This window comes from Primulina eburnea, chromosome 9 (assembly GCF_022965805.1).
Source record: "Primulina eburnea isolate SZY01 chromosome 9, ASM2296580v1, whole genome shotgun sequence".
NCBI classification, from domain to species: Eukaryota; Viridiplantae; Streptophyta; class Magnoliopsida; order Lamiales; family Gesneriaceae; genus Primulina; species Primulina eburnea.
This window is the reverse complement of record NC_133109.1, coordinates 15,071,920-15,193,815: the sequence shown is the minus strand read 5'-3', so window position 1 is coordinate 15,193,815 and position 121,896 is coordinate 15,071,920. Positions and strand designations below refer to the sequence as shown.

Genomic DNA, 121,896 nt, shown 5'->3' with positions numbered 1-121,896 from the left:
TTTAAATATTTAAATTTAAGAGTAGAAGTTATCTAAACTATTAATTAGTCCATAAAAGAAACAAATTTTTAGAAAATTCAAATATAAAAAAGTCCAAGCATCACAAAGTAACTTTCAATAAATTGTTAAAAAATTCAATATTTTACAAAACAAATATTTGGACATCTTCATTTATGAACAAATTCATAATCAAAGATCCTCATTTATGAAAGAATTCATAATTTGAAACTCTATTTGCAGAACATTAAGTATAGTTACTAAAAAAAATGTTTTAAAAATCAATATTTTACAAAATAAATATCACATGATGAAAATTTATAATATCAATACATATATAATGAAAAAATTCAAATATATAAAATATAAAAATATAGCCAATATTTCTTAATTCTATATAAATAAAAAATTAAAAATTTTGGTCAACAAGGGCCCGATTATATTTCGGGTCCAAACAGATTTGATCTGAACCCAAAAACCCTAAACCTTAATCTGATTTTTTTCAAGGTCGAGTCGGGTCGGTTTCATTTATTTTTAACACCCCACTAGCTAGTGTGTACTCTTTAACCAGTTCGATCACCCAAATTATGAAGGCCAAACTAAAGATTTCCTCGTGACACAACGGATATGATAGATAATTACGTAAAATGTCGGTGCCAACTCGCAAAATTGGAGTCTCTAACGACGTAACCGATGCTTGCATCAACACAGTGGCGTGTTCTGCATGGAAACCTATCCCCCATTCTTTTCCACGACAGATTCCTCCAACAATTTCATTCCCATTTTCACACTTTCCATTGCAAATCTTCTGCTATATGAATTAACTGAATGCTTGTCATATATCGCAGAAAAACTAGTTATATAGACTGGATAAAACATGTGACTAATAACATTCAATTAGTACAGCAACAAATATGATATCAAGTGTATCAAAGGAATTCGCGACGTGTGAAAACGAAGCCGATTATAAGAAGCGTACGTAATGCATGCAAGTTCATCCCATACGGAATTGCTTATTTCTATTTCTCATACCTTATCCTAAAATTCCCTCCATGATTCTTTGTTAATAGTTTCTGCCATAAGGAGTCTTGGGTTTCCATCCCTTGTGATTTCACATATCTTCTATAAAAGGATCACTTGCGTTCCCTAAATTTTTCATCTTGAGATAAAAGAAATTTGATCAAACACAATATGAACAAATTAGTCTTGGTGATTATCTCTTTTGCTCTGGTCGTTCGTCTCGGGGAGAGCTTCGATTTCCACGAAAAAGATTTAGAGAGAGATGACAGTTTGTGGGATTTGTACGAACGGTGGAGGAGCCACCACACGGTGTCGAGAAGCATTGATGAAAAGAATAAACGATTTAATGTCTTCAAGGCAAATACTCATTATGTCCACAATTTCAACAAGAAGGATAAGCCATACAAGTTGAAACTAAACAAGTATGCAGACATGACGAACCACGAATTCAGGAACCTTTATTCGGGCTCGAAGGTGAAGCATCATCGGATGCTGCAAGGAAGTGTAAGAGGAAATGGAACTTTTATGTATGAGAACGTTCAAAGTGTTCCACTTTCTGTTGATTGGAGGAAGACAGGGTCTGTCACTGGTGTCAAGGATCAAGGCCAATGTGGTAAGGTTTCTTGTTAGACACATATTAACACCAAATCACCTTTCATTTACTCGCATATCATAGCGCAAAATTGCAACCAGATGAGGCAAAGGTTTCGGTCCAATCAGATATAGCAACTTCAAATAGAATTAGTTACTCGAGAAAACATGCCATACGCAACAAATTCTTAAGTTTAACTTCTCACCTGGGTCGAGCTGAATCTTATCGTCTTGGTTTTGCCATGTCGGTCTAAACCTTGGCGCAGTTGTTCGTTCACACTGAAGTTTCTGCCTAAGGCATGTGAGATAAGGTTTAACATTGAATAGCCTTCCATATCAATATATTTATATATTACAGGTAGTTGCTGGGCATTTTCGACCGTGGTGGCAGTTGAGGGAATAAATCATATCAAAACAAACCACTTGGTTTCCCTCTCGGAGCAAGAGCTTGTTGATTGCGACCATGATCAAAATGCGGGCTGCGATGGAGGACTAATGGACTTAGCATTCGATTTTATAAAGAAAAAGGGTGGCATTACCACAGAGGCAAACTATCCTTACACAGCACAAGATGGTACATGTGACGGTAAAAAGGTAAACCATGTTGTCACCAATCCAAGTTCGGATCAGACACATTAAAGCAGTTAAGACAGGTGTTTCATGTTTCTATTTTATTTCCTTCTTTTTAATTTGCCAGGCTAATTCTCCAGCAGTGACAATTGACGGACATGAAAACGTGCCATCAAACAATGAGGATGCCCTATTGAAAGCAGCAGCAAATCAGCCCATAGCAGTTGCCATAGATGCCGAAGGTTCCGATTTCCAGTTCTACTCAGAGGTAACTAGATATTTTACATTCTTCATTCATGAGCCCTAAAATCACTATCCTAAGATTATGAACTAAATGTCCTAAAAGGAAATTTTCGGTTATAGGGAGTGTTCACCGGAGAATGTGGCACAGAGCTAGATCATGGGGTGGCAATCGTGGGATACGGAACAACTCTCGATGGAACAAAATACTGGATAGTGAAGAACTCATGGGGAGCTGAATGGGGGGAGAAAGGTTATATTAGGATGCAGCGTGGTATCCACGCGAAAGAGGGGCAATGTGGTATAGCAATGGAAGCTTCTTATCCTCTAAAAACTTCCTCCAATAATCCCCACGAACCCACGAAAATCAACCTCAAGGATGAACTCTAGATCACATTTCAAGATAATAAAAGAATTTGTAGCAGTACCTGCTATTTCTATATCTTTGGATTCCTGATGTTTATGCCTATTTGTGAACTTCACACAAATCAATTCGAATGTATCATGTCATTCGAAGTATATTTGCTTATTGTAACATCAATAGAATGATGAAATAAAGAGTTCATTCACACTAGATACAACATTTCAAGATGAGATATTATTACATTTTCTTTGCAAATCCAAGCTTTTAGGCATCAAATTCAAAGCAGAGATTTAACTTTAACCAATTCGTCTACGAGATGCAACAAGCCATATTTGGTAATGGGAAATTATTGACTGTTTATTCAATCAACCATAGCATCGAATTGGATCCTTGCAACCTTTAGCAGCTGACTGCTTAGAACCACCTCTTCCACCCTTCTCCAAGTATTGCTGGTGATACTCTTCAGCCTTGTAAAAAGTCTTTGCTGGTAAAATTTCTGTGACGATCTTATTTTTCCCAAACTCAATCTGCTTAGATTCTAAGGATTCTTTAGCTAATTCGGCCTGTCTCTCATTGTAGTAGTATATCCCTGATCTATACTGTGTTCCAACATCATTTCCCTATGACATAGTTTAAAGAAATAGTATTATACACAACAAGAGATATTCCCCATTATCATTTAACACAAGCTAGCTATGCAACTTAAGTTTTTCATCTAAAATTTATTGACTCAACCCTTATACAAGTATCGCCATCTCATCCCAATTCTTAAGGTAATTGCCTCCTTGAGTTTCATGGATTACCACCAAACTTTGGGATAGATGTGTAAAGATACACAGGTGATTATAAATAAGCTAAAAAAAAACCATGTACTTTTGATCTTGTATCCATAAACTCTACAGAAAAAGTCAATTAGCTAAACCTTGTATTTAAATGAATACCTTGTAATTTTTTTCTTATTAGAAGCATAATAAATTTCTAGTAATAATGAATTTATATTTTCATCCTTTAGAACTCTTATTTCGGTACAATTTCTTATACATGCTCATAAAAAGCATGTACAACAAATATTGCAGCTACCGATTTAATTTTAATGCAAATTAGATCATTTATTTTTCAAATATAATTTTGCACATTTAAAACAACAAAGGAGGCTTTATCCAATTGACCACCAAAGCTTGGCAGCAGAAGCTAAACTACTGGACAATGTTGTAAATGGTAGGAGATCGTCTAAAAGCCACAACCAACCTAATTTCACATATAATAAACAAGCAAAAATTCCAATTCTTGAAACAATTCCCAACATTTCCCACAAATCAAAAGCTCCAAACTTTGCATCGAAAACAAGAAAATTATAACCGAGACAGCATAAAATTTGTTAAAATTCTTTGAATTTATTGATTCCCAACAGATACATTAATCAAAGTATAGATGAAAAGGCTTAAACTTCAGTATTCAAGAAACTGAGATATACCTGGCGATTGAGAGTAGTCGGGTTATGTTTTGCCCAGAACACGTCGAGCAAAGTAGTGTACGGGCAAACATTCGGGTCAAAGTGAACCCGAACCACTTCAGCGTGGTTGGTGGATCCGGTGCAAACCGATTGGTAAGTCGGGTTGGGGACATGGCCCTGGGAGTAGCCCACTTCAGTCTTCACCACCCCCTCCAATCTCTGATACGTCAGCTCCACTCCCCAAAAGCAACCCGCCGCAAACTGGGCCAGCTCCAGACCCGGCGCAAATGGAGCATCCAGATCCGGCTCCAAAGCCGGGTTGGCCGTGGGCTTATCGTTGGTCGCCATTGCTGCTAGGTTTTGATTTTGTGCTCAATGTATAAAAACTGAAGGGATTTATGGACAGATTATAGAAGAATCTGGCCATGTCTGTGGGCAAGTGTATTTCAAACAAAGAAACATCGTGGCAACAAGCGTAACCTCATAAAACTATGATAGGATTATTAATGAATACTAGCTACTCTGCACACGCGGTGCGTGTGTGTACAATTTTTTTTTATAATTATTTATGGACTAAAATGAAATTTGACAAATTATCGAGGTACTAAAGTGCTATTTGAATAATTGTAATAAAAAAAATAAAAACAAAAATGTTTTTTGAAATTAAAAAAAAACAAAAATATAATTTTGATATCAAATAGGGGCAAAATAGGGAAACCAAAAAACAGACCAAAGACACCAAAAACAGTTATTCTAATATGCTTAAACTTAATAAATAGTAAAAGATAATATGTTTTTTTCTTTTTCTTTTTTTAATGAAGCGGGCAAAAAAATAAGTATATTATGATATGGTCTCACGAATCTTTATTTATGAGATTAGTCAACCCTACCGATATTCACAATAAAAAGTAATAATCTTAGCATAAAATTAATACTTTTTCATAGATGACCCAAATAAGAGATCCGTCACACAAAATACGACCTGTGAGATCGTTTCAAACAAGTTTTTATCTGGGTAAAAAATAAAATTTTGAGGCTGAACTATTATTTTCGAAAAAATTATATATAAAATTTGTGTTTTTTTAAAAAATAATCGGATGGAGATAGGCACTTCCCCAACCCGATCTCCTTAAAGTGGAGCAGAAGTGACAATTTTGGCAAGAAAAAAAAAATTATGAATCTGTTTGCACAATATTTGGTGTTGCGGGCGTGCCAGGTGCGAAAATGCACCGATTTATGTGAAAATGATAAAATCTAACTTCTAAATATTCAAGCGACGTGAATTCTAAATTCGACCGTCAGTTATAGTCTCCTAAAACAAATGCGATGCCAAAATAAAGAAAACTATTGGAAAGTGATGGAAATAAATCCCTGACATGATTTTGAATTTACAAAACTGTAGGAATTCATCAAAGACATGAAAAATATAATAACTTATGCTGAAATCTAAAGTGAGAAGACGTAAAATGATAGAAATATACTGGAAAGCTAGAAAAACTATTGCTTGAAGATAGTGAATTTAGCAGAGAGCTTTTTGCAGATTTTTGTCTGTGTAGAGAGTTGTGTGTTTTGAGTGTTCTGTTGTTGCGTTTGCCGATGTCTTTTTCTTCCGACTGTTGTGCAGTTTTCTCCCACTCCCCCATGAGCCACGTTTTTCACCCCACCATTCCACGATCTCCCTCTATTTGCAACGCTTCGTGATCGGTTTGAATCGATGAGAATTAATACGATACACTTGATGGGCCTATATAATTTGATTGGGCCACCCTAATTTCGTTTGAGCTTTTATAATTAAATTGGGCTTTCATAATATAATTATTTTTAGCCCAAACAATTGCCCCCCGCAAGCATTGGCCCGTGGGCCAAAATGCTTGTATGCGATGTGAGCCCAATTTTCAATTCCTCCAGAGTTAATAGCCCACAAATGTCTTATGAATTGGGCTTCGTTAATGGGCCGAGCCTTCCAATTCATTTCCCCTGGACCTAACTTTCGATACTCATTTTGAAATTCCCCCCTCATCCGAATGGCGCCTGCTCCTTGTCTTCTTGTGGGGACCCGGGCTCTAAATCTTTTTCTTGGGATTAAATGGATTGTTATTCTAAAATGTGGGTCAATTTTTCGCTTTTATATTTAAATCAAAATGTAACTAGACAAACACAAGTTCTTTATTTAATTTACAACATACAAACATAAAATCTATGTCATGTTCCGTATGTCCTCAACTAACCAGTAATAAAATACAGTACATAACAAAAGACAACTACTGGTCCGTCTGCTAGGCCCGAGATCTCCACGCTAACACGATCATCTCTGTCTCGACCCAAATCCTGCCCCACCTGTTGTTATGCACACATACAGACATAACAACAGCCGGAAAACCGGTGAGAACACATCCCAGTATAAACATGTGAACATGCATATAAATACTATAAAACATGACACATGCTGATATGAATGTCATTCATATAAAATCATGAAATGCGAGCCTAATCATGTCTAGATGCGACTCGACTAAAACTCTAGGGATCCCGGTGTGAATAAGACGATCTATCACATACCCTCCCAATCGGGGTGACGGTACGTCTTATTCCTAGACTTCGGCCTGATCTGTATCCACGTCTACAAAGGGGCGGTGATCTTCCCCTAAGCTGGGATAGAACCGAACATCTAGAAGTCTGCCTGATCTCCAGACTGTCCTATCTTAATGCATGAATACAAAATCTGTACACAAGCATAATCATCTAATGCAATGTAACATGATCTGTAAACAAAGCATAATAAGAATTGAATACAAGTTCTAATAAACATCTAATGCAATGTAACATGATCTGTAAACAAAGCATAGCGAGATTTGCATACAAGATCTATAAACAATTCTATAATAATAATACCTATATCAAGATATAAACAATAAAACTCGTATGTGGTTTTGGTTGGGAAACTCAAATGTGATCTCATTTGAGTCGTGATTCCCCAAAACAAAACATGTATTATACCTTTCGTCGTAGAATTGCTGTTACAGTCGTGAAGATGAATCTGCAATAGAATGTCTAACACTTTCTAGGAAATGTTTCTTTAACACTTACTAATCAAATGAAATCTCGCGCCTCTATTTATAGACAATGATCGGAAGATCCGATCCACTTCGGACGCTCCGATCTGACACACTTCGGACGCTCCGAACTCACTTCGGACGTTCCGAATCCTGCATGTCTTCCACGTCTCTAGCCAACTGTCTCGGATGATCCGAACTACGATCGGTCGATCCGAACTCTGCATGCCATCCATGTGTCCAGCCACCTGGCTCGGACGCTCCGAACGCCGAACGGACGATCCGAACGCATCGGACGATCCGATCCTGGTTCGGTCCTTCCGGTCTCACCGAAATATAAATAATCCAACATTCTCGATATCGGTCAATCTAATCTCAATAGATATCATTTCTTATTTCTTATGGTTATGTACAATCTTCACAACATATCTATGAATTCGTACATGTCAATCATTGCTCTGGGCATTACATTTCTCCCCCTCTAAGACAGAAGTTCGTCCTCGAACTGAAGTAACCATACAAAGTATCTAAAACAGTTTGATAATCTAAAACTGAATACATACTCATATCATATAAATAACTCGGGGTGTTTCTGCCTCATGTTTTCTTCCGTTTCCCACGTCGCTTCCTCAATGCCATGTCGACTCCACTGAACTTTCACAAGTGGAATGGTCTTCGTTCTGAGCTGTTTGTCCTTTCGATCAAGAATCTGTATCGGTCGTTCTATATAGCTCAAGGTTTGATCAAGTTCAGCTTCGTTCGGTGGAATAACATGAGAAACATCTGGCATATATCTGCGTAATATTGATACATGAAATACGTCATGTATTCCGGATAAAGAAGGAGGAAGAGCAAGTCGATAAGCTCGATCGCCAATCTTTTCAAGAATCTCGTACGGACCAATGTATCGAGGAGATAGCTTCCCACGTTTGCCAAATCGCACAACGCCTCTAAAAGGAGAAATTTTCAAGAATACCCTATCTCCTACCTCAAATACTAACGGTCTACGTCTGATATTGGCGTACTTTGCTTGCCTATCCTGTGATGTCTTCATTCTTTTCTGAATAACCTTTACCTTCTCAGTCATGTCACGAATCATATCTGGCCCAAGTTCTGGTACTTCTGAAACATCATCCCAATATAGCGGAGATCTGCACCTCTTGCCATACAAAGCTTCAAACGGTGCCATCTCAATGCTCGTCTGATAGCTATTATTGTACGAGAATTCGCAAAGAGGTAGGGAATCTTGCCAACTAATGCCAAAATCTAGCACGACGGCTCTCAACATATCCTCTAATGTCTGGATAGTCCGTTCTGACTGTCCGTCTGTCTGAGGATGGTAAGCAGTGCTAAGGTGTAAGGTCGTACCTAACGCCTGCTGTAAACTGTGCCAGAAGTGTGAAGTGAATCGTGGATCACGATCTGATACGATAGACTTCGGCACTCCATGCAATCTGACTACCTCACGAATATAAATCTTCGCCATCTGATCCTGTCTATACGTCATTCTATAAGGGATGAAACAAGCAGATTTGGTCAATCTGTCAATAATGACCCAAATCGCATCGCAACCTCTGGATGATCGAGGTAACTTCGTCACGAAATCCATGGAAATGTGGTCCCATTTCCATTCTGGAATGGATAAACTCTGAAGTAAACCCCCCGGCTTCTTCCTCTCGGCCTTCACCTGTTGGCAGTTCAAGCATTTAGACACAAATTCGGCAATGTCTGACTTCATTTGTTTCCACCAGAATTGGGTCTTCAAGTCATTGTACATCTTCCTGCCACCAGGATGAATGCTGAACCGACTACAATGTGCCTCTGTCAGAATCTGCTGCCTCAAATCTGCAACATCTGGCACAACTAGACGGTTATTCACGTACAACACATGATCTCGTACCTGATATTCTGATACATGCCCTGATCTGACCATTTGGATTGATCTTTGCACATTCTGATCAGTTTTTTGTGCTTCCTTAATCCTCATAATCAAATTGGGCTCAACTTGGATCGTAAAGAGTCGTAGTGGCTTACTATCTGTATCAAATTCTAATCCAGACATACAGCAATTTTCAACTAACTTGTTAACACCTATCGTCGATAAGGACAATGAACATACCTTACGACTCAAGGCATCTGCTGCTGCATTTGACTTACCTGGATAATATTTGATTTCACAGTCAAAGTCTTTCAGAAGATCTAGCCATCTACGTTGCCTCATATTCAATTCTGATTGAGAAAATAGGTACTTTAAGCTCTTGTGATCGGAAAAGATCTCAAATTTCTCGCCATAGAGATAATGACGCCAAATCTTTAATGCAAACACGATAGCCGCCAATTCAAGATCATGAATGGGGTATCGAACTTCATGTGGCTTCAATTGTCTCGAGGCGTATGCGATCACATGACCTCGCTGCATAAGAACACATCCCAAACCTCTATGAGAAGCATCACAATATACAACAAAATCACCTGTACCTGAAGGTATCGTCAATACTGGAGCACTGGTCAGCCTTTTCTTCAATTCAACAAAGCTAGACTCACACTCCTCTGACCAAACAAATGGTGCATTCTTTTGTGTTAATTGAGTTATTGGTTTTGCAATACTGGAGAAATCTTTGATAAATCTTCTGTAGTATCCGGCTAAGCCCATGAAACTGCGTATTTCTGGTACAGAAGTCGGTCTCGACCAACTAATCACAGCTTCCACTTTACTCGGATCAACAGAAATACCATCTCCAGAAATGATATGTCCTAAGAAGACAACTCTATTCAACCAAAACTCACACTTTGACAATTTAGCATACAGTCGCTCGTTTCTCAACGTCTGCAAAACAATTCTGAGATGCTCTGCATGCTCATTTCTGTTCTTCGAATACACCAAAATGTCATCAATGAAGACAATCACAAATTCATCTAGATATCTCTGAAACACTTGGTTCATCAAGCCCATAAATACCGCAGGAGCATTTGTTAAACCAAAAGGCATGACAATAAATTCGTAATGTCCATACCTGGTTCGAAACGCTGTCTTTGGTATGTCTATATCTCGAACTCTGAGCTGATGATAACCAGAACGTAAATCAATCTTAGAATAGACCGAGGATCCCTGCAACTGATCAAATAGGTCATCGATCCTAGGCAAAGGATATTTATTCTTGATCGTTGCCTTGTTCAACTGCCGGTAATCGATACACAACCGCATCGACCCATCTTTCTTTCGCACGAACAGCACCGGAGCGCCCCAAGGAGATACACTAGGTCTGATATATCCCTTGGCTAGAAGATCTTCTAATTGTGCTTTCAATTCTTTGAGTTCGATGGGTGCCATCCTATATGGAGCTCTCGAAATAGGTACGGTACCTGGCGCAAGTTCAATGCTGAAATCTACCTCACGAACCGGAGGTAATCCTGGGATCTCATCTGGAAAAATATCTGGAAATTCCCGTACTACTGGCAGATCTGCCAATGCCGGGCTCGACTTCTGCATATCTACAGCATAAACAAAGAAACCATCCGCTCCTTTCTGTAACAGTCTGTTCATAGTAAGAGCCGAAATCAAGGGAATCCGAGATCTGGAACCCTTCCCGTAGAATTTCCACTCGTCTGTCATCTCGGGTCTGAATCTGACAATCTTGTGGAAACAATCCACGGTGGCTCTGTACTTCGTTAGCATGTCAATACCGACTATACAATCAAAATCAGCTAGACCCAACACTATACAATCTAGGTCAATCTCATGCCCCTCAAACTGTAGAATGCAATGTCTAACCGTAGTTACAGATATTAATCCACTTCCCAACGGAGAATTAATAGACACAACGTCTAACAAAGACTCAACAGGCAATGAATGCAACAATGCAAATCGTTCTGAGATGAATGTATGCGATGCACCTGTATCTATCAAGATATAAGCAGGATAACCATAAAGGAGACAGTTACCTGCTATAACATCATCTGGTGCATCTTGTGCTTGCTCCTCTGTCAACGCAAACACTTGGGCCTGTTGCCTCGGAGGTTGAGTCACAGTCTGACTACCTCGGCCTCTGGGTGGAGTCGGTGCTGGTGGAGGCTGAAAAGAGTGAACCGACGATGCCTGCCGCTCAAACTGAGGTACTGAACCGGATGCTCTTCCACTCTGGCCTTGCTGTACACCTCTCTGTGGACAGACTTTGGCAAAATGCCCCGGTTGCCTACAAATGTTGCATCGGCCTGTAACTCCTTGGCACTGTTCAGTCGCATGCCTACCTCCACAATTATTGCAATATACACCTGAAGTCCTTGAACTTTGATCAAAACCAGTCTGTCTTGATCCGCTGGAGCTGGATGAACTGCTCCCAGGTCGCTTAAACTGCTTCCCCTTCGCCTTCAACTGTTCTTTGCGTCCACTACCACTACCACCACTTTCGAATCGAGGAGGAGGAACTTGGGATGGAGGTAGTGGCGGTCTCGGACTCGGTGCAACATACGGAGCACTCCGTTGTCTAAGCAATCCTGCTTCAGCTCCTTTGGCACGATTCAATGCATCCGAGAAGTTATCGGGTCTCCCAGTATTGACCAACGTAAAGATATCTGGATTCAGGCCATTTATAAACTGATCCGCCATGGCCTCGTCATTTCCTGAAACATGGGGTGCAAAACGAAGCAAAGAAGAGAATTTAGCAACGTACTCCTCAATGTTCAATGGCCCTTGCCTCAGGTTTGCGAATTCAGCGCCTTTATCTTTACGGTAGGATACAGGGAAGAATCGCTGATAAAACTCGGTCTTGAATACCTTCCAAGAAATTTCGGTACCCCGCTGCTCTAAAGCTCTCCTAATGTTCAACCACCAATTCTTTGCTATATCTTGCAATTGATGGCCAATTAGCTTGATCCTCTTCTCATCACTGTACTCCAACGAGTCGAATAGCATCTCAATATCTTCAAGCCAACTTTCGCACTCGATGGCATTCTCGGTACCTTTTAAAGTGGGAGGTCGAAAGGATTGGAATCGCTTCAGCAACGTCTCCATAGGGGTCGCCGTAACATCCATAGGATCTCCGGATGTACTCCCCTGCTCTGGCGCTGCTGGTCGTAGAGGTACGGCTGCTCTTCTAGGAGGCATATCTAATAATCCAACTGATTAGTAAACAAGATATACAACTGTCTCAGCCATCATCTAGTCAGTTACCTCTGATCTAGAATCGGTTCTGATTCAGTCAATCACATGCTGAAATTAATCAAATACCCAACAACATGTAATAAGAAAGCAATAATCATGCTAGCACATCATCAAGCAAGGAAGAAGACTCGATCTACCCCGCTCATTCTATCCTATTTCAGTCTAACGGAACTATCGGCTCTGATACCACCTGTTGTGGGGACCCGGGCTCTAAATCTTTTTCTTGGGATTAAATGGATTGTTATTCTAAAATGTGGGTCAATTTTTCGCTTTTATATTTAAATCAAAATGTAACTAGACAAGCACAAGTTCTTTATTTAATTTACAACATACAAACATAAAATCTATGTCCTGTTCCGTATGTCCTCAACTAACCAGTAATAAAATACAGTACATAACAAAAGACAACTACTGGTCCGTCTGCTAGGCCCGAGATCTCCACGCTAACACGATCATCTCTGTCTCGACCCAAATCCTGCCCCACCTGTTGTTATGCACACATACAGACATAACAACAGCCGGAAAACCGGTGAGAACACATCCCAGTATAAACATGTGAACATGCATATAAATACTATAAAACATGACACATGCTGATATGAATGTCATTCATATAAAATCATGAAATGCGAGCCTAATCATGTCTAGATGCGACTCGACTAAAACTCTAGGGATCCCGGTGTGAATAAGACGATCTATCACCTACCCTCCCAATCGGGGTGACGGTACGTCTTATTCCTAGACTTCGGCCTGATCTGTATCCACGTCTACAAAGGGGCGGTGATCTTCCCCTAAGCTGGGATAGAACCGAACATCTAGAAGTCTGCCTGATCTCCAGACTGTCCTATCTTAATGCATGAATACAAAATCTGTACACAAGCATAATCATCTAATGCAATGTAACATGATCTGTAAACAAAGCATAATAAGAATTGAATACAAGTTCTAATAAACATCTAATGCAATGTAACATGATCTGTAAACAAAGCATAGCGAGATTTGCATACAAGATCTATAAACAATTCTATAATAATAATACCTATATCAAGATATAAACAATAAAACTCGTATGTGGTTTTGGTTGGGAAACTCAAATGTGATCTCATTTGAGTCGTGATTCCCCAAAACAAAACATGTATTATACCTTTCGTCGTAGAATTGCTGTTACAGTCGTGAAGATGAATCTGCAATAGAATGTCTAACACTTTCTAGGAAATGTTTCTTTAACACTTACTAATCAAATGAAATCTCGCGCCTCTATTTATAGACAATGATCGGAAGATCCGATCCACTTCGGACGCTCCGATCTGACACACTTCGGACGCTCCGAACTCACTTCGGACGTTCCGAATCCTGCATGTCTTCCACGTCTCTAGCCAACTGTCTCGGATGATCCGAACTACGATCGGTCGATCCGAACTCTGCATGCCATCCATGTGTCCAGCCACCTGGCTCGGACGCTCCGAACGCCGAACGGACGATCCGAACGCATCGGACGATCCGATCCTGGTTCGGTCCTTCCGGTCTCACCGAAATATAAATAATCCAACATTCTCGATATCGGTCAATCTAATCTCAATAGATATCATTTCTTATTTCTTATGGTTATGTACAATCTTCACAACATATCTATGAATTCGTACATGTCAATCATTGCTCTGGGCATTACACTTCTTCCCCTCGCCGCTTTCATCTGTTTATTTCCCTCAAAGAAACCCATCGCTTTGCCAGCCCCACTCATCAACCGTGGCGACCCCCAAGTTCCTTCCAGCCGTTCTTTGTTGTCGTTTCTCCCACGCCGTTCTCGTTCACCATCCCCAATTGCCCTTGGATGAACGCAGATTCCTGGAGCGCGCTCACCTATCTTTCACAATCGTTCCCCTTAAGTTGTGGTTACTGAGCATTTCACGATGGCTCAGGAACCATCTCCGGCGCGCTCATCTGAATCGAAAATTGCGGGAGCCTCGCTTGTCTCAACCGTCGTCCCTGCTTCGCTAGTCGTCGCATTTGCTGGCTCCGCTATCGGCCCCAATCCGTTCCTTGTTGTCTCTGGGTCGTCAATGGGTTCTCGAATGGTCGCTGATCAGTTTCCTCGGCACAGGTGAACTCCCCACTCAGCTCGGGTCGTCCTTTGGTAGCCATTATATCAACTTTAGACACTCGTCTTGGAGCCTCTGCTCATTCCACTCAACTCATGCCCATGCCGACTTACCCAGTTGATGCGCCTGCTTCTGTGGATTTCTCAGGGAGGCCGATTTCACTCTCCTCGGCCATGGGTATTTTCCTCTTTTCTTTTCTTGAATTGTTACTAAGTGTTTTTTTGGCTCCCCGAAAGTTGTCGATTCATCTTGATTGAATTGAAGTTTCGCTTTGTATGACTTTGTATCCGAGAAAACAAAGGATGGGGAATTGATTTATCTGTGTAGTTGGGCTAAATCTTTTGACGTCGAGTTCTTGTGGGGAATTGTGGATTTGGTATTATTTGGCCATTCATTAGCCTTTGCTTTGTAGGCGCGGTAGAGTGGCCATTGTTTGGCCCTGTAGTATACATCAGTAGCAATTGGTTTTCTGATTATTTCTTGCGTGCATGCAGTGATTTTTTACCCTCGTAAACATATTATTTCCAAGTTTATTCCTGTCTCGGTCTCGGCCACTCCCTTGGCTTCATCTCTTGCACCCACTGAATTAAATATGATGCATTTACCTCGTGGAAGCAATGTATGCGAGCTTCATAAACCATTAGTTGGCCTTCCCACATCTATATTCGTGTCTGACGGGGGAGTCTGATGTCATTATCTTTGTTGTAAGTGTGTTGATTTCCAGCCAACCACCAATTAGGTCCAGAACTTCTCCAAGGTAAATGGTTATTGCCGAAAATCGGTAAAGACTCTCATTTCTTTATGGCTATCTATTTTTCTGTTATCTTGCTCTGTTAGTTGAATGTTCCCCGATTGCATATCACTGCGTGTATCACCATTATCACGTTTGTTTCCTGCTTCTATATGTTGGTGTTGGTAAGTTCATTGATAGCAGGTAACATGGATTGGCCATGGGTTGGCCTTAGTTTTCTGGTGCATTCGACACCTAAGCCTTGGTGTGTTGGGGTATCTTGCAACACAGGTACTTCTCAACTCTAATGTTCCCTTACGTGCCCTTACATGTTGCATCCACTCAAGACGACTCCCTTATCCCTATCATTATGCATTGCACTTCAGTCGGGCCCCTTTCCCACATACACGTATATGCATTTGCACTTCAGTCGGACCCCTTTCCCGCATACACGTATATGCATTTGCACTTCAGTCGGACCCCTTTCCCGCATACACGTATATGCATTTGCACTTCAGTCAGACCCCTTTTCCCGCATACACGTTTACTTACTGTTCTTGCATGCAGTGACTCCGCTTTTGATTTGTTGACTCTTGATTTTGTGTTGTGGTTGTTGGGTGATGGATGTGGAATGAGGGTGGGTTTGTATGTGAGGTTGTGTATTGGAGGTTGGGAAGGAGTTTCTGTTCGTTCTTAATCCATTTAACTCAACTCATTTCAATAGCTTCAATCAAAACCATAGGTTGGCTTAAAACTCCCCGCTCGCGATTATTTCCTCCCCTGATCTCTTATCAAAACAAAATGAATTCAATATGATAAAAGTGGCCTCCTGGCCAACTTGAATTGATCATCTTTATTTTTAAACCATAACGAATATTTACACTAGTGGCCCTAAGGCCTACTTCAAACAAAATCTCACAACCTGAAGCTAAAAACATACAAAAATGGCTGGTTAGCCTATATTTCTTCCATCTTGGGGTCCGCATAACGTCCTTGTTCTCTTCTGTTCTTCATTATTACTCGATGTTGCGTTCGGTGAGCCCAACTCCCCGCTCGGTATGTTTCTTTCTTGCCCTTTTCTAAGTGGCCTAATGGCCACGGGTCTGTCACTGCACATGCAAGCAACCATTTATGCAGTGGCTGTATAGGCTACTTCACCATGATTTCTGGTAACATAAAAACATTGGAAATATCGACCGAATTCATATATAATGAGTGGCCGTAAAGCCGACTCCCTAGTGAAATAAATGGTCTTCCAAATAATGAAAGTGGCTTACTGTCCCACTTTCTCCGATCAATTTTATTTTGTTGAATCATAAACAACAGATATTTATTTCAGTGGCCATAAGGCCTGAAAGCGGACCGGTTACGGTGGCCGGAAGCGCAACGGAAGTCAAAAATTTAACATTTTAAGCTAGAAATTTCGACCACCTCATTTTCGTGCAATATTTACAAATCAAACACCATAAAACATACATAGGGTGTTTTAGAAATTTACCTATCAATCTTAAAGATTGATGTAATGGCTCCAACTTTGTTGTAAACAAAAGCTCTTCAAGGAAAGAAAAATCTACAAGCTTCCTCCTCCAAAATTAAGCCCACCACTTGCTAGGTAAATCCCCTCTTAATTTGCACTAGAAAATCAAGAGGATTTTTCAAAGAGAAGTGAGTATTCTCCAACAATTGAAGAACACAAGATGAGAGAAAATTTTTTGAGAGAAAACTTCAAGGGTTTCGGCCAAGTGAGTAGGGTAGAATGAGAGGAGTGAAGTCTTGGGTGTGTCAAAAGTTGTCTCTCAAAAGTTGCATGCTTTTTGAATTTTTTAATAAAAAGTAATACACACCTCTTCACCTCCCAAGTATGCAAACCCTAGCATGTCTCACATATATTATATGGTTTTTTAACACATTAAAACCATGGACTAAATTTTAATTATCTCAAACACATTTGAGATTAATTAAATACTACTTGAATTTATTTAAGTCCCACTAGTTAAATAATTATTTTAATTGAGCTCTACAAGACTCAATATTATTTAATTAATTCAACACTTGAATTAATTTAATTATTTAGACTCTACTATGTCCACTAGTGTTTTAATTAATTCAACACTTGAATTAATTTAATTTAGTCCACAATAATGTTTATGAAAATCACAATTTTCAAATACATTATTCACTTGGCCAAATTTTAATCTAGGAACACTTCCATAAATTAAAATTTATATTTCTCTCATAGAGGTCATACTTCTATTTTTCTTTACGCTTATAAACACATTTATAAGCCGTTCAACACATTGAACTATTTTACTTCTCATCGGGATTTACAAAGCTAGTACTTGTGTGGCCCTCAATGGTTCATTGATACAACTAGCCGTGGGTTCACATCTCTATGTGATTCGGACTAAACATGTCCTTATTCGAGCATACCCCAATTGCTCCATTCTTACTTATCAACTCCTTGATAATAAGAACGTCAGAACTCAAGTCTGATAGTACCCAACCAATCACGTTAAACGCCTAGCAGCATCGCTTACGTGATTCTCTGGGTATCACATGATAGTGTCTGCAAGAACCATTCAATTATGGTTAGCGTACAGTACGGTCCCTTCAACTCATATATCCCGACCGATTCGACAACTATTGGTTTATCGAGAGTTGTCAATGAATCGATACTATGTGTCATGTTGTGGTTGCATCGATGGTGTAATTTATGAAACCTCTTTCATAATTACTACCATACTCTGATCAGAGATTTCAACCCACACATACATGAAAAACACATAGGATATCCATACCCGTAGGTAAGCGGTGAATCCCCGGCTACAATGCATCGACTCCTATATGTTTCGCCGTAACACCCAACCTTGCCACCTGATGACCCTACAAGAGTCGGTAAACAAGTCAAAGTGAAACGCTAGCACATAGAGTCTCAATGTTGTCCCGGGTCATAAGGACTAATGGTGTACAACCATAAACTAGGACGTTTCCACTCGATAAGTGAGAACCACTTGGAAAGTCCTTTATAGAGGGTTGTTCAGTGCACTCTACCAGGAGCACCTATCTGCATGATCGGACATCACAATGTCCCCTACCAATGAAACATGGTACTCACATCGCAGATACTAGTCTCTAACTCGAGCGGCCCATATCCTTCTTAGTGGCGGCTGAATCGACTAGGAACCGTTTAGAATATACAGTATTACAAATGTGAGTTTCATGATACTCATCATATGAGCATCTCATATTCTTTCTACTATATGTATATTCAAGGACTTTATCTATGCAACTCGCATGGGTATAAAGATAAAGATGCGCCAAATTAATAAATTCAAATATTATTAAAATAAAGATCGTTTAATACAAAGAGTTTCATCGTGAACAGTCGGCCAACACTTGGCTCGACGTGCACCTACTCTAACAAGGCCTACATCACGTGACATCTTGAAATAAGGAACTTAATATATACAAAAGTGGCCCCGAAGGCCAACTCCCCACTGAAGAAGGCCAACTCTACTTGCTTTTATTTCCTCACCTGACTCCCTAATGAAACAAGATACATCCAAAATGATGAAAGTGGTCTATTGGCCCACTTCATTTGATCAGTCTCATTATTGAACCATAAACAACGGATATTTACATCAGTGGCCCCAAGGCCCACATCACATTTAAGTCTCAAAATGAAGAACTACACATATACAAAAGTGGCCAATAAGCCTACTCTTATATTAAAACAAAACTTCCACGCTCTTCTGTTGTTTGCACAATGTTCTCATTCTGCTCTGTTATTTCTTCATTCCTCATTGTTGTCTGGTTTGGTGAGCTTTAACTCTTCTTCTAATTTGTTCAGTACCTGCTGCACATGTGCCTTCCATATAGAGGTTGCAGCTACCTCTTTTCCTTTTTGGTTCATTTCAATCCTCAACCTCTTCAATAAGGGATTGAATTATCGGCCTAGGCGGCACGATAACAATAGGCTTAAGGATTCTTTCCAACACCGAGCTTGGAGTTGGTGTTTGCATGTACAATGGACTTTCTTTCTTGCCATTGCTACGAATTTTGATAGGCCCAAAATCCCCATTGTAATATCTGGCCTCCACTGCACTTGCACTTGTTTGAAACGGCTGTCCATCAGCTTCTACAACCTCCACATCATCTCCTTTCCAAAATAACAACAGTTGGTGCATTGAGGATGGGATGCACTGGTTTGCATGGATCCAATCTCTGCCTAACAATACTTGGAAGTTGGCGGAGGAGTTCACCACAAAGAATGCACATAAAGACGACATGCTCCCTACAGTAACATCAGCGGGGAACACTCCAATGGTCTTGGTGGTTTCCCCGGTAAACGCAGCAACAGAAACCTCAGTAGGGATCAAATCTTCTTCAGTTTTGCCAAGACTTTTTAACATCCTTACTGGAAGAACATTCACGGCTGAGCCATTGTCAATCAAGACCCTAGACACTGGTTTTCCATTGACATGGGCCTTGATGTACAACGGCCTTATGTGCTTGGTCATGGCCGGTGTAGGCTTCTCAAGTATCACCTGTTGAGGCTTATTTGGGTCGCCCTCCTTGATAATCACTCTCGAACTCCCTTCAGGGAGTTTATCGGCATGCTCTTTCTTTTGCACTGATTCTTGGGACATCAACTCCCCATCCTCTTCTTCCATCATCTTAAATCTCTGAGGTATTATCACTACTCCTGTGGCACAATCCACAGTGATGTGAAACTCTCCAACGTAAAAATTGATTGTTTTTTCTCTTTGATCGTCCTCCTCACTTAACAGATCGTCATCAGCGTCTACTAACTTATCCTCAGTAGCCGATCTTCCAAACTTGGATTTACTCCCCACCTGATCTCTGATGACTGGACTATCAATTGTGGGTTTTTTTCTCAATTTAGCTGACTCTTCTCTCCTTGCAATAGCTCTTTCTCTCAATAGCCGTCTCTTTTGAGTCCTAGTCGGTGGCCTAGGGAACGTTTTGTGTTGGGCCATCCTCCAAGACTCACTGAACTCCCCTCTAGCTGGAAGGACGTATCTGGGCCTTTCTCTCCTGCTCTCAATCATTTTTCATTTTGATATTTCATCCACACGCCACTCTCTATCTTGGTCAGCTGACTTTTTCTTGATTTCCATCTGTCGCGGCTCTACTCCATATGTATCTCTCTTGTTCGAGTATCTTTGGTATTGATTGCAAGATGACTCCCCTCTGAACCCTTGATTCTCATGCACTGGTCTCTCGAAGAAATGTTGGTTCCTCGGCTGATAGGCCGCAGATTCACCAATATTTCTAGGGAAATACTGTTGAACTGTTCTTACTCGATCAGTACTATTCTTTCCATTAGCTTCAAACAGTTGACCCTTTGGGATCCAACATTTCTTAATTATTAGGTCTTTCACTGCAAAGGATCGGCTTCTTTTCTCCTTGAGAAGATTCTTCAAATCTGTCACATTCACATGAACAGAAGCTACTGGGAGAAAAGAATCATCATCCACTGCCATGGAATCATGTTTGTTAGGGAACTTCAAGATTCCATGGTTAATTCTGTCCTGCAAAATATTTTTGAAAGCCCAACACAATTTAGTGGAATGATTATATGAGTCATGATACTTACAGTATTCTTGACTTTTCAAATCGTCTTTAGCAGGCATTTGATGATCGGGTGGAAAAGTGATGAATTTTTCTTTAACCAGAAAATCAAATATGTCGTCTGTCTTGGAAACATCAAATGTGTACTGCATGTCCTTAGGAGGTTGGGTGGTGCTCTTCCTATCTGACTCTGTGGATTTTCTCTTGAGTAAAGGGACTATGCACGAGCCGTTCGATCGAATCTCGGCCAGGGCAATCTCTTCTACCTCTTGGTAATAAGAGCTCACTGTTGTTTTCTTCTTAGCCGACTCCTCTGTCAATAGTTCCTCGTACTCCCCAACCTTTGCTGCAAGTTCAAAAAAATCTCTGAATTCCATACCTTGAAATTTCTTCTGGAGCTCAAAGTCTAGCCCCTTTTGGGCTATTTTGACAAACTCAGTCTCTGGCAGAAACACCTTGCACATGTTCTTTGTTTTCTTAAACCTATCAATGAACATATCAATTGTTTCTTCTTTCTTCTGAGACATCCTTGACAAATCAGCGATGCACACCTCATGCTCAGTTCGGTAAAACTGAGTATGGAATTTCTTCTCCATATCTTGCCAACTTAAGATTGAGTTTCGGGGAAGTGTGGCATACCACGAAAATGCTGTGCCAGTAAGGGTATTTGGGAACAATCTCAGCTTCAAATTAGTAAAGTTTTCCAAGTTTTCCAGCTCCCCACACCTTATAGTGAACCTTGCAATGTGTTCAAGGCTAGATTGACTATTTTCTCCAGAAAATAGGCTGAAATCTGGTACCTTGTATCCTTTGGGAAATGGATTGTTGACATCTACGTAGTCGGGGTATGGCTTGAGAAATTTTGGCGGCCAATTTGTCTCAAGGCCGGCCCATATAGCTCTTGAACAGTTTCTCTCACCACATCATGATCGATCACTGCTGCATTTCTGTTGGGGAGCAGATGGTGATAATAGTTTGCCCCCCGAGTCTGAGCCCCTGTACTGTAACCAGCATTCCATCCTTGAAAACTTCCATCAACTCCCTGATAACCCAAGTGTGGTATATCATCATACATTCTTGGTTGATACAAAGGATTAGTAATCGCATGGACTTGGTTAACAGGTTGTTTCGAACTCCCCACTCCATCTGTACGTGGATATGGCCGAACTCTTCCACCTAAAGTTTCCTCCCTGTTATGTGAAGGTGTGTACCTTTCTTCCTGTTGGTTTGGGAGTGCGAACTCTGGGCGGCGAGCATCGCCAGCCTTTGAATGTCCCGCTCCCTGGTCGAGTTCAGTGAATTAATTACTTCCCTGGACTTGTTTGCTTCCTTGGTTCCCTTCTTTTTTATTTACATTCTGCTCTTTGTTGGCTGACTGGTTCGGTTTACCCAATACTGACTTTAAGCAATCAGACACAGCCTTGGACAATGCTTGTGATATTTCATCAATTTTCATCGCAATCAACTCTTCAACCAAACGGTTTGAAATATGAGCGTACACCTCTGGAACATTATTTGGATGCAAATCCAACTCCCTGGTCGGTTCTTCAGCAGCCGACTGTTCGGTCAGCGGAGCGTGAACCTCTTCCTTGCTTGGTTGAGACTCCCCATCTCCTGGATTGACGTTTTCTTTCCTTCTTGGCGGCATAGTGATGGTCCCACTGGGCGTGCCAAAAATATGTTTGCACAATATTTGGTGTTGCGGGCGTGCCAGGTGCGAAAATGCACCGATTTATGTGAAAATGATAAAATCTAACTTCTAAATATTCAAGCGACGTGAATTCTAAATTCGACCGTCAGTTATAGTCTCCTAAAACAAATGCGATGCCAAAATAAAGAAAACTATTGGAAAGTGATGGAAATAAATCCCTGACATGATTTTGAATTTACAAAACTGTAGGAATTCATCAAAGACATGAAAAATATAATAACTTGTGCTGAAATCTAAAGTGAGAAGACGTAAAATGATAGAAATATACTGGAAAGCTAGAAAAACTATTGCTTGAAGATTGTAAATTTAGCAGAGAGCTTTTTGCAGATTTTTGTCTGTGTAGAGAGTTGTGTGTTTTGAGTGTTCTGTTGTTGCATTTGCCGATGTCTTTTTCTTCCGACTGTTGTGCAGTTTTCTCCCACTCCCCCATGAGCCACGTTCTTCACCCCACCATTCCACGATCTCCCTCTATTTGCAACGCTTCGTGATCGGTTTGAATCGATGAGAATTAATACGATACACTTGATGGGCCTATATAATTTGATTGGGCCACCCTAATTTCATTTGAGCTTTTATAATTAAATTGGGCTTTCATAATATAATTATTTTTAGCCCAAACAGAATCAAAACGATGTATTCAATAAGTTTTTGATAATAATCACGTCTATTGAATATGAACATGAAACTAAAAGCTCGTACAAAATAAAAACCCACTTTGATTGGTTCTACCAACAAAGTCATTTGTTGAATCAAAGAGAGTGAGATTCGAGGATCAAGTGTATGGAGCACGATCAGCCAATATGGGAACCATTATTAGAAAAATTAACTTATTCTGAAGAAAAACATTGAAAAGAACTAGATATATATAATAAGCAAAGATAAATCATAGACAACATCCGGTAATGATTTTCTACGCTAGTGTATTATTCTTATGACATATTCAATGGTTATCATTGATCATGAAAGGAATATTTTATTCCTTTATTATTTTGCTAAATTGATATTATCAATTTATGATTTTGCCTTTCTAGATTATTAAATCTTGCTTGATTTAATTTAAATGATAATATCTTGGTTTACTTATTTGTAGACTATGAGATCTTGCTTTATTTATCTATAGATATTATAGTATTTGTTTTTAATATGATTTGTATCTCCAAGATATTTTATCTTTATTTGAAAGTGTTTTTTATCTAATGAAAATCTTGTTTCCATATTTTGTAGGACACTTTTATGGAATAAATTTTAGGTCAAACTATTGATATAAATATGGATACCCTTGCAGCCGTACAGTGGGGTTTTTGGAGAGGAGAGAGTTGGACTAGGAAGCTTTTCACATAGAAGAAATTACAAAAGTCCAACATATATTTGCTCTACATTTTATGTGATCGGGTTGTCACTTTATTGTGTAGGTGCTGAAGTTTTGTGTGATTGTGGATCACTTTGTTGTGAAGAGAAGCTGCTGGAGTTTTTGGGAGTCTTCGGGAAGGTCGGCAGAGGAGTTCTTACATAGAAGAATATACGAAAGCCGAGCCTATTTTTGATGAGAAGTTTTCGTGTGATCGATTGATCACTTTGCAACGTAGAAAGCTGCTGGAGCATTTTCTGAACACACAAGTTCAGTATTGTAGATTTTCGTGTGAAGTGTTTGAGTGATTGATTCACAGATTTTCCGTGTTGCCGATTGGTGTTGCCAACACTCGGAGACAATACTGACGCAGAGTGTTGGACGAAGAGTGGTTGTGTTTGTTTTAAGCAATACGTTTTTATTTTATGCATCTAGTTTTTATGTGGTTTATTTTGATGCATTTTTAATTCCTTGGAGTGTAAAGTAATTTGCTTTTGTTTTCTCACTATTATTGTTTTTGGTGTAAACGATTTACATAATTTTTCTAGTGAAATTTTTGCCATGAGGCATCGCACAAGTATTCGTACTTGTGCATAATTTAAAGCTGGTGTTTATTCATTAAAATTATATTTGTGTGTTAATAATTAATTTCCGCTGCATGTTGTGTGCTCGTGTTAACAACACCAGAGCACAACACTAACTTATGATACACACATTATAAACATTATAATATTTATTTTCTGTACAACAATTCCTTACAAGTGGTATCAGAGCCAACGCTTGATACACTAAGTGATTGATTTTGGTTTATTGTTGTTTTTTTTTTCAGGAAATTTAACAGAATCCCGATGGACATATTATCCAAGAATACTGCTGTTTTGAAGGAAAATTGCTGGATGCAAGTCAACCCGCACGGTGTTGCCTCTGGTGTTGCAACACCGGGCCGCAACACCACTTCAAAAACCTTGTGTCTCAATGCTAAATCTCACGGTGACTCAGGTAATCATGAAATCCAGGATACTGATTCTGATGAACTCACATTTGAATGTGTGCATGCTATGTATGAGGAGCTATACGAAGATTGGATAAAAAGAAATAAAATAAATTTGATCTTCACCAAGGAGAATACTGATCTGAAAGAATCTGCGTCTCGACTTGAAGTTGTGCTTAGCAAGAAGGATCTTGAATTGTGCAAAGTCAAGGAGGAGCTTGAGAAAGCCTCAAAGACTCTTGCAAAATTCAACTCAAGTTCGTCAAAACTTGACTCAATGCTAACTATGGGAAAGGACAACAGAATTGATCTTGGATATGTTGAAAGCACATATGAACATGGTGAAACTTCCAATTCTAAATCAAAATCAACCATGTTTGTAAAGGCAAGCGAAGACTGCTCTGTCCCCTTAACAGTGAAACCTCCCATGAACACTCTGTCAATCTCAAAGCAAGCCTTGGAACAAATGCTGAAACAAAACAGAGCTTCCTCTTCTCATTTGAAAGTTGACCCGCCAGTGAAGATGCCACAAACCAAGAAGCAAGTGTCAACTTCCAAACCAAAGCAAAGAAAGCGACATTTTATCTGCCACTACTGCTATAAGCCTGGGCACATCAGACCCTTCTGCTACAAACTAAGAGACGACTACCTGAATTGGAAATCAAATCGGGTGTTGCCCACAGTGTTGTCCAACACCAAGCGCAACACCGCAGTCAAGAAATCTTCCACAAGGAAAGTTTGGGTACCTAAAACTGTTATTCGATGCAATATCATTTATACTTCTTTAAAAACTAACATTGCCGGTGCATGGTACTTCGACAGTGGGTGCTCACGCCACATGACCGGATTTAAAGAACACCTCACGGATTATGTTGAAATAAAAAGTGGGCGTGTAACCTATGGTGGTGGTTCTAAAGGAAGAATTGTAGGAAAAGGAACCTTGAACGTTGATGGGCTTCCTGAACTTCACAATGTTCTACATGTTGAAGGACTTAACTCAAACTTAATAAGCATAAGTCAACTTTGTGATGATGATTTACATGTTAAGTTCAATAAAAATAATTGTGAAGTTTTTAATGATGCCAATGTTTGTGTAATGTCAGGTACTCGTTCAGCTGACAATTGTTATCAATTGGGAGAAGGTGATGGTTGCCGAAGTGCCAAGGTGAGTGAATTAGACGTATGACATCAAAAACTGGGACACATGAGTATCAATACCTTGAAGAATCTGCGTAAGTTTGATGCTGTGAGAGGTATGCCCAATTTAAATTTAGGTGTTGTGTATGTCTGTGGTCCATGCCAGAAAAGTAAACAAACCCGTGTTGCGCACTCGGTGTTGCAACACTTTGGGACAACACAGTGCCTTGAACTTTTGCATATGGATATACTGGGTCCAATGGATGTTGAGAGCTTGGGTGGCAAGAAATATTCGTTTGTTTGTGTTGATGATTTTTCGCATTTTACTTGGGTAAGTTTTCTTAGAGAAAAATCTGATACATTTGATGCTTTTAAGAAGTTGCATGCTAGGATAACAAATCTGTTTGATATGAGGGTGGTTAAAATAAGAACCGATCATGGTGAGGAGTTTGAAAATTCTCATTTTATTTCTTTGTGCCATAAGAAAGGTATCACTCATGATTATTCATCTCCGAAGACCCCTCAAAAAATCGGCATAGCTGAAAGGAAAAATCGAACCCTCCTAGAAATGGCTCGGGTCATGCTTAGTTCTAAGAATGTGTCAAAATGTTTTTGGGCCGAAGCTTTAAATACGGCATGTCACATTTCCAACCGTGTTTATTTAAGGAGTGGTTCTACAATGACCTCATATGAGATTATAATGGGAAGAAAACCAAACCTTAAATATTTTCATATTTTTGGATGTGTAGGTTATGTGTTGAATGATAGAGATCATCTGGCTAAATTTGATTCAAAAAGTGTTAAATGTCTCTTTCTTGGATACTCTACTAATGGCCGTGCTTATCGTGTATTTAATCTGAGAACTAGGACTACAATGGAATCAATTAACGTTGTGTTTGATGATCTTGCAGATATAACAGTTAAAACACCGGAGGCTGATGTAGAAGAATGGCTGGATATAAGTGAGGCACTGACCAGAAACAGTGTTGAGTCCAGTGTTGAGACCAGTGAGACAACACCAAGCACAACACCGCCTCTGAACCGAACAGAAACTGTGGATAATGACAACAATGATAATGATGATGTGGTGATTAATTGTGAAAGAGAAATTCCCAGCAAGATTCAGAAGAATCATCCATCATCACAAATCATTGGTGAATTACATGATGGTGTGCAAACAAGAAACAAAGAAAAGGTGGACTACCGCAAAATGATTGGTTTAATCTGCATGAGCTCCACGTTTTCCCAGGTAAGTCACTCGTGTTTTGTGTCTCAAATTGAACTCAAGAATAGTAATAATGGCATTTTGAATGAGGAAGCCTATGTCAGTCAACCTAAGGGATTTGAAGATCCTCACCACGTGGATCATGTCTACAAATTGAAGAAGGCCTTGTATGGAATGAAACAGGCTCCACGGGCATGGTACGGTAGGTTAGCTGACAGTCTGATACACTTGAGCTTCAAACGAGGTGAGATTGACAAAACTCTTTTCATTCAAAAGCTGAAATGTGATATTTTGATCTATCAAGTGTATGTAGATGATATTATTTTCAGTGCTTCATCTCAAATGCTTGTGAATAACTCTGTGGATTGCATGTCATCACAATTCGAAATGAGCATGGTAGGAAAACTAACTTTCTTTCTTGGATTGCAAGTTAAGCAATTGCATGATGGTATATTGTGACAACTCAAGTGTTATAGACATTTCTAAGAATCCTGTTCAACACTCTCGAACAAAACACATAGACATAAGACGTCACTTTATTCGAGATTTGGTTGAAAAAAGGCATAATTCGACTGAAATTTGTTAGGACTGAGAATCAACTGGCTGATATATTCACGAAACCTTTGGATTTTGAGAGATTCTCCAATCTTTGGAAATCTCTCAGCATGTGTGTACTTTTAAAAACATTTGTTCAGTGTTGTCAGTGGTGTTGCCAACACCAGAGACAACATTCGTTTTTGCATGACCATTACTAGGATATTAGGCATACTGCATATTTATAATCATCCTATTTATTTGTGCAATGACTGAACAGTGAAGGCAAATTTCTGAAAGTTACCCTGAGTGTTCATACTTCCAATCGTATGTTGATAAATAGATTTTGCTCAAATCCAAGGCATTGAGTAGTTGAGGACAGTCATGAAAATCGTGATCTTATCTAAAGTGAAAAGATGACTTGGAAAATGTGAGCAAAAGGAGAAAAACAGAAAAGAGGTAAATAAAAAAAATTGTTTAGAAGAAAATGGAAAAAGCTACCTAGAGGAGTCCATTGAAGACCGTTCTTCTACTGTGGGAGCTACCACTTCTAAGTAAAAATAATAATGGAAAAAGCTACCTAGGGGAGTCCATTGAAGACCGTTCTTCTAGTGTGGGAGCTACCATTTCTGATCAAAATGAAATTTTATGGAAGTTTGAATAAAACTCAGTGGTGTTGCCAACACCAAGTTCTGACATAGCACAGTTTTTACATTGCCTGACATTTTGAAAATTCATCATATTGGAGGCATATGTAGGACATGCATATTGATTTTTGTTTCGTGAATTCATCATGTGCAGTGACATATCAGTGTTGACCTATGACAATTGATAAAAACCTTGATTATCTAGATTTTGAATTTATGTGTATACTTGTGTCAGTGAGTTATAATCGACGTGGGTTTTACTGGATTTTCTTTTGAAATCGTCGTAACACGAGTTTGAATCAATTTTACTGTTTGATTTTGGGATAGAATCGTTATGAGTGTTTTGGGTAAATTTCGGAAATATTACATTTACCATGCGGTTTTTTTTTGGAGCTGAAGGATTGAATCGGTGTATTGTTTTTGTTAGAGTAAGAGCATATATGTTTTGTTATAGTCTGATTTTGGAACTTGGCTTACATTCTGGCCAAAAAAGGGGAGTATGAGGACCAAAAATGCAAAAGAATGATGCTGAGTATCTGGAGTTGCTGAGCTTGAATGAATACTTATACTCTGTCTTTAATGCTCTTTTTAGGTTGCTTTACATGATTAATGAATTTCTCATTCGTATGACTTCTTATGTTTTCAGGTGTTCTAATGATGGTGTTGACAACACTGTCAACAACACCAGTGTTCTAACATGTTTAATTTAGGGGGAGATGAACTTTGACTCAGGGGGAGACACACTCCAATGCAGGGGGAGCTTAACTGACTGCGATGCTAATCAAGATTATCATTTTTGGATGTTTTGTCCAGAAAGGCAAAAAGGGGGAGATTGAAAGGAATATTTTATTCCTTTATTATTTTGCTAAATTGATATTATCAATTTATGATTTTGCCTTTCTAGATTATTAAATCTTGCTTGATTTAATTTAAATGATAATATCTTGGTTTACTTATTTGTAGACTATGAGATCTTGCTTTATTTATCTATAGATATTATAGTATTTGTTTTTAATATGATTTGTATCTCCAAGATATTTTATCTTTATTTGAAAGTGTTTTTTATCTAATGAAAATCTTGTTTCCATATTTTGTAGGACACTTTTATGGAATAAATTTTAGGTCAAACTATTGATATAAATATGGATACCCTTGCAGCCGTACAGTGGGGTTTTTGGAGAGGAGAGAGTTGGACTAGGAAGCTTTTCACATAGAAGAAATTACAAAAGTCCAACATATATTTGCTCTACAATTTTATGTGATCGGGTTGTCACTTTATTGTGTAGGTGCTGAAGTTTTGTGTGATTGTGGATCACTTTTTTGTGAAGAGAAGCTGCTGGAGTTTTTGGGAGTCTTCGGGAAGGTCGGCGGAGGAGTTCTTACATAGAAGAATATACGAAAGCCGAGCCTATTTTTGATGAGAAGTTTTCGTGTGATCGATTGATCACTTTGCAACGTAGAAAGCTGCTGGAGCATTTTCTGAACACACAAGTTCAGTATTGGAGATTTTCGTGTGAAGTGTTTGAGTGATTGATTCACAGATTTTCCGTGTTGCCGATTGGTGTTGCCAACACTCGGAGACAATACTGGCGCAGAGTGTTGGACGAAGAGTGGTTGTGTTTGTTTTAAGCAATACGTTTTTATTTTATGCATCTAGTTCTTATGTGGTTTATTTTGATGCATTTTTAATTCCTTGGAGTGTAAAGGAATTTGCTTTTGTTTTCTCACTAGTATTGTTTTTGGTGTAAACGATTTACATAATTTTTCTAGTGAAATTTTTGCCATGAGGCATCGCACAAGTATTCGTACTTGTGCATAATTTAAAGCTGGTGTTTATTCATTAAAATTATATTTGTGTGTTAATAATTAATTTCCGCTGCATGTTGTGTGCTCGTGTTAACAACACCAGAGCACAACACTAACTTCTGATACACACATTATAAACATTATAATATTTATTTCCTGTACAACAATTCCTTACAGATCAAAAGATCTCGCATAATTGTTTTCTGGTCCAAATTTCATTCTCCATATTAATTAGTAATTAAGCCAACTTTCACACCTTTAAATGCATGAAATCAAGTTATAAACTCTTTTATAAGCATTATGTTTTATCTTCATCAAACTACATTCGCCTAATTCAGTTCTTTGAACTTTGACTATCTCAACGGAGACATAGAATCTGATACTTATGTGAACCTCAATGGTTCAAGGACACAGTTAGCTATGAGTTCACATCTCCATTTAATTCATAATAACATTTATTCTTCATCGGGTATACCCTAACTATCCTATTTCTTTTCATCAACATCTTGATCAAGAATTTCATAACTCATTTCTGATTGCACTCATCGGATCAAGATAAGAGTGTCTAGTAATATCGCCAGATGATCCCCTTGGTATCCCTGATAGTGCCTGGAAGAACCTTGAGTTATGGTTAGCGTATAGTACGATTTCTTCAACTCATATATGCCGATTGAATTTGCAATCATTGGTATATCGAGAGTTGTATATAAATTCGATAATGATGTGATTTATATATATATTTGGGTAATAAAAGTGATATGATATGTGCAAATGAGGGTTAATGAGATCCTACCCATGTGGGCATTGCCTCCATGAGAGGATGGATGGCCAAGATCTTGCCAAACATACAATTTCAAAAAAAAAAAGTGGGTCCTACATATGCATGGACAAATCTTGACCATCCATCCTATCATGGGGGCAATGCCCGCATAGGTAGGATGAAATAAACCGCAAATGAGGAAATAACTTTCCAAAATGCACATGTCTTACTCTAGTTAGAGATTTTTTGCACTATTAACTCATCAGATCATATAGGATAATTTCACCCGTAGTCAAACGGTGAATCCCTCACTACAATGTATTTGATCCTACATATTTCAAAACTATACTCAACCTCGCTACCTAATGACCCTCAATGGAGTCGGTAAACGAATCAAAGTACATGCTAGTATGTAGAGCCTTTACATTGTCCCGGGTCGAAAGACTAATGGTATACAACCATAACCACATATTATTCTACTCGATAAGTGATAACCACTTGGATAGTTCGAAGGAGAGTTGTTTAGTGCACCATTAAATGCTCACACATTTGTATGAATAGACATCTTAATGCTCTTACAAATGAAACATGACGTTTACATCACATTTGTTATTCTCAATTTATCTTTATCCTTATTTTAGGCGGCTGATTTAACTGGGAATCTGCTTAAAATATATGATACGATTCCTAATAAGTTTCATGATGTTACGTTGATAGACAGACCTCATGTTAACTATTATATAATAAAAGACTTTTTCTATGCAACTCACATGAGTATACAGATAAAATAAATATCATAATTGAATAAAACCGTAAAATATTATTAAAATAAGGATTGTTTTTACATTAGAGTCCATAAAATCCAAACCACAAGTTGGTTCGTTGGACAAATTTTTTTCATTTTAATTTTGCACCATATACCAGCACGAAGAATTTTATGACAAGTTTTTTGTTTATTCTGAAATGGAGTCATCATTCATTGCCTATGTTCCAGCAATACATGGTTATGGTACCAACTTTAAGAGATGGCAACAAATTATGTCTATCTTGCCACCATGAATCTTGCAAGGTTCTTGTTTACAAATATCCCGAATATATATGAAAAGAAAACTGACAAAGATGAGAAGGTGGTGTATGTCATGATGCATGGGACATTAGAAACTTTCTATGTCGCAACTATGTATAAATGGTATGGACAAACATGTATAGTTCAATGAAAAATACAAAAGAATTATGAGAATCTTTGGAAAAGAAATACAAAATGGAAGATTCCAGATCGATAAAATTCATTTTTGGCATATTTTTCGATAATATTTGTGATTTTCTTGTATACAAGAGTGTATCTATATTTTCCAACTTGCCGGCAACAACAGGGATAACAACCGGGTGCATAGAACGCCCCTTACAGTCCCACGGCATATGGCATAGTGCGTTTAGCTATAATCCGTGTGCACCAAATAATGAGTATAAGAAGGATAAATCGCCTCGGAAGAGCTTGATCCCAGAGCTTGTGGGTGAGAATGCATATGCTAGTTTTCATGGTTTACTAGCTATTGCTCATATCACAGGATCCAATGCCGATGAGGTTCGTGGTGCATGCGAGAAGTGTGGTCGAGTAGGACACATGACGTTTCACTGTAGGAATTTTTTGAGTGCTAAGGATGAAGAGGGGAAGGAGACTGAGGTGATCCAAAGTGTAGTCCTGACTGGTTTGGAGAAGCTGGAGGGGGAGAGAGTGAAGGTAAAAGAGAAGCGTGTTGTGGAGAGAGAGGAGAGTAGCGATGAGAAAGAAGAAAGTGAGACTTCTGATTCAGGTTATGATTCTAAGATCGAGAGGGAAATTGCCGAGAAATATGGGAAGAGATTCAGTGGAGGGAGGTCAAAAGATGGTAAGAGTAGCAAGAAGGAGGTGCGAATGAATCTGACGAAGATAGGGATGGAAGAAAGAGGTGTTGTTCGATCGAAAGAGGTGTCAAGAGCAGGCGTTGTAGTGATTCTAAGGATGAGGACATAGTAAAAAGAGAACATGAAGAAGAAGAGCCGAAGAAGGGATGATGATTTTTCGGATGAGTAAGAAGAGCATAGGCGAAGGAGGAGGATGAGTATAAAGGAGAAAAGGAGGAGGAGTCACCGACATTCGGATGATGATTCTGTTAGAGTAGACGCCCTGCAAGCCAACGGTTGGCTAGGGAATTTACAATCTTTATTTTAATATAATTTAACTTTTTAATGGTTTCGTTATAATTTATCTATATACTCATGCAATCAGCCTAGATAAATCCTTGATTATGTTTTAATACAAATGAATCGTAATTCGATGTTGAAACTCGTTTGTAAACACTGCATATTCTAAATTCTTTCCTAGTCGATTCAGCTGCCTAAAACATGGATAAAGGTCTCATGAGCTCGAGACTAGCATATGTGATGTTGTGTACTGTGTTTCTTGGTAAGGACATGGAGATGTCCAAACATGCAGATGGGTAGTCATATGATGATTATACCGAACAACCCTCCCTCGGACTTTCCAAGTGGTTATCATTCATCGAGAGGATAAATCTGTGGTTATGATTGTACACCATTAGTCCTTACGACCCGGGACAACACTGAGGTTCTATATGCTAGGGCTTTGACTCGTTTACCGGCTCTAGGAGAGTCATCAGGTGGCGAGGTTGGGTACAGTTGCGACACATATAGGAGCCAGTGCATTGTAGTCGGGGATTCACCGCTCACCTACGGGTGTGGATATCCAGTGTGATATGATGAAATAATAGTGCATGGAATCTCTGGCCAGAGTATGAGATGTACGTTAGAGAATGAGTTCTCAAATAGTACACATGATGCCACTATTATAGTTATCACATAGTTATCAAATTATTATGCAACCCTCGATGAACCAATGGTTGCAGATTCGATCGGGATATATGAGATAAAGGGACCGTACTGTACGCTAATCATAATTGACTGGTTCTTGCAGGCACTATCAGTGATACCAAGGGGATCATGGGGCGATGCTACTAGACGCTCTTACCATGATCCGATGGGTGCAATGAGAAATGAGTTCTGACATTCTTAATCAAAGTGTTGATGAAAATAATGAGGATAACTAGGGTAAACCCGAATAAGAATAAATGTTATTTTAAATCACAAAGAATTGTGAACCCACGGCTAACTGTATCCCTGAACCATTGAGGGTCACACCAGTACTGGGTCATTTGTTCTCGTTGAGAGAATAAATTCAAGTAGTTGAATTTATATATTATTACAGTAAATTCAAGGAGTTGAATTTATGATAATTAAATTTTGAGAAAATAAATTCAAGGAGTTGAATTTATGATATATTAAATTCAAGAAGTTGAATTTATGAAATATGGAGAGAATAAATCCAAAGGGTTGAATTTATAAAATTTGAGAATTTAATTTATTAAACTCAAAAGTTGGGTTTATTAAATATTAAATTTTGGAGATGATAAAATTTAAGGAGTTGAATTTATAATTTTAATTATAAATTCAAATGTTGAATTTATAATGAATTTAATTTGTTAAGCTCAATAGTTGAGTTAATTAAATATTAAATTAAATACATTGGGAGTATGTTTAATGGGCTTGTAAGAGTACAAGACCAACATATTAAATAGTTAAAGTTATTAATGGATTTTGATTAATTAATTAAACTAGTTGGACTAGCCCAATTAATTAATCTAACATATTAATGTTAATTATGGAATTTAGGTTAAAGCTATTGTTTTTAAAGAAATAAAAAGGAAAAAAAATGACATAGCCTCCACGTCTCCCAATGGTGATTCACGAGAAACCCATATCAAAATCCTCCAAATAATTTTCGGCCATTTTTCAAGAGAAAAAGATTTGAGTCATCTCTCAAATTTTTGATCTCAAGGTAAAACTTCTTTCAAATATTCTAGTGTTGTTTGAAAGAGGAATAAATCTTCTGGTCGTGGACTTAATAGAAGGAGTTCTTGAAGAAAGTTCGTAGGGATTCACCAAGAGCTATCTCCGCTAACCCCAGAATATATAGTTGGAGCCGTGTGAATTGTTCACTAGGTATTACTAAACAACCTATGTATGTTTAATTTTAAAAAACCATACGAATGCCCAAAACAAATATATTTTGATTGTCAAAATAAAATAAAAATTTTTAAACTTCCGCTGTGTTTGGGCACGAGAAAACCGAGATCCAACAGTGGTATCAGAGCCAAGGTTTTTCTAAATCGTATGTTTTGATATTGAATAATTTATTTCTAACCATACAAGAAAATTTTCAGAAAATTTTAGCACCATAAAATTTATTTATTTTTTTTGCAGAAAACAAAAAAAAAATTAATCTGCCCGAAACTGTTCTGGACAGTCCGTGTGCGCAGGGACGCGCACGGCAGCGCGCAGCGTGCACGCCCTGCCCACACAGAGGCTGCCGCCACTGCCCGAAACGTTCGGGCAGTGCGGGCGGCTACCCAAGATCGTTTCCGGAAGCGTGCTGAACGGTGGGCTTGAATTGTTTGGGCCCATGATGCAATTTTCTGATTTTTCAAATTTTTGAGTAAAACTGATATTTTTTAAAATTGGTTCAATTTTTCTTTTTGAAAATTAATTTTTGGAAAATTAATAATTTTATTGTAAAATAAATAATTAGAATGTGATTTTAATTATTTATGGTAAAAATAAGTTTTATAATAAATCAATTATTATTGATTTAATTGGAAATTAAATAAATGAGTTTATGTAATTTATTAAATTCTTTAATAATTGTGGTGGTTATGATAAAATTATTAGATATATGATTTATCAATTAATTAAATTGTTTAATTAAATTGATGTTAATATTTGACATTAAATGCGTGAAGGATGATCGAGAGCCTTGACCAATGTGTTAGGTGTATGTTAGGATATTTTATTGTTTTATTCGTTTTTTTTAATATTTAATATTATTAAAGCGGGCCTGATTTATGGCCCGTTCCCACCCCATGAGATGTATCCCTTATTTGTCATGGCTATTTAAATGTAATTATTAGAAATAGTGGGAGATCAAGACTGGAAGATGGTGGGCCCGATGAACGAGATGAATACATGTAAAATATTAGAAGTTCTTCTAATAGTTGCATTTGCATCCCTGCATTTACCTAGGATTTGGACCTGGATCCATGTATGGCTCACATGAATCTAATAGTGTTGGCGATCGATCATACTTATTTATTGTTGAGTGTCATATTATGACATATGCGATATATAGTAGTATGCATGTATGTATATTATTAAATAATATAGTTGCATGAATCCGACAAACATACAAACTCGTGGCATGCGATTTTTAAATTAAAACGATGAGACAATTTTAAAATTAAAATCCCTCATTTTGAATATGATTCAAAATTTAAATCAAACCGAAAAAAGTAAAATTAAAAGAGTTTAATTTTTTCTTGCCTTCCAGCAACCATGGTTGCATGTTGATTGCTACCCGCGGACAGTGTCTGACTCATATTATTGGGAGGCCTGAACGCCGGAAAGCTGTGACTACCACTGGACATATGATGTGAATTGAGTGGAACTCCCATGACTTCGGCTCATATAATTGGGTGAACTCATGGCGTCCGTCTACTACAATTAAATATTGATGGGTCGATTTGACACGCGAAAATAAACGGCGTCATATTATTGGGTTCTTATTAAACGTGAGGCAAAACACGCGGAGGTTGCATAGGGATGTAATTGGATTCGACCTTTTAAAATTATAATTGGCTGATATTATTCTGGATTATAATTGGCTATTGGACTCGACGTGCCTACTAAGAAAATACGATTTCCTTTTTTCATCAGAGGGTGTTGGAAATGTCAAAATAGTGGGAGGGAGATTTATAAAATAAAATCTATATTTTATATCATAGAATTATTTTAAAATTATCAGCAACCTATTATTATGTTTCCGTATCAGTATATTTTCTATTTCATCACGTAATCCATTTTTATTATTAACAAGATAATCGAATCTAATTTTCAAGACTGGTTGGGAAAATTGTTCTGAATTCGGAGAAAATGGCATACACACTATTGTCAGTCCAGCTGAACTGACAAAGCATGCAAGATGGTAGGACCATAGTGTGCAAGCTAAAGTGTAACATGCTCGCTTCTATGTCAAATGAACTGTAGGACAGTTTGAGGAAATATTGAATGCTGCTGACATTCAAATGCACGTGCAAGAGTTTCATGGTGCATGAAACTATGCACACCACTTTCAAGGAGCTCATGACTACACGCATGCAAGACAGGGCTTTGGCCCATGAGCATGGTGTACATATGACTGGGCTTATTGAGATCGTGGTGGGTCTGGAATATGTGATTCCTAGCGAGTTACTATATCACATCAATTTATTGTCTTTCTCATCCTCATTTGACGGGGTTATGGTGAACTTCAATTTAAATAAGATAGATGATAGCCTTGAAGAGCTAGCCAATACGCTTATAACTTATGAGATCACCATAAAACAGGGAATTGTTGTTTTTCTAATGGGCCTCTCGTCAGACGAAAAATGGCCCACAAGGTAAGGGAAAGAAATGTTTCGCCTCTTACAAGAAAACAAAACCAATAAGAAGCAAACTCTGAAGGACACTTAAAAGGTCTACAAAGCCATATAAGTCAGAACATATTTATTTTACTGCAAGAAGTCCGAACATAGAAAATTATATGTGTCGGAAATGTTCTGAAATGATAAGTGAATGTCCAAGTAAACATGATTTCAACAAAAAAAAGAAAGTTAGATGATTCAAATCTCACACAAATATGACACGCTAGACTAGGTCACATTTCTCAAAGAAGTATGCACAAGCTTAGTGGGAGAATGCATGTTTGACTTGTCAGACATAAATTCTCTACTTACCCGTGAGTCCTGTCTGAAAGGAAAAATGACCAAGACTCCATTCAATGGAAACATGGAACGTGCGCATGGTCTACTGGATTTGATCCACACAGACGTTTGTGGCCCGCTAAATGTTAGCACAAAATATGGGCAATCCTAATTCGTTACCTTTACTAATGACCATTCGAGATATAAGTGTGTTTATTTGACAAAACACAAATCTGAGGACATTTGAAAAGTTCAAAGAATTCAGATATGAAGTAGAAAATCAGCTGGAAATAAGTATTAAGACACTTCGATATGATCGAGGTGGAGAATACTTAAGTGTTGAATTTTGAGTTATCTAAAAGAGAATGAGATTCTCTCACAGTGGACTCCACCAGCAACATCACAATTGAATGATGTTTTTGAACGTCGAAATCAAACCTTGTTGGACATTGTTTGATCTATGATGTGATTTACTGAATTGTCTACATCGTTTTGGGGCTTTGCGCTTGAAATTGCGGCAATGTTGTTGAATAATGTTCATACTAAAGCAGTTGATAAAACACCATATGAGATATGGATGAGAAAAACTCTCAAATATTCTTACATGAGAATATGGGGATGTCCTGCTTACGTGAAGCAGACAGTGGGAAACAAATTGGATAATAGATCCACTTTGTGCTACTTTGTAGGATATCCAAAGAATTATGTTGGATATTATTTCTATCATCCCAATGAAGCAAAATGTTTGTTTCAAGAAATGTCACATTTTTGGAAAAGGAATTTCTATTATATAGAAATACAAGATGATAGAACTTGAAGAGATTCAAGATACTCCCTGAACTATAGTAGTTGAACCTAATCCCCAACAACCAGTAGTTGAAGTACAAGCTCTTAGAAGATTGATAGTGTTATTAGACCACCTGCTAGATATACAGTTCTTCATGAACAAGACCATGATGAGTCTTGTGTTGGATGTGATCCATTGAACTTCAAAGAAGCAATATCTGACACTGATTCAACCAAATGGCTTGAACTCATGTAGTCTGAAATGGACTCTATGTATTCATAAAATTAAATTATCATTATTTAATTTCTTAATTAATTGCAAATAACTTAATTAATCAATTCTAGACTCTTCTAGAATATTACATGAGAATCATATACATATTGTAGTCACCACTTCAAAAATTATTATTTATTTAATTGATTCAAAATTTACTAAATAAATAATTATGAACTTATTATAACTTTGATCGACGATCAAACAGTACCGATGTACCGATGGTACAAATCTTTTTTATATTATGAAAATTGAAAATTTCGAATATCAAACTTTTCACTAATCCATGTTTGGCAGCTGCCAGTTTTGTGAGCTCCTTCATAAAACATGAAGTTACACTCTCCTAACTTAACTAATAGTTAAGCTAACCATTACACGTAATTAACTTATAAACTCCTTTATAAGCTATCTTTTTTTATCTCCGTCAAACAATAGTCGCCAAATTCAACTCTTTGAACTTGAAAATCTCAACGGGAACACATAATTCGATGCTTGTGTGACCGTCATTGGTTCAGAGTAGAGGTGTCAAAAATGGACCCGACACGCTAACCAGACACGAGACGACACGAAAAATATCAGGTTTGGGTTTATGATTTTCGGGTTAGGGTCGAAACGGCTCAGACCCGAATGTAAACCCGTAAAAAAAATTTCCGGGTGGGTTCGGGTTGACCTGAAAAAATATCAGGTCACCCGTTGATCAGAACCTACCCGACCCACCATTTTTAATTTTTTTTTTTTGCAATTTACAAAATTAATGTACTGGCTTTCTCACTTTCTAAACTAAAATAAAGCCCAACCCAATTAGTGTATCTAAGTATTAACCCTTGTTGTTGTTGGCTTCTCATTTCTCAATTCCCATCTCGTGCGTATCCTTCTCCGCTTCTCACTCAAGCGTCCAAGTGAAACCCTTCCGCCTTCTCCGCTAATCCGTTTCTCGTCCAGCCGTCCAGGTGAAAAAATGAATTTTATTAAAGTAATATTTGTTTGGGTTCGCTCTCAAAATTTTTTATTGAACATATAATTTGAAATTTGAATATTCTTCAATATATTTGTTCCGTTCCCAGAAGATTATATTGAATAGTTTCTTTTGCGTTGTTCTTAGTAAGGAAGTTTGTGTAGATGAGTTTTGTTTTGGTTATATATGTCGTGTGCGGGAGGAGGGCGAGACATAAGGGAAGAAGCAAACTTTGTTTATAACTTCTTTTGTTAAAGAGTATCATTGTATAACATTAATTATTGAAAGTTTGGGACATAATTGCCCTCATTTGACCATATGAGGAATGCATGTGACCAGATTATATTGAATTCAATTTGTTTTAGTGTTGTCCTTTAATAGTTTGTCACCTTCAGAATCTGCTAATTTATGTCGCTGAGCAGGGGTATGCACACATTTTCTCTGGTACAATTCTTGGAGTATATGATCATGTTAAAATTGACATCCATTTATTTTTGTTTCTTGTAATGCCTATACCAAATGAAGTCTTCCACTTGATTTACCTTCTACCTTCCTACACCAGATAAGTCGAGGGTACACATTCTGTATAGTTGATGCCAAATATTTGAATTGTAAAAGCTTGTGTTCTTCAGTTTTGCTTTTAGTTTTCAAGGAATTGTCAATTTTTTACATGTAGCTAATCATATTGTTATGCCTTTTAATTGATAGAATGAGCTCAAAACCTATTGGTCTTGTTCACAAGGAGGATAGTGTGGAGGGTTGTACATGTGTTGGATTTAGATGTTGATGAAGAAACAAGTACTAACTTGCAAGGATCGGGCCTCCGGAAGTGTTAAACGAAAGAGACCTTTAAAATCACAATGGTGGCAATATTTTGAGATGATTCCAGAAGTAGAAGGAAAAGAAAAGCGTTGCAAATGAAAAGCATGTGGGACTACGTACAAAGCAGACAATAGCATGAAGACAGGCAATCTCCAACGCCATATTCTCAAACAATGTCCTAGACAGAGAACTTGTGATATTGCTCACGCTTTGTTAGAACAAGGCGATAAAAGTCTTGCCATAAGTTCACAAAAGTTCAGCCAAGAAAGATTTAGAGACTTGCTAATATTAGCAATTGTGAGACATGATTTACCGTTTCAGTTTGTGGAATATGAGGCAATTAGATCAATTTTTACATATTTGGAACCTCAAGTCAATCATTTCACTAGAAACACCGCAAGGGCTGATATTCTCAAGATGCATAAAAATGAATAAAATAGACTAGCTCAAGAAATGCGTTCATGCCCTGGAAAAATTTGTTTCAATTCCAATTTTGTACTTCTATTGCCACTTGTGGCTATGTATGTTTGACAGCGCATTTCATTGATTCTAATCGGATTTTGCAAAAAAGGATTATCAACTTCTCTTACATGCCTCCACCTCACTCTAATATTGCATTGTGTGATATAATCAATTGCTTATTCAATGCTTGGGGAATTCAGAGAAAGGTTTTCACAATTAGGTTGGACAATGCCGCTGCAAATGATGTGTTTGTTGGCCTTTTAAGGGATCATCTTAGTTTAAATTGTTCATTAGTGAATGGTGGCGAGTTTTTGCATGTTCGTATTAGATGTTAGGTCCTCAATCACATGATTCGTATTGTTAATTGTTTTAAATCGTGCTGAGTGTATTTATTTCTAACCACGTAAGAGATCCTTGAAAATTGTGCAGCGCCCTGAATTCTAGATTTTAAAAACAAAACTTTATTTTCTGCTCGCGGCTACCTGTAACAGTTCTGGTAGCGCGTGCGGGCAACCGCTACACATAAGGGCAGCAACGATTATCCAGAACATTTATTATTATTTTTAAAGTTTACGAGCAGGGCAACGTACTACTACGTTTCCCGAGACATGAATACAGCGACTGTCGAATATTTCGGGCAACGCGTGGGCATGAGCGCCACTTTTTCTATAACCTACAGCTTTGTCTCTTTTCTCCTACTTTTTTTATTATATGTGTAAGATAATATTTAAATTCATCAATTAACCAATTTCCACCTCAATATTTTAATAAGAGAACAAATTACATGGAGATAAAAATGCATGTGATGCGCCATAAGCGAGCCTAGTCTTTTTAGAGCAAAACCCTACTCTTCATATTCTTACTCATACAGACCATGGAAAAATAATGTCAAGGAAGAGCTTTCAGGGAAAGAGAGGGAGCATGGAAAGAGCAGCTCTATGGAAGAACATAACCCTACTCTTTCCTCGACAGATCAATTTGTTGGAGTACCGCATAAATTTAACTTTTCAAAAAAAAAAAAATAGTTTTGCCAATCAAAATATTCTGACATGTCGTAAGATTCAAATCTATGCATATAATGTTTAGAGTTGTTATCTTTGTATTTTAAGATGTCAGATACCAAACTATTTCAGATTTTAATCGGAGATAGTTTTTCTTGTAAATCCCTACGAACGATCTAATGGATTAACCACCATTCTTCAATCTCCGAAATAGATTCATGATAAAATATTGGATTTCTCTTCTAATTCGCACTACAGAATATAGAAGAAATTTGCGTTGATATGAAATCAACGGAATCAGACAACTTCGATGGGGGCAACGAAGGCTGGCAATGACGGGGACTCGACGGTTGTTGTGGTGGTGGTGTCCAGCCAAGACTTTTTCAAGAACATGAGTGGTGGTCGATTTTTGAGCCTTGTGAGGAGAGGAAAAGTGTAACCCCTTAATATGACATGCATAGTCGTATAAAAAAATTTTCATAGACTAAGTTAGAATACTACTAAGATTCTAAATTAGAATTCTAATGGAACTCATAAGTTTGAATCCTAATGGGATTCTTACTTCAAGTTTTCACCTTGTCAAAAATCTCCAAGTTTTATTAGCGAACTAGAATTCTTACTAGTTTTAGATGTATTAGGATTCTCAAGTCCAATCAAATAATTCATAATAAGTCATGATCTCATGTATTATTTTTAAAACTTTTGAAAATACATGAAATAATTAAATAACTATTATTTAAATAGTTAATTCTATATACTATCTAGAATATTCCATGTGAATTTACATAATAGTCAAAAATACTAATTAGTATTTAAATAGCATATTCTAAAATTATTAATTGAATAATTATGAATTGATTATAATGTCGATCAACAATCATAAATCGTCGATGTGATGAGGGAATAAATATTGTTTATACAATAAAAAGTGAAAATTTAAATATCAAAATTTTCAAATGAATAATTTTTGGAGCTGTTTATTTTGGAACTCCTTCACTAAATTAGATAGTTACAGTCTCGTCAATAATTTAGCGGTCAAGCTAACTTCCACAATTTTAAAATATGGAATACACTTTATAACTCTTTTATAATATATATGTTTGATCTTTATCAAACTTATAGTCAACAAATTCGATTTTTAAAATTTGACTATCTCAACAGAAATACATTATTCAATATTTTTTAGACCCTCAATGGTTCAAGAATACATCTAGTCGTGAGTTCACAAATTCATGTGACTCGGGACATCACTTGTCCTTATTCTGGCTTACCTTAGTTAGCCTCATTCTTTTATTAACCCCTTGATCAAGAACGTCAAAACTCAAGTCTGATTACACTAATCAGATAATGGTAAGAGTGTCTAGTAGCATCGTCTCATGATCTCCTAGGTATCACTGACTAGTGTCTGCATGAACAAGTAAGTTATGATTATCGTACAATATGGTCCCTTCAAAGTTCAACCCGATCAAATCTGCAACCATTGATAGATCAATAGCTGCAAATGAATTCGATAACGATGTGATGTATCTTGATTAATCATGGTGGCATCATATGTGCAATATTTAAAGAAATAATTTTCATAATGCACATGTCTTATTCTGATAAGACATTTTTTGCATTATTAACTCGTCATATCACATAGTATATCTACACCCATAAGTGAGCAGTGAAACTCCGACTACTATACGTATATTGAAACTACACCCAACATCGACACCTTATGACCTTCGTAGAATCGATAAACAAATCAAAGAGGAGTGCTAGTACGTAGAGCCTTCATGATGTCCAAGGTTAAAGGACTAATATTGTACAATCATATATAATTGTGGACTAATCTACTCGATAACTGATAACGTCTTGGAAATTCCTCGAGAGACTTGTTCAGTGCCTTATCCAATGAGCACCCATCTATATAAATGGATATTCATGCATTTACCAATTAAATGTGACGTTTATATCACAAATACTAGTTGGAATCGAGAGATCTTTATCCTTATTTAAGGGGGCGAAATCTACTAGAAACGAGTATTGAATATATAATATACTTCCTGATGAATTTAATTATCTATGTTGCGAGATAAACTTCATGGTACTATAATATATTAAAGAACTTTATCTATGCAGCTTGCACGAGTATGCAGATAAAACTAATATCATACTTGATAAAATAGTAAAATATTATTAAAATAAATATTGTTTTTATAAAAGAGCCAATAAATTTCAAGCCACAAGTTGGCTCGTTAAGCACCTAATCTAACACAATTCCCTACTAATTACCATGCTTTCTCCTGATCTGACCGGTTTCCCTAATCGTTAACATTCTCGAGCAAGGTCTTGATCCTGCTATGACCAGCTCTTTTCTACGAAGATCGGCAACTAACCCCAAGCAAGGATCTTTTGAGGTATATCGTGCTTGGTAAACATCCTACCCTGGCTAGGGTATGACAGGGTCAGGCACAAGTGTTTGATATCAAAGCCTTATTGACCCTACCTGAGTTGCGTAAACACAAATCCCACTGTATTTGGAAGTAAATCTGCAAGATCTCTATAAATATGGAATACATGGACGAATTAATTCATCATACTATCTTGCACTTTGTCCATGTTCTTCTCAACCACTCTCTAATGTAATCATCAGATGGTCCAGACCGGAAACACATCTGACACCCCTAACTTTTGTTCATGATTGCAAACTTGACCTTGCTCATCTCAGCTCATTGTCGTCTACCCCAACTGAGAAGATTTGAAACTTGGCTCACCACACCGAACATGAGAAAATTTAGGTAACATCGTAATGTTAAAAAAAAAACACAGAGTATTTGAAATTATATATGGAAGATCTAAAAGATTGAGCGCTTTTTTGAAATTTAATACCAAATAATGATATAGTATACTATAAAAAAAAATCGTTTATCTCGTGGGATTAGATGGTGAAATTTATATGATATATTGATGTTAGTAAATCAATATATATGAATAACATAATGATTTATAACTATATTAATCTTATGTAAAACTTGAGTCAAATATTGGATCAAACAAATACCTATAATCAATTAATGTATTGTAATTCACACAAAAATATGACTTACTAAATTCTTAAACGGGGATTTAAATTCTTGTTCTTTTACCCTCCGTCCATATTCAATATTCAAAGTCAAAATATAGTCTATATATTGAATATGGATGGTATATATATATATGGAAAATGCTATGTGTACATAATGGGTTAAATAGTGGCTTATATGTAATTATTAATTAATTATTAAATTACAAATAAAACCCTCACCCTAAATTGATAGACTACCTATTCTATTAATTATTTCTTCTCCTATCTCAGCCCTCACTCCAAATCGATTGACCGTATCTTTCTTCTCCTCTCCCAACCCTCGCTTCTAAATCCATATGCGGTAAAGACGAAGAAAAAATCGAGATCATAGAAATATTATATTGCTTATCGAGACGACCATCTATTCTCTCTGTTTTACATCTTTATTACTGTAAATTAAGGTTAGTTTTTTTCTTCCAATTTGTTGTTTCGTTTGTTTTGGATGTAGATTCGTAAAAGAGATTGTAGATTGTTTCGTTTGTTTTGGATATTGTTTCTAATCCCTATTCTTCTCCGTCTAAAATAAATTATAATAATAATCACAATTGTAACTAATAATATCAGCCGGCCCAAATAATTCAAAAGTTCTAGCTTTGTTTGCTCTGTTTGTTTACTTTCTGACATCCACAGGTTATATCATATATGTGACGTATTATATAAATTGTTAATTTTAAATTTAAAATATATAACATCAATTAGAGTGATGATGTTGATATATATGTGTGTGTGTATATTCTAAAAAATTAATAAAATATACCGAAGAACAAGATAGTTATTATACATCCCATTATAATATCTTCCCATTATATTTGGCTCCTTCTCCTTGCATTTACAGGACCCATATCCGACGAAGCTCTCTAATGTCTGACCCAGGTAATTGAATATTTCACATCTCATTTATGCTACATTTTACATATTTAAATTGGAAATAATAACATAAATAAAAAAAAGAGTTTGTTTAACCCTCTGCAACCATCATTTATTAAAGAATATTTATAAGAATTTGATGCATGTTTTGTGTAGGTGCTTTAAATTCAGAAGATGGTGTTTTGGTGAATGTTGCACCTTTGTTTGCAGAAAAAAGTGAGACTGAGCCCAAGGTTGGAATGAAATTTAAAAGTGAGAATGAAGTTTTTGAATTTTACAAGAAGTATGCATATCATGTTGGTTTTCCAGTTAGAAAAAGAACTTCACAGAAAAATAACGAAGGGGTTGTTACATACGTTGCATTCACATGTAGCCGAGAAGGTCGTAAAAGTAGTAATACAAGCACTACACTGAAGCCCCAACCAACAAGTCAAACTGGTTGTAAAGCTAGGTTGTCAGCTTGTTCAGATACTGCAGGAGTATGGAGCATTACCGGTGTTCATCTCGAGCACAATCACCAAACTAGTCCATCCAAATCCAGAGTATTTCGATGCTATCGTCAATTGGATGTTCACGTGAAACGACAACTAGAGGTGAATGATATAGCAGGTATTCCTCTCCATAAAAGTTATAACTCAGTTGTCGTTGAACCAGGTGGATATGAGAAGATGACTTTCATTGAAAAAGATTGTCGAAATTATATTGATAAGGTCAGAAAATTAAGACTTGGAGAAGGAGATGCAGTTGCTATTCAAGCTTATTTCTCCAAAATGCAGTCATTTTCTCCTGGTTTTTTCTTTAGCTTTGATTTGGATGATGAGAGTCGATTAAAAAATGTATTTTGGGCAGATAATAGATGTAGACCAGCTTATAAGGAATTTGGAGATGTAGTAACTTTTGATACAACATACTTAACTAACAAGTACGACATGCCATTTGCTCCTTTCGTCGGTGTAAATCATCATGGACACTCGACACTACTTGGGTGTGGTCTACTTTCTAATGAAGATACAGAGACATTTGTCTAGTTGTTTAGGATATGGCTAGAGTGCATGGAATTTGAAGCACCTCAAGGGATAATCACTGATCAAGACAGGGCAATTCAGAATGCCATAGAAGTTGTATTTCCTAAATCAAAACATAGGTGGTGTTTATGGCATATACTTAAGAAATTACCTGAAAAATTTGGATATCATTGTCAAAAGGCTTCCATACTCTCGTCTATACATAAATTGCTATATGAATCACAAAGTGCAGATGAGTTCGAACAGGGTTGGTTTTCTATGCTTGATATGTATGAATTGAAAAATAATGATTGGTTGATCGGGCTTTTTAGAGAGAGAATTCGTTGGGTTCCATGTTTTCTCAAAACATCATTTTGGGCCGGAATGTCAACAACCCAACGAAGTGAGGGTATGAATGCTTTTTTTGACGGGTATGTCCATTCAAAAACATCTTTAAAATAGTTTGTGGAGCAATATGAGCGAGCTCTGAGGAGTAAAATTGAGAAAGAGTTTCAAGCCGATTTTAAATCCTTCTCCCAGATGGTCCCTTGTGTTACTCGATTTGATTTGGAGAGGCCATTTCAAAGTGCTTTTACAATTGTAAAATTTAAAGAATTTCAACAAGAATTGACAGGAAAGATGTATTGTGACATTGAATCTAGTGATGAGGGGTCTTTCAGTACGAGATATGTTGTTACAGAAGATTTTACAGTACATGAGAGAGTTAAGGAAAAAAAGTTTGAAATTATTTTTGAGAGAGACAAATGCACATTTTCTTGTAGTTGTCATTTATTTGAGTTCAGGGGAATAATTTGTAGGCATGCTCTTGCAGTTTTAATCCGTAACAAATTGTCGGCAGTTCCTGAGCAATATATACTTCGACGTTGGAGGAAAGATGTGAGTAGATTGTATATGAGAGTGAAGATCAATTATAATGGATGGATAACTACTCCTGGTCAATTAAATTATGAGAATTTGTGCAAAGCATTTACAGATGTTGCAGATTTGACTGCAGATAATGATGATGAAACTCAAAAGCTTCTCGAGTGGATTGAAACTAAAGCAAGTGATCTTGCTATATCAAAGTTGGGATCAGGTTGTGGTCGTAATTTGATATCACAACTGAGCATGCAAGTAGATCATGTTGATGATGCAACCCAAGTTTCTACTTGCAAAGTTCTTGACCCAAAGTACACTAAAACAAAAGGAGCCCCTAAGAAGCTTCGAAAGAAAGGTCCATTGGAGAAGTCTTCTAAGAAATCGAAGGTACGATATATTCATAATACTTCTTTAATTAAGTCGCATCAATAGCTTGCATTCTATTCATACATATTTTGTTTTTGTAGGTATCAATGATATCAAGCAAAGAAAAAAATTCTCAACCAAAAAAAATTCAATCCAGTAATATGTTTATACAACCACCTGATCAAAATGCTGTGATGACTCCGCTCTCTTTCTCACAACAATTAATGGTACGATATTATGTTTTTCATGTTTCATATTGCTAATCACTCACACACACACATATGTTTGTTTCTTATATTTGCATAATAATTATAGGGTTTTCATCACCATCCTTGGAATATCGATTACGGAGTACATTTAGTATCCAACTACGGAGGTGATCAAGCATCGACAACACCATGCTCGTCAAGATGGAGTTCGAATGATGATGAAGTGATCGGATCTATGGGTGTAATAAATTATGAAGCAAGTTAATTGGACATGCAATTAGATGTACTTGAATTTAGATTATTTTTTACAAGTTAGAAGACTCTGGATTTGAAATGAATATGAAATTTCATATTTCTTCAACGCAATTTAATGTGTTATGGTTTTTATGTTCATTTCATGGAAACTCTATTAGTACGTTGTATGTTTTCATTAAGAGATCATAATATTTCACATCAAATTTTGAAATATTAAAACTTATTGTTTTCATGTAGCTCAACTTGATAGGGCAAGTACAAAAAATTATAGGTGAAAAATAAATTTGGGATATTATCATATCGTCATGTAACTGAAATAATTCTCCTATTGTCATGAAATTTTGTCTAATTCTAATTTTGGCAATATAATAATTTATTTTTGTAGTTACAATCATTAATTTTTTTAATTTTAAAAATCATTACTATTAATTTTTTATATGATTTATTAAATATTGAAAAATATAATATTTATCAAAAAATATATATATTTTTAAAAAAATTGTATGATAAATCTCAGGACTTGCATTAAAAAAAAACAATTTAATATTATTGATAGGAGAAGAAATAATGAATGGAATGTGTAGTCTATCAATTTAGGATGAGGGTTTAATTGTAATTTAATAATTAATTAATAATTACATGTAAGTATCTATGTAACACATTATGTATACATAGCATTATCCTATATATATATGGGTCGGCCAGCTAATTCTGCTAAAAATTTAAATGTGATTTTGATAAATTAAAAAAATTAAATTATTCTTATCGTTTTAGTAATATTAAAACTATGAATAGCTTTTAAAAGTTTGATTTTTTTAATATTTGATATATTATACTAATCATACAGATAAAAATATTTTAATCATATGACGTAGAAATATATTTTTTGCCCATTAAAAAGAGACTTGGGATGACGCAATCCATTACCCTTGGATTGAACTTTTTTTCTTTTTGTAATATAATTTATTTAAAATGAAGTCTAGAGAATAGAGATTGAATTCAAAAACCCATGGATCACGTCTTTCCACATGCTTTCGCTAGACTTTATTTCAAATTCAAATAGATATTTGAAAAATGTCCAAATCCAACAAAAAACCAAACACGTTCGCACTTCATTATTATTATTTTTTAAAAACATAAATAAATTATAATTTGACGTTGTCGTCTAATTCTACGACAAGTGGCGACCAACATGTTTATCTTAAAATCTTTATTTTTGTTTTAGTGGGGAAAAAGTTGTTATAACTTGGCTCTAACTTGATATTTTATTTTAATTTTGAAATATTGATATCAGATAAATTAAAAATAATCAATATTTCGCTTTTTCTTTAAATTTTTGCAAAAAAATATTTTTTTAATAATAATTAGGTCTTAAAATTTGAGACATAATTACAAATATAGAAATTTAATATCAGATTTTTGAACCATAGGGAATATAAAGATCATATTTGATTTTTTATATAGAAATTTTTTATATAGAAATTTAATATCAGATTTTTGAACCATAGGGAATATAGAAATTTAATATCAGATTTTTATATTTTGATTACACAATATGTTTGAGGAATAAAGAAAAATAATAAATATGCTGGAAAACATTCGACTAACAAAAAAATAGAGCAATGTTTGTTTAGCTTTTAGGAAAATAATTTTTCTTTATGAAATAGAGATAAAATCCTTCGATACAATATTTCCAAACACTCGCACACATTTTTAAAATTTAAATTAAATAATCTCTCGACCAAAGTCCATATACCACGTCACTCTCCGCCATTAAATTTTAATAAGCAAAATTCTGCTTTGAAATTATCGTCTTATTCAACTGAGAATGTAAACGAATCAAACTCTTAGCGTTGTTCGAAATTCGGTTCAATAAAAATTTCGTTTGAATTCGTTTGTTAATCATATCAAGCTAGACTCGAGCTCAATTTCTAGTTCGATAATTTAATCAAATCAAGCTCCAGTCTAAGGTATTCGGCTCATGAGCTATTAAACATGTTCGTTAATAGGCTCGTGAGCTCGGCTTTTTTTTGCCGGCTCTTAAGATCGAGCTTGGCATATTTGTTGAGTTGACAAATAAAAATATTAGTATGAATAAAAATTACACTTTAATGTGTGATTTTAAATTAGTTCATATATATATATATATATATATATATATATATATATATATATATATATATATATATATATATATATATAAATATTTTATCAAGCTCGAATCATATATATATATATATATATATATATATATATATATATATATATATATATATATATATATATATATATATATATATATTATCAAGCTCGAATCAAACTCAAACTTGATCTCAATTGTATATTTTACGAACTCGAAAACGAGCCGACCTCCACCCAGACTCGTTAAACATGATAAACGAGCTATTAATGAATCAAACTCGAGCACGACTTGATTAACATGATAAACGAGCTTTTTAACTAGGCGAGCTCGAGCTTTTTGCGAGATTAGTAATTTCAAGACAATTCTAGCTCGAGCCTGATAATAAAAACTCGAATCGAGCTCGAGCTTCTATTAGTCTTAAATAAATCAAACTCAAGGCTGATAATGTTTAGCTTAATATGGATTATTTACATCCCTATTAATACAACTAATGACTCATCAATATCCTCTTATTTCATGTATAGATTAAACAATTTAAATATTTAGGTGTGAATATTACATAATTTTATATCAAAATTTTCTAGGAAAATTGAAACATCCCTTAGCTATTACTTTAATAAATAATAATAGATTTTTTTTTCCATTATCTTCGTAAAGACCGAACCATACCAATATATAAATCTAAATTTAAAAAAAAAATCAGAATTTGCAATAGAAATGTATAACTTGTCAATCATAAAAAAAAATGTGAATCATACAAAATCCAGCGTCTTAACTTTTAAAAACGAAACATAAATCTCTATTTATAATAATACTCAAATCTTAATCAAAAAACTCATTATCATAATATTGCGGAAAACGTAAGGTCTACATGAATGTACTGCCATGCTCGATCCACTCCAGCGTCCGATCCTCCATCAGCATCATCCTCACCTGCGGGCTGCAACCATTCAAATTTAACGAGTCTTATAACTCAGCACGTCCAAACCATACGTAATGAGTAATACATATACATACACATGCATCCTTAAAAGAATATTTTGAATAAAATAAGTTGACATAAAAACTCGTAAACATATAAACATTTTCGTAAATCATTTAAGCATATAATATCATAAAACATTTCCCCTTCATAAATCATTTTAGTGAAATTTGATCATTGAAAGTGACTAAATTTTATCATGTATCATCTGTTCGATTGATCAATCTATAAACCATGGTACATAGCGATGGGGCGTCAGCAACGTTTGTCACTGGGTCATGGCCTAACATAAAGTAAGTTCATCGCCCCTTCTTAATACTAATCCCCCAAAAATCTTATGTAACACGGTCAATTCACATATTTTAAAATATTTTCTTTTTCTTTTATTTATAACATATTATATTCTCCAAAAATTGTAAAATTATCAATTTCGGGAAAATCGCTCAATTGTAGCATTTATCGTAAAAATATAATAATTTCACCACAATATTTAAAAATCATTTAAGATATATTATGATCCCCTCGGGACAATGTCAGGACATTCGAACTACCAAGGATGTAAAATGACCATTTTACCCATGGACCCCGAACTTCCCATTTTTGACTTTTTCCTACATTTCTTGACTCGAGCCTATCCTGAACCATCATATAACCTTATTTTTTACTTCTACTAATTTTATTAAACGTAAACTCGTGCCCTTCGATTTATTCTACTTAATCGCTAAACTATAATTCTGTTTCGTAACCCGATTTACCAGCCCACACATTACCACGGTCCAGCCTCTTCCCTCAACCCTAGCCAAAATGCATTGTTTCCCCTCCTTTAAAGCGTCGCGGCCCGCCCAACCTTCATGAACCACCTTCGACCAAACCCCAGCTAGACCAACTCCAGTCCCTTAGACACTCTCCTAGGACCCGAGCCTATCCCGAACCATCAGATAACCTTATTTTTTTACTTCTACTAATTTTCTTAAACGTAAACTCATGCCCTTCGATTTATTCAACTTAATCGCTAAACCATAATTATGTTTCATAACCCGATTTACCAGCCCACACATTACCATGGTCCAGCCTCTTCCCTCAACCCTAGCCAAAATGCACTATTTCCCTTCCTTTAAGGCATCGCGGCCCGCCCAACCTTCATGAACCACCTTCGACCAAACCCAGCTAGACCAACTCCAGTCCCTTAGACACTCTCTTAGGACCCTACTGGACCACTCTTGCAACAGCTCCCTTGCACATTCCACCAAGCGCCGTCTTCCTCCCTTTCTTTCTCCAAAACCAAACCCAACACATGCAATACAACCTAACCAAGGCTCGACGCTTTCCCCTCTCGTTTCAGTCCTTTTCTAACCTACATGGGACTCTCTTTAGGACTTCTAAACACCATCTCTCTTCTTCTTAATGGCAGCGAATCCCTATGAATCATAACACGACTCAAAAGTGCATTAAAAACTTTTAAACTTTAAAATAAATTATTCAAAATTTTAATAAAACTAGATCATCTTGTTTTTCATTCACAATTTCATAAACATGCATAATATTAATTGAATGATGCAAAAAGAAAGGTTTAGAACGTGCATTTGCATTTAAAACGCTCGAAATATGATTATCGGGGCGGTAGAACTTTGGTGACGAACGGAGGATGATTCTACCCTTTTTTTTGACAAAAACCCACCGAAAACCCACCTAAGGATGCAAGAGAGTTGGGTTATCATTGCTGGAAGAAAAAACAACGAAGAAAGTCGAAGAACGATAGAGAATTTTTTTTCAAAACTCCCTTGACCAAGGTCCCTAGGTTTCGGCCAGTCTGCTTTCTTTCACCTACGTAAATTTGTGTGTATTTCGGTGTATGTGTGTGTAGATGTTTAGAGGTGTGTGTGTAGGACTCTTTTAAAAAGAATTTAAAAAGATTTCCTAAATACTTAATTAATGAACTTAATTAACCTTAGTTTTTAAATAATAAATTGGGCCCATTAAGATTAATAAAATCATTAAGACTTAAATTAAAAGGTTTAAAAATTCCTATTTCTCAAAAATCTCTTATAAAATACATAAATTTCGTACTCCCACTAATTAATTTAAATTTAACTCCAAAATACTAAAATTTTTAAATCAAACCAAATTATACAATTAATCATTTAATGATATTAAAATATCTAATTTAAGCATTTAAAATCATTTCAATAAAATAATAAACAATTTAAAAATTTCATACATGTGATCTACGTGGACTGATTTTCGGACATTATAAAAATACTCATAAATCAAAATAATGATATATGGTGGATAGAAAAACTCTTTCAAAAAAATGCTAAATAATATATTACTGTTGTGAAAAAGTAAAAATTTATGGTAAAAAATAAAAATCTCAAACTCTCAAAATTTACCAAACTACACACTTTATAATATTTTTCTCTCTACTCAATTGTGATTTTCTTCACAAATGAGAGATCTATTTATAGAGTTTCATTACACATAATCCAAAAAATAAAATACATCATTACCTACATCATCACACACAAATTTCTAATTTTACAACTCTTATTTTCAACATTCAAATATTCAACTATTACTTTTCAATATTCAAATCATTTATTTTCAACACTCCCCCTTGTGATGATGATCATGATACGATGATGTCTTCATTACGTGTTTTGTACTGCCTCGTTAAAAACCTTACTTGGAAAAACCAATTGGGATAAAAACCATAGTAAGGGAAAAATAGTGCAGTCACGTAAACTCCCCCTGATGTTGACATGAACAATTCTTCACAAATTTCGTAGATTGCGCATCCCAATATTATATATGTGCTTTCTGAATATTGACGTAGGAAGTGCCTTTGTGAAGAGATCTGATGAGTTTTCACTTGATTGAATGTGACGAATATCAATACATTTATTCTTCTCAAGCTCCTTGGTGAATGCGAAGAACTTAGCAGGAATATGTTTAGTTCTGTCGCTTTTTATATATCCCTCTTTCATTTGAGCAACACATGCAGCATTATCTTCATATAGTATCACAGGCTTCTCGTCGAATGATAATTCGCATGAGATTTGGATATGTTGGGTCATTGATTTTAACCACACACATTCAATACTTGCTTCATGTAGTGCAATAATCTCGGCATGATTTGATGAAGTTGTTACAAGCGTTTGTTTCTGTGAACGCAAAGATATTGCAGTGCCTCCACGAGTAAATACATATCCAGTTTGGGAACGTGCCTTGTGTGGATCAGATAAGTATCCAGCATCAGCATAACCAATTATACTTGGATTAGCATCTTTTGAATACAAAAGTCCCAAGTCTGTCATTCCTCGTAGATAACAGAATATATGTTTAATTCCGTTCCAGTGTCTCTTTGTTGGATATGTGCTAAATCTTGCCAACAGATTCACGGCAAAAGATATATCAGGCCTTGTACAATTTGAAAGGTACATAAGGGCACCAATGACATTTAGATATGGTACTTCTGGACCAAGAATATCTTCATCATCTTCACATGAACGGAATGGATCCTTTTCTATGTTTAATGATCTAACAACCATTGGAGTACTTAAAGGATTTGCTTTATCCATATTAAAACGTTTAAGGATCTTTTCTGTATAATTTGTATGGTGAACAAACATTCCACATTCTTTTTGTTCAATTTGTAAACCCAGACAATACTTGGTTTTTCCAAGATCCTTCATTTCAAATTCTTCCTTCAAATATGACACAACTTCTTGAATTTCCTTATTCGTTCCAATGATGTTTAAATCATCAACATATACAACAATAATTACGCATCCGGATGTTGTTTTCATAATGAAAACACAAGGGCATATTGAATTATTTACATATCCCTTTTTCATCAAGTGATCACTTAGTCGATTATACCACATTCGACCTGATTGCTTTAACCTATATAATGATCTTTGTAATTTCACAGAATAACATTCCCTGGGTTTTGAACTTTGTGCTTCAGGCATCTTAAATCCTTCAGGGATTTTCATATATATATATATATATATATATATATATATATATATATATATATATATATATATATATATATATATATATATTACTATCAAGTGATCCATATAAGTAAGCTGTAACAACATCCATAAGACGCATTTCTAAATTTTCAGATACCGCCAATCTAATCAAATACCGAAACGTAATTGCATCCATCACAGGAGAATACGTTTCTTCATAATCAATTCCAGACCTTTGAGAAAAACCTTGTGCAACAAGTCGAGCTTTATATCTTACTATTTCATTTTTCTCATTTCGCTTTCGAATAAAACCCCATTTGTATCCAACAGGTTTTACACATTCAGGTGTAAGGACTATAGGTCCAAAAACATTACGTTTATTTAGCGAATCTAATTCAACCTGGATGGCATCTTTCCATTTTATCCAATCCTGCCGATTTTTACATTCACCAAAAGATTTTGGTTCATGATCTTCGTTATCATTTATGATGTCGATTGCCACATTATAAGAAAATATATCATCAATTTCATCTATATCTTTTCGGTTCCATATTTTTCCAGTATTAATGTAATTGATAGAGATTTCATGATTCTCGTCAGTTTGTGGTTCTGACAGAACATTTTCATCATCATGTGTTTCTTCATGAACACCATTCTCTATTTTGTGATCATCATGTGTTTCTTCAGAAACATCATTCTTTATTTTGTGATCATCGTGTTTCTCTATGAATTTTCTTTTTCGAGGATTTTTATCCTTGGAACCGACTGGCCTTCCACGCTTCAGGTGTTTAATGACATCATGAGTATCTTCCATTTGTTTCTTTCGAATTTCAATTCGAGCAGGGGTATTTGCAGCATGTATATATGATTTAGCTACCCCTTTTATGTCTGCAAATGCATCTGGTATTTGATTTGCTATTCTTTGCAAGTGTACAATTTGTTGTACATCTTTTTCACATTGTTTTGTTCTTGGATCCAGATGTAACAATGATGATACATACCATGTAATTTCCTTTTCGGTATGTTTCTGTTCTCCCCCTAACATTGGGAAGATTTCCTCATTAAAATAACAATCAGCAAAACGTGCTGTGAACACGTCGCCTGTCTGAGGTTCAAGATATCGAATGATTGATGGACTATCATAACCGATATAAATTCCAACCTTTCTTTGAGGTCCCATTTTCTTTCGTTGTGGTGGTGCAAAAGGCACATACACCATACATCCAAAAATTCTCAGATGAGAAATGTCTGGTTCTTTACCAAATGCAAGTTGTGATGGGGAGTATTTATGATGTGCACTTGGTCTGATGCGAATTAATGAAGCAGCATGTAAAATTACATGTCCCCGTATAGAAATAGGGAGCTTTGTTTTCATAATCATTGGTCTAGCAATAATTTGCAGACGTTTAATCAATGATTCAGCCAATCCATTCTGTGTATGTACATGAGCAACAGGATGCTCAACAATGATTCCCATAGACATACAATAATCATTGAAAGTCTGGGTAGTAAATTCACCAGCATTATCAAGTCTAATTTTCTTGATTGTATAATCGGGAAACTGATTCCTCAATTTTATTATTTGAGCAAGTAATCTTGCAAATGCAACATTTCGAGTTAACAATAAACATACATGTGACCATCTGCTGGAGGCATCAATTAATACCATAAAGTATCTGAATGGTCCACATGGTGGATGGATTGGTCCACAAATATCACCCTGAATACGTTCAATAACATTGGTGATTCAGTTTGGATTTTGACTGGTGATGGTATTATAATAAGTTTTCCAAGAGAACATGCTTTACATTGAAACTTATTATTCTGAAAGATCTTCTGGTCTTTCAGTGGATGACCATGTGTATTTTCTATAATTCTTCGCATCATTGTTGAACCAGGATGTCCCAATCGATCATGCCAATTGGTTAATATCGAAGAATTATCAACTACCATGTTTGATTCAATGGGACTTATATGTGTATAATGCAATCCAGTAGGGAGCATTGGTAGTTTTTCAATCACATATTTCTTTCCTGATTTATATGTGATAAGACACATATATTTCTCATTCCCTTCATTCATTGTTTGAGTATCATACCCATGGGAATATATATCATTAAAACTCAACAAATTTCTTTTTGATCGTGGTGAATATAAAGCATCATTGATAAAAAAATTTGTACCATTAGGTAACAAAAATTGTGCTTTACCACATCCTTTAATCAAGTCTACAGGACCTGATATTGTATTCACCGTTGTTTTTGTTGGTTTTAGTTCCAAGAAATATCTTTTATCTCGGAGGATAGTGTGCGTTGTACCACTATCGGGTATGCAAACTTCAGCTTTGCTCATAGCATTTTCCATATTTGAATTTCAAAAAAAAATATGCAATGAAATAAATTACTGGCAATATATATTTAAATATAACACATATCATAATTATACAATAAAACATTATTCTATGAATACATCAAAAATAAATTATTGTACATTTATATTCTACCATTATATTGTTCATTTTCAGATAAATCGTTGAGAAAATCTGCAGCATCAATATTGTTCATTTCTATCCCACCAACATATTGATCATTTCCAGAGAAATCATTCATAAAATCACCAGCATCAAAATGAGTTGAATCATTCAAACGGTCACTGCGTTCAGTGAAGTTGGTCTCCTTTTCTTTCCCCTTTAATGATTCTTTATAAAGTTTACAAAGGTGCTCAGGGGCTCGACAAACTTTGGACCAATGTCCTGGAGTACCACATCTGTAACAAGAACTTTCATATCTTTTTGAGTGATTCTCATTAACACTTGTATTCTCATGATGCCTTTTCAGTGGATGGTTTGGGACGCTCTTTTGAGATGAGTTATAAAAATAACTATCTCTATTATTTTCAAAACCACGGCCGCGTCCACGACCATGACCAATTCCACGTCCACGTCCACGTCCACGTCCACGTCCACGACCTCGACCTCGACCAAAACCTTGTCTTTGAAATTGATTTTGGTTTTCAGGTTTAAATTCATTTTTACTTACAACATTTACTTCTGGAAATGTTGTTGATCCAGTGGGTCGGGACTGATGATTTCTCATTAATAGCTCGTTGTTTTTTTTTCCGCCACAAGAAGACAGGCGATGAGTTCAGAATATCTCACGAATCCACGTACTCTATATTGTTGCTGTAGAGTAATATTTGATGCATGAAACGTGGAAAATGTTTTTTCAAGCATCTCAGATTCTGTGACCTCATGTCCACAAAATTTTAATTGCGAGATTATTCTATACATCGTCGAATTGTAATCACTGACTTTTTTAAAGTCTTGGAATCTCAATGTATTCCATTCATCCCGGGCGGTCGGAAGTATAACTTCTCTTATATGTTCGAATCTTTCTTTTAATCCCTTCCACAAAGCCATGGGATTTTTTCAGTCAGATATTCACATTTCAATCCATCGTCGAGATGTCGACGCAAAAATATCATGGCTCTTGCCTTTTCTTGTGACGTGCATATGCCATTTTCTTTAATGGTCTCGCTTAGACCCAATGACTCAAGATTGCATTTCTACATCTAGAGTCCATGGTATATAATTCTTTCCCGTGATGTCGAGCGCAACAAATTCGAACTTTGTTAAATTTGACATGGTGGTACTAAAAAAATTACGATGCATTTTATTAGTTAATAAATATTGCAATACAAAGTAACGGATAAACAACAAGTACAAGTATTTGTAGAAATAAAGAAAACGCACGAGGAGGATATTCTCCGATAAATACAAGACTCGTGAGTATGATAACCAAAATAATTAAAAATATCCTTGAGAAAGCCATCTTCTTTTTTCTTCGAAAAATTTGATGATGAATAATTTTTAGAGAAGAAGAGAAAGTTGGAGTGATTGAATTTGTTTGTGAGATCATATTTATAGGGCAAAAACTAGCCCTTTTTTTTACCATTTATGATCGTTGGTGTACAAAAAAATAAAGGTATGTATTTGTATAATTTTATGGTAATAATATGGTATATATAATATTAGACATGTTTAAATAATTATGTATATCATATCATAATATTATAATGAGTGTCATAATTTATTTTGTTTAAAAACCTTATTGGCTTTTATACTTGTCGTATCCCTTACTGGGAGTGTGGGATGTCGTCTTAACATCCTCCCAGGATTTATAACAAGTTTATGAAAAATTTATTTTTATTATTTCTAATAATAACATTATATTGTATATTAAATAAATACACAATAAATAAATAACAGTAAAATAAATATTATTACTTTTGTTACTTTTTTCTTCTGTTTGGAGCTTGGAAAAGTATGTAGGACTTTTAGAGCTTCGTGCTGATAACGTGTTGTGAAAAAGTAAAAATTTATGGTAAAAAATAAAAATCTCAAACTCTCAAAATTTACCAAACCACACACTTTATAATATTTTTCTCTCTACTCAATTGTGATTTTCTTCACAAATGAGAGATCTATTTATAGAGTTTCATTACACATAATCCAAAAAATAAAATACATCATTACCTACATCATCACACACAAATTTCTAATTTTACAACTCTTATTTTCAACATTCAAATATTCAACTATTACTTTTCAATATTCTAATCATTTATTTTCAACAACTACAATACAGGATTTTAGTAATATCATTCCTTTATCTTTGAAATTTTAAAAAAGGTATTTTAATTTGATATTTACGTTATATTTTATGTTACCTATATTTTATTTTATATATAAAATATTTGTTAAATTTATACACGGAAAAAATTGAACCATGACATCACTATTTAGGAGTCCGCAACTGCTTTTTTCATTTTGATATGCTAATACCAACTCCACTTTCCTTCTACAAATCAGATAAAGAATTAGAAGAAATCAAGAAAATGTCGATCTTAGGCAGCAACTGCAGAACTATGAACAAACCTCTATTCCATGAATTCAAGAGACAGGCTTCTTTCTATCTCAAGGAGAAGATCAAAACTGCCCGATTGGTTTTGACCGATGTCACACCAGCCCAACTGTAATCCCCTGATTTCCAAGATTATGCTATATAATCTCTGTGTCTATTCAAGATTTTTTTGCTTTGTTTTGTTTTGTTTTGTTCTATTCACTACTGGTTGATTATTAATTTCTAAGAACACTTTACCTTCTTCCATGTGATATTTCTTTGTTCATGTCTTAAAAGTTCGAAACTTTTCATGAAGGGAAACCAGAGATATTGAGAAGAAGCCATTCAAAAATTTAAAATTCTTCATCCATATGTTTTGAGAAAAGAAACAAAAGGCCCCCAGAAGATTTTACAGAAATACGAAAAAATAGCATAGATTTCTATATTTATTTACAATCAGTACTAAGAACCCTTCACCCGTATTGATTAGATTCTTTTGTTTTTGTCCGAAGACTGGCGGAAGAAGCTATTAATGGGGATCCGGGCGGACCTGATGCCCAAACCCTGAAGATGATTTCCAGGTCAGCTTTTGAAGTGGATGATTATTGGAGAATTGTGGAGATTTTGCACAAGAGGTTTGTTTGGATTGTGTGATGAATATCTTCTAATTGATGTTTGGTGCAATGTGTGTATTTAATCTTTGAATTTTTTTTATGTGATTCAGGTTGGTGAGATTTGAGAGAAGATTTTGGAGGGAATCATACAAAGCTGTGGTTGTGTTAGAATATTTGATGACTCATGGTCCTGAAAGTGTTGCAGAAGAGTTTCAAACAGACAGAGATGTTATTCAAGAAATGGAAAACTTCCTACATATTGATGAGAAAGGGTATATCATTTCATGCAAGATTAGTTGCCACTTTTTTTATTGGTTTAACCAAATGTTACAGACATAATTATCAATGTAAGAGATAACTAAGAAAAAACTGCAAGTATGCTGTATCTGGAAGTATGAGGGATATTTGAATTATAGAATTTTATTTCTATGATCTGTCGTGCTTCTTAAAATATTGTTTCTGTTTTTTCTTGTATATAATACATTGAAAAATTGCTTGTTTGTGTAGTTTTAATTGGGGCCTAACAGTGAGGAAGAAAGTTGAAAGGGTATTGAAGCTTCTTGAAAAAGGGCCTCTTCTCAAAGAAGAAAGAGACAGGGCAAGAAAGATTTCAAGAGTCATTCAAGGGTTTGGTAGCTTTTGCCACAGAACCTCATCAGGACAAGGAACTCTGCAAGAATCATCATCAGTAAAAACATTTGATAGATGCAATTCACAATTCAATGATCATGCCATTCAAGAAGATTTCTTTCTTGAAGAAGCCGAAACTAAAAGAAAACCAGAGAAGTCGATCGATCCAAGAGTAGAGAGTTTCACCTCAGAAAACATCCCGACTGGAGGGGATTCAAAAGAGAATCCGGCTCCAAATCAGGGAATACTTTTGAGGGAACTGAGTGAAGAGAACTGGTTTTTCATAGGGGAGGCCAATCCATTTTTAGATGACAAAAAAGATGAATCCGCTATAAATATGTTAATGGAGAATCATCACCCTTTTGATGATGCAAAACATTTATCAACTGTGTCTTTGTTATAAAGTGCAGATCAGAGGCAAAAATAAGAAAAATAGTTGGAGATATACTTTTTGTGGAGGTCTGAAGATGTCGGATGCCTCATTTATTGCTGTTGATCTGCAATACCCTCATGTTATATGTTGCAATCTGGATATGGTAGGTACTGTTGGTGTTAAAGTAGGTGTCCAACGAGCCAATTTGTAACTTAGACTTTATTGACTCTTATGTAAAAATAATATTTATTTTAATAATGCTTTATGATTATGATATTATCCAATTATGACATTTATTTTGTCTGTGTGCTTACCCAAGCTGCATATATAAAGTTTTTGAATATAGTATAACTACCATAAGGTCATGAGTCTAGTGGATCATGAAATTCATAATGAAAAGTATATTATATTCTAAATATGCTTACTAGATTCATCCACCTAAAACAAAGATAAAAGTCGCTCAAGCACAAGAAGGTCAGAAGTCAACTGAACCAATCGAGGAGATATATCTGGTTAACATTGATGAAATCTTGAACACAGTAACTCAGACCATAGAAGAGGTCCATGATGAAGAGATTGAGATGACCGTTTCAACCAAAATGGAAACTGTGGAACATATTGCCGATATGACTGAAGTGGGGAAGTCAGTAGAGGTTCAATAGCAAACCAAATTTTATTTCAGTAAACTGAAACTGAAATGTTGATGCGGTTGAGCTAGTTGATGTTGTTGGATCAAGCTGCTAGTTGATCATCTTTCTCGATCCCAAAGCACATACCATTGTTGAATCACCAGAATTGGAGATAGAAGATGATATTCCAATGGACAATATCCTCTCAAATCTAACTGGCATAAATGCTCTTTTGTCACAAGTCAAGACAAGGTCAGAAACCGATTGACATTGATATCAAAAACTTCGAAGACAAAGTTGTCAAGGATCTCAAGAATCTATCCAAACATGTTCATTCATTGTTCATCTAACTAGACTCCATGAGAAAGAACTACGCTTCAACATCACAACTACCAAGTTCTCATGATACTCTCACTCAGACGTAGTTCATGAAAATTTGAATTCCAAAATCGATTCAGTTTACACTCAACTTTCAGCAAAGCTAGATATTATGTCAGCCCAGATGACTTCATTTGTGCACATTATGAAAAAATATGTGGTTATTCCTGGTGTAGACAAAAGAAGGAAGAAAAGTCTAAATTTCTAAAGCTGCAACTATTGCAAAGAAATCTGACAAGAAAAGCGAAGATAAGAAACAATAGATAGTTGATATTGTTTATCGGATTTATTAGAAATTGTTGGAAAAATTTATTTCAGTTTATCAATTTCAGAAACTCAGTTTATCAGAATTTATTTTTCCTAAATTTGACCTGTTACTTAATTTTTTCAAACACCAAAAAATAAGAAATTGTTGGAATAGAAAATTTATGTATTGGTGTTAACAAATAATTAAGGCAAAACTGATTTGATCTAAACTGAACTCCAAACCAAAAAGAATTAACTATGTCTATAAGATAAACTTATTTACATAAACTGGACTAGTGGAGTAGAACTGATCGGACCAAAACTGAAGTATCTCTTATCAGTTTTCTTTATTCTGTTTCAAGGACATCAGATTACACCAGAGGGTTAAGCTAATTTTTCGATAATTTTTTTCATACTTTGCTGACACAGTCAAAATCAAATTTTGTACGAATGTCAGGAATGATGACCTAGACAAAAGACGAAGCGACAACTACATTATTTGGAATATGTAATTTTTAAGTTTTTGACTGTTGCAGTTTAGAAACTATAAATAGAGATGCAGTTCAGTTTAGAAGCAGTTACCTAGTCACAAGTTTGTCAATTACGAAGTTACAACTAAGTTTCTAGCTCTCAAATTCAAGCAAAAATTGCTCATACGCTAAGGCACACTTTACAAAGTATTGTATCTGATCATTAAGGATTATTAAGTGCTAGTAATTCTTTGTAATTCATTGAATTTAAGAACAGTTCGTATATTGTTTCTTCATTCAGTTGAGTAGACTAGGAGTTTTAGTTTTGACAATGTTAAGTCCAAACTGAACTAGGTTTTTGCAAATTGCTTGTAATGATCAAAACCTTCTAGTGTGAGTCTTCCCAAAAAGAAGAAGGGCTAGTGCGAGTCTTCCCAAAAAAAAAAAAAAAAAAAAGGCGGTGACATTGAATCTTGAGTTCTCCCAACATCCAGAAACAAACTTGATTACATTTAACCATTCATTTTACATAGTCAAGCCATTATTTGAAGTGTTCTAATTTGTCAGTTTGCTTTTTTTTTTTTATGCACAAATTTCATTAGCCAACTGACATTGACAATCGAGAATACCTTGTTCAGTTTCTAACTAGACTAGATTATTTGTTTAAAAAAGAAATTTAGGAAGTGTTTATTCACCCTCTTTTCGAAACATTTCAACCGTTCTTATCCGCCCAATTGCTAAATTATTATCCCAGTTTATTTCGGCCAATCATAATTGGCAAAAGATAGAGCCCAATTGCAACCTCTAGCGACCATCACGTATTTTGTCTCACATTTGATGAGGCCTCAATAATATGATGAAGTTTATCTTTATGTGTCGAGCTTGACCCATCGATGTCGAATCTTTGCGAACTATTACTGAAGGATCTAGTGCAGAGCACTTTGAGGTGCTTCAAACAAAATATTCTCCAAGAGCTGCAACATCTCGTGTTCTAAGAATGTATACACCGATGAATTAGATCGATTTTGGTATAGAACCAAGTGGAACACTCGAAATAATCCTTCATTAAAAAACACTGATATATTTGTATATCTTGTGTAACTGAATAACTAGATTAGTTTTTGCATTCATTAGTTCAGTTATGATTAAAACTGAACCAACATATGCTCTAACTATTTAAATCAGTTTGAGAACAATATTTAAAAGGTTAAATAAACATGATATGTTTATGGATGTTCGGAGACTTCAACTGCTCCTACGTCACCTCTTCTACCACCTCGGGTAGGATTCACTAGAAGACTTTGATCTATGCAACAAATTGTACAAACCCACCCAGCTTAGGACTTACCCACTGCCTTAACTGAACTCCTAGACCAGACTGAAGGCAGCACCTTCCAGCCAACACTTCTTTAACGTCTATGTGAGAAAGACTACATACACAAGTTTATGGTCTTTGTGCAAGACTGTATTTGAGTGGTGGTGAGTGTGTGTGTGAGAGAGAACTGATATCTGAAAACTACCCGAAAGGTGTTCTCACACACTGAGGGAAATAGGCTTCTTATCTAAGCTGATAACACGTTGAAGTGTTCCCTCACAACTGGGCTGAATGCTTCTCTCTTAAGCTGATAAGACTCTGAAGCGTGCCCTTTTGTTCCTTGAGATCTCCATTGTACTCCCCGACAATCTTTCTGGAACATTTTTGTCTTTAAGTTCTGATGCAATTATTGTCCTTTGACTGGACAAATGTTTTGTACCTTTGCGCACAGCTGGATTCCACTTAAATCAGCTTGTCTTGATCTGCAGCTGATTGCTCCAGACTGATGTTATGAACTGGTCAGTTGAACTGGTTTTCAGTTGGGCTGGTGAAATCAGTTGACTCTTCAGTTGAACTGATTTCACTCTTGTTCAGTTGAACTGATCTTCAGTTGGGTTCTTCATCAGTTGAACACTCCTTCAGCTGGCCGGGCTTCTGAGAATCTTCTGCTGAACCACCTATCAACTGAACAATCAGTTGAACTATTTTACGATACATCAGTTGAACTGGTTCAGTTTGGTTGATCAGTTGATGCTTTCAGTTTGCGTCTTCGACAGCTTCAGTTTTACCTCGCTTTACTGATCAGTTAGAAGCCTGATCAGTTCCTAGCTACCTGCGCACTAAAGTAAATCATTGGAAACAAAAATAGAAATTTTTGTTAACATCAAAATTAAGGTTGCGAACATGAAATGTTCCAACAATATCTCCTTTTTTGATGATCACAAAACTTGAACAATTAAAGCTAAAAAGAAATTATCCCCTATGAGATAATCAAAGAAATGAAAAAAAAAAGCTTTTAAAGAAATGTTTTTCAGTTCGAGGATAACAGAAAAAAATGAACCCCCTCAACAACTAAATGAAATAATTTGAAAACAGTTTTTCAGTTCGAGGGACAATAAAAAAAAACTCCCCCTCAGAAACTGAGTTAAAAACTCCCTTTCAAAAATATAGTAAATTACGCGATTAATGAATTTTGGTATCAATCAAGCATTTTAGGCAAAAAAATGTTAAAATAACAGTTCAGTTATGTAAAAGCTAACTGGATGAACAAGATGTTTATTTAATCAAATAAGCATCCCTTGTATTATACATTTGCGCATATCAACCAATGTAAGGGAAATTGCTACTCCACTAGCAGATTTTAAATACACATTCAACATCAGTTATTTTACACATAATAGAACTGAATTTACTAACAACTGGTCGCCTTGAATGCTTTGAATGCTGCAAAGATTTTGAATTTATTTTTCCAAAAAATCAGCTAATTTACCTTTGGACTTGATCTCTGTGCTGGCTAACTGGTCGAGCTGACTCAAACTGGACTCAACTGGCATTGGACAGCATTGATCATCTGTATTTGATCTGATATGGCAATTAAGCGGCGGCACTAGTGATGATTAAGCTCCACTTAACTCACTGATAGTTGGGTTTCGTTTGTTGATCAGTTGGACTGGTAGACATGAAACTGAAATTTTGTCTTTAGAGCAGTTTAGTTGAACTGTTGTCAGTTGAACTCTAAACCCTGAAGCAACTTAAAACAACAATGTTAATGAGTCGAGAGAAGTGGCTACAATGTTAGTTGCTGAGCCAGGAACCTTCTCTCTCCTCATAACAAACGCATAAAATATTTAAGAGGATTTTGAAATCCATTTTAAATAACATTTTGAAACATATTTTAAAATATCAGTTTTCAAATGTCTTTCTTAGAACAACTAGCTCTGATACCAATTGAAGGATCTAGTGCAGAGCATCTTGAGGTGTTTCAAACAAAATATTCTCCAAGAGCTGCAATAGCTCGTGTTCTAAGAATGTATACACCGATGAATTAGATAGAATTTGGTATAGAACCAAGCGGAAAACACTCGAAATAATCTTTCGTTAAGAAACACTGATATATTTATATATCTTGTGTAACTTAATAACCAAAAGACTAGATTGGTTTTTGCATTCATTAGTTCAGTTATGATGAGAACTGAACCAATGGATACTCTAACTATTTAAATCAGTTTGAGAACAATAGTTAAAAAGTTAAATACACAAGATATGTTTATGGATATTCGGAGACTTCAACTGCTCCTACGTCACCCCTTCTATCATCTCGGGTAGGATTCACTAGAAGACTTTGATCTATACAACAACTTGTACAAACCCACCCAGCTTAGGACTTACCCACTACCTTAACTGAACTCCTAGACTAGACTGAAGGCAGCACCTTCCAGCCAACACTTCTTTAACGTCTATGTGAGAAAGACTACATACACAAGTTTATTGTCTTTGTGCAAGACTGTATTTGAGTGGTGGTGAGTGTGTGTGAGAACTGATCTCTGAAAACTACCCGAAAGATGTTCTCACACACTGAGGGAAATAGGCTTCTTATCTAAGCTGATAACACGTTGAAGTGTTCCCTCACAACTGGGCTGAATGCTTCTCTCTTAAGCTGATATGACTCTGCAGCGTGCCTTTTTGTATCTGTGTTATGTTCTCTCTGTGTTTTAGTCTTCACCGGCCTTCTATTTATTAGCGGGTAGACTGATCGTACAGTGAGACCCAATAGTTGTATTCGTTACATTTGAATTTGTTCCTTGAGATCTGCGTTGTACTCCCCGACAATCTTTCTGGAACATTTTTGTCTTTAAGTTCTGATGCAACGTCCATTATTGTCCTTTGACTGGACAAATGTTTTGTACCTTTGCCCACAGCTTGATTCCAATTAAATCAGCTTTTCTTGATCTGCAGCTGATTGCTCCAAATTGATGTTCTGAACTGGTCAGTTGAACTGATCTTCAGCTGGGCTGGTGAAATCAGTTGACTCGTCAGTTTAACAGATTTCACTCTTGTTCAGTTGAACCGATCTTCAGTTGGGTTCTTCATCAGTTGAACACTCATTCAGCTGGCCGGGCTTCTGAGGTTATCCTGCTGAACCACCTATCAACTGAACAATCAGTTGAACTCTTTTACGATACATCAGTTGAAATGGTTCAGTTTAGTTGATCAGTTGATGCTTTCAATTGGCGTCTTCGACAGCTTCAGTTGTACCTCGCTTAACTGATCAGTTCCTAGCTACCTGCGTACTAAAGTAAATCATTAGAAACAAAAATAACAAGTTTTGTTAATATCAAAATTAATATTGCGAACATGAAATCTTCCAACAACTACCCTGAGATCCCAAATTATCTAGGCTGAAGTCATGAAAGTTTCACGTAATTCACATCAAATATGTTAGTGGAAGTCATCTTTCCGGTGTCCAGGATACCCCTCTGAGCCAAACACTGACCACAAATTTCATTCATCATGCAACCACCATTGTTGTAAAACAAGAAAATATTAGACTTTCTATTAATTTTTTTATTAATGAGCTCGATATAAATTTTGAATCTTATTCAAAATGAGGGATTTCAATTGTCAAAAATTTGTGTCATCGATTAACTTTAAAACTATACTAAGTTTGTTGTATGTTTGTTGGATTGATGTAACTCTAGTTATTATAATATTAATAAGGCACATATGATTATTTATAATATATCACATGAATTATAAATAATAAAACATTATCGATAAACGAGAACTATTTGATATGTGAGAGTCATACATGGATCTAAGTCCAAAAGCTAGGTAAATATAGGGATGTAAATGAAATATTATAAAGGGTTCCAATATTTATATGTTTTCGATATTCAAAACTCTTGAAGATCTACACCCACCTTCTTCAAATCTCGATTTCTCATTAAATCTAATATTTACATTAAATTTTCATGACACGTTGAGATAAAAATATAAAGGATGGGAATGGGCCAAAAACAAACCCATTTAACAATTATCAAAAAATTTAAAACACAACAATGCAAAATATTCTAACATATACATAACAACTTGGTAATGGCTCTCGATCATTATTTTATCATATAATATCATATATTAAATAAAAACATAATATAATATATTATCAAATCAAATATATTACAAATATGTAACTACCCGTCATAATTAATAAATTCAAAATTAAATAAACACATTTTTTCAATTATCCAATTTATTAATAATTTAGTTCCCTGTAAAATATATTATACTTAAATAATAAAAATCATATTTTAATTATTTATTTTATAATAAAATCTCATGATTTTTATTAAATAAATAAATAAAATCCATGATTTAACAAAAAAAAATTATTTTTCAATGGAGAATTTATCAAATTCCCATAAAATATCAATTTTGACCTATAATTTTGAAAAATCATAAAACGCATCTAAACCCAAACTTTTTGAGCCCATGGGCCAGGGACTGCCCGAGACCATCTTGGGCAGCCATGTTTCTGCCCTACCCACTTCCCAAAACTTTTCCGGCAGGCGTCGATGGCATGCACGACAGTGCACTGCTATGCTCGAATTATTATCATTTTTATCAAAACATATGGGCAGTCGCCATTGCCCAAATGTCCAGAGGCTACCCGCGAGCAGTCACTATACACTTGCGCTACCCGGAACTATTCCGAGCAGTGTCCAGAGTTTTTTTTTTTTCAAACTTTCCTGGTCCTGCGATTGATTTAGATTACTTATGATTTTAGAAACGATTTGTTCAACATAATTTTAAACAATAAAAAGCAGAAACGTGTGATTGAGAAACTTAGGTTTTGATACCACTGTTGGAAATTGATTTTCTCGCACCCAAGATACGGTAGTTTTTTTAGAAAAATTTTGTTGTTCAAAACTTTTTTAAGTGTCATATGATTTAAATCATTAATAATATATGTAGATTTGATTTACCTTTACATTGAAGAACACTAAACCCCAAACAAGTCTGAAATTAGTGAAGTTGGTCATTCTTCTCATTCTGTACGAAATTTATTCAACCTTATAATCAGGTATATGATTAGAAACTTTGTTTCTCGTGAAGATTGCACTAGAAATCCACACGAATTTATGCATTGACAATAAATTGATCAATCATAGGAAATTGAAAATTCCGACGAGACAGCAGTGGTGCTATGGCTGCAGAGCGACAATGTCCCCGTGCTTGGTCATCAGTCTTCGACAAGGTGGCGGTTGATTTTCGTAGGGTATAAATAGAAGGTGAAATATAATCTTGTTTTTTGTTGTGTTAATTGGCTTTTTACAACCCTTTGATTTCGTCAACCTCTTGATCAAGAACGTCATAACTCAAGTCTGATTGCACCCATTGGATCATGGCAAGAGCTTTTACTAGGATCATCTCATTATCTCCTAGGTATCAATAATATTTTCTGCAAGAATCAGTAAGTTATGTTTAGCGTACAATATAGTCTCTTCTACTCATATATCTCGATCGAATATGCAACCATTGGTATATCAAGAGTTGCATATGAATTCAATAACAATGTGGTGTATCTTTGAATAATAGTGACATGATATGTGTAATTAAGAAAACACTTTTCAATAATGCACATGTGTTACTCTATCCAAAAATTCTTTGCACTAATTACTCATCAATGCACGTAGGATATATTCACTCATATGTGAGCGGTGTATCTCCAACTACAATATATTGGTTCTTATGTATTTCAAAACTACACTCAATCTCACCACGTGATGACCCTCAATAAAGTCGGTAAATAAATCAAAATTCATGCTCGTACTTAGAGCCTCCATGTTGGGGTATACGGACTAATGTTGTAAAACCATGACTACAGACTGATCCACTCGATAAGTGATAACCACATGAAAAGTTCGAGGGAAGGTTGTTCATTGCCTCATCAAATGAGCATCGATCTGTATGAATGGTCATTTCCATGCTTTTACTAATGAAACATGACTTTTACATCATAGTTGCTAGTCTTAAGCTCAAGCAACCTTTATTCTTGTTTTAAGAGGTTGAATCGACTATGAACCAATTTAGAATATACATTACACTTCCTAATATCTTGATCTTATGTTGAGAGGAAGACCTCATTGTACTTATTGTGTATTCAAGGGCTTTATCTATGCATCATATGTATACAGATAAAGTAAAGTTCATAATTGGATAAAACTATAAAATATTACATATAAATCAATAAAATCTAAGCCACAAGCTAGCTCGTTCGCCACATACTCTAATGTATCCCTACCACTCGATTCACAACATTGCAACCCCAACTCAACCAACATCTTAGCCTCATAACCACAACAATCACCTGCAGATAAATCCAAGATTGATGCCACTTTTCCCATTGGATATTGCCCTGTGCACCTGAGCAACTAATTCTCACAACATTTTTCCAGTGACTAGCTAAAGTATGATTAAACCAAATGAATATATGTCATACTTTTTGAAATTCAGGATTTGTGTGTCCAAATCGTATTTCGATGTACTGTCAAAAACTCGGACAATGGATAGTTTGACTTGCTACTCGCATATGATCTTTGTAGTCACTTATTTTGCACCTGTACTCGGAATCGCGGAGGATATTTCCGTGATTCAAATTTCCATGTACGTTCTTTTTTTATTCGAAGGAGTAAGGATAGAAGAGCAGTTGCAATATCAGCGACCATTCGCGTTCTGAATTTCTAGTTAAGGTGGCAAATTTTATTGTTGAGAAGGTGCACTACAAGAAAAAACACATTCAACAACGCACCTACGACAATGGTTTTTCACTAAAACCGTTGTCATATACTTTTTAACAACGATTTTAGTGAAAATCGTATTCTTATAGCATTTTTAAGCAAACGACAACGGTTTTCAGAAACCGTTGTCTTTTAGGGCTCAAAGACAACGGTTTTCTAAAAACCGTTGTCTTACCGTTGTCTTTGAGCGTTTTTTAGGGTCAAAGACAACGGTTCTATAAATCGTTGTCTATTAGCGTGTTTTTTTGGACAATCGACAACAGTTTTAAAAAACTGTTGTCGATTAGCGTGTTTTTTGGACAAACAACAACGGTTTTATTGACTGTTGCCATATTTAGATTAGCGACGGTTTCACAATCATCGCTATATATAGCAACGATTTTCAACAAAACCGTCGCAAATTTTAAAATAGAGACCGGTTTGCTGAAACCGTCTCTAAATTTAGCGATGGTTGTGCACAACTGTCGCTATATATAGCAACGGTGTTAAGCAAAAATGTCGCATTTTTTAAATTAGCAACAGTTTTTGCCACAACCGTGTTTGTTTAACCGTCGCTATTTCATTCACACCACTTAACAACACTTAAAAAATTTCTCTCTTAGACTATTTTAGTCTCGATTTAGGGTAAATTTTTTTCCTTCAATTTTTTTGTAAATTTAAGTGTTAGTTAAGATCAAGAATATTGTTATCATAGTCAGCTTGTAAGTTATTTTTTTATTTATTAAATTACTAGAAGTACTTTTTTTATTTTACTGAAAACATTAGCCACAGAAATCATGATTAATCGTCTCTAAAAGTAGCGATAGACTCTATGGAAATTCGTCGCTAACTTTAGCGACGGTTTATTAAACCGCCTCTAATTAGCGATGGTTGATTATGATGTCCGTCGCTAATTTTAGCGACTGTTTTTCACAGAATCCGTAGCTAAAATTAGCGACGATTTATCATAAACCGTCACTAATTAGCGACAGTAAAATCATTTGTTATTGCACTAATTTGTCTCAGGTGATAGAAAAGACAATGGTTATAAACCGTTGTTGTTGACCGCACTTTCAACAACACCCTCAGTTACTACAGTTTTAAATGGCTTGCGTGAACAGATAAAATCCGTTGTCGTTTTGCGTTTTTGTAATAGTGGTGATTATGATGATGTACCATTTTCTTGTTGCCAAAGAGCAGCAGAATTTTATTGCAGGCACTATCAATGATACCTAGGGGATCATGAAGCGATACTACTAGATGATCTTACCATGGACGAATAGATACAATCAGACTTGAGTTCTACCATTCTTGTTAAGGGGTTGATAAAAAGAATGAGGTTAATTATGGTAATCATGAATAGGAATGAATGTTATTCTGAATCACATGAAATCGTGAACTTATGACTAACTGTATCTCTTAACCATTGAGGGACACAAGTATTGGATTTTGTGTTCTGGTCGTGATAGTCAAATTCAAAGAGTTGAATTTGGTGAATGTAGTTTGATGGATATCAAACATATAGCTTATAAAAGAGTTTATAAATGAATTCCATTATTGAAAGTCGTGTAAGTTAGCTTGACTGTTAATTTTGTGAGGAGAGTGAAATTGTTTGTTTTTGGTGAAAGAATTCACAAAATTGGTAGCTGCAAAACTGGATCAGTGGAAATTTTGATTTTTGAAATTTTATTATGAACATTATTGTATCATCGATACATCGACGCTGTCTGATCGTCAATCGGGATTATAATGAGTTCACAATTATTTAGTAACTTTGTTTAGAATGTGATTATGATGATGTGTCGTTTTCTTGCACCCAAGGAGCAGTGGAAGATTCTTGCAGGCACTGTCAATGATACATAGGGGATCATGATGTGGTGCTACTAGACACTCTAACCATAATATAATGAGTGCAATTTCTGACGATCTTGATCAAATGGTTGATGAAAAAAATGAGTCTAATTATGGTAAGTACGAATAAGAATAAATTTTATTTTGAATCACATTAAGTGCTGAACACAAGGCTAACTGTATCCCTAAACCATTTAGAGCCACACAAATATCGGATTCTATGATCCCTTTGAGATAATCAAGTTCAAAGAGTTGAATTTGGAATGTAATTTGATGGAGATCAAATAGATTGCTTATAAAGGAGTTTATAAGTTGATTTCACGTAATGAAAATTGAAGAAGTTATCTTAATAGCTAATTAAGTGAGAATTACTGTTTCTTTTAGTGAAAGAGCTCACAAAACTGATAACTGCAAAAAATGTATCAGTGGAAAATATTGTCTTTTAAAATTTTCATTTTTCATTATTTGAACATGATTTATATTCTCGATACATCAACGTTGTCTGATCGTCGATCGGTGTTATAATGAGCTGACAATTATTTATTTAGTAAATTTAGAATCTACTAATTAAATAACAATATTAGTAGTGGTGACTACTAAGTACAAAATTCTCATTAAATATTCTAGAAGAGTTTAGAATAGATTAATTAATTAAATGAGTAATTAAATAAAAGTTATTTAATTTAAAGCATGAATGAATATATATGTGTGTGTGTGTGCATGTGTAATGCCCGGAAATTTAATCCTAGTAATCTATAATTATCGATATATAATTTGATATGATTATGAAAGGATTAATCGGGACACGAAAATAAGACTACATGTGAAATTCGCGAAAGTTGGGCAGAGAGTGTGGCGCCCGAGCGGTGGTTTTTGACCGCCCGAGCGCCAACGTTCAATAGGAATATGCTTCGGGCAGAAGATGTGGCGCCCGGGCGGTAGTTTTTGACCGCCCGAGCGCCAGTGCGGGACAAGCCGAGCGTGGAAACAGAGGATGTCGCGCTCGAGCGGTAATTTATCACCGCCCGAGCGCGAGACATGCAAACAGAAATTGTGCCGGGTGGCTTAATGCATGTCAAGTGTAGATATATATATATATACATATACGTTTAAAAATTTGGGAAAAACGAGAAATCGAAGGGAATTCTGGAGAAATTGGTTCCTGAATCTTAGACTCGTGATTGTGCAAAATCCGTCCGTCTGATTTTAAATCCGACTTCAGTACTGAGTTCCTATCAACGTAGGCTACAACTGGACGTAAGTTTTACTACGTTTTGACATGTCTTGAAATTATGATATTGTCAGAATTGAATAGAATTCATATATGATGTTCTTGACATATTAGACATCGTAGAATTGAAGTCAGATTGAGAAACGGACTGATTATGGAATTGTTATGAATTTTAGGGTATATTGAGTTATACCAGACAGATTTGAATTGTGATTGAATTACAGATTGTAATGGATATGATTTATGATTTGTAATTGATGTCTGTTGATTTGGTATTGACGGAGATACTGAGATTGTACCGTTATGCCGTTGATTTTGAATTAAATCCAGATTAATCAGATTGTTAGTAATTTGAAAGGTATATTGATATGAGATTATTGGTATTGCCATTGTCAGATTGAGGGATTGACAGAGTTTGGATTCCAGACCGAAACTGCAACGAAAGGTATAAGTCAATGTGTATTGGGACATCGACTCAAGTAGGATGTACTTGAGTTTCCCTAAATCACATACTTATTATTTGTTTATCATTTTATTTAATGATTTGATTTAAATGCTTGTTCTATGGAGTTATAGGAGCATGCATTAGACGAGTAATCTTGTGACAGAAGTACCTGATAGTGGCAGGTAACCACGGGTACATTGCACGATGTGACAAGATATGGTGATAGACCATAGTCTATGACGGATGCGTCTGGACACTGGATGTTTGGTTATATCGACTTGGATAGAACTGGAGTCTTTTCTATTACTGTTTGTCGATATAGGATCGCACATCTGGACACCGGGATCCCTAGGCTAGGATTGAGTCTAGTCTGAATCGTGGAGTCACGAGTATTGTCGACAGATTGATATTGTTTACATTTCTGATTTTGATATGTATTACTGTTATCTGTTTCATGCTTTGTACTGAACATATGACTGCATGTTCTTTGATTTATACTGGGATTTATTCTCACCGGAGTTATCCGGCTGTTGTCTTGTTTGTATGTGTACTTGACAACAGGTGGGACAGGTTCAGGGTCCAGGAGATGAGGAGAGATCGTGATTAGAGTGGAGGCTCCGGACTTGGATTGTATATAGGGCGTGAACACTTGATAGTAGTTGTTGAACCTTAGTTTGTATTGATTTGTAGACGGTACAGGACTTGTACTTTATTATATACTGAGTTGTATATTAGATTGTTGTCACTACGTTCGCATTTTTAAAAAAAAATTTAGACCCTGTTTTATAATTGATTACTTAGTCCCAATGACGATTATGATTATGATTAGCGTCCGGGTCCCCACAACAGGTGGTATCAGAGCGATAGATCCTTGAGATTGAGATAGGAGTTAGTGAGCGGGGTAGACTGTGTTTTCTTTCCTGCTTTTGATTGCTAGCATGATTTACTGCTTTATAATACATGTTTATCTGTTTATATGATTTGATTTGAAAACATGTGTTATTGAATATTAATTGGAGCTAATTCTGGATCAGCAGTAAGATGATCGGAATAGGATTGAAACCGGATCTTGTTTGGGGTTACTAATCCTTTTGAGTTTCAGATATGCCTCCGAGAAGAGTACCGGAGCAGGGTAGTACATCTAACCCTCCCATGGACGTTACAACGACACCCATGGAGACACTTTTGAAAAGATTCCAATCATTCCATCCACCCACTCTGAAAGGAACTGAAAATTCAGTGGACTGTGAAAGTTGGTTGGATGATATTGAAATGATGTTTGATTCGTTGGAATATAATGATGAGAAAAGGGTGAAACTGATAGGACACCAATTGCATGACATTGCCAAGAACTGGTGGATTAACACGAAGAGGGCATTGGAACACCGAGGTACGATTATTACCTGGAGTGTATTTAGAACCGAATTCTATCAGAGGTTCTTTCCAGTGTCATACAGGAAGGACAAGGGAGCCGAGTTTGCGAACTTGAGACATGGCCAACTTAAAATCGAGGAATACGTGGCCAAGTGTTCTTCACTATTGCGCTTTGCTCCACATGTGGCGGATCATGACGAGGCTGTGGCGGATCAGTTCATTAACGGCCTGAATCCGGAAATATTTACGTTGGTGAACACGGGAAGACCGAACAACTTTACCGATGCTTTGAATAGAGCCAAAGGAGCCGAAGCCGGTCTGATGAGATAGAGAGGAGCTTCGTTTATGCTTCCCGCACCGGGATCACAGCAACCACCTCCTCGATTTGAAGGTGGCAGCAGTAGTGGTGGAAAGAGGGACTTCTTGAAGACGAGAGGAAAGCAGTTCAAGAAGTCAGGGAGCTGTTCTTCTAGTTCTGGGAGTCCTCGACAGAGCCAGAGCTATACTGGACCTTTTTGCAACACTTGTGGAGGGAAGCATCCCACTGAGCAGTGCCGAGGAGTGTTTGGCAGCTGCCGTATTTGCAAGCAACAGGGACACTTTGCTCGAGTGTGTCCCCAGAGAAGGGCCCAGGGATTCCAGGCAGCTGAGTCATCTGGATCAGCGGCTCAGGCAGGTAGACGACCATCTGCTGTTCATTCTTTTCAGCCAGCACCGTCTACCCAGTCACAGCAGAGGCCAGCAGGAAGCCAGACAGTGAGCCAGCCTCCGAGACAGCAGGCCCGAGTGTTTGCTCTGACCGAGGAGCAGGCACAGGATGCACCTGATGACGTTGTAGCAGGTAACTGTTTTATTTCTGGTTATCCTGCGTACGTATTGATTGATACTGGTGCATCACACACATTTATTTCTGAGAGGTTTGCATTGAGTCATGCACTACCTATTGAGTCATTATTTGCGGTAGTGTCGGTGTCCTCCCCGTTAGGGACAGGTTTGATATCAGTGAAGTCTGTGAAATCTTGTACACTGCAGTATGATAAGCATAAGATTGAGTTGGACTGTATTGTGCTTGGGATATCTGACTTTGATTGTATTATCGGTATTGATACATTGACCAAGTACAGGGCTACAGTCGATTGTTTCCACAAGATAGTGAGATTCAGACCTGAGATGGCTGAGGAGTGGAAATTTTACGGTAAGGGTTCTCGAGCAAGGATTCCTTTGATATCTGCAATGAATATGACACGATTATTGCAGAAAGGAGCAGATGGATTTCTGGTATATTCAGTTGATTTACTGAAATCGAGCCCATCATTGGCGGACTTGCCGGTGGTGTGTGAGTTTGCTGATGTCTTTCCAGATGAGATTCCTGGATTGCCTCCGATTCGAGAGATAGACTTCAGCATTGAGTTGATGCCAGGAACAGTTCCGATCTCGAGGGCTCCTTACAAGATGGCACCAATCGAATTAAAAGAATTGAAAGAACAGTTGGAGGATTTACTGGCCAAGGGGTATATCAGACCGAGTGTTTCTCCTTGGGGTGCTCCAGTACTGCTCGTGAGAAAGAAGGATGGGTCGATGAGACTTTGTATAGATTACCGGCAACTGAACAAGGCAACGGTAAAGAATAAATATCCATTGCCTCGTATTGATGATTTATTTGATCAGTTGCAGGGTTCTTCGGTGTATTCCAAGATCGACTTGAGATCTGGATACCATCAATTGAGAGTCAGGGACTCTGATAACTCTAAGACTGCATTCAGAACCAGGTATGGACACTATGAATTTATTGTCATGCCATTTGGTTTGACAAATGCACCAGCGGTATTTATGGGATTGATGAACCGCGTATTCCAGAAATATTTGAATGATTTTGTTATCATATTCATTGATGATATATTGATTTATTCAAAGAATATGATTGAACACGCTAATCATCTGAGGATTGTGTTGCGAACTTTGAGGACGGAGAAACTGTATGCTAAACTGTCGAAATGCGAGTTCTGGTTGAAACAGGTGATATTTCTGGGACATATTATATCAGGAGACGGAATATCTGTTGATCCCAGCAAGGTTGAGGCAGTGATTTCTTGGCCAAGACCGACATCTGTACCAGAGATTCGCAGCTTTATGGGTTTGGCAGGATATTATCGCCGATTTATTAAAGATTTCTCGAGCATTGCCAAACCGATTATGCAGTTGACTCAGAAAAATGCTCCATTTGTTTGGTCTGAGGAATGTGAGACCAGCTTCCTCGAATTGAAAAAGAGATTAACCAGTGCAACGGTGTTGACTATCCCGTTAGGTACTGGTGATTTTGTTGTTTATTGTGATGCATCTCACCGAGGATTGGGTTGTGTTTTGATGCAGCGAGGGCATGTGATCGCTTATGCCTCAAGACAACTGAAACCCCATGAATCTCGATATCCAATTCATGATCTTGAATTGACAGCCATAGTCTTTGCGTTGAAAATATGGCGACACTATCTGTATGGTGAGAAGTTCGAGATTTATTCTGATCATAAAAGTTTGAAATATCTCTTTTCACAGTCATAATTGAATATGAGACAGCGGAGATGGCTGGATTTATTGAAAGATTTTGATTGTGAAATCAAATACTATCCGGGGAAATCTAATGCAGCAGCAGATGCACTAAGTCGAAAGGTATGTTCTCTATCCTTATCGACTATGGGAGTATCGAATTTGATTGAAGACTGCTGTTTTTCTGGACTAGTATTTGAGACAGATAAGAGACCAATGAGATTATATACTATTCAAGCGGAACCAGAGCTGATTGTGAGAATTAAAGCGGCTCAGAAAGGTGATCAGAATATACAGAAGTCGATTGCTATGGTTAGAGCTGGACATCGATCGGAATATCAGGTTCAAAATGGTATTTTGTATGTGAATAATCGTCTTGTGGTGCCGAATGTTTCGGATTTAAGACAGCGGATACTGACAGAGGCACACAACAGCCGATTTAGCATTCATCCGGGTGGCAGGAAAATGTATAATGATTTAAAGACACAGTATTGGTGGAAACAAATGAAAGCGGACATTGCTACATTTGTATCAAAGTGTCTCAATTGCCAACAGGTGAAAGCTGAGAAGAAGAAACCAGGAGGATTGTTACAGAGTTTGTCTGTTCCTGAATGGAAATGAGATCACATTTCCATGGATTTTGTGACACAATTACCGAGATCCTCCCGAGGTTATGATGCGATTTGGGTCGTGATTGATCGATTGACCAAATCCGCATGTTTTATTCCATACAAAATGACTTATAGATATGATCAGATGGCCGATATCTATGTTAAGGAAGTGGTTAGATTGCACGGAGTGCCGAAGTCAATTGTTTCAGACCGTGATCCTCGGTTTACATCGCACTTTTGGCAAAGTCTACAGCAAGCTCTAGGTACGAAATTGCATCTTAGTACCGCATATCATCCACAGACTGACGGACAGTCAGAACGGACGATTCAGACATTGGAAGATATGCTGAGAGCAGTAGTGCTTGATTTTAGCATTAATTGGCAAGATGCATTACCTCTTTGTGAATTTTCGTACAACAATAGCTATCAAACGAGTATTGAAATGGCACCATTTGAAGCGTTTTACGGAAAGAAGTGTCGATCCCCTCTTTATTGGGATGATATCTCTGAAGTTCCTGAGACTGGACCTGATATGATCAGAGATATGACTGAAAAAGTAAAACTCATTCAGAAGAAAATGAAGGCAGCCCAGGACCGACAAGCCAAATATGCCAACCTCAGAAGACGACCGTTGGTATTTGAGGTAGGAGACTGAGTCTTCCTGAAGATTTCTCCTTTCAGAAGTGTTGTCAGATTTGGCAAGAAAGGAAAATTGTCTCCAAGATATGTGGATCCTTATGAGATTCTCGAGAAGATAGGAGATCGTGCCTATCGACTAGCATTGCCGCCTTCATTATCAGGAATACATGATGTCTTTCATGTATCAATGCTGCGGAAATATCTCCCTGATGATTCTCATGTTATTCAACCAGACGAGACTGAGCTGGATGAGACATTGAGTTATGTCGAGAAACCGATTCGGATTATCGATCGTAAAGAAAAACAGCTCAGAACAAAGACGATTCCTCTTGTGAAAGTTCAATGGACTCGTCATGGTATCGAAGAAGCTACTTGGGAGACTGAGTCTGATATGAGACAAGAATTCCCAGCATTATTTCATTGATGTAAATTTTCTTATACAGTTCTTGTATATATCCTCCTTGTTAATACGAATAAAATGCATGTGATTTCGAGGACGAAATCGTATCTTAGGGAGGGAGAAATGTAATGCCCGGAAATTTAATCCTAGTAATCTATAATTATTGATATATAATTTGATATGATTATGAAAGGATTAATCGGGACACGAAAATAAGACTACATGTGAAATTCGCGAAAGTTGGGCAGAGAGTGTGGCGCCCGAGCGGTGGTTTTTGACCGCCCGAGCGCCAACGTTCAATAGGAATATGCTTCGGGCAGAAGATGTGGCGCCCGGGCGGTAGTTTTTGACCGCCCGAGCGCCAGTGCGTGACAAGCCGAGCGTGGAAACAGAGGATGTCGCGCTCGAGCGGTAATTTATCACCGCCCGAGCGCGAGACATGCAAACAGAAATTGTGCTGGGTGGCTTAATGCATGTCAAGTGTAGATATATATATATATATATATATATATATATATATATATATATATATATATATATATATGTATATATATGTATATATATGTATATATATGTATATATATGTATATATATATACGTTTAAAAATTTGGGAAAAACAAGAAATCGAAGGGAATTCTGGAGAAATTGGTTCCTGAATCTTAGACTCGTGATTGTGCAAAATCCGTCCGTCTGATTTTAAATCCGACTTCAGTACTGAGTTCCTATCAACGTAGGCTACAACTGGACGTAAGTTTTACTACGTTTTGACATGTCTTGAAATTATGATATTGTCAGAATTGAATAGAATTCATATATGATGTTCTTGACATATTAGACATCGTAGAATTGAAGTCAGATTGAGAAACAGACTGATTATGGAATTGTTATGAATTTTAGGGTATATTGAGTTATACCAGACAAATTTGAATTGTGATTGAATTACAGATTGTAATGGATATGAGTTATGATTTGTAATTGATGTTTGTTGATTTGGTATTGACGGGGATACTGAGATTGTACCGTTATGCCATTAATTTTGAATTAAATCCAGATTAATCAGATTGTTAGTAATTTGAAAGGTATATTGATATGAGATTATTGGTATTGCCATTGTCAGATTGAGGGATTGACAGAGTTTGGATTCCAGACCGAAACTGCAACGAAATGTATAAGTCAATGTGTATTGGAACATCGACTCAAGTAGGATGTACTTGAGTTTCCCTAAATCACATACTTATTATTTGTTTATCATTGTATTTAATGATTTGATTTAAATGCTTGTTCTATGGAGTTATAGGAGCATGCACTAGACGAGTAATCTTGTGACAGAAGTACCTGATAGTGGCAGGTAACCACGGGTACATTGCACGATGTGACAAGATATGGTGATAGACCATAGTCTATGACGGATGCGTCTGGACACTGGATGTTTGGTTATATCGACTTGGATAGAACTGGAGTCTTTTCTATTACTTTTTGTCGATATAGGATCGCACATCTGGACACCGGGATCCCTAGGCTAGGATTGAGTCTAGTCTGAATCGTGGAGTCACGAGTATTGTCGACAGATTGATATTGTTTACATTTCTGATTTTGATATGTATTACTGTTATATGTTTCATGCTTTGTACTGAACATATGACTGCATGTTCTTTGATTTATACTGGGATTTATTCTCACCGGAGTTATCCGGCTGTTGTCTTGTTTGTATGTGTACTTGACAACAGGTGGGACAGGTTCAGGGTCCCGGAGATGAGGAGAGATCGTGATTAGAGTGGAGGCTCCGGACGTAGATTGTATATAGGGTGTGAACACTTGATAGTAGTTGTTGAACCTTAGTTTGTATTGATTTGTAGACGGTACAGGACTTGTACTTTATTATATACTGAGTTGTATATTAGATTGTTGTCACTACGTTCCGCATTTTAAAAAAAAAATTTAGACCCTGTTTTATAATTGATTACTTAGTCCCAATGACGATTAAAATTATGATTAGCGTCCGGGTCCCCACAGTATGTGTGTGTCTATATATATATATATATATATATATATATATATATATATATATATATATATATATATATATATATATATATATATATTGTATTATCAAAAGTTGATAATAATTTAATTATGCATGTTATTGTCAAGAATAGAATATACATACATGAAAATTTTGAATAATGGAATTATTGTATCCTTATTTAAGTAGAATTCCTAATTTGATCAGGAATTAAACTTAAATATTTCATTAAGAGTTATATGAAATAACTTAATTTTTACATAGCAATTTATCTCCTTCTCTCTTTCTCACAAGAAAAATTGGAAACAATCATATTTTAGAGAAAAAAAATTTGGTCACTTCCTTACACTGTGTCGCCTCTTGATTTATGAAATTCCTACTATCTAATCTTGATGCAAATTTTGTTTAGATCATAGTATGACCTATACGAGGAACAAAATTTCTGAACGTGGGCTTGATTTGACGATCGGAAAAAGAGGAAGATCTGCGTTATATACGCAAAGGTAAATAAGATCTAATAGTTTGAATCATACGAAGCCCCATAAACATTTTGAACGTCAAAATTAAAATTTTTAAATTTTTGTTGCGCCTTAGGTACAAGAAAATGATAATCCAACATTGGTATCAAAGTCAGTTTATTCTCTATTGTATGATTTTTTGTTTGAATCATGTTGAGTAATTTATTTCTAACCGTATAAGAATTTTCCAAAAAATTGAAACGCATTAAAAATAATTTTTAAAAAATATATATATATTTATGTGCGCTGCCAGAAGTAGTTCTGGGCAGTGGCGACTTCCCATAACATTTTTAAATAAATAAATAAAATTTTAAAAAGATCTGTGCAGGGCAACGCTGCCCTGGGAAGGACAGACTGACAGGATGCTCGAGAGAGTCTCGGGCAGCCCTACCCTTCAAGCTAGAATTATTTGGACTCGGCGTATTTTTGAATTTTTCTAAAAATTTGGGTCAAATTGATTTTATGAAATTTTAATCAAATTCACCCTTGAAAATTAATTTTTTTTAAACTTAATGAAATTTTTCTTATAAAATAAATAATTAAAACTGGATTTTAGTTATTTATAATCAAAGATGTTTTTCGAGAAATTTAATTATTAATGAATTAATCGAAGTTAAATAAAGATATTTATTTAAATTGTTAATTTATTTCTAATTAAAGTGGTTAAGTGATAAATTTACAAAATACGTGATTTTTCAATACTATGTAATTTTATGAATTTAATATAATATTTGATATTATATAGAAAAAGATGATCGAGAGTCATAATCAATATTCTAGGGTGTGTTAGGATATTTTTTATGTTATGTTTTTAATTATTTGATAATTATTTAAAGTAGGCGTAGTTTATGACCGTTATCATCTCTTAAATTTGTATCTCAATGTGTCATGAAATTTAATGTGAATATTATATTTAGTGGGAGTTCAAGATTTGATGATGGTGAGCCCACATTCTAGAGAGTTTTGAAGATAGAAGACATGTAAAATATTATAAGCTTATGTAATATTGCATTCATCCCTGCATTTACCTAGATTTTGAACTTGGATCTATATATAGCTTATATGGATCAATTGGCTCTTAGTTATCCATCATCATTTATTATTTATAATTCATGTGATATATTATAAATAATCAGTATGTACATTAATATCAATTAACAAAAAGAGTTAAATGAAATCGGCAAACATATAAACAAACATGGCGCGAGATTTTAAAATTAATTATGAGACATTTAAAATTAAAATCCCTAATTTTAGATAAGATTTAAAATTTAAATAAAGCTCATTAAAAAAAACTAAAAGAAAGTTTAAAATTTTCTTGACTTCTATCAATGGTGGTTGCATGATGAACGCTACCCTCGGTCATTCTTCAAGGAGTTGATTTAGTCCCAGTCTACTGCGAAAACACCGGCGCCATTGCGCAAGCAAAGGAACCGAGATCTCATAAGCGATCCAAACATATACCGAGGAAGTTCCACATAATCATAGAGATTTTGGGAAGAGGAGACATATGAGCAGGGAAAGTCGCTTCTGCAGATAACATTGTTGATCCACTGACAAAACCCCTTCCAGGACCATTGTTTAATAAGCATTATGAAGCAATGAGTTTGAAATATATGGCTAATTAGCAATAGGTCAAGTGAGAGATTGCTAGAGTATGTGTCTAGCAAGTCAACGTGTGGCTTGAACTTTATTGACTCTTATTTAAAAACAATCTTTATTTTAATAATATTTTATGATTTTATCCAATTATGACATTTACTTTATCTTTATGCCAATGTAAGTTGCATAGATAAAGTTCTTAAATATATAATAGGTATTATGAGGTTTTCCTCGCAACGTAATATTATCAAACTCATCAGGAAGCATATAGTATATTCTAAACAGGTTCCTAGTTGATTCAGCCGCCTAAAATAAGGATAAATGTCGCTTGATCTTGAGACTAGCATATGTGATGTAAGTGACATGTTTCACTAGTAAGGACATGAATATTTTCATTCACACAGATGAGTGATCATTTGATTATGCACTAAACAACCCTTCCTCGGACTGACTAAGTGGTTATCACCTATCAAATGAAATAGTTCGCGGTTATGTTTATACATGATTAGTCCTTTGACCTGGACAACGTGAATGCTCTACGTACTAGTATGCACTTTGATCCGTTTATCGACTCCATTGAAGTTCATCATGTGAGGAGGTGGGGTGTAGTTTCGAAATACGTAGGGGCCAATGTATTGTAGTAGGAGATTCACCGCTCGCCTACGGGTGAAGATATTCTATACGATCTGATGAGTTAATAATGCAAGGAGTTTCTGTCCAGAGCAAGACATGTACTTTAGGGAAATGTGTTTTCCTAGTTGCACATACATTGTTGCTATTACTACTCAAAGATATATTGCATTTTTATCGAATTCATTTGCAACATTCGATATCGATTATGATATATGAGTTGAAGGAACAATACTATATGTTAACCATAACATAAGGTTCTTGCATACACTATCAATGATATCTAGGGAATCATGAAGCGATGCTACTAGACGCTCTTACATGATCTGATGGGTTCAATCAGAATTGAGCTCTAACATTCCTGATAAAAAAGTTTATGAAAATAAAGAGGCTAATTAGGGTAAGTCGAATAAGAATACATGTTATTCTGAATCACACGAAGAAATGAACTCACGGCTAGTTATTATCCTGAACCATTGAGAGTTACATGAGCATATGATTATGTGTTCCCATTGTGATAGTCAAGTCCAAAGATTTTAATTTGAATATTGTAGTTTGATAGAAATCAAATAAATTGCATATAAATGAATTTATAAGTTGATTCCATGTAATGAAAAATTTGGAAGTTATAAGAGAGAGAGTGAAAATTCTTAGTTTAATTAAAGAGTTCACAAAACTGAAAGCTGACAAAAATCGATAAGTTCGAAATTTTGATCGAATATAACATATTGTAAAATGGAAAGAAAATAGTTGGAGCCAACCTTAGATCAGATTTATGTCAGATGCATGTCTGTTAACAATATTATAATAATCTCAAACATATCCAAAAATAACATCGGCTTCATATTTAAATCATTAATAAAGTGTTTAGATATGATTTACTTTCAAAATATCGACATTAATCTATATTTCTAGAGTAACATAACAGCACATACATACTTCTGATATCAAAGAGAATAACGATTAAAAAAATTGTAATATTAAATTGAATATAAATACTCTTTTGATATCGTCTAAGGATTTAACTTTGTGAGATAGTTTTTCAACTCGATCATGTTGTAGTATCGTTTTCTCACAACTAAGGCACAATAGAAGTTTTAATTTTTTAAATTTTGACGTCCATAACGTTTCTTGAGTGTTGTATGATTTAAATCATTCATATGATGCTTAGATATGATTTTTCATTACATATATAACATCAGTCCCAATTATTCCAGATTTCAATACAATAATCTCGAAAACACCGTCTAATCCACTATCCGTGTAATCCATGTATAATATTTCATTGCTCCAAAAGGTGAAATCGCTCACCTTAGGTGCCCCTCACCCCTGGCCCAACAGGATTGTAAGAGGAGGTAAATCATGGTGAATCAGCCAACCAGCAGCAGCTAGACCTTATGCTACGCCGTGCACAAGGAGCTCCTCCTCATTGGAGGGAATTTAACTCCCACAGTGCCGCTTGCGAGACACGATCCATGGTCATTGCTCCAAGATTCACTGCTGCTGACCAACTGAGCTAAGCCTATGACTTTATCCTAAAGAAATATTGAATATATTGAATTAGATTAATCATTAGATTCGACTCATATCCGGACAGGATGAATTTATCCTAAAGAAATAATCAAGGGTCTTCTGTTTAATTCAAAAATAAGTTTGACTTGACATAAACATTTTCCTCCATCGAAAGACAACCCAAATTGGACATTGAAAGTCTTACAGTGTGTTTGGCAACCAGGATTTGAGAAGATTTCGTGAGATTTGGATTTGGAATTGGATTTGGAAATTCAAGTATTTAAAATTCCATTTGGTGTTTGGTTTAAAATTTAAAAATGGTACTTACAATTCCATTTCTTGTTTGGAGAAAAAAAGATTCGAATTTGGAATTTTAAAATTTTACTAAGCTACCCTTAGAAATCATATAAACATAAGTAACTAAAAAAAGTTTAGAAATTAATAATTCTTCTCTATTATTTGTATATGTAAATTTAAAAATTAATTATTATTTATTAATCATAATGCACATAAAATAATAATTAAAAAATTATCAAACAACTTCAAACTTTAACATGAAATTAATTATTAAACGTAAAAAAAAGCTTTGATAATTACCATAATTTTTATTATATTAATCATTAAATAACACAAGAAACTTTTAAAGTTTAAACGAAATCTTTCAACTTCTAAAAAAAGTTAAAAAGAAAAAAAGTCTAATCATTTAGAAACTTTTGGTGGAGAATGATGTGCTGGAATAAAAAAATAATTTTATGTTTTTAAAATCCAAATCCCACCAAATCTTATCAAATTTGATGGGATTTGGATATACTTGTGGAAATCCCATGAAATCCCATGAAATCCTAAGCAAATTTGAATTTTTTTTTTAACATTTTGCCAAACAGTAAAAATAGGATCATGAAATTCTCCCAAATCCTGGTTGCCAAACACACTGTTAAGCACAGGGTGCAAACGAACTGAATCAAATCAAATATGCTGAATTTTTTTTTGTCTCGAAAGATATATATTCAAGCTTGAGCTCAATTGAAGATAAAAAAATTACGTTCGTGTACGGTTTCAATCAAGGCTTGAGCTTGAATTCAGCTAGAAAAATTCAAACATATTAGCGAACTATTGAACAAAATAATAATCGAAAGACTCATAATCTATTTATTTATTATATTTTTATATTCTTTTAATAAAATATCAGGATTTGTGAGCGACTTGCGAACTATCGACTAATATGATTTGGTCTAGAGTTCGACTCGACAAAAGTTTGAACATGTTCAAACCAAAATATAACTCGAATTGATAAATTCAATACAAATCAAATAATTTTAAAGCCTGCTTAAAAGTTTGTGAACCAACTTTATACTCAAGTATTGAGACCCACATAAAAACTTTGAAAAGGCATTAAAAAAAGCCCACAAAAAATCAATTGCTTGCAATCTCGAAATCTAAAAAAATATATATACATAACTGTTATAATTACAAAAATTACTCATAAAGATCACTTTTAAAATAATTTAATTTCGATACAATCTTTAATTTATAATTTAATTTTGATACAATCTCTAATTTTTTTATAAAAGATTACTCAATACAGAAAAACATATAGGTCTGCTCATCATTGCTTGGTACAAAGTAATTTCAAGTTTTAAGAGATACTAAACGATACTCACAAGTAAAAAAAAATTACATGCATTAGTGGACGAGTAAATTAGCGGCAGCAAGAGTTTAACACAATAAGGCCCATCCGGTCAAAATATAAATATATAAGCAGCACAAGTGAAGTTAAATGCACTGAAGCTCATTCTGGGATAATAGGTATGGCAGCCTTCTGTTCAAACGAGGATAATACATTTTGTGAGAAATAGAAAACCAATCTGCTGATACTCGTCGAGCCCCGAGCGATTCACAAGACAGATTTGACAACCAGAAAATAAGTTTAAAATCACAGAATTTGATCAGCCAAAGACACGAATACAAGATAGAACTTCAACAACACACCAATATCGTAGCAAGGCAAGTACCACAAGTTCCACAAACTATTAACATTTCGCTCGAGTAAAGCAGTAAGACATACTTTGCTGCACTTTTGTAGATAGAAGCGTTTAATTGGCTCGAGTTTTGAAGACATCAAGACCCACCTCGGTTGGGTCAGTGGCTTGAAGCTCTACCTGTATTCCATCTAATTCCCTCTTGAACCTGTCTTTTGAGCTGGCATAGATCATTTTGCTCCTCACCTTTGCTGTGTCGGGAGACCTTAGAACATATAATCAACAAAACCCACAAATGTTATCGCACACAAAATTGTGGAAAGGACATATACGGTGTCTGATGGTAAGAAGAACTACCAGGCAATGAAGAAAATTCTGCTTTTTGGGACATTATCCTCCGTCAGAAATTCAAAATCATACACAGCATATCGACACTCTTCAGCAGGAAGGTTTGCAATGAAGTCTTCATAAGTTTGAGCTGGTTCGCCAAGCTTTTCAACGATCACCTGCTTCTGCTCCTCCTCAATCTTGTAAACTATGAAGCGGTGGGTTCGCTTAGCTTTCAACTCCATAAACTTCAGTTTGCAGTCATCATGAACTGCCATTCCTGATGCTGCATTAGCCTATACATTAAAAGAACAAAACAAATGCTCATAGAATCGGCCAAATTATTTTATAGGTAGAACAATTAACTGACAAAATTAATCACCCTACATCTTTAAGAATCAACATATTTTACATTGCAGTATTTACAAAAGCAATTCAGTGAAGTAGGGCTTCCACAATTAATAGATAACATGGATCAGCTCTTTTAAGTTACTTTGGTAAGGTAACTGGTCCGAAAAAACAATTGAAAACCTATAAAGTCACTAACTGACTATGTCCAAACGGGTTGAAGAAACATGATTCCAAAAGATGTCAGTCATAATTTTAATTAAAGATGAAGTCAGGCACATAAAAAATAGACAAGAAAATCAAAAGTTGCGGAGGCACAATGACTTCGTATTTAACATTGTCATGTCCAAAAAATATGTTCAAAGACAATGTAAAAGATATAGAAACAACCACGTGCTCCCCTCTATATTGCATAGCCAGGTGACCATGTCTATCAACGATAGGGGAATATACAGGATTTCTAAAGAGAGGAGGCAAGACCAAAAGACAAAGGGGTGGATTCAAACAAAATTTGGAAGTTAGTACAAAATAGAGCATAAAAATTTAAATTTTTTTCGCCTAGGGGCCAGGCCGATAGCATTCACTCAGTCCAAACCTTATTGACCGTGGAAGAACTATTTCTGTGTACCTTAACAAATCCAAGCTAGATAAAATCTTGAAAAAAGTTGACATTTTTGTCAATTAAATAAGGCTTTTGGATTCATACTGCACAAGGCAGATTTTCCTAGTCGAACAATTCAAATTTATTCTTAAAAAGACTTCATCATATAGGTAAGCAAAACGAGACCCCAAAAAAAAAATTCAACACGATCCCTACTGATTAATCATTTTCCTAGGACATGAATTCCCAACCGAGCAGTTTTTACATATTCCTGACTCCATAAAAAGAATTGGGAGAACAACATTTTTGGTCGAATGATTTGCACATATTTCATTTTTTATTATGTTATCAGTCAATTCGTGATTTTAGATCACCAGCATGAACGTATTTTCAATTTTAGTCATTTTCATCGGAGTAATGGCATGACATCAGACATGTCATTAATATTCAACGTTACATTAACATTTTCCGGTGTCATGCCAGCATTTATCGGCGCCATGTCAGCATTCCGGTGGAAAATGACTAAAATTGAAAAAAAGTACTAGTCCACTAAGGCTATGAATTGACTAATAACATAACCAAAAATGGAAAATGTGCAAGTTATGTAGCTAAAAATTTTATTTTCACAAAAGAAATTTGAGAGGAAAGAGTCTACTAAAGGATTGTAAGGGCCGAAGCCCGAAAGTCCGTCGACATGGATGTCTTACTCCTAATGAGATGTAGTCAAGTAATAAGAAGGATTTGGTCCGTACCACACCGGGAAGCATCCTCATGATTTACACCATTGGATACATTAAAATATAAATAAGTCCAACACAAAATTCATGAGAAACCTATACATCCTACGGGTATGCCATCAGTACGGGAGAAACATATATCATAATTTTGAAATCTATCATAGGCACTGACTACTATAAAGACTATTATTTTCTTAGGGAGAATTCCATGAAACATTCCTAGCTTCCTTATTCTCACTTGCTGTGGGCTCAGTTGTGTTAAGAAGTTAGTTCATAGTTAAGTTCAAGAAAACATTGGTTCAACAATCGCATCCCAAAATTCACAGTTGCCCATACTTTATCCATTAGTGATTGTTTTACTCAACTCAGTATTCGTAGTTGAAACCAAGAACGTTAATAAACACTATAGTCACCCTGTAAGAGATATCAGAGCACTAGAAGTACAAGTAATTCAGATACTTACATAATAATTTGAAAGCAAGAAATAAATATGGGAATGAAAGCTATTTCTATGCAGTTTGTCAATTGTAGAGAAGATGACATCATTCAGACGTGGACCGGTTGAACACCGTTAGTAATACATACTTGAGAAGGTTCATGTAAACCAAAATATTTCCTGGGTAAAGGGCCTATACTTAAAACCATAATTGCCAAAAAAAAAAAAAAATTAATCCCACTCATTGAGTTAATACTACTGAGTAATCCCAAGATCGAGCTTCAAAACTTCTGCAAATGCGAAATTCGAGCATGTACTAAAAGAACATATCAAATCAGATCTAGAAATCTTAAAAAAAAAATGAAAAAGGATCAACCAAATAAAACCATAAGCCAAAAAATTCTGAGGTTTCCGACTTCCATTTCTGCAGATCACAAAGATCGTAAAAACAGACAGAAAGTGCAGAGAATTGAACAAAGTACAAGTGTAGTATATAATTGTTATATGGGAAAAAAAAAACCATTACCATTGTAGCGATGTATAATCGGAGAAGATCGAGGGATTTACGACCAAAAACTGAAAAGAAAGAATTTAGGGCGGAAAGATACCCACTGTTTTGGGGTAGATTTTTACTTATTTAGAGAGAATTTCGCATTGTGTCAGGGAAAACGAAAAACACACACACACGAGAGAATTTACACTACTGTTAGGGATAATTAAAAATGAGATTTGGAATTGAAATGAAAGTACATAAGAATTTAAAATTTGATTTTATTGTTTGTTTAATGTTATTTAATAATTGAATTTATAGTAAAATCAAAATTTTACTTATTATTTTAAATTATTATTATTATTATTGAATACTCATTTATTGTTTGTATATGATATACAAAAAAATATTATTTATAATAAATTAAATTTTTAATGTTAAAAATAATCGAAGATCATAAAATAAAAATATATACATAATTTTAAAATATATAATTATTTTTAATTGATTTGAAATAATTTTTTCAATTGTACAATAAAGTATGGGTTAATTAAATAATTTTATTTAAAAAAATTATATTTCTATCAGTTTTGGAAAGAAAAAATAAGTTATTTGGTTCATATAACCAAAATCAAATGAAATTCTTTCATTTAATTCTATTATACAAATTTTTTTATGTACATAATTATATATTTAAATTTTTGAAAAAAATAAACATAAATTGTATAAAATTATTTTATAGTGTAATATATTATAGTAGACGGGCAATATAAAATAATATATTCAATTTATATTAATTATCACATTAATTATCACATTATGATCACATAAAAATCATTCGATTTTGTTCATATTTTGACGTAAATTCAATAATTCTTTTGATGATATTTATATCTCCTAACCATGATTTTTATGTCATACATATAGGTAGGGGTGAGCATTCGGTCGGATCGGTTACCGACCGAACTAAATTATCCATAATCGAACCTAACCGAACCGAAATATTTAGCAATAACTGAACCGATCAAATTAATTTTCAAAACCGATTAAAACTTAACCGAATTAAAATCGGTTAGTTCTGTCTGTGACCGAATTAACCGATTAGTTTTTTTTAAAAAAATTGATTTAACTTTAATTATATATTTAATTTTTCTTGAACATTAAAGTCTACAAAAATCCATAAAAACATAAAATCACACACATCACAAATGTATAAGTTTTGTTTGAACAAAATTCATATATATTATATCGATTTTAAAATTAAAAATTAAAATATATATAAAAATTGATAAATAATAAAAACTTATTAAATAATATTATTTATTATATCGGTTAATTCGGTTAACCAATTTCAAAATTTTGAAAAACCGTAACTGAACTGAATTAACTAATATAACCGATTTTTTTTAATTTGAAAACCGAATTTCCGAAATAACCGAACCGAATTCCCGAATTAGCTCGGTTCGGTCGGTTAATTCGTTTTAACCGAAATCTTGCTCATCCCTACATATTGGTGAAATCGAGGAATTAAAATGAAAAGTCGAAAAAGAAAAGAGATTCTTTAGTCTAATGACAAAAACTTGTGTGAGACGGTCTCACGGGTCATATTTTATGAGACGGATCTCTTATTTCGGTCATCCATGAAAAGATATTACTTTTTTATTTATGCTAAGAATATTACTTTTTATTGTGAATATCGGTAAGGTTGACCCGTCTCACAGATAAAGATTAATGAAACCGTCTCACAAGAGACCTACTCTGACAAAAAATTGTGTGAGACGGTCTCACGGGTCGTATTTTGCGGGACGGATCTCTTATTTGGGTCATCCATGAAAAAATATTACTTTTTTTATGCTAAGAGTATTACTTTTTATTGTGAATATTTACGGGTTGACCATTCTCACAAATAAAAATTAATGAGATCGTATCAAAAGTGACCTACTATTAGCTAAAAAAAGTCACCTCCTTAACAAAAAGACGGCGGCACACATATAAAATGAAACGTCTACTCGTTTTAACATGCGTAAATATTTTTTTTTAAAGCTCGCAATTACAAAATAACATTTAAAATAATCGTATTCATTTGCCAACAAGAATGACGCATTTTAAAAATAACTAACGTTATCAAAAATCAACGGAAACGTAAACGTGTAAAAATAGTAATATCATCATATATAAAAATGTGTAATTCCTCTCAAAAAACATGATTCAATATGCGGAAAAATAATGGTCCTCGGGTCGTGTCACCGCACATCCCGCCTGCCTACTCAGTCTTCGGCACCTCCGGTCCCTTGATCAAGATGCACACCTGCATCACACACGCCTAGTGAGTCTAAAGACTCAACACACCTATACCAGTAATAATAAGTACATATACGTAGCACACAGCAGTGAAAATAGCATAATCAACACACATTTCACGAGCTTAAAAACATGAACATAAGCGTGTCATGTAAAATCGTAACGTGTTAAAACATGTCTTATCATGTTATCATATCGTATGCGTAACCGTGACCTGTCAAAACATGGTAATAGCATGTATCATCGTATCAGCATATACATGTTAAAATCTTAATTTGAATTCCGTTCATTAGCTGTGACTTTGGTATCATCATGTCATCATGTCAGTCGATGGATCCATCTACGTGTAACCGCGGTACTCGGCGGCGAGGGTCATCAGCGAAGGCATTACCTGCCCACTGAGCCCGGGCTTATCATATCATGTCAATGGAAATATGATCGTCGGGTTCCCTCTGGGGCCTTTTCCCTCACGATATCTCCAATCATATCATCGTGTCATCGTGTTAGTCACAACTAAATCACTTCTTTCAAAACGTGTCATCATATTCATCACTTAATAAAAACATGCATAAACGTAACTTTTCTTTTAAACCAAGCATGCACCGTATTTATCTTAATTGCGTAAAAATCGTAAATATGATTCATACACATTTAAAATATCATAAATTTGTGCTTAGGGCGCTGCCATGACCAAATTCTCATCCCAGGTGCAAAATGACCATTTTGCCCCTAGAAACCCAAAAATTATCGTTTCAACCCTGGACTTTTAAAATTGACCCGAAACTTACCAAACTCCTCAAAATGTCCCAAAACATATTTAAAAGTATTCCTAGACGTAAACCCGAGCCAAAATCAGAACTTAACCGATTCGTTTTAAAACTTGGACCGAGGTCCCGGTTTTAATCTTAATCGACTCGAAACATAACCAAAACTTTCCCAACTTTTTACCATGCCTTAAAAACACCATAAAGCTCCTAAACATAATCACCAGACCCAAGATCTCGCTGCTGAAAATTCCAGAAAGTACTCAAAATTCTCGGCCCTTCCTTGTTTTGCATCCTATTGACCTCAACTTCCCAAAACTCACGTCACTAGCTTAACCCCGACATACCAGCCATGAACCAGCATACCAAGGACCTACACCAGACCCTAAGGAGCCTATTAGAATCGAGCCACCAGCCCCATGCAGTCTACAACACAGCACCAAACGAAATCTCTCAAAACCACTCTACCCGAGTCTCTTTCCTCGTGTGCGTGTGGCCGATGGTTCAGGTGGTTCCAACAGTGTCTTGGCCTTCCTGGGCCGTGACTCAGACCCTCAACCTCTGCCCCGCCTATACCACTCCACACACGAGCCACAACCCCACGCGAGCCCAACCAGATTCTCCGATCTATCCACTCCCAGCAATCACAATCGGTGTTGCTCCCTCAAACCCATACTGACACCATTCTCAGCCCCTTAGCATCACCTCACAGCAACCCCTTGCACAGATTACCGAAGATGTGAGTGACAAACAAAAGAATACCAGGACACTTGAGAAAATCGTAAACCATGCATACCCACGCCTGGATCGGAAGTTTCACACACAGATAAACATATAAAAGCATGTATATAATGTGTATGATGCATAAAATATGATACACTGTGTGCCTGATGATTTGTTTGTGAATGAGCAAAGCAATATGACACACGACCGAATGAAAGAAATGGAGGCACCGAGTTTTGCTGCTGCATTTCACGAGGTAGATAGCTGATAGGGGAGGTGTCGGCTAAGCAAGTGATTAGGTTTAGGTTAAAATGGTTTAGGTGCTTAATTATATAATAAACACAACGTTAATGGGCCTTAATTTGGTTTAAATTAAAAGCTTAAAATATTTTCAGCCCAAAAAGCTCAAAAGTAGGCCCATTAAATCCAAACACACTCCCGAAAAATATTATGAGTTGGAAAGATTTTGAAAATATTAGCCTAACCCTTTAAAAGTCCTCCGATTGGATAAAATTTGCGTACCGTTGAAAATAAAGTCTTGCGGGTACAAATACTCAATAAAATCCCGTTTTTGAAAATTACATTAAAACGCTTTAAATTAATTTATAGAAATAAATCGTGTAATAAAATAATTTTCCTGAAAATTCTCCGGTCTCCGATCCTCGTACGAACGTGAAAGACACCTAGAAACCCTAATGCGTGAACTTTTATAAATTTCATGAATTAAATCCTATCATGTATGAATTATGCATAAAATGCATAAAAATAATTAAACACAATTTCATGAAATAAACAAGCATTTAATGCTTTAAAAAAATTTAATAAAATACCAAAGAAAATTAATAATTTACATGCACGTGGTTCACGTGGACTTTCAGATTTTCGGAACGTTACAATTTTCGCCCCTTAAATTGAATTTCGTCCTCGAAATTCGCTTATCATCGATACACAAAAATTTTAGACTCTTAATTCTAGTATTCCAATAATATACGCTTCCGCTGTGCTACTCTGATAAAATAAGTGTTAAACTGTCCTTACGTGTCCTCAATCCTAATTAAATTTGCCTACCTAAATTCTCGTTTGCGGTTCACAACTTAAAACAACTTATGGTAACTTAGTTTCATTTTCTATAACCTCGAATTTCAACTTTTCTTAAACTTCCTAATATTAGAAATGGCAATCCGAAGTTTATTGCGTCTTACTTTCTTATATTATACCCAAGATGTTCATTGACCTATTATAAATTATACCCAAGATGTTCATTGACCTATTATATTACAATATTGAATTCTTAACAGCATCCTTTCTTAAATTTATTGAACCCAAGAAATGTTAAATCTTCAAATCCAAGTATTGGCATTCATGCCATTCGACTTAGGAGATATTAGCATCAAAATTTTCTATTCGACTTCTATACTGGGTAAAACACTTAAAAGTTAAACATTACCTAAACCCCGTAATAATATTAGCATAAGATCCTTGAATCGAATCTTTATCTTACCACACCAAACTTACATAACTTAACTATTTAGAAGTACATCCATACATAACACTATGGCAAATCTTAAATTCGAGTAGTGTTAATCCATAAAACCCAAAACATACGATACCGATCTTCTACCTAAATAATAAAATTCATTCTAACATCAATTACATGCTTAAAATATTATCTTCTCAATTGCAAGAAAGTGGAGGCCTAAGACCCTCGGACTTTCCTCCTTGGAACAAATGTCGCATTCTTACGTATCTTTAATGCTTAATTAGTACTAGCGTATAAAACTTATTAAGTCATCCCATGGTAGCCTTAAAATAATTTTAATAAATCAACTTCACTTATAACCTGTAGAATTCTAGAATCCCCACATCAAGGTTTTAGATTTTTTACTCGGTAGAAATCTTAATATTCGTTCATCGGTAATCTATGTTGAATACCACTAATTCCTTTTTGTTTTTATTTCATTCAAAATTCCCGTATGAACACATATCCCCTAAATTTGAAATTCAAACTTACGCAACCCAAATAGTTTTGGATATCATAATTCCAACACACATATTCACTTATTCCCAAGTTTCTCAATGACTTTAAAAAAAATTCCTCGAGCCAAGGTGTCTACCTCAATTCTTACATGCGTCTATCAAGTAGCCTAACCATCAATCGTACCCAACTTTCTAGAAAAATCAAATTCCAAAAAAAGTATAAGTTTAACTTTTAGGATCATGATTAAAACTTATGATACATCAAACTTAAGTTCCCAAAATTTTGTTAGCTCAATGTCTACTCTTATAACTTAACTAACTGATCAACTTCACCTTAAATTGTCATCAGTTCAAATTCTTAATTTGCCACAACATTATTTCACTAACACTTAAATTTTCAAACCCAAAATTGATTCATCCTACAATGTCCTTGATATTATCAGTTCCTATAACCTTATAACCCAGATATACCAATGTTCTAAATATCCTTCAAGCCTAAATCACCGAAAATTCCTATCATTTAAACCATTACATTTTCACTTACTGCTAAACTAATTCACAATTTCTTAAAATTGCAACATTAATTCTTAATTCCCTCAAAAATTATTCAATTTGTCCTAAATTCCTAAAATTCCATAATTAGCCAGAAGTTATCGGCGTTCTCAATTCTATTTTATAGGTTTCTCGTAACATAAAGGTCAATAATTTCAAGCTTATTAAACCCAAAATCAATTCTCATAATCTCGAAAAATTACTGATGTAACCCAAGTATTCCTCAAAAGTCTTAATTTAATCCTCAAAAATTTCAAAATTTGCAATTTGGTCTTTAAAGTTCTCAAATATTATATTTTTGGCCCTACAACTCTTCGAAATTTGCATTTTTGTCCCCATAAAATTTTCGATTTTAGCCTCATTAAACCTTAAAATTCCAGAAACTCTGAATTTAATCCCAAAATCTGGTAAATTCAAAATAGTCCTTTTGAATTTCATTTTTGCACTTAGGTCCTTAGACTATTGGTTATTACAATTAAGTCCTTAAAATTTTCAATTCATACAATTCCATTCTTAAATCCAACCAGGTAGAGCATTTATCCTAAATAAATTCTACGCTTTACACTTCCAAAAATCGTCGTAGTCTCCGAATCAATAATCCTTACATGGAATCCTCAAAAACTAACTCAACTAACAGTCCCGAACCCTCAGTATTCTCTTAGAAAATTTACAAGCTCCAAAATCATTCATAATTTTCAAGTTTAACTTCTGATCCACGAGTAGAATATCAGTACTACTAATAAAAATTAATATAGTCAAATCGTTTCCGACCTTTCCTAATGTCCAATAGCAAAATTCTTATTCATGTCCAATTTCATCACAAAGCCAGCATCCATGAGAATCATATAATTTCTCGTTTCATGTCGTAACAGCCATAAAAAATTTAAAACATCTAAACTTAAAACATAAAGACAGATAAACATTTACCGTAATGCATATATCATGTAAGCATGCAGGTGATAGCATTAAAATCATTAAAATATTAAAATCATAAAAGCTTACAGACCTGAGGCTTGATTGCTGCACGACAGAAGCTGGCAGTGGCACAACCCTATACAGGACTCTTGCTTTGATACCAATTGAAATGTCTACTCGTTTTAACATGCGGAAACTTTTTTTTAAAGCTCGCAATTACAAAATAACATTAAAATAATCGTATTCATTTGCCAACAAGAATGATGCAGTTTAAAAATAACTAACGTCATCCAAAATCAACGGAAACGTAAACGTGTAAAAATAGTAATATCATCATATATAAAAATGTGTAACTCCTCTAAAAAAACATGATTCAATATGCGGAAAAATAATGGTCCTCGGGTCGTGTCATCGCACATCCCGCCTACCTACTCAGTCTTCGGCACCTCCGGTCCCTTGATCAAGATGCACACCTGCATCACACACGCCTAGTGAGTCTAAAGACTCAACACACATGTACCAGTAATAACAAGTACATATACGTAGCACACAGCAGTGAAAAATAGCATAATCAACACACATTTCATGAGCTTAAAAACATGAACATAAGCGTGTCATGTAAAATCGTAACGTGTCAAAACATGTCTCATGATGTTATCATATCGTATGCGTAACCGTGACCTGTCAAAACATGGTAATAGCATGGATCATCGTATCAGCATATACGTGTTAAAATCTTAATTTGGATTCCGTTCATTAGCTGTGACTTTGGTATCATCATGTCATCATGTCAGTCGATGGATCCATCTACGTGTAACCGCGGTACCCTGGCGGCGAGGGACATCAGCGACGGCATTACCCGCCCACTGAGCCCGGGCCTATCATATCATGTCAATGGAAATACGATCGTCGGGCTCCCTCTGGGGCATTTTCTCTAACGATATCTCCAATCATATCATCGTGTCATTGTGTTAGTCACAACTAAATCACTTCCTTCAAAACGTGTCATCATATTCATCACTTAATAAAAACATGCATAAACGTAACTTTTATTTTAAACCAATCATGCACCGTATTTATCTTAATTGCGTAAAAATCGCAAATATGATGCATAAACATTTAAAATATCATAAATTTGTGCTTAGGGCACTGCAATGACCAAATTCTCACTGCGGGTGCAAAACGACCATTTTGCCCCTAGAAACCCAAAAATTATCGTTTCAACCCTGGACTTCTAAAATTGACCCGAAGCTTACCAAACTCCTTAAAATGTCCCAAAACATATTTAAAAGTATTCCTAGACGTAAACCCGAGCCAAAATCAGAACTTAACCGATTCGTTTTAAAACTTGGACCGAGGTCCCGGTTTTAATCTGAATCGACTCGAAACATAACCAAAACTTTCCCAACTTTTTACCATGCCTTAAAAACACCATAAAGCTCCTAAAAATAATCACCAGACCCAAGATCTCGCTGCTAAAAATTCCAGAAAGTACTCAAAATTCTCAGCCCTACCTTGTTTTGCATCCTATTGACCTCAACTTCCCAAAACTCACGTCACTAGCTTAACCCCGACATTCCATGTGGGGGCCCGTGCTCCTGATTAATATTTAATTACCAAACAGCAGGATTTATTAATGTAAACAACGAAAGCGATTAAAAATTTTCCCTTTTTGGGCCTACAGAAATTTCGGCATGACCTATTTGTAAATAGGACATCCCAAAAAATCAAAACATCACAAATAAAATTTATATACTCGAAATAAAGTCCCAACATCAATTCATAACCTATAGCCGCACTGGCCAGGACTAAACACATGCAGAGCCGGCAAGGCTCGATCACACAACTATCAATTCAAAACATCAAAAAAATAAAGTAAATATATATTCGGAATCCTCTCGGCAAGGGCTATCTAGTGATACCCTTTTTGCTAAGAAAACTTGCGACTCTCGGAAACCCGTCGGAGATCGCCGCTCGTTTTTCACCGGAATTTGTGAGGAAACTCTCGGTTTAAGCTTCCTAGAGCTTTACTTCGAAGCCTTGAGGTATAATTATGATTTTAGGGTTTCGAATTTTGGGGATTTTAATTCAATTGAGTTCCAATAATTAATATATATTGGATTATTGATTGTAGGTGCTATATCGGAGTCGATTGGAGGTATTAAGCTAATTTTTCGAAATTTAATAGATAATATTTCGAATTTAGCCTATTAATTTGGGAATTTATGATTTGTGAAATGTTAAATCGTTATTGGGAACTGTTTATAGCATTAGAAATAAAAGAAATGAACATTTTGGAAATTCCTAGTAAATATCGAAAAATTGATACCAACTGTGGGGGCCCGTGCTCCTGATTAATATTTAATTACCAAACAGCAGGATTTATTAATGTAAACAGCGAAAGCGATTAAAAATTTTCCCTTTTTGGGCCTACAGAAATTTCGCCATGACCTATTCGTAAATAGGACATCCCAAAAAATCAAAACATCACAAACAAAATTATATACTCGAAATATAGTCACAACATCAATTCATAACCTATAGCCGCACTGGCCAAGACTAAACACATGCAGAGCCGCAAGGCTCGATCACACAACTATCAATTCAAAACATCGTAAAAATAACAGTACAGCTACACGGGGCATCTCCCCGGTAAATGTATGACTCCATAATATAATATCTGGGAACTCGCAACAACAATCCAACTACTGGGCACCGCTACCTGACGCTCCACCAGACGCGTCAAATCCTCCTGGATAATCTGCTATGGCATCAAAAACAACCACAGCATAAATAGAAAAGAGGGGTCAGGCCCCAGTACGACGAACCAGTAAAATTATGACAATTATAACTGACTGTGAAATAAAATCAAGTAAAATGCAATGAAATGCAATGCAATGCGTGTCGGTAACAATGAAATAACGGATACCAAAACGGAGTCCAAATGAAACGCATCAGCAACAAGAACAGGTGGCCACCCGTGCCAGGAATGCAGCAACGTAATATGTAACGAACCGTACTTATCATACTTAAAATTTGCGGAAAAATTAAAAAAAAATTCTTAAATCTACACATTTATACGGTCGTCACTCATCATTCATTAAAATAACATTTGAAATCAATATCACCAACTAAAATTTGCTAAAAGACAAGCTGTCTCAAAATGTCTCACAATCCAATCATAAAATCAGAGTGTAAATGTATTTTCTTAAAATCTTAAAACAACGTAGGCGGTCCTCGGGTCTAGCCTCCCGCTCAGTCCAAGCCTGCCCCTTGGTCTCCACCTCCCGTCTCCTCATCAACATAGTCACCTGCATCGATCAAGTCTAGTGAGTCTAAAGACTCAACACGTATAAACTGGGATAACGAGTACTACATAATAAAATTGCATGCATCTTAAAAATAGAACGTACATAACTTGAAACTTGAGCTTGCATAATAAACTTGAACATACGTACATACATAACTAGACGTGCCATCAACATGAACTTTCATAAACATACTGCATACTTGAACATACGTAACTTCATCATTTTCGTAGAGGATGTTTCAAAGCAAGTGACCCATACATAATAAACGCCTGATCAGACACACCGAAGTACTGGGCTGACAGGGACGTATCCACTGCCGCATACATGAGATCCCCGTTCATAATTTAACGGGCTGGTTGGTCCCCGTTCATAATTTAACGCTTTCCAACCACGATACAACCCGTTCATAATTTAACGGGGCGGAGAGGTCCTCGGCCACGTTCACCGACTTCCAAACCCATTCATAATTTGGTCACAAGACATTTAGCATACCTCAAAAACTTAAAATATTTTCTTTGCACGTCCTACATACTTACATGGCGTTGAGGGATTCGTTGGACTTCGACTGGGGCCGTTGCTGCACACACTAACATGAAATTGCATACTTAACTTGCATAACTTAACGTAGAAATCATACTTACTCTCGAGTTCAATCATTACTTAAGGACATACTAAAATTTCCCATGACGCGACCTTGATAACACTTGCATTAAACTATGACGTCTAACCTCAAAGCGTACAAAATTATTTTTCCCAAAAACGAAAGACACGGACCCCGTGCCTGGGTCCGTGCATGGGTCCGTCTAGACTCTGTAAAAAGACATCGAAAAGGAGGAGGGGCACGGACCCCGTGCCTAGGTCCGTGTAGCCTCGGGAATTCGGCACCGCGAAAGAAACAAAGGCATGGACCCTGTGTAAGGGTCCGTGTAGGGGTCCGTCTAGTCTCTGGAAAAAGACACTTCGAGGGAAACAGGGGTACGGACCTCGTGCCAGGGTCTGTGTGGCCTCGATTTTCTGAACCTGCGAGGAAAAACTCACACAATATCTATTCTCCCAATTGAACGACTAATGGAACGGAATTAAACACCTTGAGACCATCCTAAGACACCATAACATCGATCTAAACTCGTACGAACACCCAAAGAACGACGTTCCCCTACGATACATACAATTTGAGGAAAACGAGGCAATTGACACCAATTGGTTCCTACGACTTTCTTGTGCATTCTAGTGCCTATCAACACCGAACGACATGATAAATAACGACCCAACATCATACCGATCATACCTAGACGCAGCAACAATCACCCGTCGATTTCCAACGAAGCCTGCAACAAATAACTTCAAGAACACAATTTTCGTAAAAGTCGCAGTTTGAGCAGTCCCACGAAAAACATCATAACTCACTCAATTTTCATCCAAAAGTCTCAAATTTTATATCAAATCGAAGGTATCGAAAAGTTCTACAATTTTCTAGTTGAAAGATTTCTCAAAATCCGGACAGAAAAATCACAGTTTGCATCAGAACAGTATGTTACGAGATTTCAGATCTAAAAAGTATTTCAAACGCATTCAAACCATTTTCCGCTCAAACGACGAACGTCACACATGGATTTTCACGCATAAAATAACACAACGCATACTATGACAAGATCGATACAGAAAGAACAGAATATACGTGCCTTGATATTAAAAGATACCGTAACGACGACACCGAAGCGGAGATGGAGCGAGGCTTGATCCGGGACGAACGTGGCACCGATTTCTTTGAATAAAATGCAACAAAACCTTGCTGGAAATTAAAGGGAGGGGGCGGCTGCTATGCTTCTCAAGAACCCTAGGTTTTCTTTTAAAAGAATGAAGTGAAGAGAGAAATAAAATTGTGTGTGTGTATGCTTGAGTGTCGTGAGTGGTGTGTGTAAAGTGTGTGTGTGCGTGTGTTTTGTGTAGTGGGTAGGAGATTAGGGTGTTAATTAGGGACAATAATTTACTTAATTACTAATTAACAACCAATCAAGGCATTAACCCACTACTAACTTTGAATAAAAATCGTGTGATTGAAATAAAGTGCACAAGAGACAATTCTTAAAACTTTAAAGTCTCCAAAATCTCCTAATAGTCAAATTAGCTTTTAAATTACTAAAACTAGATAAATTATTTAAAATGCCCCACTCCACTAAAAATAAAATACCGTCTTTTAAAATTGCCAAAGATCGTCACCGGGTCTCTTCCTCGATCTCGCCTCGAATAATCGCCTGAAACATGAAACTTGAAGAAAGCATTTTTAACGTGCATCACATGAACATAAATAATTTAAAATAATGCATTTTCATAAATTATGCATGGCTAAAACTCATTTAAAAATAATTAAATGATTTAATAGTTAAATAAATGCATGGGTCATACGTGTACTGAATTTGGGCACTAAAATTCCTCCCCCACTTATAAAAATTTCGTCCTCGAAATTAAGTCTTACCGAACAACTCCGGGTAGCGAAGTCTCATATCTGCTTCTGACTCCCATGTGGCTTCTTCCACTGATTGGTTTAACCACCGAACCTTGACTAGCTTAGTCACTTTGTTCCGGAGTCTGCGCTCTTGCCTGTCTAGGATTTGAACTGGTTTCTCCTCATAAGACAGGTCTGGAGCCAGCTGCAACGGCTCATAACTCAGAATATGCGAAGGATTCGTCAGGTATTTCCTCAGCATCGAGACATGAAACACATTGTGCACCCCGGCCAGGTTCGGCGGAAGGGCTACACGATAGGCTAGTGTCCCAACTCTGTCAAGAATCTCAAACGGTCCAATGAACCTCGGACTCAGTTTGCCTCTCTTTCCAAATCTCATAACACCCTTCATAGGTGCTATCTTGATAAAAATGTGATCTCCCACGGCAAACTCGAGATCTCTTCTCCTTTTATCGGCATAGCTCTTTTGACGGCTTTGGGCAGTCTTCATTCTCTCACGAATCTTGACCACCACGTCTGCAGTCTGTTGAACTATCTCCGGACCAAGTTCTGTCCTCTCACCAACTTCATCCCAATGAACTGGTGATCTGCACTTCCTCCCGTACAACGCCTCATAGGGAGCCATACCAATGGATGCTTGGAAGCTGTTGTGAACTCCACTAGAGGTAGTCTAGACTCCCAAGTTCCTTGAAAATCAATCATGCACGCTCTCAGCAAATCCTCTAAAATCTGAATCACTCGCTCAGACTGGCCATCTGTCTGCGGGTGAAAAGCTGTACTGAAAAGCAACTTTGTCCCCATGGCTGCATGTAAGATCTTCCAGAAGGACGACGTAAACCTTGGGTCCCTGTCGGACACAATTGAAACTGGAAATCCATGTAAACGAACGATCTCCCTGAGATAAAGCTCCGCATACTGCGTCATGGAGAAAGTCGTCTTCACTGGTAGAAAATGTGCTGATTTCGTGAGTCGGGTCCACTATAACCCAAATGGAATTCGACCCTCTGACTGATCTCGGCAACCCAACCACGAAATCCATAGTAATGTTCTCCCACTTCTACTCGGGAATGGGGAGTGACTTAACCAACCCTGCTGGTCTCTGATGTTCAGCTTTTACTTGCTGACAAGTGAGACATTCTGATACGAATCTACGGATGTCTCGCTTCATCCCTGGCCACCAATACAATAACTGTAGGTCTTTGTACATCTTGGTACCTCCTGGGTGAATGGAATACGGAGATGCGTGTGCCTCTGTCAAAATATCCTGTCTGATCGAACCAACACTAGGCACCCACATTCTACCTCTGTATCTCACAATGCCGTCTGAAACTGTGTACAGCACACTGCCCTTGGCTTCGTCTTTCAGTCTCCATTTCTGTAACTGCTCATCTGAAGACTGACCTGCCCGGATACGGTCTAGCAAACCAGATTTGACTATCAGATTAGACAGTCTAGGAGCTCTGCCCTCTCGATAAATCTCTAGACCAAATCTCTGAATCTCCGACTGTAGTGGTCTCTGAGCTGACAACTGAGCGACAACCGCCACTTTTCTGCTCAAGGCGTCTGCGACCACATTAGCTTTCCCCGGATGGTAGCTAATTTCGCAGTCGTAATCTTTTACAAGTTCCAACCACTGCCTCTGTCTCATATTCAGCTCTTTCTGCGTGAAGAAATATTTGAGACTCTTGTGGTCAGTGAAAATCTGACATTTCTCGCCGTATAGGTAGTGCCTCCAAATCTTCAACGCAAAGACGACTGCGGCTAATTCCAAGTCATGCGTCGGGTAATTCTTCTCATGCACCTTCAACTGCCTGGAGGCATAAGCTATGACCCGACCTTACTGCATCAACACTGCGCCTAGACCGAGCTTAGATGCATCAGTAAAAAGCACAAACTCCCCTTGCCCTGACGGCATGGCTAGTACTGGCGCTGAAATAAGAGCTTGCTTCAGAGTGTCGAAGCTCTTCTGGCATTCCTCACTCCACACAAACTTAGCATTTTTCTTGGTTAGTGAAGTGAGCGGCAGTGCTATGGACGAAAATCCCTTAATGAACTTACGGTAGTAACCGGCTAAACCCAAAAAGCTGCGGATTTCTGATGCGTTCTTTGGTTCAACCCATTCCTTAACGGCTGATACCTTCGCTGGGTCCACCTCAATACCACTGCTAGATACTATCTGCCCCAAAAATGCAACTTTCTGCAGCCAAAATTCACACTTACTGAACTTCGCAAATAGCTTGCGACTCTGCAAGGTCTGCAAAACTGTCCTCAAATGCTGGTTGTGCTCCTCATGGCTCTTTGAGTATATGAGAATGTCGTCAATAAACATTATGACGAACTGATCAAGGTAGGGCTGAAACACTCGATTCATGAGGTCCATGAAAATTGCTGGAGCATTCGTCAAACCGAATGGCATTACTAAGAACTCGAAATGCCCATACCTGGTCCTGAAGGCCGTCTTGTGGACATCTGCATCCTTTACTTTTAGCTGATGATACCCTGATCGAAGATCTATCTTAGAGAACACGGTAGCTCCCTGCAACTAATCGAACAGTCTTCGATTCTAGGCAACAGGTATTTATTCTTGATCGTTACCTTGTTCAGCTCACGGTAATCGATGCATAGTTTCATGCTTCCGTCTTTATTCTTTACGAAGAGCACTGGTGCGCCCCATGGTGAGAAACTAGGGCGGATAAATCCTTTGTCGAGGAGCTCCTGAATCTGCTGCTTGAGCTCTAACATCTCAGCTGGAGCTAATCTGTATGGTGCCTTAGAGATTGGCGCTGTGCCTGGTACGAGATCGATTGCAAACTCTACCTCTCTCTCTGGTGGAAGGCCTGTGACGTCATCAGGAAAGACGTCTGGGAAGTCTCTGACTACCGGCACCTCTGATAAAGATGGAGTGGGCACGTCAGACGCTGAAATAATACTAGCCAAGAAGGCCTGACACCCCTTGGAGATCAACCTCCTCGCCTGCATGCACGAAATCATACGAGGGAAGCTTCTCCATCTAGCTGGTTCGAAGAGAAACTGTTCCATGACCGGCGGTCTGATCAAAACTGACCTCTTATGAAAGTCGATTAAGACTCTGTTCTTTGTCAGCCAGTCCATGCCCAAGATAATGTCGAATTCTGGCATCGGCAATAGGATTAAATCTGCATATACCAGGTGGCCATGTAGTTCTTGATCAACGTCTCTGATCACACTGGTAGCCAACAGCTCTTCCCCTGACGGGACTGTCACCGAAATGTTCACGTCTAGGCCAATGGACTTGAGGTCCAAATGATTAGCAAACCTCTCTGATACGAAGGAGTGAGTGGCTCCTGAGTCTAACAGTGCAGTTGTGGGTAATCTCTTAATAAAAATGTTTCCTGAGATGCGTTAGTACAACACCACTTATTTTCCAAAAATTTCTAACATAAACCTTAAGCACAATAGAACTCAATAACCCTAGGCAAACAAAATATTACTAGCACGCTAATAATCCCAAGTAAAAATTCCACATGCAAGGCAGACTAATACTGAGCTTAGGTAGAAAAGTTTACCAGTCAGTAAGGTGGTGTCTGGGTCCGCCTCCTGAGCATGCATGGCGAATACCCTTCCTTGGGTTGGCTGCTTCCACTGTGGGCACTCTTTCAGCACGTGATCTGTAGCTCCACATTTAAAACATTTCTCGAATTCCCATAGGCACTGTCCGGGATGCTGGCGATTGCACTTCTGGCACACTGGGAAGATAGCGGGCTTCTAAGGCGCCCCTTGCTGCTGAATTGGACCCTTTCCCTTTGGCGGTCCTGGATAAGGCTTTTTCCCAAGCGGCCCCTGAAACGGCCTCTTAAACTGGGGTCTCTGCTGTTGTTGCTGTTGGTGTTGCGGTGGTGCCTGGTATGGCCTCTTGCCCTGCCTGTCCATCTCGATATCTCTCAGATCTTGCTCGGCAGCCAGAGCTCTAGAAACGGCAACTGCATAAGTAGTAGGGCCAGATACCCTCACATCACGGCGCAGGATCGGCCGCAAACCATTTAAGAAGTGCCTCAACTTCGCCTGGTCATCATTAGCAATGAGGGGCACAGAGTGACATCCCCTCTCAAACTTCCTAACAAATTCTGCCACGCTACTGTCCCCCTGCCGCAGCGTCATAAACTCGTTAGTGAGTCTGGTTCGTACTTCCTCAGTGAAGTACTTGGAGTAGAAGACCTCCTTAAAACCATTCCAAGGCAGCACCTGCAAATTGACTGCCACTGATGCACTCTCCCACCATAATCTGGCGTCCCCTGTCAGAAGGAACGTGGCACATCTGATCCTGTCCGCATCAGTCAGTTCCATAAAGTCGAATATCACTTCTATGGACTTAATCCATCCCTCGGCTACCATCGGGTCAGTGGTACCAGAAAACTCCTTGGGACTCATCCTCCTAAACCTTTCATACACTGCTTCCGGTTGGGGTCTCGCCCCTGCACCTGCTGCTGTAGCTTGGTTCCCCGCAAACTGTGCGAAGAACTGCGTCATACCAGCAAGCATCTGAGCCTGCATATCTGGAGGTGGTGGGGGTGGCGGATTGGCCCTCTCCTCAACTCGAGGCTCTCTGTCCTCATCTCTTGTTTCACGGTCGATCATACGTCTAGGAGGCATACTGTTCCAGTGAATTACCCAACACGTAAACCCAACATGCATGAACATATCTCAATATTTTATGATGCACGTAAATCAAACTTAAAACATGCACGTACTGAAATCATAACTTGATGCTTACTACATAACATAATGCAAAACTTTAAACTTACAGACTTGAGGTGTGACTTCGTGAGCTTCTTGCGACTGGCAGTAGGCGTGACCCTTTACAAGAACACCGCTCTGATACCAACTGTAACGAACCGTACTTATCATACTTAAAATTTGCGGAAAAATTAAAAAAAAATTTCTTAAATCTACACATCCATACGGTCGTCACTCATCATTCATTAAAATAACATTTGAAATCAATATCACCAACTAAAATTTGCTAAAAGACAAGCTGTCTCAAAATGTCTCACAATCCAATCATAAAATCAGAGTGTAAATGTATTTTCTTAAAATCTTAAAACAACGTAGGCGGTCCTCGGGTCTAGCCTCCCGCTCAGTCCAAGCCTGCCCCTTGGTCTCCACCTCACGTTTCCTCATCAACATAGTCACCTGCATCGATCAAGTCTAGTGAGTCTAAAGACTCAACACGTATAAACTGGGATAACGAGTACTACATAATAAAATCGCATGCATCTTAAAAATAGAACGTACATAACATGAAACTTGAGCTTGCATAATAAACTTGAACATACGTACATACATAACTAGACGTGCCATCAACATGAACTTTCATAAACATACTGCATACTTGAACATACGTAACTTCATCATTTTCGTAGAGGATGTTTCAAAGCAAGTGACCCATACATAATAAACGCCTGATCAGACACACCACAGTACTGGGCTGACAGGGACGTATCCACTGCCGCATACATGAGATCCCCGTTCATAATTTAACGGGCTGGCTGGTCCCCGTTCATAATTTAACGCTTTCCAACCACGATATAACCCGTTCATAATTTAACGGGGCGGAGAGGTCCTCGGCCACGTTCACCGACTTCCAAACCCATTCATAATTTGGTCACAAGACATTTAGCATACCTCAAAAACTTAAAATATTTTCTTTGCACGTCCTACATACTTACATGGCGTTGAGGGATTCGTTGGACTTCGACTGGGGCCGTTGCTGCACACACTAACATGAAATTGCATACTTAACTTGCATAACTTAACGTAGAAATCATACTTACTCTCGAGTTCAATCATTACTTAGGACATACTAAAATTTCCCATGACGCGACCTTGATAACACTTGCATTAAACTATGACGTCTAACCTCAAAGCGTACAAAATTATTTTTCCCAAAAACGAAGGACACGGACCCCGTGCCTGGGTCCGTGCATGGGTCCGTCTAGACTCTGTAAAAAGACATCGAAAAGGAGGAGGGGCACGGACCCCGTGCCTAGGTCCGTGTAGCCTCGGGAATTCGGCACCGCGAAAGAAACAAAGGCATGGACCCCGTGTAAGGGTCCGTGTAGGGGTCCGTCTAGTCTCTGGAAAAAGACACTTCGAGGGAAACAGGGGTACGGACCCCGTGCCAGGGTCTGTGTGGGCCTCGATTTTCTGAACCTGCGAGGAAAAACTCACACAATATCTATTCTCCCAATTGAACGACTAATGGAACGGAATTAAACACCTTGAGACCATCCTAAGACACCATAACATCGATCTAAACTCGTACGAACACCCAAAGAACGACGTTCCCCTACGATACATACAATTTGAGGAAAACGAGGCAATTGACACCAATTGGTTCCTACGACTTTCTTGTGCATTCTATTGCCTATCAACACCGAACGACATGATAAATAACGACCCAACATCATACCGATCATACCTAGACGCAGCAACAATCACCCGTCGATTTCCAACGAAGCCTGCAACAAATAGCTTCAAGAACACAATTTTCGTAAAAGTCGCAGTTTGAGCGGTCCCACGAAAAACATCATAACTCAAATCGAAGGTATCGAAAATTTCTACTATTTTCTAGTTGAAAGTTTTCTCAAAATCCGGACAGAAAAATCACAGTTTGCATCAGAACAATATGTTACGAGATTTCAGATCTAAAAAGTATTTCAAACGCATTCAAACCATTTTCCGCTCAAACGACGAACGTCACACATGGATTTTCACGCATAAAATAACACAACGCATACTATGACAAGATCGATGCAGAAAGAACAGAATATACGTGCCTTGATATTAAAAGATACCGTAACGACGACACCGAAGCGGAGATGGAGCGAGGCTTGATCGGGACGAACGTGGCACCGATTTCTTTGAATAAAATGCAACAAAACTTGCTGGAAATTAAAGGGAGGGGGCGGCTGCTATGCTTCTCAAGAACCCTAGGTTTTCTTTTAAAAGAATGAAGTGAAGAGAGAAATAAAATTGTGTGTGTGTATGCTTGAGTGTCGTGAGTGGTGTGTGTAAAGTGTGTGTGTGCGTGCGTTTTGTGTAGTGGGTAGGAGATTAGGGTGTTAATTAGGGATAATAATTTACTTAATTACTAATTAACAACCAATCAAGGCATTAACCCACTACTAACTTTAAATAAAAATCGTGTGATTGAAATAAAGTGCACAAGAGACAATTCCTTAAAACTTTAAAGTCTCCAAAATCTCCTAATAGTCAAATTAGGCTTTTAAATTACTAAAACTAGATAAATTATTTAAAATGCCCCACTCCACTAAAAATAAAATACCGTCTTTTAAAATTGCCAAAGATCGTCACCGGGTCTCTTCCTCGATCCCGCCTCGAATAATCGCCTGAAACATGAAACTTGAAGAAAGCATTTTTAACGTGCATCACATGAACATAAATAATTTAAAATAATGCATTTTCATAAATTATGCATGGCTAAAACTCATTTAAAAATAATTAAATGATTTAATAGTTAAATAAATGCATGGGTCATACGTGTACTGAATTTGGGCACTACATAATATCATGTCACCGCTCATCCATACACGTAGCATCGAGGGTCCGGTAGCGACCCGGTCAGTCCTCGAGCAGTCATCAGGAGAGTGCTAATCCTATCACTCGTTCCATCGATAAGATGTCAGGAGTGATCTATCCTATCACTCGCATCCATAGATGACGCAACATCTCAACAGATGAACAATGATAGCAATCAACGGAGTCAAGGCTCGAAATGCTATGTATCAACTCAAATAAATGCATGAATGCAATCACGTATTCATACGTACCTCAACTGAACCCTTAATTTACCACTGATGTTCTTAAGGATTTCTCGAATAATCCAATCCTGTGGCAAATAATACATTTCATATCAAGTTCCATTTATTTTTCCAATATTCACTAGTTTATCCTAAAATTCCAAAAATCCATAATTTAGGCTTTACAATTTCTAAAACTCATCGCAAAGTCAAATATAATGATTTATTTAACTTAAATCTCTCAATGCCGGACAACTTGAACTTTCGAAAATTCGATCATATCGAATCTGAAATTTTTCGATATTTACTAAGAATTTCCAAAATGTTCATTTTTTTTTCTAATGCCATAAACAGTTCCCAATAACGATTTAACGTTTCACAAATTCCCAAATTAATAGGCTAAATTCGAAATATTATCTAATTAAATTTCAAAAATTAGCTTAATACCTCCAATCGACTCCGATATAGCACCTACAATCAATAATCCAATATATATTAATTATTGGAACTCAATTGAATTAAAATCCCAAAAATTCGAAACCCTAAAATCATAATTATACCTCAAGGCTTCGAAGTAAAGCTCTAGGAAGCTTAAACCGAGAGTTTCCTCAAAAATTCCGGCGAAAAACGAGCGGCGATCTCCGACGGGTTTCCGAGAGTCGCAAGTTTTCTTAGCAAAAAGGGTATCACTAGATAGCCCTTGCCGAGAGGATTCCGAATATATATTTACTTTATTTTTTTGATCACCGACTTGGCCACAATCGCTGAAAGAAAATTTGAAATCGGAAAAAGAAAGAAAACCGAAGCTTGCTGCCGAGAAGTTACGGGAGAGAGAGAGAGAGAGAGAGAGTGTAAATTTGATAATTATCTTCTTTTTTTTTAACTTATTCCTAAATGGGCTGGGCTTTGGGTATTCTTGGGCTGGGCTCTCACATCGAGCCTTTTCGGCTCTATGATATTTTGATTTGCATATGTCATGATCGTGTCTGGCTGGCACGTGTGTATGCTGTTGTGTTTATTGAGGGCACATGTTGTTTATTTTGAGTATTTGATTTTCTGGTATGTCCTATTTATAGGAGGGTCATGCCGAAATTTTTATAGACCCAAATGCAAATTTTTAACTCACTTTTCCGCAGTTTACTGATTAATCATGATTGCATGCTAATAAATCGTTATTAGGATAACGGGCCCTCACATTCCAGCCATGAACCACCATACCAAGGACCTACACCAGGCCCTAAGGAGCCTATTAGAACCGAGCCACCAGCCCCATGCAGTCTACAACACAGCACCGGACGAAATCTCTCAAAACCACTCTACCCGAGTCTCCTTTCTCGTGTGCGTGTGGCCGATGGTTCAGGTGGTTCCAACGGTGGCTTGGCCTTCCTGGGCCGTGACTCAGACCCACCAAGGTCTGGTCCAGGCCTCGGTTCAACCTCTGCCCCGCCTACACCACTCCACACACGAGCCACAACCCCACGCAAGCCCAACCCGATTCTCCGATCTATCCACTCCCAGCAATCACAATCAGTGTTGCTCCCTCAAACCCATACTGACACCATTCTCAGCCCCTTAGCATCACCTCACAGCAACCTCTTGCACAGATTACCGAAGATGTGAGTGACAAACAAAAGAATACCAGGACACTTGAGAATGCCTGGATCGGAAGTTTCACACACAGATAAACATATAAAAGCATGTATATAATGTGTATGATGCATAAAAGATGATACAATGCGTGCCTGATGATTTGTTTGTGAATGAGCAAAGCAATATGACACACGACCGAATGAAAGAAATGGAGGCACCGAGTTTTGCTGCTGCAATTCACGAGGTAGATAGCTGATAGGGGAGGTGTCGGCTAAGCAAGTGATTAGGTTTAGGTTAAAATGGTTTAGGTGCTCAATTATATAATAAACACAACGGTAATGGGCCTTAATTTGGTTTAAATTAAAAGCTTAAAATATTTTCAGCCCAAAAAGCTCAAAAGTAGGCCCATTAAATCCAAACACACTCCCGAAAAATATTATGAGTTGGAAATATTTTGAAAATATTAGCCGAACCCTTAAAAAGTCCTCCGATTGAATAAAATTTGCGTACCGTTGAAAATAAAGTCCTGCGGGTACAAATACCCAATAAATCCCGTTTTTGAAAATTACATTAAAACGCTTTAAATTAATTTATAGAAATAAATCGTGTAATAAAATAATTTTCCTGAAAATTCTCCGGTCTCCGATCCTCGTACGAACGTGAAATGCACCTAGAAACCCTAATGCGTGAACTTTTATAAATTTTATGAATACAATTAAATCCTATCATGCATGAATTATGCATAAAATGCATAAAATAATTAAACACAATTTCATGAAGTAAACAAGCATTTAATGCTTTAAAAAATTTAATAAAATACCAAAGAAAATTAATAATTTACATACACGTGGTTAACGTGGACTTTCAGATTTTCGGGACGTTACATAAAAAGAATTGTATCTGTCAACTTTGAACACAAATTTCAGAAACCAGCCACTTTGAAAAGTTGCAAAGAATTTTCCTTCCAAATTCAGAAGCTTCCAAAGGAAATTAAAATCAATCAAAAATAATATGAGAACGGTAGAAAACGGAAACGGTGAACCGAAATCTTGATGATTTTCTCCCACTGAATTTTTCCCTACTAAATTTATTTGTGTTAGTTCAAAGTTTTGTTATCTTATTTTATTTTAATTTAGTCTACTTAAAATTGTTGGCTCTTTTTTGTAGGTTAAACATAGTTTAAATAATTTTATTTGGTACATGATTTTTAGTCCTGGTGGAACGACAACTCGATATTTCTTATATATGCTAAATTTGACATTTTACACTTGCGGTTAACTCTCATTGGTTTAATAAGTTGATGCATTGATAGTTACATTATTTTTTTGAGTTTAAAGAAAAACACGATCATTTGTTTGAGATTTTGTGTTAAACCTGAGATCTTGATCTTTAAATGTCATTAAAAATTTGAGCTTAAATATCCAAAGAATTCTTTCAAAATACCATGATTTTATAAATAATTAAAGATTATTTACTTGAATAATTATTCTAACTTGAAGTGCAAATTGTAATTTGATTTAAATATTATATGAGAAAACTGATAAGTTTATAGACCTTGAGATGGCTTATAAATTTCGGAGCAACGAGTGATATGTGGACTTCTAAATTAAGTATAAATAAAGAGTCCGCTCCATATGAAAAAGAATCAAAGCCCAATCCAGAAGTAACAACCATCGAAGAGGACCCAATTAAGGAAATGGGATAATATCCTTATTGGTCCTCTTATTTTCAGCTAATTCTCGATTTAATCTCTTTAATTTTAATTGTCTCACTATTTCAGTTTTGTCATTTTCTAGTCCAAAATTAGATTAAATCCCAATTTTATCCATGTTTTCTAATTTTATTTACCTTTTTTTAGTTCATTGTGTTTCCGTAAAGTAAACTAAAACCTTTTGACCAGAATGCCGCAGAGTTGTATCTATCAGGTTTTATAGACAGATCCTCACAATCTAACCACACAATCACGACATATAGTTTATAACGTAGATTCCTTCAACAACACCTAGCACGACATTGTTTCGTTTCCAACCTCAAAGTTTCAAATAACAAATTTAATTTGTAAATAAACTTAACATGAAATGGGTAAAATCCTGGTAATTTTATTGAAAAATAATATTTATTATTATAACAGTAACTCCCTATAGAGGAGTACAAAAACTTGTTTAGCTACTTATCTCAGCTTGAAAGATAATACACATGAACTATATATATATATATATATATATATATATATATATATATATATATATATATATATATATATATATATATATATATATATATATATATATATATATATATAGAGGTATTTGGTGGATTTGAAATCCAGACTAACACTTGGTTGATAACTTTACATTATTTCTTGTTAGTTGTTGCGAAGTGTTGTTGGCAACTACTTGTGAAATGGCCATTTTTTTCTTTTGTCTGCAACTCTTGGTATTGGTTGAGTGGTTGTATATTTCACTACTGGAGTGGTTAAATCACATACCCATTAATATTTGTCGGGAAAGCTTCTATTTTTTGTGGTCCCCGAGGAAGACGCGTCTTGTGTGGTCCCTCATTATTTGGTCATGTCTTTGCAAAGTGTTTCGGTCAGATCTCGGACAAAAACCCTTCTCAAAATTTGGCTCTTTCTGGTTTTGGCATTATAAACAGATTTTTTTTTATCATCTTCCAATGTGAGCCATATGTTGCAGAATTTCTAGTGAGTATATTTACATTTGGATAGCTTGTTGTTCCCCAAAAGGTTTTTTTAAAATATTTCTCATGGAAACCCTATATTTTTTTTCTGTCATGGTATTTAACAGAAAATATCCATTAAATTAATAATGGTATAATTTGAATGGAAACTTGATTTCCCATATATATGAGACAAAACTATATTCTCCATGTCCTTCTGGTATTGCACTAAAGAAGTATAGCTCCATAATATCTTCTCTAGACAAATAGTCATTATTCGCTCATGTCTCATGAACAATTTTCTAGATCCATTTTGGTAGTGCATATATCTCCGATAAGCTAGTTTCTATGGTATAGACTGTGACAAGAGTCCAAAATTCATACCATGGCTTTACCTCCTTAGTATGGGCGTTGGGTTTCATCCACGTCCTTGGGTATTTCCAACTATATCAATCCGACTTGTGGCTAGGTTAATTATGCTCTAGTCTTTAATTTCTCCCAAATATGAAGTTATACATGAAATAGAGAAACTATAAATTCTCATTGATAATTCTTCTCAAATTTATAAAATCAAGATATCATTAAATAAATTATCCATGTTTCTTTTAAATACATGTGGTGCATTAGTCAATCTCATTGATAATACTTCTCAAATATAATAACATTTTGGTGTGTAGAAAACTGTAAATTTCTTATTTTCTTCATCCATTCGGATATGATAGTATTCATATTTCTCATTTGTCACCACAATTATCCACCTTTCTTGGGCACACACTGAACATGACTTAGCTAGGCGTTGTCAAGAATAAGATAGATAATACATGTATCGAGAAGTTTGATGGTCTCAAATTTCACTGCCTCTTGCATATTTGGGTTTATTCGTCTTTTATGTTTCACCAGAAGTGAGTACTTTTCTCTTCAATTAAACTTTTGTGCATACAAATTGATGGATCTATTCCCTTGATATTTGACACATTCCACACAAATGCACTCTTGGGCTCCTTGAGGAATTTTAACAATTTGGTCTCCATTACATATGTTAAAAAAAGAGATAATAACAGAAAAATTATTATCCTTAGATATACGTCAGACGTGGAGGTGGTATGAGCTAAAGGGTTGGTGGTACCTCTATACTCGACTTTTCATGTCTCTCCTATATCCGAAATCCTCCGATCTAAACTTGACTTGCTTCTTCCATGGTGGATTGCCATTGAAGTATCATAATATTTCAGTTTGTGCCTCATCCAAATCCTTATCTTGCAATTCAATAGTGAGCGTGGCTTCCACTAAATCCTTCAAGGCATCATGCACAAAGTTGCAAATAAGTGATCCAAAGTATCAATCTTAAAACGATCTTTATTGTGCAATATGTGCTTAAGGACATTAAAAACATCAAAAGTGATTTCTTCATCTTTCATTCTCAGTCTCAACTTCCCTTCTTTAACATTTATAAGTACCTTTTCGGTTGCAAGGAAAAGTCTCCATGATATTAATGGCATCGCTAAGTCCTCTTCCATGTCTAGTACCATGAAATCCACAAGAAAAAGAACTTTTCCACTATAACTAGCACGCCTTCAATGACTCCTCATGGATACTTTTTGACCTATCCTCAAATTGCAATGACATGCTAGTAGGTTTTGGCTCTCTTAACCCAAGCTTCATAAACACAGAAAAAAGCATCAAATTAATATTTGCACCTAGATCACAAAAATCTCTATTAAAATTAGTATCACCAATCATGCAAGGAATATAAAAACTCCATGCATCTTTTAGTTTTGGTGGGATCTTGCTTTGTACCAAGGCAAAAAAATTTCCGATCAAGTTTACATTCATGTGAGTATACAAATTTATTTTATTTTCTAATATGTCTTTCAAGAATTTGGCGTAACTAGGCATTTGAATGAAAGTTGCAACGCTCGAAAATCAGTCCACGTAAACCGTATGCATAAAAATTATTAAATTGGTAAATATTTTAGCTAAATGATTTTAGATGCATGAATGATATATTTTGAGTGAGCTAAATAATAATGTTGGGTGCAATATAATTGTCCCTGTTTGGTAGAGCGATCCAACCGTGGTGCTTGAGCTGCTGTGCGGTTTAAAAGAATTGAGTTGCAACATTACCACTAGCTATAGCTTTTGGTAAAGCGACAAGCGCTCGATCCTACAAATTAATTGTGTAATTTTGCTCGATTGCATAATTTAAATATTTTCAGACGAATATCGATGGTAGTCCGTGACGGAGGACTGGAGACGATTAAGGTGTTAAAGATTTAAAATCTAAAATTATATTTTTAGTTAAGAAAATATTTATTTAAAATAATTTAATAATTATTGTATTTTTAAGGTCAAATTTAAACTATTAGACGGAGCAAGAAATTTTATGTATTTAGAAGGGGATTTTTGGAAATATGTATTTTAAACCTTTTTAATTTAAGCCTAATGATTTTATTAATCTCAATGGACCTAATTTAGTAATTCCTAAACACCTACACACACACAATGAAACACACACACACACACACACATAATACATGAATTGTAGGAATGTGAGAGGAACAACGGCCGTTTTTTCTTTGCAAGTCAAGGGAAGATTCCAATTTTTTTCTCATTCGTTCTTCGATTTATTCCTCGTTCTTACTTCTAACAACAATCAATCGACTCCCTTGCATCTCAAGGTGGGTTTCGATGGGATTTGACAAGGAAAAAAAGGGCAGAAAAAAATAGAAAAATCGTCCTCTTTTTGTCATCGTCTTCTACCGCTTTGGTATTCGTATTTCGAGCGTTTTAAACGCAAAGACACTTTTATAAACTTTATTTTTGTGCCATTCACACCATATTATGTGTGTTTAATCATGTTTGCATGAATAATATCAAATCCTCTTTTTATTTTTGTTTTTATGGCTTGTACATCTTAAAACTTTGATTTTCATACATTGAAACTCATACTTATGATGCACAAAGGGGCTGCCATGATAGGGCTATGGTAAGGGACGTTTTTCAACATGTTTAAGGGTCCATATAGATGCATGTTTAAGGGCTGGACAAGATATGACAACATGCTAAACGAAAATTGGGAGCAAAATGGGCTAGGGTTTGCGTTTTGGTCCTAGGAGGGAGCGACTGCTATCTGATGTTTGGGATGTGTTCAAGGGTCCTAAGGGAGTCTATTCATGGTCCTATATGGGATGTGCAAGGGCTGGAAAGAGAGGATAAAAGTTGCATGTCATTTTGGGTTGTTTATGGCATGTAGGGGTGCGGCTTAGGGCTGGCGTTTCTAAGATTTTTTAGCTTGGTCCAGCAGGGTCTCTAGGGTTCAGTCATTGTCCTAGGATGGTCAGCTAGGGGATGTTTGGGTCGGCCATGGGCTAGGGTCGAAGGGATTGAGGGTTTGTGCAAGCTAGGGTTTTCGAAAATGAGCAGAATTTTCCAGCATGGTTATAGGCTTGTTCAATGGTTTTAATTGGCGTGATTTAAGATGAAAAAAAGTTAGTAAGGTGTTAATAAGCTATGGTTCAAGTTTGGTAAAGTCTGGTTAAGTTTTGAGTCGACATAAGTTAAAACCGGGACGTACGGTTAAGTTTTAAAACGAATTGAGAAATTAGTTGAGGAGCTTAACTTACATATAAGAAATGTTTATGGTTGTATTTTAAGGTGTCATGTTAAGTTTAGGTATGAAAATTTGATCTTTAATATTTGGGAAAAAAACATTAAGTTTGAATTTATTCGGGTTAAAAACGCTTCATTGTTTAGTCATTAAGTTTAACAATCGAAAGGCTCGGGTTTACGTCTAAAAAAATATTTGAAGTCAAATTTAATCTTATATGATATTTTAAGATACGCTCGAGTTAATAAAGGTAAGAGACAGTAAAAATCGAGAATTTTGGAATCCAGTGGTAGAATGATCATTTTGCGTTTCGGATAGTACGAAAGGTTTGCAGTGTCCCGAAGAATCATAGTACATGATAAATGATATTTTAAAATGTTTATGATGAAAAAAAGACATTTTACGATATATGCTAAAGCTGTACGATTTTTCCTAGAAAAATGTTATTTTACGAATTTTGAAGGATACGATATGTTATGAATAAAAGGAAAGAAATTATTTTTAAGGTTGTGAATTGACTGTGACAAATATGATATGATTTTATTGAAAATATCGTGAGGGAAAAAAGACCCAGAGGAAGCCTGCCTATGGGAGAAGGCCCCAGAT

At 36.2% G+C, this 121,896-nt stretch overlaps 6 protein-coding genes and 1 pseudogene across 6 annotated transcripts; 4 read left to right on the top strand and 3 right to left on the bottom strand.

Moving 5' to 3' along the window:
- The first annotated feature begins 850 nt into the window (after positions 1–850).
- LOC140841302 (vignain-like) lies at positions 851–3,014 on the top strand. The gene is made up of 4 exons (XM_073208600.1): positions 851–1,630; positions 1,967–2,202; positions 2,306–2,446; positions 2,542–3,014. Exons 1-4 carry the CDS (start codon positions 1,189–1,191, stop codon positions 2,806–2,808), a joined length of 1,086 nt encoding a protein of 361 aa, XP_073064701.1. The 5' UTR covers positions 851–1,188; the 3' UTR covers positions 2,809–3,014.
- On the bottom strand, positions 2,965–4,677 carry LOC140841303 (peptide methionine sulfoxide reductase-like). Its single transcript, XM_073208601.1, has 2 exons — positions 4,257–4,677; positions 2,965–3,402 (listed from the first exon to the last, which is right to left on the bottom strand). The coding sequence occupies exons 1-2, from the start codon at positions 4,581–4,583 to the stop codon at positions 3,148–3,150; spliced, it is 582 nt and encodes a 193-aa protein (XP_073064702.1). The 5' UTR covers positions 4,584–4,677; the 3' UTR covers positions 2,965–3,147.
- Positions 4,678–20,353: 15,676 nt separating this feature from the next.
- LOC140840746 (uncharacterized) lies at positions 20,354–21,639 on the bottom strand. The gene is made up of 2 exons (XM_073207915.1): positions 20,975–21,639; positions 20,354–20,833 (listed from the first exon to the last, which is right to left on the bottom strand). Exons 1-2 carry the CDS (start codon positions 21,467–21,469, stop codon positions 20,354–20,356), a joined length of 975 nt encoding a protein of 324 aa, XP_073064016.1. The 5' UTR covers positions 21,470–21,639.
- A 10,654-nt stretch (positions 21,640–32,293) lies between these two features.
- Positions 32,294–41,517, top strand: LOC140840745 (uncharacterized; annotated as a pseudogene).
- A 4,018-nt stretch (positions 41,518–45,535) lies between these two features.
- On the top strand, positions 45,536–48,976 carry LOC140840428 (uncharacterized). Its single transcript, XM_073207626.1, has 6 exons — positions 45,536–45,693; positions 46,128–46,165; positions 46,316–46,768; positions 47,996–48,429; positions 48,510–48,635; positions 48,724–48,976. Exons 2-6 carry the CDS (start codon positions 46,153–46,155, stop codon positions 48,880–48,882), a joined length of 1,185 nt encoding a protein of 394 aa, XP_073063727.1. The 5' UTR covers positions 45,536–45,693; positions 46,128–46,152; the 3' UTR covers positions 48,883–48,976.
- An 11,801-nt stretch (positions 48,977–60,777) lies between these two features.
- LOC140840427 (uncharacterized) lies at positions 60,778–62,782 on the top strand. Its single transcript, XM_073207625.1, has 4 exons — positions 60,778–61,010; positions 61,391–61,513; positions 61,603–61,764; positions 62,000–62,782. The coding sequence occupies exons 1-4, from the start codon at positions 60,811–60,813 to the stop codon at positions 62,523–62,525; spliced, it is 1,011 nt and encodes a 336-aa protein (XP_073063726.1). The 5' UTR covers positions 60,778–60,810; the 3' UTR covers positions 62,526–62,782.
- Positions 62,783–89,421: 26,639 nt separating this feature from the next.
- LOC140841300 (actin-depolymerizing factor 2) lies at positions 89,422–92,842 on the bottom strand. Its single transcript, XM_073208599.1, has 3 exons — positions 92,642–92,842; positions 90,024–90,289; positions 89,422–89,931 (listed from the first exon to the last, which is right to left on the bottom strand). The coding sequence occupies exons 1-3, from the start codon at positions 92,642–92,644 to the stop codon at positions 89,781–89,783; spliced, it is 420 nt and encodes a 139-aa protein (XP_073064700.1). The 5' UTR covers positions 92,645–92,842; the 3' UTR covers positions 89,422–89,780.
- Positions 92,843–121,896: the final 29,054 nt, after the last annotated feature.

What these genes read in the sequence shown, in the direction of transcription:
- LOC140841302 (XM_073208600.1), top strand. Translation starts at nt 1,189, where the DNA reads ATGAACAAATTAGTCTTGGTGATTATCTCTTTTGCTCTGGTCGTTCGT. An exon ending in CAAGGATCAAGGCCAATGTG is followed by an intron (nt 1,631 to 1,966) that starts GTAAGGTTTCTT and finishes TATATATTACAG; the next exon opens with GTAGTTGCTGGGCATTTTCG. An exon ending in ATTTCCAGTTCTACTCAGAG is followed by an intron (nt 2,447 to 2,541) that starts GTAACTAGATAT and finishes TTTCGGTTATAG; the next exon opens with GGAGTGTTCACCGGAGAATG.
- LOC140841303 (XM_073208601.1), bottom strand. Translation starts at nt 4,583, where the DNA reads ATGGCGACCAACGATAAGCCCACGGCCAACCCGGCTTTGGAGCCGGAT. An exon ending in CGACTACTCTCAATCGCCAG is followed by an intron (nt 3,403 to 4,256) that starts GTATATCTCAGT and finishes ACTATGTCATAG; the next exon opens with GGAAATGATGTTGGAACACA.
- LOC140840746 (XM_073207915.1), bottom strand. Translation starts at nt 21,469, where the DNA reads ATGGAGAAGAAATTCCATACTCAGTTTTACCGAACTGAGCATGAGGTG. An exon ending in ACGACATATTTGATTTTCTG is followed by an intron (nt 20,834 to 20,974) that starts GTTAAAGAAAAA and finishes AATATTTTGCAG; the next exon opens with GACAGAATTAACCATGGAAT.
- LOC140840428 (XM_073207626.1), top strand. An exon ending in AGAGGTGAATGATATAGCAG is followed by an intron (nt 46,769 to 47,995) that starts GTATTCCTCTCC and finishes ATGCTCTTGCAG; the next exon opens with TTTTAATCCGTAACAAATTG. An exon ending in CTTTCTCACAACAATTAATG is followed by an intron (nt 48,636 to 48,723) that starts GTACGATATTAT and finishes TAATAATTATAG; the next exon opens with GGTTTTCATCACCATCCTTG.
- LOC140840427 (XM_073207625.1), top strand. Translation starts at nt 60,811, where the DNA reads ATGCTAATACCAACTCCACTTTCCTTCTACAAATCAGATAAAGAATTA. An exon ending in GATGTCACACCAGCCCAACT is followed by an intron (nt 61,011 to 61,390) that starts GTAATCCCCTGA and finishes TTTTGTCCGAAG; the next exon opens with ACTGGCGGAAGAAGCTATTA. An exon ending in GTGGAGATTTTGCACAAGAG is followed by an intron (nt 61,514 to 61,602) that starts GTTTGTTTGGAT and finishes TATGTGATTCAG; the next exon opens with GTTGGTGAGATTTGAGAGAA.
- LOC140841300 (XM_073208599.1), bottom strand. An exon ending in AGAATTTTCTTCATTGCCTG is followed by an intron (nt 89,932 to 90,023) that starts GTAGTTCTTCTT and finishes ATATGTTCTAAG; the next exon opens with GTCTCCCGACACAGCAAAGG.